A 131,854-nucleotide genomic window follows, 5' to 3' on the forward strand; every position below is an offset into this window, starting at 1 on the left:
GCTACAGCATACTCAATAGTTCTAGACAAAAGCATTTTTGAACGGGAAAAAGTTTATGAGCGCAATTTTTTGATACATTTTAAGCTTTCACTATAACAATGAATATATCCGCAGGTCTTCCGTCGGCAAGGTCTTCCGTCGGCAGGCTTAAATTTTTTTTGTTTTTAACGGTTTTTATATCGTCAGAAACGTTCCGTATTGGTTTTCTATTGTACTCTCAACTCTAAACTCTATAAAAGAAAGATTTTGCTGCATATCGAAAAAATAGACCATCGTCTTCAATATTGCTATACCAGTATCTTAGAGTTTTCAAAACTTTTCTTCAGGAATGTTCGACATTACTGGAGTTGTCTAACTGTGAACATGTGCCGTGCGAGACTTCGATAGTATTGCAGCCTTTCCTTAGCTGTCCTTCAGCAATGGGCGGCTAGACGCACAGCTTTAGTGCAGCACAAATATTTTGTTAATTTTGTCTTGCGGATTACATTTCCTCCCTATGGCAGAGTCCTGCTCAAATCTGCAGCTCGTGTCGCACAAATTTACAGAGGCAGCCATTGTCATCCCCGGTGACTGTCGAATCTCTCCATTCACCCTGCCGCCGCTTTGACAGTACATAGCAGCCAACTCATGCGGCTTCCCCTTCACAATCTCACTAATCTTCCTGTAGCTTAGCCCAATACACTTTGTTCTGTATTATCCATGGTGCTCATGACGTGTTCTTGTCCTCGCACTCTACGCCTGTTCCAAGATTGACGTTCCTTTGGTGGAGCATTCGCCAACTTCGAATGCAACCATACCTGGAAGGAGGCGCGCCTTCGATAACTCTAAAAAAGGCACAGTAAAGCGTTTCGTGTGAAATACACATTGCCATGTTTGCACATCCATCATTCGGCTAACTCTACCAGTCTTCGGGCGCCGTGGTCATCTGTCTAAAGCCTAGCATCATTTAGATAAAAAAACACCTGCCGAACTTCTTCGACTGGTGCGTAGGTCACATCCATCGGTGCTGCCGTCGAGTTCGTTGCTCAAGAGTCCGCCTAACGATGGATTTTATTTTCGACTTTAAGGCAGCCTCCCAAGGTCTACAAGCTGCACTGCGCACATGACCAACTTCTTTCTGAAATGAGGGATATTCATTCCAGCACAGTCTTTCTGCCCAAGCCATGGGGTATAGATTTCCATCACTAAATATACGGAATACTTGCGGTTGTTAACGAAAACAAATTACTTCTTCAAAACATGCGAAATTCTAGCAGTTACGAAGATTTTAATAGTATTTTCAATTAGCTGTATTTTCTAACTTCAAGATCTCCAGTGTCGCTTTTAAAAGAATCCGTCCATTGTGAAATGCATTAAATTACTATGCTTCGTTGTGGTAATATGCCTCCGTTGCCTCCGTAAGCATTCCTTATATTTAGTGCCCGAAATCCATCCCGGGACTTGTACAGCATACCTTGCTCCTAGAAAGATGTGCGCCAGAGCATAGCTCACTTCATTTTTACTCCCATATAAGTTAATTCGTATTTAGAGTCTATATGGCTATCCCCATCTGAAAAACGAGCGAAGAGGGTAGGCTTGGCTCGCCTGCACAAGTTGGCATAGTGAAACTTAAGCGCAATCACACTTGCATTCTTATCCCGAACTGCAACTCTGTCCGTTGTGCATTTTACCTTCACGTGAAGAAACCTCACTGTGCAGTTTGTAGCTCGGCTACGCACTTACGATGTAGTGTACCTTCGACACTGAGGCGTTCAACAGGCATGTAGGCCTTGTTACACGTATAGCCTTTGTCAAATATTTGGAGCCCAGGGGATTTGCTCCTGGGCCCCACTGTGTGGTTCGTGATGCATCTCCAGCGCTCCAAATTTCCTCTGGATAAGAAGATTTCTAGTTCTGCCTCCTTCAATGGGTAGGACTTCCCAGAATGCTTCAGGAGTCCCACTGCAAGGGTAAGAAGTAAACCCCCTGGGCTCTAAACTTTTGACAAAGTCTGTACATGTAACAAGACGGCTGAGCACATTCGTGCGGTGTGCTGTCAGTTTGTCAAGCAAGAACAGGTGCTGTGCTTTACATTTGAGTGCCTTATTATCTGCGCGTTGACGGCGCATAGGATTCTTGGTTGGTGGATGGAGCGCTCATCTCCCTTGAAGCCTTCTCCTCTTCACGAAGTCGACGGGCTTGAGGGAACCTGCCACTGTGCAGCACGCTTTCCCACGCTTGTGAGCATTGCATTCTGCCTTTTTTAATCATTCTATCCCCTTTTCGTGCCCTTTGTCCCTCTTCCCAGTGCAGTGGAGCCAGCAAGAGACCAATTTGGTTAGCCCTCCTGCCTTCACGTTTTTCCTACTTTTTCCATCCAGCTCTTATGACCCGAAAAGAGCTCGGGCTAAAGGTTGCATTAGTTAAATAAAAGAAAAAGGCAGTAAATTAGTGGCATGGTCTGGCCAAGGGTGTTTGCTTATTTTTCCTGTTTGTCTTATTTTGTCCGTTATTTTGAAATTGTGTCAGTCTGATATAAGGCCATCACCAAACGTCGTGAAAATAAAGGATTCTTAACTAGTGACTTGTGTTGCCACCACTAAGCGACAAATTTCGCGCGCGGCAGTTGTATCATCGACCGCTTCTCTCCTTATAGCCACCTGTAGGGCTGTAAGACTATAGGCCAACTATTTCTATCATTTCTGGCACCAGTGCCTCTCAAAGCTGTAACGATCACTTTTTTTAATTAATATCACTTATACGCAATGTTCAAGCACTGCTTTCTTTAATATACTAGTGTAAGAATCTGTAAAGTTAAATTCTAATCAAGTTAACACTAATTCGCCTGCGACATGTAGCTGCAAGATGACAGAGAGGGAGAGAGAGAAACGGAAGGACGGAAAGGCAAGGAGGTTAACCAGGCGATGCCCAGCAGGCTATCCAACACTTGGGGGAGGGGCACAAAAGGGAAAAAAGAAAGATAGCGGCAACGAAATTAGTTTGGCAAGTGTCCATCGACCACTACGACAAGGGGACAGAGGGCGCACACTTAAACTTTAAGTTTATAGAAGGAAACACAACCCCGAGTCCTTTAATAACCTCAGGAGCGCTTTCACCGCTTTCCTTTGTGAGGGAGGTTTTGTCCAAGGCCCTAGTATCTTGTATTCTGTTAAAGGACGAGAGTCCGAGCAGCGGGAATAGCAGCCAGGAAGACGCGCTCTCGCTCAAAACGAGGGAAGTCACAGAGTAGATGCCCGATCGTTTCATCGCAACCGCATTGCTCACACGCTGGTGAGTCTGCTATTGCGATGAGATTTTAATAGCCGTCTGTGAACGCCATTCCCAGCCACAGGCTGTACAACAGCATAGTATCACAGCGGGGGGAGATAAAGACAGAAGGAGAGCAGAGTGGAAGAAGTAAAAAAAAAAAAACGAAGATAAAATGCGGCCATGAAATGGGTACTAAGGATGCAGTGGCGAGTATTGATGTAACCTATGGAGTGATGGAGTGCATACTCCGTCAATTCCCTTCCCTACGCAGAGTAGCATGCCAGCGATTTTTAAACGCCGGCTAAATTCTCTGCTCTTCATTAAAGAGTTTCTCTCTCTCTCTCTCTCTCTCTCTCTCACAGCGGGGGAGGCCGAATGGTATTTGAAGTTGCAGCAAGGGGTCGAAGTGGTGCGTGCGGGGTGCCCAACCTCCAGGAGTAGACCACGACTGTACAGTCACGTTTCGGGCGAGCAGTTGAAGGTGCCTTGCTGCGTCAGCTCTTGTTAGTGGTATGCGGACAATGTTGGTTGTATCGTGAGCCGATCGAGCAGCATCGTCAACTAAGGCGTTGCCAAAAATGCCACTATGGTCTGGTACCCACTGGAAAATGATTTCATGACCCTGTTCTATTGCCTGGTGGTGCAGATGTCGTACCTCCGCTACAAGTTGCTCATGGTTGCTATGGCTCAGGGAAGATTGAAGACAATGTAGGGCAGCTTTAGAATCACAGAATACAGGCCATTTTTGAGGTGATTGTTGAGAGATGTATATTGCAGCCGCAAGAAGTGCGTCTAATTCTGCTCCAGTAGAGGTAGTCCTATGCGAAATTTGTTGGTGAATTTTGGTCTGTCTCACAGGAACCACTACGGCGCAACCAGGACTTGTAGAGGTTACCGAGCCATCTGTCAGATGAGAAAATTCCTAAAGCAAGTGGCTTGCCCACCTGGTACACATATTGAAATACTCAAGATGGCGCAACGCACCCAGGAGCGCCTTGACTTTACCCACTCTAAAGATTCGTTCCATCCGGAAGTCTATCGGAAGCAGCAGCTACGCCCACTCTGTGACACATCGCGTCTGGACGCTCTACAAGCGATGTCCCGTTCGCCGAAAAACATTACCGCCCGACAAGCGCCCGAGCTCTTCCGTATCATTTCCGAGTCTCTCCCCCGTAGGCTCCGAAAAAAAGGCACCAATAGCATAAATTTCCCGAACGGAGAGACATCGCCGGCTTGCGGGCACAGCGAGGCCTCACGCTCCGCTGTGGCAGCGATAAGCGACTTGACGACCGGCCGCCGGGCCGCGAAAGTAGCCGGCCCGGTGAGAGGACCGCTTCTCGGTTTGGGGGAAGATGTCGCAGGCTGCGCGGACGCCCCAGCCGTCGCCCGACCGCCGGGTCGCCGCCTATCAGTGGTCGTTGCGCCGCAGGGCCCGGGCCGTGGTAGTGGTATTCGGAGACGGCCGTCCTGACCCGTTGAGCTGCGCACATGCCCAGGTTCGGTGAGTCTCGACGTATTTCAGCGGCACCGAGGTTCGATTTTCATCAGAGACGCGTCGGCGCCGTCAAGCACGTCTGTGTTGTGATCGCCGAGGTGCGTCCATATTTCGACGTGCGCGACAATGCGCGGTATCGCATCGCTTTACTCATGATACGAAGAAGTGTGGTCGCCTGGGCTTCCATTGTTTTTAGTTGGGTTAAGCAATGAGTACCTCTAAAAACAATCCTTATTCATGACGGCTATAGTTTCGCGATAGTTCGGTAAGCCTGAAAAGAGGCTTCGAGCTTGAGCGGTGGGTCGGTGAACGGTTTAGTTATCTGATATCGATTGAGAAACGCGCCGACAAAGGCTGAATGTGGTTCGAGGGCTTGGGACCAATGGAAACTAGAACATCGTGGGCTTACGTGACAACGGTACTTGCCGTTGGTACTCGGGATACCCCGGTACGAAGTTATAAGAACATAGCGTCGGTGCCACGCCTTCAGCGAGGTTTTGCGATCGCATGCAGACGACCTTTGCGCGCCGTTATTTCGCGAAGCAAACTCGACTGCTCGTACGTCAAGCCCAGGCCATATCATCCTAGAGTGCCTCTAGGCCCGCGGTTTCGTTGTGGCGGCTCCGTCTCGGCCGTCGGTCGCATGCTAGCCACATTCCGAGAGGGACAGGCTTCGGCCGCCGCCACAGCGCGATAAGCGAAGACGCGAGCAACGAACGGCCGGCGCCCGGTTCCCGAGAGGGACGTTTTCGGAAATCCCGCGGCGGTCTTGGAGACAGCGGAAGTGGGTCAGATGTGGGCTGCTGCTGCCGCCGCTGCCCCGACCGGTTGCCGCTGTGAGCGCCGCCGACGACGGCGACGTCGAGTCAATTGAACTCGATTCCAGGGTCGCCTCGCGCGCGTTCACACACGCACGCACGCACGCACGCACGCACGCCAGCTAGCGGCGAATGAATCCCCAGTGCTGCCGCCGCGCCGGCGATATATCCAGCGGCGCAGCGTGCCGAAAGGGGCCACGCGGTGTTTGCGTGTCACTCGAGCGCCGTCCGACTTTCAGCGTGCCCGTTTCTGGCCACTACTCGCCGGCGACCGGGGAGGAACCGAGAGCCTTCCGCTCCCACCGGCCGAGCCCGCGTCCGAGCCGAAACGTTGCGGGGAAGCCGCAACCTCGATGCGAGCTCCTCCGTGTAGCCCTTTGTGCCGGTCAACGAGTCGGAAACGGAGCCTCTTAGGAGCGTTGACATTGAATTAGGGGGAGAGGGTAGCGCGCCTAGGAACAATCCCACTCGGTTCCGCTGTGTATGTGCGCGTTCGCGGCCTTGGATTTCCAGGAAGAGAGGACGTGCCCGCAATCGCGGCGGTCCATGAAGAGGCGGAACAGTGACCTGCACTTGAAGGTCTGCTTCTTACTGAGCTTACATCAATAACAGGGAAGCGTCGTTGCGATAATGGGGAGATGTCGGAAGGGGCTGGGCGTTGCGCAGCGATATTTGCTCGAGGTTCTTCGGAAGAGTAATTACAAGATAAAAGAAATGATCTGCCTCCCGGCAAGGCCGCTCTCGGAACGCTTCTTTGCACTCTGACCAGGAGTGGCATAACTAATGTTCGAGAAAACGCACAAAACTGGAGAGACACTATACACAAAATATTGCGGATGCTGACTCAGATGTTGCAAGGGTGCTCATGTGATTAAACACAAGATCAGAGATATGTGTTGCAAAGAACTGCTAGAAAAACATCTTTACTCTGAGAACAATTGGAAAAGTTGTGCGAGGCAATGCTTGAAATATATATGTAACGGTGTTTTATAGTTACCATTTCAACAATATAAAAACATTTAGAACACAATTTTAAAACAATGTTTGGTCTCAACATTAGCAAATATTGAAAACACAACATACAACATTAATTGCTAACTTTTAGCATTATAACAGCCACATTATTAGAACAATGTTTCTGTCAATGTTAATCTAATGCTTGCGATACATAATCGAACAACCATTGGTTCTTTTTAACGTAAAAGTGACGTACCAGTGTAACAAGCAGCGTTACTGCAACTTACATTACATTTTTTTAATGTTCATGGTAGTCGGGTCTTCAAGTCCCTTTGAATTATCAATATAGGAGCAACCGATATAACGAGGTCAATAGAGATATTTGGAGTAGCAGAGGCGTACTAGCTGATACCGGATTACCGTATTCCTTCTGCGCACGCGCATGTGACACCACCCGACCACGCACCTGCCACTGCCCATTCGCAGCAGGTAAACGTTAATCCGGGATACGTCTCAGCTAGTACTTCTCTGCTATGCTAAATCTCTCTAATATTTCTTTTTTAAAAGACGACTACACTTACCCTTTTCTATGTGAGTCGAGAAATTCAGCCAGAGCAGATGTCAGTGTAGTACCTTCCTTAACACCTTTCTTCCTGTTACGATCCCGGTGTCCTCACTGCAAGACTGTTACCGCACCTATTTTTATATAACAACTTATAACGCACACACGCGCGCACAGAGCGCCCGTGAGCTGCTTCGAAGTGTTTGTTTGGCGGTGCCTTACAACCACGCGCCGCGCTCGATGCCAGTGAAAGGTTGCACGAGACCCGAGGCACGGATTCTGAGCACAGGGTGGTCACCTGATAGCGGGAAAGAGCTAAGCGAACTCGGCTCGGAAAGAGCCCCATCCGCGGCTCTCACTGCAAAAAAAAAAAAAAAAAGATTGCTATCAAACTGTCAACTCTGCAATAATGGAAGAGAGATTATCGTACAACCTTATACTGGAAACAAAACCACATTAAAATAACATCAGGGTTAGGGTAGCTTATTTTCAATACGTACGTCTTGAGCCTTACCTTAATTCTTTAATTCCAATTGAATTGTGGGGTTTAACGTCCTGTAGCGAGATATGGGCTACGAGAGACGCTGTAGTGCAGGGCTCTTGATTAATTTAGACCGCGTGGGGTTCTTTAACGTGCGCTGACATCGCGCACCTCTCGGAAGCCTTGTGCGTCGAAACGCGCGCCGGCAGCCGAGCGCCCTGACCATTAAGCCACCAACGCGGCTGCTCGCTTAGTTCGTAAAAGCTCTCAGGTGCGCAGTTTTTAGCTACAACTTGGCTTGTAAATCTTCGAAGTGTTTCCAAAGAAACGTTAACTACAATATACAGAACGCGTGTTATTCTTCACACCTCTTATTGATTACTACTGACCAGCTCTCGTGCTTTCTGACTCCACACCTGAAACGCCAGCATTCTCGGATACCACGAACCCTAAGGATATTTACCAAATAAAAAGAGAAAAAAGTGACATTCATTCTATCTCTAAAAACATGTCAAATCAGATCACCGTGATCAGACTTATGCTGGTCAAAGTGTATTGTGAATATGTGCCGTTGTCATCCATCTTGACATGAACCGTTGCGCACAATAAGAAGATGCAACGTCTTTTTTTTTTATTTTCTGCGGCTGCTCGAGATCGCAATTCGGTGGGTGACAAGACACTCGCGGTTCAAATTATCCGGGCGCTGAGAGCCATCAACCGTGCTGGAATCCGACCTGCAACTCTCGCAAGTACGACGTGCTTTCCCAGCGTACACGCCGGGATATTTCATTCATAAGAGTTCTGGGAATGAGCCTGCCACGGGTTCCCAGAGGACGCGGAACGCAATCGGAAGAGGGGGGTATTCATCTTCGTCAGGAAACGTCGTCGACACGTAACAACGTGCTAACGAACCCAAATATTCTTCCAAAACAAGCAACAAACTCGTGTCGGCTGTCAGGGCGGCAAACCTGTCCCACCGGCGCGAAGCCACGGTGTGACAGAGCGGCCCGTGACATCCGAAAAAGAACTCGGCCGCCATCCTCCGTTTGCGGAGGTTTACTTCGCGGAACCGAGGAGGCGAAAAGTGTCAAGGGCATTTCGGAGGGCGGAAGAGGTTTGCTGAAACGTCGTTCAGGCAGAGCGCTGACGTCTGGCATTCGGCGCTTTGTTCAGCGAAAAGACGTCCAGCGAAGACAGCTGTTGTTTCGCGGTATATAACGACACCTTTATAGCTGACGTTTTAGATTTGCTCTTTTTTAATATAATTGCGACTGACCAGTGCTTTTGTCAGGGACAAATTATGTGTCGTGGAGCGCAGCTCTCCTGGTTTCGTAATACGTCAGGTACAGCACACTAGTCTACCAAACAGAACTGTCATTTCAGCAAAGAGTTAAACTTGATCGCATGCAGTTTGGCGAAATGCTTTGACAGTAGCGTTTTGTACCGTTTCCTTATGTCTGTATTCCACCGTAACTTTGCGGCACCTGCTGCTGAACTCATTACCGAGCCCTTCACTACGGCGTTTCTCATAGTCGCTTTGGGACTATATACCACAATAAACCAAACCAAACCAAACCATTACCGTGGCCACCAATTTCCTTAGAGCGCAATAACTAATGACCCAGGCAGACTTGAATCAGCACCATTCTCAACAAAACACGTGCTGCCCGACCCACAATCTCTTACTGCTCAAACCGACTTTGATGACGTCTTCATGGACCATGCAGGATGAGCGCTGTAGTTATTTGTTACGACATACAACAATTGTGAAGTCATCGCCATTTATACCAGAGAAAGTGCCATATACGACTGCCTTTTTTAAAAAAAATGGAATTCTATTAACGGGGAAAATCTGTACACTTCGTGTGCCCTCACCCGACGTGGCCATGCAACACTGTGGTCGTAAATTCTTTCAAAGCAAATTTCGTTGTAACCCTGGAGGCGAGGAGACAAATTTCTCTTAATGAAAACAACACAGCTAGTCTCACTTTTAATGAGATAAGATTTGAAGAAATTATTTACTCTTACAGTTAGGTCCCGAAGTTGTATACTTGTATACTCGAAGGTATACTGTGGGGAACGCCGTGTCTAACTTGGTGTCTGAACGAGAGGATTATGTCCGCGCACGGAGGTTTCCGTACCTCGCCTCTGTTGAAGTGTGAGTTCTGATCTTTACAGTCTCAAAAGCCTACTGCTGTAAGATGTCAAGTCCGTTCATTCGTGGTCACCTAACAGCTCCGACATGTGACTAACGTACAAAACGTCCTGTAGAACCACGCTACGAAACAGCGGTGCTAGAATCAACAGCAGTCCAGGTAGCATCTATCCCTTCGTTCCTCCGGTGCTTCGTCCACGTTAAACACGAAACTACGCCACTATTAGGTCATCACGCTAGAACCTCAGCGAAAAAAATAAAAGCGAGCTCAGCGGCCAAAAATAAACGTGATGTCATTAGTATCTCCGGGGAATCAAGTTCAGCGGTTTCATTCTCTACGTCGGCCAGGCTAGACGGAAAAAGGAGAGCTCGATTAGAAAGCCCGCACGTATACACACTATATCGGTCGGCAACTCCACTGCTCTGCCGTCGGCGTGCACCGCGCAGCACAGTTTTTCCTCGGTCCTGCACCGAGAAGGCAAGGCCATGCGACGGCGATCTTCAAACGCAAAAAGAATTGAATAAAACAAAGAAAAAGGCAAAAAGAAAATGGGAGGAAGAAGAAGGGAGGGAGGTTAGGAAGCCCGGTTTCTTCTTTTCGTCCCGTCCCGTCGACAGACACTTTGACCCAGTTCTTCCTTTATGACCCGCAAAAGCCGCGCCGAGGTGTGCTTTTCAGCACGTGGCGCACCGAGCGCGCGCATTTCGGACGCGGTCATCAATCAGAGAGGGACACGCAAGACATTGACAGATAGATGTGCGTTTGATGTCCAGGTAAGGGGGCGCTACAGGACGTCCCATCGACCGTTCCGGCCCGACGGCGAAATTGCTGAGAAGCCTTCCGGTGATGACGGATGGCGCGGCCGGATTGCATTCGTCATATGTATGTCACGCGAACAGCCGTTTATTCCGCGCTGTATCCTCTTTGATTCGTCTTCATTAGGGGTGGAAGGAAGGGGAGGCGGCCGCGCTGGGCGAAGCGAAGATGACACAACGCGAACGACTCAAAAAAGGGCTGTTTCCTTTGCGCGCGCTGTAGGGTGGCTGACGCTGAGAGCTCACGACAAGCTTGTCACTATAGATCTTTACAAAAGGCATGTGGAATTTAACTGTTTTTTTTTTATTTCTCACAGAATGCAGGAGGCGAGTGCCACTCACGAGGAGCGAAGATGTGCCAGTATGTGGAAAGTTGCATTTCTCATGTTTGTTTTCGTGTGGGCTGCTCCGTGGACATTCGGCTGGCAAGCATACTATGGCATAGCGGACTGCACAGAGGTCGAAAACATTGACGCGGATAGAAAAAATGCATGCAATAGTAGCAGTTTTGCGAAGTGGTCAACTGACCGTGAATGACTAATGGCAGGTCCTTCATACAATTCATGGTCAAGAGTCGTATTAAATTGATTGCGAAGGAATAAGCGATGCATGGACTATGACGGACGCCGCAGTGGACGACTCCGGAATATTTTAGGCCGCCTGAGTGTCTTTAACGTGCTCTGACAACGCACAGAACACGGGCGCCTTTTGCGTATCGCCTTCATCGAAGCGCGGCCGCCGTGGTCGGGATTGAACGCGGAACACAAAGAGTACAGCGATATGTCGTATTACGATGAAACAAACAAAAAAAATCCAGCGCATGCAGCAAATTCAAACTTCTAATGCGGTAAGTGCCTGTGAATAAACGCTGAAGGCACGTTAATTATTATTTTTGACCTCGACTCAATCTTTCTGCGGTAAGTAAATGCCGCAGATGCTAATACGACCTTTTTTTTTTTTTAGGTTTGACTTTTTGACAAGTAATCCGTGTCTGTACTGTTTAAACTTTTCTTTTTTTTTTTCATTTTGTTCGCTTACCTGCCGTTGGCTCAGATGAGACTTACAGTATTGAAAATGAATAAACAAATTACCTCGGAAGAAAGACCTGCGGAATACTACAAACTGCAAAATGACTTAATATGGTGAAGCTAAAGCCTCGCCTTTTAAGGAACATCACCATGAATTCGGTGGCGTCCACTGCAGCAAAAGGGTTACAGCCGATAATCACCTGTCACGTCTGCCTTGTGCTACTCGCCGCCAGCCTATCAGCCCCCCCCCCCCCCCTTAAGCTTATCCCAGCAAACTTCCTGGCCTCATTACGCAACGTAAGCATCTGTAGAACTAAACTACAATTCTCTTTTTGAACTCGCTCTGTCATTCCAGAAAAACTCTGGATATATCTTTCTCGCATTCCGTGCATATCGTGCCCAAGTCTATTTCTGCTTTTCTAAGCTAGAACACCAATTCTCTTATGCTTGCAAATACATTGGTTTTGTCAAGAATCCGTACTACTGCGATAGAACATCCCCCACAGAGCCTTCTTTCATACAATCCCCCCCCCCCCCCCCTCCCTCCATAAGAAAAAAGGAAAAAACTTACGCAGCCACCATCTCCGGCTGGAAAGAAACACGTACTGCGGAGCAGGCACAAAAGAAGAGAGCATTAACGCGCACAGCGGGCCCCACGGGTACGTCATTCGCGAGGCGCGAAGTACACGACATGCCAGAAACGCCCCGCCCCTCGGTGCAAGGACCACGTGCAATTTGCCGGCGAGTCCCTCCCGCGGTGGCGGAGCAGCCGCTGACAACCGCCAGGCGGAATGCTCCTCGCGCCGCTGATGAAAGCCGACAACGGGGAGAGAACGGGAACAAGCGCACGAACCGACCGGCGAACGCCGAAACCCAGCACTTCAGTACCAAAACGAATGAAGACAAAAAGAGAAGAAAATATGGAGAAACACAGAAAACAGCTTAGAAGCAGCATGGTATGCACAGGAGAATCCCGAAGCACCGACGACTACTACGACGAATAGCAGTGAAGCACCGACTCGTACCGGCGGCGGCTCTTCTTTTTCGGGGAGGCCGTGGAGAGAGCGGCCGGCTACGGGGGGATGATAGTATTCACTGTGTTCACGGGCTTGTTGGTTCTGTTTCCCCTCGCAGCACCGCCAGCGGCAGCGTCGGCAACGCGCGCGCGCGTCCCTTGTTTTCCTTTGCGGCCGCGCTAGGAGCAGCAGCCCACAACACAAGGAGAGGGACCAAGAGAGGGGAAAAGAAAGAAAGGAGGAGAGGCTGAGAGAGTGCGCGAGGAACCGCAGGCGAGGCGAAGAGGAAAGAAAAGAGAGAGGGGACCTCCGGAGGAGAGAGGATCCCGGAGAACTCACCGAGCCGGCCGCATCTCTCGACAGAGTCAAAATGCTCCCCGCACACCTCTGGCGTTGTGCCGTGGCGGCAGTACGAGTCTCGTAACGGGACCCACACCGTGAGACGGTCTCGCCGAGCTGTCCGTGTGTCGGTCGCGCGCCTCCGTACGTCCCAGCGGGCCCGTGTGTCACTCTCGGGTCTTCAGAGACCACTTTCGGTATTGCCCCCTCCCCAGGCGCGGAAAGAGCGGAGAAGAACAGGCTAGGAGGATCAGCGGTACGCAGCACCAGCAACCGGGCCTGATTCGAAGAAAGACAGCTTCCCTGCGATGTGGCTTCGGGTGTCGCGCGCTGAGACCTGCGGACAGCCAGTGCCGCAGTTCGTGGTGGTCTTCGTCTGATATATTGGTTCTGTCGCCTCCGGTATTCTTCTCGAGAGCGCGCGCTTCGAGCGCGCGCTCCTTCGCCGCCTTGGATTGTCGCACGACGCGCCTGCCGATCTGATGACGCCTGAAGGAGAGCGTGATGCGAGCCCGGCTCCCGAGCACAGTGGATACTCGCCCCCGCGCCGACCGAAGGCCAAGGCGACCAAGGTAAGTGTGCCCCTTGCGGTAGGCTTTTCCAAAACATAAGACCCCATCCTCATTTGATTAGGACCGCAGTCATCAGGGCGGTGCTTGTATCACAAAACAATACGTCTTTCAAACGCACAGATCCTGCAGAACAGAAAGTTCTTGCGAGGGGTATGCACTCTGTGAACGAAGGTATTTTTATGTGTAGCTGGATCAGCTTCGCTTATTTGAGGGAGTTTTGAGGATGATTTCGTAAGTTCACAAATCTGAAATGTGCATTTGAATGGCGCTACTTTTGGCAGGCACAAACATCGGCAGAATGCACTGCTGAGTGCAGGTGAGAAGACCTGCGTTGCTGAGAAATGTAAATATTTTTTTTTATCTCTAGAAAGGTTGCCACCAACATGCGCGATTACTTTTTTTTAGAATTTCGAGAGCAGTACTGTTGTGCGCTTATTCCTCTCGCATACGTGAGACATCGATCGACATCAATAATTTTCGGCGACCTGGGCTCTGGGCGATCGGATACCGCTTCGAAAACCTTACATCAGACTGTTTAGATACCAGATGATTTAAGATTTGTTTGGATATGGAACTCACCGTAGCTGGACCTCAGACAGGAAACAGTGCACGTAGATTGAATGCTTCGGTGTGGATAGCTCTGGCCGTGTTCTTGAAAGCATGAAGAATATTTACTCTTTTGCCGCCAAAAAACCGAGACATTTTTCTCACAAGTGGTCAGTAACGTCAAATCTTGATAAATACTGCACCTCTCATGCATGAACTCTTTTTACTTATGAAGAAAGTTTCTTTCCCTACCTGTATGCATCAAAATTCACCGCTACAAGTTGCTTGCGAGACCCTAATACATTTCGAGAGGCATGCGTTCAAATTTTTCTCCCGGGTTCATTTTGTCTAGAAAAATAAGACAATAACATTAAGAAGCAAGCCTCGACCTGGATCAGGCCCTACCACTGAACAAACCTTTAAGGTCAACTGATTAACCATTAAACCATTAAGATCACTAATCCTGGATGAGGCCCAACCGCGGGCCATGGAAGAATAATAGTAATCTTTGGGTAAATTTTACTTCTTTACTAACAGCACACTAAAACCTGACACTGCCGGAAACGTATAGAGGTGGGTACAATGAGCCGAGTGAGAGCAATAAGAAAGGCATCCTTATTAGCTTTGTATCCCATCTTACCAACGGCGCTATTCCAGTTACTGAGCGAAATGTCCAGCAGAGCCTAGAATTCATGTCGTCCGTCGCTCTCTGTCAACCAGATCACTTAGCAGTGAATTGCTGCTCCAATAACATGTAAAAGTCGTCCACTTGTAGAGAAACAAAGCACACACAAACAAGAACGATGACGATTCAAATAGAGCATTACAACAAATGAAAAAAAAATGCGTGCATAGATCGTAGAAAGAAGTGCACCACCAACAAATCCTAAAAATCTCGAGAAACATCTGCGCAAACGTGTTCGACCACGTCTCATGATTTCTGGCCGCATCTACATAGAAAATAAATCCAGTACGGAATTCAAGTATTTCGGCATTTTTATTATTAGACTCGCTGATATCAAGTTATATCGAGTCTTACATGATTACGTTACGACTGATGACACAACTTTCACTACTACTATGTTTTTACTATGGGCAGAGGGCTTGGCCTCAAGCCCTGCGCACAGACATAACGTTCAGCGTGAAGAAATCTCCTATTTCACTCCTTTTCTGCCGCATCATTGCACAATGTTCTGATCTTATCCCTTCTAAGTCATTCCGATCCGACAACCTCAATTTGCACATGTACTTCCACGCTACCGTGAACGCGCCATTTGCCTCTTTGTCATCAGCGAAGCTATCCTCAGCTAGGGCGCGACTGTCCACAAGCCGCTCTTCTGAGAAGGCGCCGAAATGTTTCGCCGGCGCCGCAACACGTATTGAGACAGAGGAGCGCGCTTCGAGCATCGGAACGACCTCGCTGACGGCACGTGAGAAGGTGCGGCGGCGGGACCTTGCGCTGTCAAGCGGCGATGAAGCGAGGCAAAACAAATAAGCAAGGCACGCCGAGCAGAACGCGTCGCGAGGGGCCGAAACGGAGGAGGTAGGCCGGGGCGAAGCAGAAAGAGAGGGTTGATGCGGACGAGCCGCGCGCGCTAGGAGCGGCGGTGTCTCGTCCGGAAGACGGCGGCGACGCTGGGTTCATTTACGTTCTCTCCCCACTTCTCACCCGAGGAGGCGCATGTGACGCGACACCGGCAGGTCGCACGCACGACCCGCGGAAACGCCCTGCGGCCAGGCGCGCTCCCCTGCGGGGCTTCTCGGCCGGCTCGTTCCTCGGGCTTCGCCTTTCTGGTGCGCAGAGCGGGTGACACGTCTTCGGCGGCCGGCAGACAGCGTGTCGGCCACGGCTGTGTACACCTTCTCTCCGCTCGCCCTGGCTCCTCGTAATGACACCTCCCATTGCGACCGTGTACGAGGCCCTTTCGGGCCCGCTTGCTCTGATCGGTGGGTGTGGATCGGTTAGGGCGCGTAACCAAGCTGCAGTTTAGCTAAAGGCAGGACTGCTGCTGGCCAAATAATAGGTTTCGCCCAGAACACGCCAGCTGCCTGGTCGTGGATCATGGTCAACTGACTGCTCAGTTAGAGTGTAACGGACTCAGCTGAAAGGGAAGGTTATGTGTGCAACGACGTCTTACCCTGATGACACGTCACATTGCTGCGAACATGGCTGTTATTCTAATCGTGTCTTATGTTAAGCGGATTATCCCGTTATGATGTAATCTAAAGGCCTTAAAGAAGAAGGGATGGTTGAATGAAAGCGAATATAGTAGATGTCTGGCTCTGGCTATAGTGAACACGTCGGTCAGCTCAACTGCTGCGCGAGCCTAACCTTCTTTAGCTCAACGATTAGCTAGAAAGAAGGGTATGATCCCTCTGGATCATTTTCTTTTCCTGCTAGATGTAAGGAACTTACGGTTCCTTAGATCCCTCTGTTCAACTCTTCATGTCGAGAAAACATCACCAACGGGGCTGCAGGAGTCAGCACGGGCAGAGGTGAAGGACGTAGTCGCTCACAGGTTTCGTAAAACGTTCACTTCCATAGAAGCACGAGAACTTCGTCGGACTTGCTCGGGAAGAGTTCCCACCCACTTTTCAAGAAAGCTCGAGATGCGCCGCTGTGTGCATAGAACACAGCAGGTGAAGTAACCCGACCACAGCGTGAGCACTGTTGTTTCCGCCACTGTTCACAATTGTGTCGACAAAGGCGCCACTACGGTCTGATGCTCGTGACATAAACCCTATGGCAGCAAACACGATACAGCTTCTCTTGAACTTTCGGTATCAGGCTCAGGTTTTATACTTAAGTCGGTAATCCAGCGCACACCGCAGTGGGCATGCATGTCACGAACTGTAGATAGATGGATGGAAAACTATTCAGCAAGAGAATTCGAGGCCCGCGGGCCCCCTGAGTCTCCGCACGACCCCACTCATGGCCTAAACGTTCATGTGGTGTTGATCCATGACCTATGCGGCCCGGCTGACGGCGATCTTCTGCCTGGCCAGGTCCGCTGACGGTAGTGAAGTCTCCCAGACATCCCAGGTTCGGAGAGGCACCGGCCTGGCGGGGGGAGGAGACGCCGGGCTTGATAGGAGGATGAGGATAAGGGTGGCCTTGGGGTGGGAGCACACATAATTTGCATATTGGGGGTACCGGCATAAATTTAGAAAGATTTGGCTGGTATAGGCAGCGTTCGCGTCTGCAGGCGACGCCAGATTGACTGCTCTCTGGTAGTGAGGGATGGGTGGGGTGGCGGGTAGATTAGGCGCTCAGCGCGGGAGTACTGTAGAGCGGTTTCATGAGTATGTTTACGTAGCCTGGACAACTACGTCGATGTATGTTTCTCTTGAGAAGACGTACGTTGAATTTCGGTCGATCAAAGCACACTAATATTGTATACGGACTCAGAACAAACGTTTCCACCCACAACAAAGTATTTCCGAAGGTGTTTCGTTTTATGAGTGAGATTTACACTGATGTAATTATTCTCCGGCACACACGACCTTCTGTGTAATGAAATGAAAAATGGGTGTTCTGTTGGTAATAGCTTGGAGTACTCTAAACACTGACATATGTATACAGAGAATACGTTACGGGCCAAATAAAATGAATTTTTTTTTTAACCTTTCATGGAAGTTGTATTTCCTTCATTTCTAAGCTAAGAACTGTTACTTGTCAGGGAAAAAGAAGGACTTCATGCAAAGTGTGTGAACCTCCTCCACAAAATGGTCTGCATAGCACTACGGGCCCATACACTTTAATGTACACGTGTTAGAACGACGCTCATAGATATTTATTTAGTTCATTTAGAAGTGGCGACCACGTACGCAACGACCACGCGAAGCTGCATGAAAGAAAGCGGCTTTCAGTTGGTCTTTCACACATACAGCTTCCTTTATCTTTTACCGTTTTGTGGACCAGGAATCCGCTACCTTATTCGTCAGGTAAGAGCTTTAAAATCCGATCGAGACCCGCCTGGACAGGAATCGCATGGGCTAGATTACATACACGCACGCGATCGGCAAGGCGGGCGCTGTTAATACATCCTCACCGTTACAAATCACTAGCCGTCTTCGAGAAAGGCACCGATACCGAGCCATATGAATGACCACAGCGGCTGCGCCATTTTTCTTATTTCGATTCATGCCTGCGTAAAAACGCCGTTGGACGAAAGCAGAACGAAAGGAAGGAGCCATTTGTAACGGTTGGACAGATGAAAAGCTGACCACGGTTTACGCACTTTCGCGGCTGAAATCAAAATAAGTGTTGGTTAGGATTATTCGCTATTTCACACTGAAATGGTCGCATTAGGAAGAAGCGGGAGGCTCGTGCCAAGAGGTCACGTCTTTATCAACGTTTGGTAGATTATGCGTCAAAAGCAAACGACATATGAAAATATAAACAACGTACTGAATAAATGAAAGCCGGTTTGCGCAGGTCACCAAAAACGGAGAGGCGAGCAAGTTTGGACTCTTATCTTACAGTCCGATAGAAAAGAATCGCCTGTGAATAAAAGACGCCCCGAATGCTGCCTACCAACTGAGGGTTGATTAAAAAAAAAAAAAACGCAGGGCACACATTTTACGTGCCGGTTACAGACGTTTGACTTTTCGGTCTCTTCGCGTTATGCGTTGGAACTCTGCGCCAAAGCCTGTATTCCGTGTTTTTTTGCCAATACAACCGCGGTTAATAGAAGGTGGAGTCTTTTATTTAAACGAGTTTTGCGCCTCGCTCCGTAAGCTATGACCACAATTTGTTTTTTTTTTTTAAGAGAGCAGAAACGAATACAGGACACCAATTACTTTGAAACTAAAAAATAAAAATGCTTTTTCGGTTTCTTACTGCGCATTTCTTCTCCGAAAACGAGGCAGGACAGCAGACTGATCAACAGAAACGAAGGGTAGCGAAGTCGTTCACCCTACTCCGTGGCTCAAACAATTAGGAAACATTTGTGGCACAGATTAAGTGGACATGCTTAAATATTACAAGTGACGGCGTACTAATTACCTTTGACATTCAATCATCCAGCTGACGATATCTTTTTAGGTGCTTGTGTTTTCAGGCGTACAGCATACAGGAATGCATGCCTCGTATTTTTACTATCGGCTTTACTCAGCGGACAGTGCAGACGTATAGACAAGAAATAACTTGAGATCACTTGCTACAGATAATTTTATGGAATTATTATGGTGCAATACGATAATAAATCTCATGATTTTGATAACTAGCGCCGCATGCGATTATGGTACGTATGTAGTACATGTACGGCTATACTTCTGCGGTATCATAAATATGGGGCCTATTCGTATTAGACACAATGGCACTTATAGAAACGGTCAGGTAGGTCGCTACCGGTGTAGACACTGCAGTTTACTCAAGCGCAGTGAACACCACACGCAGTCACCCATGCAGGCGACTGCATGCACGTGACACACACCACACACACCAATGCAGGGGATACATGTCAAGCATAAAAAAGCTTGTTCTCACAGGTGATACAAGTCCGAATGTGCGCATAATCCTAGAGGGGTGTGCATGACTTTTGTGTGAGACGTGCCTGTCATTTCCTTCTTATCATCCTCATCTGGGATGACCTGCAGGGTCGGTCACCAGGATAACTTCTCCTGAGATTATTAAAGAGTGCTTCCCTTCCCGTCGAGAACTGCATCGTTCGCTCGAAAATTACCGTCTTCCGCAAAAAGAAGCACCCGCAGTAAGCGCACGATACTGCAGCTGTAGTGTACGAGTAGGGTGCCGTCACGTGACCTCCAGTGTCACGTGACGGCCGCACGGTTTATGCCCACGCAGTGCGCAAGTGCTCGCACTGCCGCTCAGTCACGATCCAGCAACAGGCAAATGATGGGGAAACCGCGGCGGATGGAGGAAACGGGCTCCCGCGGCTCCGTAACGGACCAAAGCGTTTGTTTCCCTGCTGGCCGCCCGCTGCGCCTCGCTGTCTGCCGACTGTCTGTGCAGCGCGCGAAGCTCCCACGGGTTCACGGGAAGCGGCATACGCACGTGCGCCCGCCGAGTGTGGAGCGCGCACCGCCGAGTGTGGCGCTCCAGTCGCTTCGAAACATTTTATGCGTGGCTGGGCGCGGGGCCAATCTGGAGGCTGTGGTTCGGAGCTTTTGGCAACGTCTCTTTTAGTGTGTTTCTGGGAGGATGACGATCTTCCCGGCAGACAAAATTAATGTATTTGAGGACGGTGCGTGGAAATTCTCCAAGCGATGCAGTGCGGCCCGTTAGCTTTTGACACCGCACGCAAGATGTGCTTTGAGGACCTACAGTGCCGTAGTTTCTCACTCTTAGGGATGAACCTTTGCCGAATGCGGCGGCAACACAAACACTCAAGTGACGCGTACACCAGCATCGTATACTTCGACAAGCGACTCTTTGGGCGCGTTTCCCCAGCTTTGTTCGACGTGGCGTAATTCATTGCATTGCGAGTGAGACTGGCATCTCCTGAGTGCAGTATACGACAAATCGCTGTCGATATGTGGTCGTATTATTAAGTACTATCAGAAACGCGGCTCTCCGAAAGATCAAAGCGATGTGTTAGTGACTACAAGATGCTCTTCTTCGTTTCGTCTTTCACAATTTCCTTCCTCTATATCTCACTTCACGGTGAGGCGCAGCCTAAAATTGCTCCAAGTTTCGAGGGCAAAACGCCTTCCGGCCTGATCCTCAAGCCTACCAGTTGTCCAACGACTCTGCATTTGATAAAGCTTTGTAATCTCCGTCGTCATTTGAAAGCGAAAGGGAACGCCCCCTGACGGCCAAATTGCGTACTTAATCCGCCGTGATTGTTGCTATGTCGGCTGCTAATAACAATCAGGAGACAGGGCAAGTCGGACGACGAATCATCCGCAGGGTTCGCTAGGGCAGAGGATCCTTTCCACCTTCCTCTCACAGTGGCTCTTTTCTAACAGCACCGTTACCTTCCGCGAAGCGGCAGTAACGAGAAAGCTAAGAAGCTATGAACGAAGCAAGAAAGCAGCGCGACATGAAGTTGTTAAAGGCTGTCTCTGGTGGCGCGTTAATGCTTAGTGTAATTGCCACCATCACTTCTTCATGGCGATACAATTGGTATCCCCCCCCCCACACACACACACACTCACACACACACACCGCTTCTTTCTACTGCCTACTACTCAGCGAAGCTTGGAGAATCCCCGCCCGTGCTTCCATCCTCCTTTTCGGGAACCGGCAGCCCTCCCCGCGGCGTAGGAGCAGCTCCCCACTGAGACTGCTCTTCGCCAAACGAATGCGGCAGCGTGCACGTGGTATAAGGCCGGAATCACGACCGCATGCACAGTCGGGGCACAGCGGCGGCCAACCAACCCCTTCCGTACGCACGCGCACCGGCTCTGATTGCAGGCGTTAGGCGCCGCCGCGCCACTCTCGGGCAATTACAAAGCTCGCCCGCTGAGCGCGGCGCCGCGAAAGGGTGAAGCAACGGCGGCCGCAGTTTGCGAGCTCAAGCAGGCGGCATCGCTGCTTACGGCAACGGTGCTACAAAGCAGCGTGTGCGGATCTTCTCCGAGGAGGCGTTACTGCAAGATCGAGTTTCGCGTGCTCGGGCGATATATTAGAGACGACAGTGCTGGGCAGGAACCTTGCGCGTGCGGTGGCGGCGAAGGAAGCGGCGAACACGGTGTGTGTGACCTAGAAACTGCATGGGTATTGCGATAAAAGGGCAGCGGTATAACGTCGGATCGGGATCTTCAATTTGCACTGGCGGTGTTGCACTGCCCTCCCAACGTCCCCCCCCCCCCCTTCCTCTTGGAGTTGTTATTGTTTTCTGAAGGTTTATTTTGGTTTATTTGCAGCCTCTCCACGCTACAAAGCAGCTGCCGTGAGAAAATTCTTTCCCTCGGGTACAGTCCCTGCTTGGAGTTCATGGGGCTCTTTCCGCTGTCCGAAAGGCGAGGGTATCTCGCCATCGAATTATGCGTCTTTTAGTTCAATGCGTACGGAGGTTACCTGCCAGAGTGGAGTAGAAGTTCAACGATTAAACAATTTCCACATGAACGCAGTCTTACGACGAGAATGGAAAGTTGTGCGTGCGCATTTCTCGAACATTCGTAGTCCTGAAAAAAGCCTGATTTCTAGAAAGAATGTCTTTGTATGACTGTTGTGCTTAGGTAGGGCCCGCGGACCAGGACGAAATACTCTTTAACGAAGAATGTTTCAGGAATTCTGATGGTTTTTCTTTGTAGCTTTATCGCTCCCCTCAGGCGAACGTTGTTGATAATAATCCTATTATTTTACACCGGTAAAGGATGTACACTGCTGCACGATGAAAACTGCTTTATGGCTGAGAATAAGTAGCCACAAATGCCGCAAAGGGAGAAAAACAAAAACGTAAATGGACGTTCTCATTTCTAACATCAAAACCACTGGGGCTCTTGCTTACGGGCTCGGAGCACTATTGATGCGTGAGAGCAGACAATCCCACAACATCTTATCTAGTGTCCGGTAGGGACCGGTTCACGCCTTCCATCCACTGGGCCTTGTCTATGTCGAGGTCGGAAGAAAAAAAAATGTTCTTCTTCGAGGTCCAGGTCGAAGGACAATTTCCTGAAGGTGTTGGGCGCTGGGTAGGTAGAGGAGTCTGACGTCTCTTAATGTAATAGGTATATCTCGGTGTGTGTAAGTCTCGCGTAAGCTTTGCGGACGAAAACGCGCCGCTTCTTGCAGGCATCTCCAAAATTTGCGTTCTCTGTTCAGGGAAAAGGTTGCGGATCATTAGAGAAAACCGCTTTTCGAATAAAGTGTGCTATAGTCGCCTACAACTCAAGAACGCAGCGGCTTTTCCCCGTCAAAGGAACCCCTTTAAGCCAATAGCGTCGGCCGATTCTCGTCGTCCGGCTAGCGTGACAATGCACGGAGTGGCAGATGAAAGGTGATAGCCCCCTCCCTCCATAGTCGGGGATAGACCCTTCTCTCCATTGTGGCACCGCTCCCTGCATTGCCACCCTAGCAGGGTCATGAGAATCGGTCATCGCCATTGACTGGAGGGGGGTTCCTTTGTCGGGGAAAAGCCGCTTCGTTCTTAAGTTGTATCCGACTATAGCAAGTGTACGCTTCTCACTTGCGATTTCATATCAGATCACCGGCCTTGAGATCAGTAGCCCGAACAGTTAATCACTACTTGTGACTGAAAAATAGTGCATAAGCAAACCCTTGATTCAAGTTTTTCAATAGGGCACATTGAGACTTAACGACCTAGTTCGAATTTCGCACAGTTGAATGTTAAAATTCTTTTATGCTGCAACGATGCATTTAGGAAAAGTCAATCTGCTTTGTATTCACTGAGATGGCATGATAAAATAAGAAGTTCCAATGCTCCTGCCGGTGAGATTAGAAAGGTCAGTGCGCTTTGCACTCACTAATCCGAAGCTATAAAATGTGCTATTTCTTCAACACAATAGCTAGACGGGCTAGTTGGTAATATATTGTTAAGCAGCAACGCTAAACGTGAGGACGTAAGGGAGAAATGCACAGGAACAGTGACTCAAAACAATTTTTTATTGAGAACGGACAATTTGGTAGCGGACAAGCAAACAAAAACACGAAAACCAAACGCCCGTGTTACTACCTCAAATCAAGGTGCTATCAGTAACAAATGAAACGCGAACAAAAGAACTGAGGTGCGAATATAAAAACACAAACATGTAAGCTTCTGGAAAGGAAAGTAAGCCAAGTTGTTCAACCCTTCTAAAGAGTCAGTATTGGGCACTCTTCACGCATTCAAAGTGAAATTAATCTGCGCTAGCATTCAGCTTTCCCAAGCTAAGATATTCTCATTTTGCTGTTCGTGTTTCAATTCCCTTGTTCGCTTTGGATTTGCTGCTGATAGTATATCGATTCTTTGTCACGTACGCCAAGCCAAGCGTCTTGCTGACACACAGTTTTGTTTTTCGTCCTTATGTGGCATGCCTCACAAATCTCTCGTGTTCTTCGGTCTGTGCGTTTGAACAAGATGTCCTCATGTTCTCGAACAACGCGAAGCTTGATTTTCACTCTCAACAATTGTCACCTAGATTCGTGGACCGGGTTAAATTCAAGGAATTCTGATGTTATTTCAGACATATGTGAATGCCCCACCCCGTCTTGCCGCTGCATACTTGTGCCTAGGAAAGCGGTATTTTATAAGCGTGATCCTCAGAGCAGGGAAAAGTTTTTTTTTTATGCATAATCGCGCAGGTCACATGTGGTTATTTTGGTTTTGTAGCCTTTTTTTTTCCACTATCGCACACATGCAACTAAGTCCCTTCGGTGCAAAAAAGAGCTAGTTGTATTACTCATGCCGACGTGACTGACGAAATACTCATGCCGATTGATCCATGAAAAATTAAGAATTTATAAATTCCGAGCTCTGGTAGACTACTGCCCATTGGCGGTCCGTTCGCCGTACCTTGAATCGTGACAATAAATGTAGTCAAACTCAGGAAGCTCAAATCGGGCGTGCCATCAACTCGAAGGCTCAGAAACTGGGACATAACTGCTAGAAAGTTGGACGAAACTTCTCATTTGCTTCATAATGAACGAATTTTCGGAAATGTTTGTTTCAGCTAAATAATGATAAAAAATCACTCCTCGAGTCCTACATTGGCGCAAAGATTGAAGCACAGCGAGCAGGTGTAGCCGATTTAAGTATGCTCTAGCTTCAGTCGCTACCCTTATTGTCACGCGCTGATTTTTACGTCTTCACTGTCACATCCTCTACTTTGTCCCGTCTCTCCGGTAAACCTCCCTCTCTTTCCTCCTCCTCCTCCCCTAGATTTGACAAACGAAGCAATTTTGCGTTAAAATAATAAAATGCTCTGGACGTGCATTTGATAACGGTTGCATTAAATGATTCTGAACATTACTAGAGCTCACAAAAAAAACACACACAATGGTTGGTTTATGGTTTGTGGGGTTTAACGTCCCAAAGCGACTAAGGCTATGAAAGACGCCGTAGTGGAGGGCTCCGGAAATTTCGACCACCTGGGGTTCTTCAACATGCACTGACATCGCACAGTACACGGGCCTCTAGAATTTCTCCTCCAAAGAATTTCTAGCCGCCGCGGCCGGGATCGAACCCGCGTCTTTTGGGTCAGCAGCCGAGCACCATAACCGCTGAGCCACCGCGGCGGCAAAACACAATGATCTGTTTCTTTTTAAACACTGTAGCATATTTGTGAGTTAATGTGTACCGTCGAGGGTAGTCAGCTTAGGTGCTTTTCAGAAGAACCGGCAGTTCTCATATTTTGCTCAAGTTTGCAAGTTGCTATCAGGCTACAGAAGCTATCCAAACCATCTTGCAGGCCTTTGGGAGCAGGAGTAAGCCCTGGTCAGTTACATATTCGCAATTATGTTCTCGCAAGAGAGCCCTCTCGCTACAAGTCTCTGCAAAAAGAAAGAAGAAAGGGTGAGTATACGAGTTGAGATGCCTGGAAAGACACTTAACCGGCGCAGTGGTGCAAGCCGTAAAAAACCGCTGACCGAAATTTGTTTCGATGGAGGTCAGATACTGTTACACGCAAACATCAACAGCATGTATCGCCCAGCCGGCATAGTTTCATGACGCAACCTCGTTGTACCCGTTTTGGAAGCTACAGCGAAACCTGGCTCCTGCGAGCACCCGCCTTGAGCGCGGCCATTATCGCCGCGCTAACGGCTTGTACCACGGCCACCCAACGAGAGTGTTTCCGCCGGAGGCTATCGTCCGTGCGCTTGACCTGCTTGCGCTTGCGAAGAAACCGGTAAACAGGGATAAAAAAAAATGATCTAAGGGCGCGTACGTGGGCGCGTTTGTAGAACACTAAAGCTTCAAGAAAAAAAAATAGAAAAGAACAAAAAGTAAGCAGGGTAAGGAAGGACACGGTTCAACGACCTATATATAACGCGCTGTCCAGCTATGCCCTGACGCAACGACATGGTCGGCAAAAAAACGTAAAGAGTGGGGCGTCTAAATAAACAGCGCATGCCCTGTAGACACAGGACCGGGTGTGGAAGGCATTCATCGCGAGCAGGAGGATCGGTGTTTCGACCACCTCAACCCATTGACCTCAATTTAAAACCTGCCCCCCCCCCCCCCCCCTCATAAATCCAAAGCCTAATTGTTATTGTTTTTTTCTAATACTCTTCCACGGATTCCTTCTGGGTGCTGCTAAACGAGGGCTGCCTAAATGTAACATATAGTGGCTATGTCCGCTTGCAAGCTCGTAAACCCCTCGCAAACGCATTGCGGTGATAAAAATAAATAAAACCGAAAGAAGTAAGCACAAAGAATAGACGTAAGAATAGGCACAAAAGAAGAGCCGTAATTGTTGTGCAGTTCCCAAAGTCGTTTGGGTCTATGCTGATTTACGACAAGACACATATCCTCTCTGAAAACTCGCCGCCAGCTTCTAAAAGCCTCTACTTGTTGTACAGAGAGTGCTGAGAAGAAGGTCTTTTACGGAGCTCATTTCAGTGCACGTCGAAAAGAGTTTGACTCCGGAAGACGAGTTGAAATAGCCTTAAAGTGGTGCTCACATAGCCTGCATGCTAGCTCTGGTATGTTTTCACGCATATATACGACTGGATGGCGAGGATAAAGAGCGCAAAACAAAATGGTACTTACAAGGTTTGTACTTTTACATATTTCTGGCAGGGGCTCTGTAAGGCATTATTAGGTTTAAGTCGACTGGTAGCATTTACCCTAACATTAAATAGGCTGTAATTTATGGGGTCGAAAGCAGAGGCGTGCTTTTGCTAATAATGGGGTAGCGATTGCACTCATTTTGCGGCTGCTCAACGACACTAAGCCGGTATACGAAAAAAATAAAAGGAACGGGGGAGGGGGGGGGGGGCACTTGAAGCACTGTTATTTCGTGTAAAGATATAGCGGAGTTTGCTGACTATGAGCCGAAAGGTGCCCATCACGATAATAATATAAAAAAGGTTGCCCCCTTCATGAGAGAACACAAATGAAATTGAAACAAATGTGGTTCGGTTATTTAATGTTTTACCGCTCGGTGTTCTAATCACACGTGACTACGCGTAGAATATAAAGACGCTAGCTGCCAGCGTGGAATCAACTAGGCTACCCTAACTGTAATTCGTTGCGATTGCTCCTTATAATTACGCCGTTTCACGGCATCAGAGACCAGCCGCACGCACACGTTTGTCTTCCCGAAGGAGTTAGCGAATTGTAAGGAGGTCCATGATCTCGGCTGATGTGGAGAGCACTCCGGTACGCCAAAGGAGGGCCAGGACTCGTTCGCAGACTCGTTCCGTCCTGCGATATCCTCACCAGACGAGGCCTGTATACGAGGCGACAGGCGAGCCCCTGCTAGCGGTCTGTTGCGCGGTGGCGTCGGGCAGAAACTGCGGAGGGAAACGTGGAAGTGCGCGCGCATCTTTTTTCTTTTTCTTTTTTCTTCGCCGTTGCGGCCGTACATCACCCGTTGCCGTCAAGGATGCGTACGAACCGTTCAAGTTCGCGGTAACACACGGGCGTCATCGCCGAAGCGTCAGTGAAGGCGCTTCCGCTTCACCCTTGGGCCTCGCCGAGAAGCGCGGAAGGTCTGGGGAGGAACAGGTGGTGCGTCAACTACGCCTGGAGCGGCTGCCGCTCACCTGGTGTGCGGGGCAACGCTCCTCGGTGTGACGTCTTCGTCGAGTGCGCGAACGACGTCTTGCAGTGCTGATTTGACGTGGGGCTGGGCCCAGTGGAAGACGGCGGTAAGAGGGTGATATGAAAGAGGCAGACGAGAGGTCTACTTCAGGTGTTTTCAATGACGCAAGGACCAGCAGTGCCTTGGGATCCGTGAATCTTCTTGTCGTATGTGGTATACGAGCCCTCGTTTTCGATGCTAGTTTCATAAGCTATTTCTGAGCCTTCAGTATGACGGATGACCAGAAACAGTTCAAGCCGCGTGACGCTGAATTAGTGCGAACGCCAAATCGCTGTCTATCTAAACATAACAACCTGTCTCGTTCATATCAGCTCCCATACACACTCACTGTTTCTCTCCACATTTTAAGCTACCTGATGCCTCTCTCTGAGAATGAACCTATTTCTTTCGTGGTGCTCTACGCGTCTTCACTACCCAAAAGCAGACGCAAACAGCTTCGCGTAAACAGAGTCAACAATGCTCACGTTTCTAAATATGCGACACAAACTGCAAACAGCAATTGTTCGCAGGAAATGGTGTGCTATCAATAGGTAGGAATCAGATATTGAAGAGAACAAATTGACCCTCGCCGACTGGCTTACTATTCAAGTGACCTCGCGTAGGTGCAGACCGGGTCGTCCCGACACACGTATGGATTTGATGCGGACATTCGCATTCAGCCGCTCCAGTTATCCGCATCCTGCTTTCGCAGCAGTTTCGAGCGGGGCGATATATGCGACTCGATTATGCATTCCTTTCGCGCATGGAAAGGCAGCACGCTGAAAAAGATGGAAAGAAGGAGGAAAAAGAAACGAAGTCCCGTCGCGCATGCCACGCGCGGAGACTGGCCTGCAGGTGACTCGTGAGTGGTGCCGACAGGACGGTGCGCCGCTATTCGGCATCGACCGCCCGCTGAAGCATCGCAGTCCGGCACTGAAAAAGTGGCCCTCAAGCTGATTCATGACAGCGTTTTATGATACAGAAGGGAACAAACCTGAAACACGTTGTCATAAAAAAAGCAAGCCCCATATTGAACGAGTTTCTGTGCTCCGAATGTCAGCATTTGAGGTTGTTTGTCACCAACGCTTCCACGTTGGCTCCGGTTCTGGCGCGTGCAGGTGAAAGGAACTGAACATACAATGCTCCCGCGGCAGTTTACGAGGCTGAAGAAAGGTATAGCCAGACACTTCGCCCTGTCCAAAGGAGAAGGGATTGCAGCGGTATCTTTAATACGGGTGCCTGGCACGACTAAATAAAATTCCAGTGGGCGGCCGCGTGAGTTTTTGTTTGTGACATTTTGCATCAGTGACGACGCCGACAGCGCCGTTGTTTACCCGGAAGGAAGAACCTTATCCAAATTTCTTCGGAAATTACTAATATTTCATGCACCGATTGATTACACTGTTTCATGCACTGTTGATTTCGTGATGATCAACATTATCCCAGCCTATTTCCATCAACATGATGCCGGGCAACTGCAGAGCCGGCCGCGTCCGTGCGACTACCAGGCCACACATTTAGGACTGTGAAATTTTCAAGCTGCTCTTTCTTCTATACACAGAGTGATATAAAGCAGAAGTTCGAACGAGTTAGTGCGAATTCAAAACGTTGAAAAAGCAGAGCGTACTGAACGAAACCCCAAAAAAGAAAAACTCACCACAGCGCATGTTGTGTATTTTCTCCTTTTCTGTTTCATCCAGTTTGCACTGTTTTAGTGCGAAAGCATTACTTTACGATTGAGGTCTAACCGGCTCATCGAGTTTGTGCGAAGCTTGACCTTGAGGGGGACCTTGGCCAAACTATTAATAATAAAAATGATCTTCGCCGTGCCTTGGATTCGAACCTGCGGCGGCGCGAACAGCTGACCACTGCACGAGAGCACTAGGTTATCGCCGCAGCACCCGATCACGCCTCGTGTTTAACTGCAACACACTCTCGCCCTGTGCATTGCACATTGTCGTCTTCTTCAATCAATACTTCTATTGAACTAATATACAGATTCTCGCGCTGTGCATTGAAGGTCGTAGTATTCACCAACTGATACCACTGTCTAAATAATACCGTCTCCAGATGTGCCGACGACCCAGCAAGGCAAAATCATGAGCAAGCCACTCAGTTTAACTACTTTAAAACTCTACCGTCTTTTTCCCCAACATAATAGAAAGCGATAACTTCCTGTTCGATTACAAGGGTGCAGAAGATTGACTATGCCAAAAGGCGACGGCCATTCAAAGGACGTGTCTGAGACGCTTCGGTCGAATGAACGATGATTATTAATTGTAGCACTGGTTGCGCTGTCTCCACACGTATATGCTGGCGTATTAAAGCAACGTTGCCTGAACATCACTCAAACGGGGTGTTCTTTTCTCTGCTTTCCTTGGACCACGTATGAAGCGCTGCGCCTTCTTGTAATGAGCTACTTTGATTGATTTCGGACTGTGCCAGCCCCTAATAATGATTGGGTAGCTGCAGTCAATTAAAACCTTATTTGACTCTTCGGCATTTTGACGTTTTGTTCCTCGACAACCTGTATAACGATGAACTGTAATCTGTTTATAGACTTCTCAGACTCTATTTCCTTCTTGTATATATTTCCTTTTGTCTATTCACAGTCTATAGACTGTCTATAGAAAGAAGTCGACTGAAAGAGCATGGTCATAAACCTATGCATTGTCTATAGACTATATATGGGATATGTAATGTCTATACACTAGTCTGCATGATTTGTCTGTAGAAAATCAATAGACTTATAGACAAAAGTCGATGGACAGTCCATACACTGTCTAAAGAAAGTTGTGTAAGGGAACCGCTGCGTGCATGTAATGCTATACTTTGCCACTCAGCAAATATGTATGCCTGAACGCACCATGACACGAAAAAGTGTAATGAGATCACTGAAGGAGAAGAGACACTAAGCAACACGAGTGGAAGTATTCACAATCCTTTTCTCATAACTGCTTTATAACAAACCTAAACAATACACTCATGAGGAAGCTAGTCGAATATGCTGTATAGCACCGTTAGTAAGATTCGTGATACGCGTATTCGTGTCTGTGAATATAAGCAGCGGGCCTGCTAGTGGGTACAGCGGTGAAGGCGAATTCTGCTTGACCTCGTCTCTCGTGTGACCTTATGTAAACGACGCTGCGGGTGGGCGGCCGGGTATAGAACGAGAGCAAGACTTCCTTGTTCGCCTGCACTGCTATCTTATAGTCGGCTGCGATCCGTGACTCACTGCTCAAGTGACCGAGAAATCTGTGCGACCGGCACTTTTTGCGAAGGCCTTTTGATTCTTATACAACTCCGTTCGTCCGGCACCATCTCTGTGGCAGCGGCGTTCCGGCTTCTTCATCCGGTTCAATCACGGGAACAAAAAAAAAATATTCCCCTCTTACATCCAAGATGCATGACCGTTACTTGTTGTTGTTGGCGCGTAGCAAATCAGGCCATCAAGCGCCATACAGAAGGTTGGATGTTTTTGTTATTTAAGGATGAAACTCGCTCAGCGTTTTCTCAGAAAAAAAAAAAAGAAAACGTAGTCTATTCAGAACGTTTGCATCTCCGTAGAGTTTAAAAATATGAGAGCGCCTTTAAAGTGTGCGCCGTGATAACTGCGCCCTTATTTTTTTTTTCTCATGTGAAAGGACGGAGCTCAGATGTCAGTTTTTCATAGTTCTTTTTCTACTGTTTAAAAGCAGCCTCTTGGTGCCAATTGTGATCGAGAGCACGTTATATCCGCGCTATACATTACAAAGTGCAGTCAGTCAGAAGTTCCTGTACTTTTTGTACGACGATAGTGACCACACAAAACTACGAGACAGTGATTGCCTCTTTTAGTAAAACGAGCTTCTGGGCAAGTTGGTTACTTTGCTTCCACTACACTGCAGCGTAAAAAAAAGACGAGCAGAAAGTCCATGTCGTACGTGTTTTCTTCCTTTGTGCTCCTCTTTTTATAAGCTGCAGTGATGTGGGAGTGATTACCTCATTAACATAAAACACCGCCAAAATACGGTAAAAGCAAGCGAACAGGACAAAACGCTGACAATGTTGGCTATAAGACCGCAAGGAGCTTGTCCAGCGCCTTGTGCTGTCCACTTGTTTTACGCACTGTGTTATGCTCTTGAGCTATGTATGAACGCACCGGCCCAAGAAACACTCGGCGTGATCAGCATACCTTTACAACCAAATCAACGAGAATGCGGAAATTAGATGCGAGCGTAAAGTCCATAGAAGGGATGGTAGCGGAAATGCAGTTTTCATGTACCGCAGGAAAGCCGGAACATAGCGGTAATTTGTACAGTAGGCAACAAAGCCCCAGGAAGAACAGCTCAAGCTAATTACGGAATAAGGCAAAGCAGCAAGACTACGATCTCAATATTCAGTTGCCAGGGAAGTTTGAGTTGTTCATATTAAGCATAACGTGTTTAAAATGATACCACGCCAGCCCGACCAGCCCCTGTTTTATAATATAATTTGCACAGCATGGCTTAAGAATAGTTACACTGCTGAGATAAAAATATGCGCCGAGCCCCGTCTCTTATACGATGAAGTCTTTCGCTCTCCTCACTGACTTTCCCAGAGTATGTATTATAGCACCGAGTTATGCAACGATGTACTGGTGTTTTCCTTAATCAGAATAAAGAGACGGCAAACACAGCATCACTACGAGCCTGCCAGGCTCGAGTGATGCTTTTAAAAGTATTGATTTGGTAACAGAAGAATTGTACTAGTAATGTCAAACACTTTCATGGCTGTCAGAGTGAATTTGAGAAAGAGGAGTAAGAAATGCTCTTTAAGATAGTAGTGTGTCCACGGCACAGACTTCTGCGTTGCAGTGCAGTAAAGTGCATTACATTGTGTAATACACTAACACATAATATAGCATAATAACTTGAAGGCTAAGACAGCATAACGCTGAAGACTGCTGGCACTGCTTTACGTGAGCAATAACGATCTCAACGCCGACTTTCGGCGCTTGTTTCAACGCCGAGAACCAGAGCTAAGCGAGATGAAATCACTTGGTCAACGCATTGAGTCCTCCTCCGCCGTCGTTCCATCACAAACGATGCCTCTATCTTGCTTTTATCTTGTCATTGTCGTGATCATTACTGTGGTCGCCTTTCTCACTTTTACTTCAACCCGTGATTAATCTACCGCGTTTCCATCCAGTCCGCATCGCCTTCTGAAAGCTGTTCGCCTGCGTCGCCTTCTAAAACGATATATGTTTGCGCGCGGGTAACGGCTTTGGTACTCTTCACTCACATTTGTCGTCCACTTGGGTAGTGATCCGCCCTCATAAGGGTATGGCTCATCAGCAGCTCAGATGGCACGGCTGTGACGCACACGTGTTGCACCTATATATGTCACGCGACTTCTGAGGGTCGCGTTTGCAGGCTACGCTACTTTGTAGACATGCTATCTTCGTCTAGTTGTCTTTGTAGTCTTTGACCCGCGCTGAGCGCACGATCCCTCTACCGTCAGCCCCTCGGAGTACGTATACCCCCTTTGCCGAAAGTAACCGAGCAACAGGTTTTTGATTCTCTACCATATAACGGAGCCTTTACGGCATCCCTAAAGAACGAAAGGTCTCAGAACGTGAGGAAAAAGGTTCACCGTGTACTTTACACAGATTTAGAGCTTAAGGGCCGCCATAAGTGCTTCGCTGCGTGGTTAAGAAACAAACCACCGTTGCCCATTTACTTTTGGCAAATACGATACTGTCAGCAGGACATGAAACGCAAACAAGACAACTGAGTCATGAACAGCAATATAAGAAGCTCTTAGACACAGAAAGGTTAAACCCAAAAAGAGGGTAATTTCACTTCGAAAGCGCGAGGACTCTCCAGGAGCTAATATGTTGGTGTTTTTGTGTTGGCACCTCATTTTCTTGTTCGCGTTTTATTCGTTGCTGACAGTTCATGAACGTATAAAAGAGCCGAAACATTAGTCCTAAACGCTAGTTTAGAAACACAGAGTTTGCAGGTTCTGCTAACGTGCGTCAGACCCGCATATCTATCTTTCAGTATGCGCAGCAAACGGAAGTGTCAAGGTATACTGCAGGAATAGGGTACAGGCTGTACATTGGGCATATACTGCTTTGCCGCGCTTTAAGTTGTTCTTAGATGCCACCCATATGACATCAAAAAGGGTTTATTTGTATCTCAAGAACAAAAAAATAAAATGCTACGAGGCATCGATTACACGACGGAAATGTCATACCCCCCAAAAAAAAAAAAAAGAAAGCGTATCAAGGAGATGCGACTCACAAACGTAATTTCGCGCTAGTACTGCATGTCCCCTTTTCTTTTCCTTGCGTTGTTGTACAAAGTAGTGCGGACTTTTTTTTGTATATTGGTGACTGCCTCTCTTCATCACTCCACAATAAAACGAACTAAACGTTGAAAACGAGATATTCATTGAAACAAAAAAAAAATTGGGGGAATAAATTGGACTGATGCAGAGCAAATGCGGTAGTATTCTTATTTCACTCGCTAATCTATTCCAGTTCTGATTCTATTCGAATTATGAATCCATTGTCTTTCACTCCTCAATCTATTCCAATTAAGACTGCGCAACGAAGCAAAATGTGTCACGTTACACCGCGGCGAGTCCTCATGCCACTGCCGGCTCAAGGGCTCAGCGGTTATGCGATGAGGCGCTGTACTGGCAGGTGGCTTTTACAAACACAGCCACGTGTGGGTGGTTTGTGAGACCCAGGTTGCTCTTCCCGAGCTGTATCGAGAAGTAATAGATCCCACAAGTCCCATTTTTGCACTCATAGTTTGTCGGGAGGCTGTATATATCGCAGGTAGGCCTGCTATATTGTCCGAGTCACTTTCTTCATAGTCATTTCTGTTTTTGCTGACTCATTCTTCATCCAGCGTCTCCCTCCCCTCCTTTACAAGTGGAGAGAAGTACAGGGAAAGGGAGACGGTTAATAGGTGGCAGGTGGAAAGAGGCAAACCCTCCTAAACACCACCTAGCAGGTGGAGGCTACACGCCGAAAACGCCGGACAGTTTTCGCCTTCGTGGCCTCCCTATCGTATTATATATATATAAAAAAACAAAATACAGTCCTTAGTGGACTCCACCGTCGCATTCCACGATGCCAAAAAATGGGACGCGTTGTTACCGCCCTCTCGGCTTTACTGTATACTTCTATGCAGACGGTGTCTCCAATCAGCCTGGCAGAGGTTCACCAGAAACTCCCGGAAGTTTCCCTTTCCCAGAGTGTCTGCCATTGATCCGGAAGGAAGGCACCCTAGCTCTTCACTTGGACAGTGACACGCCTGTGGGAAGTCTATGAATGAACAGGGTGAACCCAGCGGCTCGCTCTCAGTCATTTCGTTAGAAGTGACGCCAGTATTAACACTGGAGCAGAGACCGGCATGTGGGCCTATAGGCACATTCACATACACTGGCCAATAGAAGCAGACATAACAAGGTTAGTCTCCCAATGACCAGGCCACTGGACCGAGTCCCAACCATCACCTGTATATATAAGGCCAGCAACCTGGGCCTAATTACGGAATCCCACAGACCCCAGTGACTGGATCATGTAGGTGTCTACTCGCATCCGGATAAGACGTTGACACAACCTGGCAATCGTTTTCTGAGAGCCCACCAAGATCGCAGCACGCAGCCTCTCATGTAATGGCGCGCATCTGAACGCGCTTAGCCACAAGTATAGTGGCTATTATGAAGCTTAAGTGGGCTAAACATCAACATGCTAGTGCAGTTGAAGTAAAACGTTTTGAAGTAAAACACACACACACACACACACACACACACACACACACACACACACACACACACACACACACACACACACACACACACACACACACACACACACACACACACACACACACACACACACACACGCGCACACACACACACACACACGCACACACTCGAATGGCTCCTCTCACTCGAAGGAATATGTTGCATGTACTGGTGGAAAGCAAACAGCACGGATATAACTCATATCTTACAGGTGGGCTTATTATCACGCAGGTAATCATATCAGCACTATTTCAACGCCGAACTCAGAAGGATCCAAATATCGTCTACGCCCAAGTGTGGCGTTGAAGGCGCCCAGAGTACAGCGTGCTTTGTGCAGCGGACAATAGTCTCTCATTCACGTCGTGCACGAACACTTCAGTACACTACAAAGGTCACGGTCAAGGGACGCGAGACAGCTTGGAGCCGCACGTCGTGACATTACAGGGGCGGTCCGCCGATTACGCCAGCAAATGGAGCGACGAAGTGTGTGAGGACCATTGTGGAAACCTTCGCGGCTTTCCCAGAACTCGGCGTGCCGGGCGGCATTGGAAAAATGGGGCGGACCTGCCCTGGCTGCTATTCGGCGCCTTGCCTCCTTTTCCGGCATGGGCAAGGCCAACAAATGTGCGCCCACTACCGGGATTGCAACACCCGACGAAAGGTGGTCCGCGACTTCTCAGAAAGGAGTTGTCCGCAAAGCCTTCACTGCTAACGTGCGAAAGGGGGGGGGGGGGGGGGGGGGGGGGGGGGCTAAAGCGAGAACACAGAAAGGACGTAATGTATGGGACACCTTTGAGAAAAAAGATGGAAGAAAAATGCTGCTGTTACGTTATAGACCAGTGAACATTACGAAACTGTGAGAAGCCATTGTCTCTCAACGGACAAAGGGACCGCCACACGGCTTATGACGTCGGCTCGAATACAAGGATGCTAAGTTCAGCTTCACGTCTTCGGGTTCGATGGCATGGGGAGAATTCCGTATGTTTTGTAGCGTGTACTTTCCCTGCCACCATACTTATTCCTTTTACTATTTCTTTCTTATATGAATGTGCGTGTACATAGCAGCATGCACGAGAAAAAAAAAAAACAAGAGGGCATAAGCCCAAGCTTTTCTTTTCTAATTTGTGACAGACAGGGTTCTCGGGCGGCAGCGGAACGCGCCATCGAAAAAGGAGATATTGCGAAACCACCTCTTTATGGGCATGTCCTTCGTGGGAAAATAAAAGTAACACGGGGACACTGATGAAAACGCATAGATAGCGAGAAGGCTATACAAGGACAGAGAAGTTGCCTCCTATTTCTTCGCATTTCGCAGAACGCTAAGGGAGTAATTTCTTTGACTACAGATAAGGAACAATTTCTTTGAGCGGTAGGAGACCAGCGAAAGGGAACCCGCAAACGACTTCATCTTACTTATCCCCGAAGAACTACGACAGAAAACGCGCAGTACGCATCGAAGAAAAAACACACACACCGAACTCCTCGGCATAGGCTTAGCGCGAGCATGTCGCGAGGGGGGGGGAGGGGCTCTCCATCACCATAATAACGACATTCGCTTGCGCTTTCACAAACCCGGGATGCCCGCTGGCGAAACGACGCACCGCATGAGTACTGCAGGGTCCGGTTGCCTGTTCCTCTTGGCGGCCGATCCGTGATGCGACACGCGGTCACTGAACTTGAGAAGGCGACGGCGCACGTTGCGCACGCGTGTGTCGTCCCCGGTGGGGTGGCGTTCGGGGACACCACTCTCTTCATCTTCCCACCATGGCGACTCTCCTCCGCGCGCGAGTGCGTGTCCGACATGCTGGCCGCGCACGGGGCTGAGAAAGCAACTGGAGCACCCATGGAGAGCGGCGCTGCCGAAAGCCGAACCACCCCTTCTTCTCCGCCACGGAGGGGAGACGATGGTCTTTGTCCATGAGGAACGGGTTGAATGCGAGCCAGTGTGTTACCCGCGAGTCGCTTTGCTTTGCTCTTTGCCTTCTCCGCCTGTGGGACCCGCCAAGGACGCTTACTCATGGTCTCCCCCCAAGCTGCTCTGTTCCCATTGGGGCAATGGCCTCGGACGCTATTACCTTCCCCCGCCCGGAGGTGTAGACAAATGCCCCTTTGCGTTGGCATGCAGTTCACGACGGAACGTAAACGAGCTGATGTCTGTGGACTTGTGTGGAATGCTCTGGTACCTGCGTGAGGATTTTCGTGCTATCTGATTTTGTCCGATACTGCTGTGATCGGCTTGAAACAAGGCTTTGATCAGACCTTAGTCCTGCGCTGCAAGCCTTAGCCGGTCTATATGGCGTCAGCTCTGCGTTCATGACCTTTCATGTGCAGTGGGGCCTGCTATCTAATCTGCGTTGGATTACAAGTGATCACAGACTACACTAAAATGCACCAGACCACGAAATCGACTCGCTTAACAAAGTGTAATTATAGATTATTTTCCGATATAATAGCTTCACTGCGATAGCTGTGCAGGAAACTTTACCTCAGCCAAGCGGCTTCGGCATCGCATGTATGCCTTGACCGATAACTCCAGCTGTCACCGAATGGCCATTGAGAACTTATCCACGCAGGCAGTGTAGGGGGTGTTCTTCATGCGGATATGAGCGTTTTTGCATCTAACCTGAGCCTTGAAGAGTGGCACACCTCCTCCCACCTCAAAGCTCACGTGCGCCTTGGCCCCTGAGCCGGTAGCAAGTCTGCTTCCCTAAAGCTCACGGGCGCCTTGAAGCTTGGCACCTGAGCATTGAAGAGTGGCACACTTCTTTCCACTTCAAAGCTCTGGTGCGTTTTGAAGCTTGGCGCATCAGCTTTGAAACTTGACCCTTGAGCCTTGAACTATGGACTTGAGCCTTGGAGGCATGCCAGCATGGCCACATAGGTAACCTAGGAGCCTGCGCTCTCACTGGATTGGATTGGGGGAGGGGAGGAGGGGTTAAGGGTTGAGGTGTATTACTGTCACTCATTCACGTCGGAGAAGGCTTTCGAAAAGACTACGGCTTCCATTTTTTTCAGGCTGCCTTATAGATTATCAGTAGATGGGGGTCAGTGATGAATCGGCAGCGCCAAACGATGTCGAAAGAAGTGGGAACCTCCATTAGACCTATCTGAACTTGCTCTTTATTTCACGCGTTATATCGCAGGAACGCCACCTAAGGACATCCGCTGGCGTGTCATTCAACGCAGAAGTGATGCGGCAGTCCTTCGATCAAGCCCGAAGATTATGCGGAACCGGTCTCATTCCGGCTCTTAGTACGCGCACACGCAAACACGCGCACACACGCAAAGAAATGCACGAACCAAATGCCCGCGGAGCGGTCGATCGAGACAGTGCACACACACAGGCTCAGAAACGCTGCTGCTGCCTCGGCGTCGCATCGAACTCATCATTCGACCCACTTCCAAAGTGTGCTCTCGCTCGCGTGTTCAAAGTCTTTCTTTTCGCGCCTCAAAACCGCACTGCTTCGTGGCTGGTGGTCGAGCCTGCGATGACCCACATGCCTCTGCCGCGCTGTGAATCCGAGCGCTCGGTCCCCCGGGCCGTCGTTGTTGCATGCATGCACGATGGCACGCGTCGGCCGAACTCGGGCGCAGCGGCCATCGGTGCAGTAGGGCACGGGTCCTGCCGCCGCGGTATTTATACACGGCGGAGCACTTTATCAGGGTCTCGGGACACAGCCCACTAATCGGTGAGAGACCGTCCCTCGCGATGTCTAGGGACGTGGAGAAGTGTGTGCTCAGGGCACGCGTCCGGCTCGCTTAGCGATGGCCGCCCGTGATGAATGCTGGGGGCGTCACTGCTCGGCGCGGGCTGACAGGCCGTTCGTTAAACAGGGGGCCACCGAATAATTAATTAGCGAACGCCGCCACTGCCCCGCCCAGCGGAGACGGCGCTATTTGTGTCAAGATGTGGAGAGTTCACAGGGGCTCCTTTTCGGGGCAGGCAACGCGTCTGCGTGCCTTGTCGACTCCGGACTGCGGTGTCTTGCGGAGCAGCGCGCAACTACTTCGAAAGCGTGACGGCGGAATTCCTGCGCAAGCTGCATTCCCGCATTGAAACTGAAGGGGGAGGGGAGTGTTCGGGATTCGCTTGGTTTTCCTGTGTGGTACGGAATGACTGACAATTCCGATTAACCTCTACAGTTAGATCTACATGATCAATAGTTTGGTATGTACGAAGCGGGGAGAAGTTCTGCGAGAGATAAAAAGAATCTCAGTTCACAAGAATTCTGCCTTTTGACTGGGGAAATCGTTGGTGCAAGGTTTGGTTAAGTAGGGTGCAGATCACGGGCCTAATCCATTGACTTTGTTTGATCTTTTGCATGGATAACCAGTGGGCTAAGGAATCGTTCTAATCCAACTGACTGATGAGAAGCCTGCCACTCCTGTGAAGATAAGGCTAGGAAAGGGTGGTGGAAGAGCGAAGAAAAAAGGGAGCTAGAAGTTTTGGGGCAAATGCGTGGGTTGTTGGGATAGCCATCAAAGTGGGCGCATTTTTGCGAGCCTCGAGCCTGGGTGAGCCCGAGTGCGAAATAGGACAGGGTAGGGTGACAGGAGTGCGTTTGCTTGCGCAAATGTCTTGAAAGAGCCAGGCTTACCGAAGAAAAATCCACTCAGCTACAAGACAGTAGCGGTTGCCTTAACTCAAGAACTGCAGTATATGTTTGAGCAATGAGCTACTCAAGAATGAGAAAGTTAAGGCTGTGTTTCCTAGCAGTGCAGCTATATAAAAACACTACATAAACATACAGGCTTCAAAGCAAGCCAACGGTAAATATTGAGCAGTGCAAGCTCAAACGACCATGCTAAAAAAAAAAAAAAATTCTGCATGAAGATATATTGGAAAGTTATGCAACTGATCACAAAATCACGGGTCCTTTAAAAGATACACAACCACTGCGGTGGCTCAGTGGTTACGGTGCTCGGCTGCCGACGCGGAAGACGCGGGTTCGATCCAGGCCGCGGCGGTCGCATTTCGATGGGCGTGGAATGCTAGAGGCCCGTCTACTGTGCGATGTCAGTGCTCTTTAAAGAACCCCAGGTGATGGAAAATATCCGGAGCCCTCCACTACGACGTCTCTCATAGCCTGAGTCGCTTTGGGACGTTAAACCTCATAAACCATATCAAACTATCTAAGCCCTGAATCTGCGACAAAAATGCTTCAAGGGGAGAACGTCCAACATCGTTACAAACTGTTAGGACACTGAAGCAAAGCGCAATCAAGTGATTAACGGACTCTTAGTTTCTAGAGTTACACTAACGTCTATGAGGCACACCGCAGTGTAGGGCTCCGGGTTTCAGTCACCTAGGGTTTTGAACACTCTCCGCATCTCGGTACACGGGCGTTTTGCACTTTGCAGCAAGGAGTAAAACCGCCGCGGCCGATGTCGATGGTGCGCGGCCTACTAATTCTCGGCAGACGGAGAGCAGAGCCTCTGAGCCGCAGTCGCAAGTGGATGCAGGAATCTCCTGTCGCCTTGCGCCGTAAATATGACCAGCCTCCAGAACCTCAGCATAAATTTCGTGCTGAGCGTTTCTCAGTTTACGAATACCGTGTCTGCTTCACGTGTCTGGCCTAATATTCTTCGAGGCAGGCTTGTACGGTTTGTTCTGTAAGAAGCGGCTAGACAATTCCTTCTTGGTTGCCAGTGAGAGCGGAGCAAAAGCAGTTTGCTTTTTAATCATATGCAGCGTCTCTATGTTGAACCACACTGTTCGCATTCGCAGCAGCCCGGATTTAGCCCGGAGGTGCGCGCAAGCAGTGTGTGCACCTTTAACAGGTGATACAGGGAACCTGTCATCGCTCTCTTCACGTGACTGCTAGTAAAGTGGCTGTTGATAACGCATAGTACGTACAGGGTGCACAAGAAACGAGCTTGCCTTTCTTTTTTGATAATTTCGCGATATTCAAGGATTCAAATCTATATAGGCCGTAGGTGAAGCATGCCGAGTGTTTTTGCACTAGCATTTAAATAGTGACGTAATCGACGAATGAACTTTGCGCTTCTCCCCAGTGCACCGGAGAAATGCAGAGAAGCTCAACGTGACGTCATGGAAAGTATGATTACAAATTACCGCTGTCGTCAGCCACACCCTGCCCTGACTCGTTAGACGCTGCCAAACAACTCTCGGCTGGGTTTGCCGTCGGTAGCGTTGGTCTTATTCCTTCAAAGCAGGCGTTCGTGCGTTTGAAATGTACCGATACCTTCGATGACGTCATCACGCGCCCCCCACTTGGCGTTGTGCGTTGCGGAGAAGCTTGAAGGGCGTCCGGGTTTTGATCGGCGATTACTTCACTATTTCAAGTGCTAGCCCACAAAGACTTCGCATGCTTTACCTGCAAGTTTAACACATTCGAAGCTCGCTGATTTCTAAAACCTATGCAGTTTTCCTTTAAGTCACAGCCTCCTTCTATCACGAAAATCACCCGTACAGAGCGCGCATCGCTGCCAAAAGCGAAGCACGGCCAAAGCCGAGCTCGGCGTCTGCACCGGGAAGCATCGGGCGCACCTACACTGCGGCAGAGTCTTTTACGATCCTTTGTTCCAGGGGGCAGTGCGAAGCGGGTCGGTCGGCGTCCGATTGGGTTTGATTCATTACCGTGCTGCCGGCGCCAGCTGACACGCATCAAATCTTCGCCCAGACAGCCGGGGCCGTGAAACGATGCCACGCGCCTGACCTTGGGGGACCTCACACGGAGGACGCCGCCGGGCCTTGGCCGCGAGCCGCCGCTGGCTCCGCACGACGCAGTCTCGCGAGACGTCCTCCCTAAGAGATGGCGCTGAGGTCGCCTGGCACGGCTGGACGGCGTTCGAGAAATCGAAGCTGTCCCGCGAGTGATGCAGACACGTCACGCTCGGGACGGCAGAACCAATCATGGCGGCAGGGGTTCTTTTGTCTCGCTCCGACATCCTATCTGCTTCGTCGACACACGTCTATAGGTCGCGGTTCTAAGCAAGTTGACCGACGTCATCTGAAACGGCTTGTGACTACCTGCGGCACGTTTTTATAGCGGTTGGAGTGCTGCGAGAGAGGATGTTTTCTGTGTTGTGACAGGTTAACATACCAAAGCTCGAAATTTACTAGTTAGATCTCCTCACGGAGGGCAAGCGTAGCAAGGTGCGCAAGAGTTAGGTTGACGGGTGAGATTAAGAAGTTTGCGTGGAGAGGGTGGCCACAGCTGGCACAGGACAGGGTTAATTGGAGAAATATGGGACAAGCCTTTGTCCTGAAGTGGGCGTAGTCGGGCTGATGATGAGGATCATGATGATGATGAGACGCATGTAACCTATAAACTGTTTCAGCAGTAATCTGCATGCCTTATCGGCTTTTTCAAGAGTTCCTGGCCCTCCAGATTCGAATATGGGCGTACTAGTAATGGCTTTGTAGCATCACCAGAATCCTAATTACCCGAAGACCCACAAGAAGTTAACAGCATTAGGCTCTGATCCAATGACACAGCAGCTATTGTTAACGAGTTCAAAAAGTATTTCATGCGTATGTTTATGCCTCAAGAATGGCTTCCTTGTGCGCATAATTTCGTGTGTATTCAAAGGCCTTTTTTTAATGTGCCTTCGCTATATTTATTTCTCATCTACCTCACAAATGAATTGTAGTTACCGGAAATGTGTTGCTGGCATCCTGTCCTTCTGAGAATACAGGCAATCGTACTGACCTGCATTTATTCGGTTCAGCCAGTAGTATATCGTTACACTCTCTGGCTGTGACACATAATATAAAAAATGCGAAAAGAATACGCGCCAAACACCAGTTAACAAACTCTCTTTGAAATTGTGCAGTCTGTAATACCGTCCGATGATGCCTCCAAAATTCAGCCACAGCAGCGGGGGGTTTCTCCTGGTGGTTTGAGTTCAGCAGTTCAGACATTTCGCCTAAGTTGTAAAATCTGCAAAAATTCAGAACAGGCTCCGATGAGTGTGGCTGATGAAACACTTGGTTACTTTGTCGAGTCCACATGCTTCCGATTTAAAGGAAGGCGCAGGAGGAAAAAATTGGAGGGTACACTTAAGCTTCGTCTTAGCTCATGACGCGATGGCGTAACGGGTTAATTTCCATATGTGCAGAAGGTCATTCTCTACTTTAGCCCTCATACCCCTCCCGGCGCAGTGGTGCAGCGGTTAAGCGATGCGCCATTACCTTGCGATGGCAGGTGCTCCCAGCAGTGGGCCTTGTGCAGCTCGGGTTGCTCTTCCCGAGCGACAAATCATTAATTTAACTGCCACCTGCCACGAGGGAGAGTTAGGTCACTATCCGGTGGGCAGGTTGTGACGATGCCGCAAGGTCACGTGGCCTAGGTGGCCCGCCTGCCCTCAAGGTTGCTCTCTGGGGACCACCTGCCGGAGCCATGCCCATGTTTTGCGCTCACAAAGCCGAAACCAGATTTTGTGGAGAACGAGGCTTTTAGTGGACAGGCAGCCCAAGCTCGAAATTACAATTGTCTTAGCGTCACAAGTGGGCTCAGACGCTTTTTGGATCCTTTTAAGTTTGGGGCTGAAAGTGTGCTGATATGATAACCTCTGTGATAATATGCACACCTGTAACATACGAGACAAATTCATGCTATTTTCTTTCCACCAGTACGTGCGATAGGTTCCCTCGAGTGAAAGGAGCCATTCAAATATAGGTATATATATGCGCGCGTGTGTGTGCGTCCGCGTGTGTGCGCGTACGTGTGTGTGTGTGTGTGTGTGTGTGTGTGTGTGTGTGTGTGTGTGTGTGTGTGTGTGTGTGTGTGTGTGTGTGTGTGTGTGTGTGTGTGTGTGTGTGTGTGTGTGTGTGTGTGTGTGTGTGTCGCCATGTGCAATTTGTATTTGATTACACCCACGAATATGGCAACTATGCAGTTAACAGGTGTTGGTCACCTGCCACGCTGGACAAGTGATGACTCCACATGGTCACGTGACGTGGTTACAACGTGGTCATCGGGAATGGTGTTGCGTATCCTGCCAGCTATAGAGAAAGGACAATTTATTACAGCGTTTCCCGCGTAGTCGTGCACCAGGCACAGGAAACGGAAGGGGGAAGTGACGTGATCATGCAAGCCAGGTCGCGTGATCAGTTGCTCCAGGTCGGCCAGGGAACGGGCGGAGTCATGGGGTTGCCTGGGCCCCATGAGTTTTTCATGGGGCAGCAGAACTCATGAAAGGGCCAGTCACCCAATGCCCCTTGCAGAAGATACATTCAGCCGGAGCGAGTCACAGTTCAAGATGTTTTACTTTAACCGCATAAGCATGCTAATATTTAACCCAGTTAAACTTCATAGTAACCACCATACTTGTGGCTAAGCGCGTTCGAATGCGCGCCATTTCATGGGAGGCTACATGCTGCAATCTTGGTGGCTGCTCTGAAAACGATTGCCAGGTTGTGACGGCGTCATATCCGGACGCGAGTAGACACCTACATGATCCAATCACGGGGCTTCGGTGGGATTGCGTAATTAGGTACAGGTTGGTGGCCTTATACATAAAGGCAAGGGCGGTACCCCGTCCAGTGGCCGGGTCATTGGCCGGGTCATTGGCAGAGTAACCTTGTTACGTCTGCTTCTATTGGCCAGTATGTGTATATGCCGTGTGCCTTTACTTGCCGGTGTCTGCTAGTGTCATCACTTCTGGCGTCACTTCTAACGAAATGGCTGAGATCGAACCGCTGGGTTCGCCCTGTGCATTCATAGACTTCTCTTAGGTCTGTCACTGCCCAAATGAAGAGCTAGGGTGCCTTCCTTCGAGATCAATGGCAGACACGGTGGGCAAGGGAAACTTTCGGGAGTTTCCGGTGACCCTGCGCCAGGCTGATTGGACAAACCGCCTGCATAGAAATATACAGTAAAGCCGAGAGGGCGGGAACCACGCGTCCCATTTTGTGGCATCGTGGAATGCGACGGTATAGTCCACTGAGGACTGTATTTTAAGGGCGGCCACGAAGGCGAAAACTGTCCGGCGTTGTCAGCGTCTGTGTGTAGCCTCCAGCTGCTAGGTGGTGTTCAGGAGGGTTTGCCTCTTTCCACCTGCCACCTGTTAACCGTCTTCCTCTCCCCCTGCCCCTTTCCACTTTTAGGGGAGAGGAGGCAGACGCCGGATGAAGAATGAGTCAGTAAAAACAAAAATTACTCAGACAACAGCAGGCCAACGTGCGAAACATACAGCGGCCCGAAAAACTATGAGTGCAAAAATGTGGCTTGCGGCAGCTAGGCCTTCTCGATACAGCTCGGGAAGAGCAACCTGGGTCTCACAAAACACCACCGGCGGCTGTGTTTGTAACAGTCACCTGCCAGTACAGTGCCTCATCGCATAACCGCTGCGCCCTTGCGCCTGCAGTAGTATGAGGACTCGCCGCGATCCAACAATGTGACAGATTTTGCTGAGTGGTTTTTAAGATACAAATAACCCTTCTTGGTGTCATGTGGGTGCCATCTAAGAACAGCTCAAAGCGCGGCAAAGCAGGATATGCCCAGTGTACAGCCTGTACCCTTTTCCTGAACTACCTTGATATTTCCATTTCCTGCGCATACTGCAAGAAAGATATGTGCCTGTGATGTGTGTTAGCAGAACCTGCAGACTTTTTACTTCTGAACTAGTGTTTGGGACTAATGTTTCGGCTCTTCTATGCGTTCATGTGCTGTCAGCAACGAATAAAACGCGAACAAGAAAATGAACTGCCAACACAAAAACACCAACATATTAGCTACTGGAGAGAGCCCTCGCGGTTTCGAAGCGAAATTACCTTCTTCTAGTGTTAGTCTTACTCTGGGTAAGAGCTTCTTATTTTGCTGCTCGTGGTTCAGTTGTATTGTTCGCGTTTCATGTCCTGCTGATAGTGCCGTATTTGCCAAAAGTAAATAGGCAACGGTGGTTTGTTTCTTAACCACGTAGCGAAGCACTTACGGCAGCCCTTAAGCTCTGAATCTGTGTAAAGTAAGGTGAACCAAGCACTCCAGGAAGGAGGGGGAGAGTAAAGGAAATAAGGAGAGGCAAGGGCAGTGTTACATAAGTCGAGAATGTATTCTGTATCTGCCTTGGTCTCTGGGCAGTTGGGAGAGAGAGCAGCGTCAAGACATCCGAATTTGTACTGTATCAGTGAGGTGAGGAGAGCGTTAGTTCGAACTTTGCGATGGACGTCTGCTAGTTCCGGGTTCAGTGACTAGTGAGGTTAGGGTAAAATTGTTCGTTTATCCCAGGTGTTCTCGTAGTCTTCAGCTATTTGCTTTTTTTATGTTGCGGCGTCTTCCGCTGATCCACTGACACTGGATTTAGCAAGGGTTTCAAAGGCGCCCGGATGTTGATTTCACGGGCCTGTTGATGAACCAACTCTTTTCCCGCGGTCCCAGCATGAACAGGTATCGAACGCAGGGTGATTTGAATATGATTATCTATCAAATGCACTCATTCCAAGGGCGTAGCGTTGAGCTACAGCCATAAGAATTCGCTATTTTTTTCTTATTCACTTCTAGACCTCGCACAAAACTGCGAGGTGAAAGCGGAAAAATGAATTGTGCGAGCCATGAGGCGCGTACCGCGTCAACATGTCAAAACGATTGCTGACATCTTGACGCCGCACTCTAGCTTTAATGTGACATTTTCGACTGAAATTATTTTTTTTTTGATAATTATTAATACACCCTTAGCTCTCTTATGAAAGAGTCCGTAGTAGCTATTTGCAAAACGTCATGTTGAATTGTGACTGTTTCTTTGCCCAGCTTCCTCCTGTTAGCTATTTGCCCTTATTTCCAGCGAAATGGGTGTTTGAGAAATCTGGTCTTGTAAAGCCCATCAAGGCGCTGCTCAAATATCTACAAGACATAGGATCGGGTGTCAAAGTGTAGCTTCACTATGGGCATCCTGCGTAGTCACAGACAACGTGGACATGTTCAATACTGCTAAACAAACTTTCATTCCTCTTCACTTTCGTTCCCTTTTTCGTCTTCTCCACGTGTAACCTCCCTGTCTTTCCTTTCTTCCGCCTCTCTGTTTCTCTCCAAGAATTATTTAGCCAATTACTTCTGCAATGCACTGAAATACTTCACATGTGTAAAATGTCCTATGCAATTTTGGTAACCGAGGTACTTACACTGGAGATGAAAACTTCTTCAAATTTTAGTATTTGGCAAGTTTTTTGCACCTCCTCTTGATTCTGAGGACACACTTGCTGAGGAAGTCGTTTGCACATACACATACCTACCTCTGTTATTGAAACGTTCGTTTTAGAGCAGGAAACACGAAGGTGAACACTGCTGCTGAGTTATGTGAATACGTGGACATATTTTAGAAGGGCAAATGTTTCTGCCGAAGAACTAATCAGCAGCAATGTGTTGGCAAGTAAAACATTTGCATGTTGACCGCGGCTGTGTCGGTCAATTTGCTTTTTCTTCCTAGGTTATCATTTTTCTCTCGCCAAAGTTTGCCGTTTTCACTAGCATATGCGCAGTTACGAAGCAGGAACCCAGCCATATAAGTTAATCGCCGCTCTATGTGAAATACTTATATGCATCCAAACCGAAAGTGAATTATTTCCGCGAACACACCCCAGCCCATGACAACGATTCTTTTGTGTGATTGCGCGAAATTTGTACGGTTTTATTGTCCCATCCCCAGTGCCATGGCAGGTGTTGCTCGTGAGCTTAACCGCAACCATAACCGTAACCGAGTTTAACCGTAAGAACCTTTATCCTGAGTGCCCTTACAAAAATGGGCCTGAACAGACCATGAACCCTAAACAATAACCTCGTACTGCCTTTAGGTCTTGAATTATAGTATATCATATCACTGTAATGTAGTAGTTACCTGAGCTGATTTCTGTGAATGATTCTACGAAAAAAAAATATCTGTTAACTAAGCCATAATGCAATTCAGGGTACAGCAATGACTGAGAAAAATGGCCCTACCATCTGAACCGACCCCCTCTTCATACAACACGTGAGCAACATTGTTCTTGCCATCCGAATTGCTTACATGTTTATCCCTAGGTTCAAAAATGTATTAATCTCCAATCCGCCTTTCCTTGCGCCAGTTACGACCTTCCTATCCTCGCAAGTTTCCTAATCTCACCTCTTCACCTGTTTCTCTAATCTCCTCGGCTAAGTTCTCATTGATTTGCAATCCACTCTTGTCAACCTAACAGTGGTTATCTATTTTCCGCATTATATGACCTGCCAAAGAACGTCTCCTCTTCTTGATTTTTGCTAGGATATCATAAGCACTAGTTTGCTCTATAATCTCTTGACATTTACGCACACATTATCGTAGGTATTAACAGTGAAGCGATGATAAACGGACATGGCTTGTAATATGCACCCGCACGTTAAAAGCATGCATTCTTACACAAGCGCAGATTTTAGTCAAGCCATTTACTTTGTTTCCCACGAGGTGTCACTAGCGACTTCGATGAACACATTTACATCTATTCTAGCATTTCTTACCAATATGCGAAGCTGTACAGCACGAGTGATCAATAACGTGAGCTAAAATTTCAAGAAAACTTAAAAACTTCAGCGCATAAACCTGCACAGGGAATAGTTCTGAAAAATAATGCATTTCTTGAAATCTAACGATTGACGAAACGTCGTCTGGTCGGATAGTAAGTTCATGTCACAAGAAAAGAGGAAACCCCGACCAGTGGTTTGGGTCAAAAGAATACGGACGTTTTGGATTACATACGGAGGCCTTACGGCCTCCATACGGAACTGAGCAAGGCGTCCGCATGGAAGCTGAAACGTCCGTCTTCTTTTGATCCAGACGATTGGTCGGCGTTTGTCTTGTTCAAAGGAACGCCTTTATTACGCCGCACAAGGCAGAGCAGGGCCACTTGCGGTAAAGCGTCAATTTCTAAACAAAAATGCTGAAAATTAGTTTTGTTCTCTGTTTTTTTTTTCGGGCTCAATTTTTCGCGATTTCATTGCATATTCTAGTTTTGGAATTATTCTTCGGGTTTTAAAGTTCGCGAATTCACCGGAAAAGAAGCATTCGCGGTCTGCATAAGCTGGTCATCAATCACAAAGAAAATGGCTCGTCCCCAGCCACGTGGGCACGACTGTGTCAGTGAAACCCGACGACAGCATTAGCAGTTCTGGTTCGTGAGGACAACTTTAAACCGTTTCGTACAGCTGAGATCTCAACTTGTGCAGGGGGACACGGAGAAGGGACAGAATTCGCCTTACGAACCAGGGCGCTGATATCTGCCTGACTGGCTCAGGTGTGAGCGGATCTGATGGCACGCAATACCAAGATTAGAAAATACTGCTCTGTGGCAACATTTTGTGAACGTATGTCAGCAAAGCATTCAAGCTATTCAGGAAGGGGCAGTAATATAACCGTACTGCAACTTCTTTATTTCGAAATGATTTTGCTTTTTTTTCCTGAACGTTTTATTCTCACTTTTTCAAGTTTATTGCAGGCGCAAACTTATGTTGGTTCTTATCGTGAACTGTTCATATTAGTTTGCTTTCAAATTGCGTCTACAGTAATACGTGCAGCATTTTGATAAGAAAGTTGAGAAGGGAATCGACGCAAATTTTTAAAATTTGCAAACAAGCTTGGGAAATTTACTGATTTCGAAAGAAACGTGTCACATTGCGGTGACGGTGGTCCGGCAGGCAGAAAGGCAGCTATAGTCTTCCAAAGAAACGGTCTGATGGGCGAACTTGTGCCCGCAGTAAACTGAATTTGGCAGCGGCCATAGTAGCAAGGTGGTCAGTGGTTGCGGTGGTGTGCACGCAAGTGCGCTGGAAGGGTCGTAGATACAATCACCTTTCTCGTCCTTTTTACAAAGTTGTAAGGCCACATGCCGGCGGCTTCCAGCTTAAGTAAACAACCACTACGAAGCTTCGCGACAAAGGCGTCGCTGGACAGCCCTGTCAGAACGATCGGTTTGGTTTATGGTTTGATGGGGTTTAACGTCCCAAAGCGACTCAGGCTATGAGGGACGCCGTAGAGGGTGCAGTACCTCTAGTGCATGTCTGTGCGTAATCCCCAGGCTGCCATTCGTAGGGCTGTTGTCGGGCGCTGTAGGGGGTGTCGGGGCTGTAAGGGATGTATTTTTGACCGCGGTGGGTATGATCAAAAGCACATCTCTTACAGCGTTACTTTCCATTTTGCTTTCCTCAAAAGGGGGAAAAGGGAATGGTCTTTACGCCCATGCTGGAACATCTTCGTAGTCGCTTTTTATGTTTGCAGTTTTCACTTGGGCTCTTCTATCAGTACACACGAGCACAGTCAGTATGAGCTCTCTCATGGTGATGTTTTTCATACTTGCTCATCCTTTGTTTGAGCAAGCTGTCTTGAGGGCATGCCCAAAAGGTAATTGATTTCTTAACAAGTATTTAGTGTAGGGATGTACAAATAATCAGTTCTTTAAACTAGAGAATCGAATATTTACTATTCGCTGAGCGAGTCAGCTAGAGCGTGTTCCCACCTATTCGAAACTATTGAATATGATTTGAAGGACCCGAATAGGAAAGGTCAGGTGGTTCGATGCCAAATGTGGCATCTGCCCATCTCTGTCATCTCCGGTTGTTTGTTAGCTCCCGCTGTGGCAGATAAGCAAAACGTGTCAGATCGCGGCAAGTCCCCCATACTACTACCGGCAAAGTGGTGCAGTGGTTAAGCGACGCGCCACGGCACCAGCAGGTGAATGTTACAAATACAGCCACAGAGGGTGCCTGTGCGATCCAGGTTGCTCTTCCCGATTAAGGCAGACAAGGAATAGCTCGCGCAAGGCTCATCTTTTTGCAGAGTTCTTCGCGAGGCTGTCTGTTTTAAGGCGAAAGCCTTTAATGGCTCATAATGTCGTCCGTTAACAAGGCGTGTCACGTACATGCGTTTAACTCGGGAATAAAAAGATAGAAGGAAACCAATAGTTGATTCAGACAGAGGACGAAACAATGAGCATAGACACCACGTTTGATGACTGTAGATTAATTAGTTAATTAATTATAGGCAAAAATGTCGAAATTGCGTCGAAATAGCGCGGTCGTCAGTATAGCCACGGGAACGGTGTGACGTCACATCCACCGGAAGTCGTCACGGTATAGTAAAAATTATCACGGAATGGTCGGAAAAACTTCGAATTTGTGTCTAATTCGATGAAAAAATGTGTAATTAAGCGTAATTAACACAAGATTCCCGAAATATGTATAATTTGGGTATCGATATAGCCACGGGAACGGTGCGACTTCACATCCACCGGAAGTCGTCACGGTGTGGTGTCCTCGGCTTTCGCCTCTGAACACTTTAGTTGCCAAAGTGTCCTCGCAATTTTTGCAGGTAGACCTGCTTTTGCCCAGGTCATTTTCTTCTTATTCATTGTCGTTTCTGCTGAGTCATTCTTAGTTGGGCGTCTGCCTCCTCTCCCATACTGGTAGAGAGAGGAGAGTTGGCGAGTGGTAGGTGAAAAGGGGGAAATACACTTAAACACCATCTGCTGTGGTTAGCAGATGGAGGCTTCACACAGACGCCTACGCCGGACGCCGGACAGCTTACGCCGTCATAGCCCTCCTAGTGGTCTCGCGTTAAAAAAATTGGCAAAGAGCTATGCTTTGGAAAACTTGGCAAAGTGCTATACCGGGAAGATGAAGATTCGCATTTGGCTTGACTATTGTTTGGCATGAAATGGGGATTCAACAGTAACCATAAGACTCTTCTCGCGGCAAACCTCCAAGAAATGTTGTGAACGTGCCCTCAACAGCCCAACGCCTGGATTAAAGTGATTGAAAAAATGAAAAAAAAAAACGCTACATTAACATAATTTCATCAGTGCGCAGAGGAGAATATCGCGGCATGATCGCGATGCAGCTGCCGATTCAGAGATGGTGCCCATGTTTTTCGGCTCAACACTAGCCAAGATAAACAACAAATCCTGTCTTTCAGGCGTACCCGCTGTATATGAAGAGCTCATTAAGAAACACGCATAGACGGTGGCGCCAGCTTTCCCTCTAGATGATATTAAGAAACTTTATCCTGCATGTTTACATAACATTTTGCGCGCGGATCTCTGGAGCTAGGCTACACCAACATTTCCTTCCCGCCGCGGTGGCTCAGTGGTTACGGCGCTCGGCTGCTGACCCGAAAGACGCAGGTTCGATCCCGGCGGCGGCAGCCGAATTTCGATGGAAGCGAAATCCTAGAGGCCCGTGTGCTGTGCGTTGTCAGTGCACGTTAAAGAACCCCAGGTGGTCGAAATTTCCGGAGCCCTTAACTACGACATCCCTCATAACCTGAGTCGCTTTGCGGCGTGAAACCCGTATAAATCAAACGCAACGGTGATCATGGAGTTGTTTTCGATGTAAACGTCGCTTGTTTCAATCAACTGGCAGGAAAACTTTTAAATTCGATTTTCCCAGCAATGAATGCGTCCATAGCCGCCGGACAAACATTATCATGTCCAGGTAGAGCCATAAAATTTACTTTTACTGACAATAATAATTGGATGGAGTTGAACTCAGTGTGCCTTGAAAAAAAAAAACGAGCATAATGCGAGCAGTCCCTACTAATAGTTCTTAATAGATCATGAAAATGCATCTCACTTGGTTGAAACATGAGCAATAATTTACACATGGCGTAGCCGGGACCTGGAGGCAACATGCGTAAAGAACCATGGAGCCACTTAGATAACCCTTAAGAGGAAATGCTCTATCATTGCAGCGCCGTTTTTGTAGCGAAAGCTACATTATCAGCAGCCTCGCCGTTTCGCTGTGGCTGTCGGTCGTCAGTTCTGCGCATGCGCGAGGAGCCGAGTGACGTCAGAACCACGCAGCTCGTGCGCCGCGCGCCGACCGCGGAGCAGACGCCGTTCGCCTACGGGCAAGCAACTAGACATAACCAGAGATATACCATACCGCTAGCTACGTAGAACCTGGCATAGCTGAGCTGAGCCACTGCCAATTTCTGTAAGCGAAAGAACGCGCTTCGTTAGGGGGCTGTTCCGCAGCACGCTGTGACACGTCCTCTCGACTGAGAGCAGCTTGCGACTGCCGCTCGTACCACCGCGCTTCCGTCACACCTATACAACTTTTCTCGCTAAAGCACGGTCTATACCAGATTTTCCCTCCATCTTAAATTTTGGAGTCCTAAATTTTGGGGGTGGGCCAACTTGAATGCCATTTAGGAAGCAGGGAATTTCCAGACACCTGGCGGAGGGTTGGTGTGACGACGACAGCTGTAACGCCATTGCATTAATATTATAGCAAATAAACTAGTCCCTGTATAGTAAATGCACAGGCACATCGAATTTTGATTGCGTGTTTTCGCCTTTGTAATGATGGGTGAGACATTACAATGCGTGGAAAACCACGCGGTATTCCCCTACAACCGTTGAATAGTTTATGAATGAATTTCTTTGCACATCTGTTTCAGTCAAATGTTAGTATAGGTTACGTGAGGAATGAAGAATACTATATTATCGCACCTTCGTTAGTTGTGATTCGGCTCTTGAGGTAGACTGGCTTTAGCGTTGTAATGAATGAATGAATGAATGAATGAATGAATGAATGAAACCTTTATTACCAGGGAAGATGGCGCTCGGCCACTGTTGGGGAATTAGGAGAGATGGGGAGTGTAGGTGCGAAAGCAACTTCTACTCGGTCATTTTCATAACCTTCAGAGCTGCGCGTCGTAAGTCAGTCGACGGCTCCTACACTACTCGAAGCAGGTCGCTCTCACTACCGTACATCGGGATGAATGCTGCGCTGCGGTGCTTGATCGTATATGGTGCGCTAGGGTGGCCGTGTCATCATGTAATATCTGCTGACTTTTTTGTCTCCCTTGCGCGGAAGATCGACAAGACCACGTAAGACATCATAGATCTGCTCTGCAGTGTTTTTGGCAGTGGGTGTATCTGTTGTGCATAGGGGTTTCGTGTCTGGCAAGAGACCACTTGTGAAGTATGTACGGGGAGTACGCTCCGTTTGCAATGATTTTGTTCAAAAAGACCTCTTGCGCCCGAGTGAGCTCTCCCTTAGTGTCGAGCACCGGCGCTGGTGTTCCTTCCAGTAGCATAAGTCTGCTGTCTGCTTTTTTTTTAATGCGAACGCAGTGCATCAATGCCCTGCCCCAGGAGCCTTCATTGAACAGTTTTCGGTAGGGACTTTGATCTACCGGGTTCGGCTGGAAGTTGGGGTGTGAGGCGTTGTACGTGTGATCAAGCGCACCCGCTCGCGCGGCTGCTTTTCCCCCTCCGTGCAAGTGTGACCCGGCGTCCATATAATTTGGACGTTTGTTCCTACGTCTGTCATTCGCTTCAGTCTCTTCCTTCTATCGTTGGCCACCGCGTCCTCTGTCGTTGGTTCTGTCAGCTCTGCTATCGCTGCGTATGAGTGGGCGTGTTGAAACAACAAAGCAGTCATTTTATCGCCGTTGTTTTCATGCCTCAAATGGACTATAGAGACCTCCTTCGACGTCATAGCTACTGTTCGGCTGTTGAAACCGAAACAGCTGAGAGACGAAATTAAATTAGAAATTATTCGTCCGTCGTAGGCGAATATTACGAGGTTTTCCATGCATACGAATGACTTAAGCATCATTACAAACAAGAAAGCATTCAACCAAAAATTTCGCGTCTATACTCCTTCAAGGAAACTAGTCGCTTTTTTCCATCATGGACGGCAACAACGATTGGCGCTGGTACCTTTCCGGCTTGCATCAGGAATGACGTGAAAGTGCCGTGCGGCCAGCATGGCCTGCATTGATTCACAAAACATTGGGCTATTGGCGGCATGGGGATGTATTTGAGCGCTTGTAGAGCCGGTCGCACCGAAAAGGGAACCGATAATGGTTTCTCTGGTTTTCCGAGGGTTAAAAGAGGCGAAAACAGTGCTTACGAGCTATAACAGCTAAGTATGTAAGTCCTAAAGCACCAGCGTAACCTGCGGTGTGCATCTCATTACATATCAGGAGAGTAGTTTCGTTTGGTTTGGTTAATGACGTTTAACGTCCCAAAACGACTCAAGCTACGATGGACGCCGTAGTGGAAGGCTTCGAATAATATAGACCACCTGGAGTTCTTTAGCACACACGGACATCGCACAGTACAAGGACCTCCAGCATGTCGCCTCCGTCGAAATGCGACCGGGATCGAACCCGCGTTTTTCGGGTGTGAGTAGCCGAACATCATAACCACTGAGCCACCGCGGCAGCTATAAGGAGAGCGCTTTTGTCGCGTATAATGGTGCTTGCGCATACTTTTGAATGAACAAGCGAGAAGGCCTTAGATGTTTTATCGTCCTCCCGAACAAGTCCGACTCACACGCATGGATGGCTCTCCAAGTTCTGGAAGAACGCTACGATACCCTCGTCAGGCATTTAATTTCTTCCAGTGCAGCAGACCATGCTCATCGCTCTGGCGCCGCCAATCTATAGGCTCGCCAAGACATGCCGATTGCACCTACGCTTAGCTGCTGTCGCCGTGGTTGCTTGGTGTTTGTGCTAAGGCGCAGGCGGGGTTAGCCTTACATTGATGTTGTCGGCAGACGCTCAGCCGGTAGCCGCGTTCCAACTCGGAATTGCATAATACAGCGTTCAGTAAGCGGTCTGCTTTCGTCAGTTAGTAACATAGGTCAGCCCTTTTAGGCTCCGCGTAATGCGATAAAAATCGCCCCTGATTCCTCAAATTTGCATATATCTACATATGTCTACTGAAACGGATGTATGCATTGTTTGGTACTAACTTACCAGGGTTGATGCGTTCTAGCAGCGCTATCATGTATTTGTCGAGTGGTGCATTAGTCAAGTAGAAGAGTTCAGCAACACAGAAAATAGAAAGCTCCCCACTCCAGCTAGAAAACCTTCTTTGCTGTCGCTTTTAGTGGCCAGTAATATTTTAGTGCCTGCAGAGTGAATGGGTCCGGCGTGTTATGGGTCATGTAACCGGCCCCAAGGGCACGTTTTTCCACCGCTGGGGCCATCTTCCCGTTTGCCAATCGACCATAGGTCCATATCTCTAATCACGCATTTCCCCGGTCGATTTGGAGCGGAATACTGAATCCGCACCGGTGCGACCGAATCCGCCACAAAGCAGCCCAATCCTGATCGGCGAAATAAACACAAATATGCTCTGGCCGGACGAAAGTTGTAACGCACTACCGGTTCCGGACGTTTGCCCTGGCGTCCGCTCGCCACGCTTTCGCTTTCGGTATCACCTCATGTTTATACGTAGCAATCGTATGCTTCAATTCATACCGTGCGCTGCATTATGCCAGGCCTTACGGCCAACAACAAAAATGCCTAAACACAAGGATTAATGCATATCCGTGTACCTATGCGTGCCTATCTCTCCGAACAATAGTGTGTTGCGGCATCAATGAGGCCGGCGTTGTTCGGCTGTTTGTGGGGCAATTCAGGAAACAACCTTTTAATAACTGTCTTGCAGAGAACGCAAACTTCGCCACCGCTGCTTCTGTTGCAAAGCTCGCAGCTACTTCAACTGCTATCCGAACTTATCGGGACGCAAATCAATGCCCACTAGATATGACGATACCAAATAAGAGATGTAAACAAAAGCCAAGAATTAACCGGCGACGTTTTAAAGGACAACTGAAAAGGTTCTACAATTCGACGGGCTTAAAGGGGCCGAATGCGTGAAGCTTGCAGGTAAATCGTGCGAAGTCGCTTTATTCTAGCATTTGAGATGGCTTAATCGCCGAATAAAATCGCGCCGGCGTTCAGGTTTCTCTGCTGTGCACAGCAACAAGCCGAAGTCGCAATGATGACGTCACGTACGGCAGTGCTACGCTTCCACCGAAGAAACGGTTGTTTCAAGGAATAGAACCAACGCGACCGAAGCTGAAACACACGATGCGTTGTTTGGCGGCACCGGGGTGCCGCACGGCTGCTTATGGGTGAAGGCAGTGGACAACTAAAATTTCGGCAACAATGATGTCATCACGAGTTTCACCGCACTTCTCTAACGCCGTGCAGAGAAGCCTGAACAACGTCGTGGTTTTAATCGGCGATTGCGTCATCATTTTCAACGCCAGCGTTAAAATACTTGGTATGATTTATCTACTAGCTTCATAAATTCGAATTCCTAAATGACCTCGAATTCTCAAACAGACAGTTCAGCTTACTTTTAGAAAAAAAAAGCAATGAAAGCTAGAGTCAAGAATATAAAAAAAAATAGAAAATAGAAAGCTAGGGCAAGGTTTAGGGAACGCGAACAGAACGCCGCTGTTCAGAGAACGAACTCGAGTAAAGGATAACTCCTAACTGAAATCAAGAAGAGGAAGTAGGCAAGGGCCGTACATAGGCCCCAGAAAGGATGCAACCAGCGCCGATGCAGTTACATGGCTTAAAGCCAGGGGTTGGCAGGTATACAGGAAGCGCGATGAGATTGGGCTATCTGTAGGGGCAGGGCTTCCGCGCATGGTGCAGCGCAGAGGTAGCTGGAGATCATCGTAAGAAGCTTTCTTTCTTCAGTGGTCACAAACGAAAGAGGCATAGAGTGTTCATGCTGACGCCGTGTAATTTAAACGACACCCTAAGCATGCTGTTCTCTTTGCGTGTGAATGTGCAATCTATTTGGTTGCAGAATTTCGTTTATGTTGTCTTAAATGCCTCTGCTGAACGTATTTGGTACTACGTATATAAAGAAAATCACAGGACGCGAGACACGGCGCGTTAACGCGAGATTCAGAGACAGCTGTTAAGGTATTTATACCTTACGATATGTTGTGGTACACAATATGAGAGGGACCTCATATCTGTATAGTTCTATGGGGCGCTCCATTTAGCTTTCCACATATAGTCGTTTTTCTTCGAGGTCTCCACTCCAGCTCACCGCTCTATAAGCGCAGCGCTGCAGATGATCGTCTCCTCCGGCGGGGCCTTTCGCAGCAGCTGCCGCAGATGGACCATGCTACATTCCGCCGCACTTGCCACAACCTCCCTACTCCTTCCACGGCAACCCTCATTCTTCTTCTACCCTCCGATTGGTTCCCATGGCAACCAGATACCGGATGCGCGTTCTCACGCTCTCGCCATACCCTCCTCCTTCAACGGCAACCACCTTGCGATTGCGAACGGTTACCGTTGTATCCATATTCTGATTAGGCCTTCCTACGATCTCATGGTAACCCTCTTCGTCCTTCCAGGGTAAATACCGTCCGGGTGGTTGTCGTCATACGCTTCTCCGTCAACGGTAACCATCCTTCGGTTGGGGATTCCTCCGCTCTCCCGATGTCGTCCTCCTTCCACAGTAAACACCTTCCGGATGGTTCCTGTAGTAACCAGCCACCCGTTACGCATTGCTTCGTTTACGTCATACCTTCGTCTTTGTGCGGTAACCCCCCTCCGAATGGTTTCCATGGCAACGCACAAACCGGTTACGCCGATGACTACGGCAGACTACTACGACGCGAAACCAAGGTACGGGCGCATAGCAGCTACCGCTGTAAAATACAGGGACCCAAATGAATGACAGAAAAATGTCACTGGGCAAAAAAAAAATCAAAGGAATGTAACGACCCATGATATGCGCACATCATCCCAGTACCTCCTTGAAATAATCTATAACCCATTCTGCACTTGGCCTGCAATTTTGCAGATATGCATGTATAATTAAACACTGAAAATAACACGTGCCATCTGCAGAAGTGTCTAACCACGCGTAGCATGGCTTATATTTCAAATGGGAGGAGTCAAGGGCCAGAAAAGGAGCTCGTTATGCCACACGTATAAACGAAGCCAATAGTCACCGAAACCCAGGAAAGTGTAGGAGAATTGCCCTTTTTTACTACATTTAGTTTTTATAGTGGTAAATAAGTAGTCTGACCATTTTATGCTGGAAGATACTTGATTATAGAACCGAAGATAAAACAACCACTGCAAGACGCCAGTAGTTTTCGAATCTACGACCTCCATATGTCGCGTACGGTGCTCTACCAATTAAGCTACGTCTGCGTCTGTCCCATCGTTTACTTTCGGGGGTATTTATGTTGTGTATAACTTAACCTTGAGAGTGTTCATCAGCACCACCCTCGTCCATGGCGGCGAACATAGAACGTCCTGTAGTACCACAAGTGCCGCGTTGGGGGTGATTGGAAAGTGATAGGGATAGCAGCAGCTGTGCGACAACCTTCTTATGCTACCTACGGCATCAAGACTGCCAGAACCGAGATAAGACCGTGTATGTACCGAACCGAGATGTATAACCTGCTGGGAAACCCTGATATGACTACAACCCCTTTTATGTTTGTTTGTATGTTTGTTCTTTTATTGTTATGCATGTTCCCATCATCGCCGTTGTAAACAGATATATGCCCCCCCTTATGTAATGCCTTCGGGCCTTTAAGGGATCAATAAATGAAATGAAATGAAATGAAAGACAGAGATAAAGAGGAAGAGGGACGGCAAGGATGTTAACCAGACGGGTGTTCCGGTCGACTACCCTGCACTTGGGAAAAGGGATGAGGGTGTTAAAAAGGGAAAGAGAAAAGGGGCAAGGGGCAAAGTCACAACTGGTTCCTCAAGCCAGTCGCTCTCAGGTAGCAAAACAGTACCTCGTAGGTCTTGAGGACAGTTGACTCCTGAGGCCACGGTCCGAGGATCTTCTTCGAAGCGTTTCAGAGCACAATGCAGTGTACGTCTTTCGGTCGCAAAAGCAGGACACTCACACAGGACATGCACGATTATCTCCTCACAGCCACATCTTTCACAAGCGTGGCTGTCAGCCATCCCAATCCGGAACGTGTATTTTTTTTGTAACAGAAACATCGAGCCATGTACAGCACAGCAATTTCGCTTCGCAACGCAGTATGTTATGTTGAAGACGAAGGCGTGGTCCACGAAGAAAGTGTGAGCTCCAGCGCCCACCTGCGAGGCCCACACGCTGTGAAAATTCTTGATACAAAAATGCTGACTTGAAGTCCGTCTTTGTAGGCAGATCGGGCAGCCATGTCCGCGTAGTAGTTTCTTTTGAAACCGCAATGTCCTGGCAGCTATCATGATTTTTCGATACGACGCAGTGGTACACCTCACGCGAATCCCTGCAAATAATTGTTCATGCAACCCGCGGCGTAGCGCAGCTTGCAGGCCTTGAAGGGCTGCTTTAGAATCAGTGAAAACTGACCAACAGGGCGAATAAAGGCTTGTAGTGGTGAGAGTAGGACGCGCAGATTATTCTGTTGTCATCTACGCTCTTTGCAAAGATAGAATGAGAACTAGCCTATCTGCACCAATATCTCATATGTTGTTCCAACATAGATAGGGCAGTTATCTGTAGTATTGTGTTTGCAACTGATGCTGCATCGAAATTAATTCCACAGGCACATGGTTTGGAAACCGTAATAATAGCTGTAGTGTGAAACGAAGAATGAAACGAGGGGTAGAAGTCCAAAGCGTGTGGACTTTCTCGCGTTTCGTGCGCGTTCAGTTTCATTGTAAAAACGGATGCACACTGCAAGTAGAATGGGCTTAACTTAGAGGAGGCGTATGCTGAAATAACTTTTTGGCACTAGGGGCAAAATTCTGAGCATAATGGTTTGCGGGGGTGATCCTGCTTAGAATGCGTTATATGATTCTTAGCGATCGTCTCTGTAGTTTTCGAATTGGCTCGAGGTAACTGATGTACGTCCATGCCCTTAATTCTAGACAGTATGAGAGGTTGCTCAGTATAAAGGATAAATATAAAATACGTAATGTGTCAAAGCGGTCACATGCTTGTAGCAGTTTACAGCACCCGGCTGCCATTTTCACCCACACTGCTAACAAATGATTTTACGGGTGCAGAACACCAATATATTTAAAACAGGGTGTATATTCCAGTAGGGAGTTGTCAGTGCTAATGCCCAAAGATATGATATCTATTTGTTTACTAGAGGAGTGAAATACAGTATATTTAGGGTTGTTTGTTTTCGGGTAAAACCCGATTTTACCCGTTTTTTGCACCCCGAACGTGTTCCTAAAATATCGGGTAAAACCCGATTTTTCCCGATTTCTGAAACAATTGTGCCCACGGAATTGCTGTGCCTCCAGTTGGCGCGCAGGCGAGAGGCGTGGCAAGGCGGCCGACAGACAGACAATCGTTGACTGCAGGTAAAAGTGATCGGGCGAAAGGTGTTTTGTCTATGTTGCCTAAGAGCAGTGTCATATTAGTAAAAATTGTTGTGAAGAATTTTGCGCCAAGATCTCCACAAAATGGGACTGCACTTTGAAACGGAACGTCTCAGACAAAGAAGAAAACCAGTTGACATTGTGGAAACTGGGAGCCGTACTCGATCCGTTCCAGAAGCGGCTGCTGAGTCAGTCGTTTGATGACTACCGACCTCTCTTTATTTCCGTGATGGACGATGTAGGCTCGCTTCGCGAGGCGTTTAACCAGTACTTGCTGGATGATGATGATGAAAAGCCTTTATTTAATAAAAGAGGTGAGGCTTTCTTAAGCAAGCCCCACAAATGAAGGTGTTGAAGTGATGGACTATTGGAACGACGCAACTGTGCGTTACCCAGGACTAGCAAATGCAGCTTTGTCATTGTTGTGCCTAGCTAATGGCAGCTGTGACGTTGAGCGAACGTTCTCTCAGCTAAGGTACTTGCAGAGACCAGACAGGTCTCGGATGGAAACCGAGATGTTGCGCATGCAGATGATTATGTTTGTTAATAAGGGCGTGTAGAACGTCGATGACCAGCCCTCGTGAATAAAATATTTCTTTTCTCAAAACTGTCCGCTGCCTCTCACTGTGAGTAATAATTAATTACCAGAGAAACGCCATATTTTGCAATACTTTCTTGAAAGCAGCCCAAAATATTGCCCTAATTGTTACCCACCTGCTAGAGCAAATCGAATAAATTATTAGTTTGCAAATTTAACCCGATAAAACCCGAATTTCGGAGTTTTTCCACGAAAAACCCGATTTCTCCCCTATTATCAAGCCGAAAAATAACGCCCGATTTTTACGCCCCGAATTCGAAAAAAATATAAAACCCGAAAACGAATAACCCTAAGTATATTTAGTTTTCCTAACATTAACAAATTGTTTCATAGCCGAGAACCATTCAAAGATGCTTGCTAAATCCAAGTTTGGTTTAGACTCCATTTTCTCGATCGTCTCGATCGATTTACTGTGACTATTATAGCGGTGTCATCTCCATACATCAGCATATCTCTAAAGTATAGGATACGGGCGAGGTCGGAAGCATATCAATGAAAAAGTAGTGGTCCCAAAAACAGACCCCTGGGGCACGCATCCATGTATTCATTGTGGTGACAATGATACATCATTCATTACAACTATTTGTTGAAGTTCAATTAAGTAACTACAAAACAACACGAAAATGCGTTTTCTAAAACCATAATGCTTTACTTGCATAAAAGGCCTGAATGGTCGACGTATCGAAAACCTTTCTTTAAATCGAAAAAGACTACAGCCACAAGTTCTTCTCATTTAACGCGAAGCTTATAATTCGGCTAATGAGTTCACTGCTGATGGCATTAAATAGTGCAAACTAAAACAGCGTTGCTGTGGGCAAATTACACGGTAGTTTCCTAAATCAGTTAATTTGATTCGCGAGGATTTTTTCGAAAAATGTATTGTCTGCACTGAACACAGGTGAAGGTCGATAACCAGAAGGGTTTTAGCATCTCCATCTGTTTTATTTACTGTCAGTCCTGATCACGGGCTATAACAAGAGTGGGTAATGAGGTATAAAAAATAGCAATGACACAAACATTGAAACGGGCACAAAATTCGGTACATAAAGCGTTCGCCACTTAAAAAAAAATAAAACTTGGGCTATTTTAAGCGATGTTGGACACTTAGGATTTAGCGGTTGCAGAAAGTGATGGAGAACGTGGATTAATATAGAACCTAGAATATCGATGTTTTGTTTTAACATACGAAATGTTGTTTCAAGCATTTCTGCAGTTTTATTAGCAGCCATAGCTGCTAGTATAAAATGTATTTCGTTAAGTTCAATGTCATCCAGAAAAAAAAAGGTATTTGAAAGTTTACTCGGAAAAAAAGAATTTATATCTGTCTCATTTACATTGGTAGCTGGAGAAATTCCAACCATAGTAAAATATGAATTAAAGTTGTCAACAACGTTCTAATCAAAGACGCCAGGAAACGCCTGTTATTTGTGTGGTTTGCCAATGACATACTGTTTGCAGTTTCCGGCAGTTTTTGCAGTTACTGGCGATATGTTCTATTTGGCGTGTGCTAGAATCTGTCAACCAGGATGAAACGGGTGGCTTATATCAGTGAAAAATTTTTTTAGTGGTGTTCTTAGATGTAGATAGGGTACTAGTTAGGTTCGAGAATCCGTTGTCAACGCCATCGGGGTATATAGCACTGGATGCTGAATCTCAGTAAAGCGTAGTCAATTCTTCTAGTAACCTTGACGTGTTTTAGTTCCAGTTTAATGATGTTTTTTACCGTGACATAGGTAAGAAGATGATCTAAAATGAGTTGGTTGCATATCACCGCAATAAATCGTTAGCACATGCGTAGCAGATAGGGCGTTTGTCCGAGGTGCGCCACGGGTTAGCAGAAGAGCGAAACCGAGGCACCAGTCGCGGAGGTGGCGGCGAGAGGGTAGTGAAGGCTGGGGAACGAGGATAGGCGTTCACAGAAGGGTATGCAGTAGGGACGGGATGGCGCCTAAGTTGAGCAAGAGCTTCTGCATACGTGAGCGGCGCGCTCACCTGCGTGACAGGCGAAGCAGAAGGGAGCACCTCTGTGGACGTGAGCGACGCGCTCCCCTTTCGGACAGGTACAGTAGGAGGAATCGCCTCAGTGATCTGCTCCTCGGCGGATGGACGGAGAAATCGGAGGTGAGGGCTGGGAGATGGACGGCAAGAGGGAAAGTTGGCGGGCACGAATGCAATCCTTTATTTCGGTGAGCAGTGACGGCTGGTCGACGCCGCCAAACGACAAACCACCGAGGGGCTCCAGAAGGTTGGGAGGACGGCGCGTGGAAGCGCGTTGACGACGCAGTTCGTCATAGCTGAGGAAAATGGTGATCGATTCGGCAACGGTCTGAGGATTTTTCGCCAGCAGCACCTGGAAGGCGTCGTCCTCGGTGGCCTTCATGATGTGGTGGATTTTAGCTGCTTCGGACATCGACGGGTTGAGACGGTGGCAAAGGTCCACAACGTCCTCGATGTAGCGAGTGAATGCTTCGCCAGTTTCCTGGGCGCCATCACGGAGCCGTTGATTGTCGCGAAGCTTGCGAACGGCAGGCCCGCCGAATGCACCCGCAAAGGCAGTTTTAAACGCCGACCAAGTAGTAAGGATCGCCTCACGGTTTCTGAACCACTGAAGGGCAACGACCGCCAGGTAGAAGATAATCGTGGACAATTTAATGGTGTCATCCCAGTTATTATAGCGGCTCACGCGGTCATACGTGGAGATCCATGCGTCGACGTCTTCACCAGCGTGGCCGCAGAAGAGAGGGAGGTCGCGTTGCCGAGTGGTACCGGAACAGATGACGGTAGCGGAAAGGGTGGGTGAGGTCTGGCTGGGTTCGTCGGGCATACTGGACGCCGGCGGCAAGGTTCTGCTGCGAAGTTCCATGATGGGGATCGAGTCGCTCCTCTACCAAATGTACGGGGGCTAGGTGTTTCAGAACATAGCGGCAAGGCAGCGATCATGGCAGCGTCAGCGCGACGTCCAGTCAGCTCAGAAAGGCGGTTCAGCAAAATGTTGTTGTTGTTAGCCTTTGAAAAGATGGCACATACCCACACTGGGGGATCGGCCAAGAATCGGAAGGTGATGATGATGACGATGATGTAATCGGGAGGTAAAGGTCAAAAAACAGGGCTCGTGCATTGGTCACCACCGTCTTTGTCCTCTTCAGCGGTTGCCTGCACTGGGACCGCACTGGCATGCCACATTACAATATGATTAATGACAGTTGCAGATATGAGCTTGTTCTAGAGGGAACAGTTATCAAATTTCGAAATTTAAAGGAGTCTAGCCCATACGTGTAGTCATTGCGGTTTCCATTACGGGTATTTATGTTAACACCGCCGCTAATTATAACGTGGTCTTTGTGTTCTGACGTTTGGGTGAAGATTATTGATTCAACTTTTTGAACAAACAAAGCTACAGCTGTGCAAACGGGCCGATACACGAAACCTACAATAACAGAGTTGTTCAGTCTGATTAATAATGATTCGATACCAGGCTGCATTAGTTTTGCAAGTGCGACTTTTGTGAACAAAAAAGGCTAATTTAAAAAACTGCAATGATATCGTGTGTTTTTGTATTCTGAGAAAGATATGCAAGGAGTTCGTTTTTTTTTGTACTGCATATATTTCTGTTGACCATGTGCAAGCTATGATTGTCATTATTCGTGAAAGCCGTGTCTTCGCCCTGAAGTAGCCGCGGCTAAGAATCAATTACTATAGAGTTTTCGCAAGATCAGCTTCAATGTGTAAGATGTATGACTTCCGAATTGAACGCTTTCCTCGTCAGGATTCTCTCATAAAAGACCCAGGCTGATTTGACGCGTTTTTCGTATTTCAGCTTTGCCTAGCCTAGCAAGCTAGATAGCTTTGCCTAGCAAGGTTTTATTTCCAGAACAGTGGTGACCGTTCACAAAACCTGGATCGCAAAACCAACGATCGTTGTGTTCAACCGATTTCTTGCTGCCTGAAAGAACTTATTGTCCCGCAAACACCTTGAAGTAAACTTCATAATTTATTTAGCAGTGCAGATCCTTTAGCTGCAACCCAATGTGTGGCATCTATGTCCCATGCAGGGAGCCCTTCTTTAAGTCACCTGGCCACCTGTTGCACTGTTTCGCCTATATCCTCATTCTCAGTCTCTGGTACACCTTTTAGTTGAACGCTGTAGCGCCTCCCATACTGCTTGAATGCAATAATTCCTTCTACAAGTCTCCCAGGTCTTTACTTAGCCTTTGACGAAAGCTTTCCCTACCTAAGCTCCGTTTATTCACCTAAGTGGGATCCCAGCATAAATTCCGTATTTCACTCTAGAACTGATCAAAGCTGTCGCTGTTGATGTCAGCGGATTCTTTAGGTAGTCTTAACCCCAGTTCTCAGTTCGGTTATGGCTTCAAGAAACACCGCTGCTATTTCAATAAATATCTCGGCTTGTTCCTTAGTGGAGTCTGGTGCCTTTTCAGACATGGATCTGGCCAAATACTTTGACGCGCCCATGGTGTAGAAAATATCGGATTCCGAACTAAAAAGAGACAATAAGGTGCAAACATGGAACAAATGGCATAAATTTCAGACCATGCCTCGAGCAAGCTGGCAGCTATACAAACAGATATATCATGACAAAATGTCTCAATAGCCCACCTTCGATGATCAGAACGACAGGTTAGCGGTCGTTGCAAGACGGCCACCAACTGCTCTGTGTCGTCCGTCGTATAGGCGTCGGAAACGATCCCAGTTGATTAGCAGTAATGTAGATAGGAGGCTGCAAGTTCCTCCGGTACTCGGATCTGGACCCCAGATGGCGACAGCTGGAGTTGGCTATTGTCTGTTATCTGTTGTCTGTTATCTGTTGTCTGTTGGTGAGTGTGTTTACGGCGATGCAGATCAGTCAGGACTCAGGTATGTGCCTATTTTGTGAGCCTCATTTAACATTTTAGGTTCGCTACGCTGGAGCAATTGCCAGCAGAACCCGCAAGGCTAACTCCACCTGTAGCTTGCAACAACCTCAACCTCGACTTCAGGTGGTCCATGGCCGATTATTAAGCCATGTGCTGAAACGCAAGGGGTGGTGCGCTTGCGTGCAGTCGGTGAGCCTTTTTATCCGCCGCCACCTTGGGCTGCTTTCGATCGCTTTTTCTTGCCGGGAAGGCCTGCGATGTGTAAGAGCGGCAGGTTAGTATATAGTCCTTAGCAGGTTAGCAGGGCTGACGTACTTCGAGTGCAATGAATATGGGTTTGGTACGTTGCGTTATGTCAAATTCACAGAACTCTTCTCAAGACTTATATTGAAATGAAATTTAAGCGCACACGAAAAACGCACACAAGAGGAGGATACACACAGGACAGGCGCTAACTTCATCTGATGCCTGTCCTGTGTGTATCCTCCTCTTGTGTGCGTTTTTCGTGTGCGCTTAAATTTCATTTCAATATAAGCTATGCACCATCTAGCCCAAACAGAAGTTTTGTTAAATTATCTCTTCTCAAGACTCAAAGAAACAAACATAAGTAAACATGCACTGAACAAAACAATCTCGCTCGTGGTGCAAAAAACGAAAGCGTTTGTAATAAAGCTTTAGCAGAGCACGCAGTCGTAGATGGCCGCAAGACGGACTTGGACGAGGCAAGAATCGTCATAACCGAAAAATTGACAGCTTCATGGCTACATCTGGAATCCCTGCAGACCACATCACAAACGTTCAACCGAAAAGACAGAAATCTAAACATTATTGACGCACACTTCTTGCAGCGATTTTTCAGGCCTATTTAAAACGAACCAATTTTAGTAATGCCTTCGTTGTGAATAAGGACGGCATGCTAAAGCCAAAGCGTCAAGAAAGATTTTTTTTTTTTGTTTACTGATCGGCCTCGCTGTTTGTTTTCAAATAAAACAATGTCGCCGTACATTCGATGTGGCTGCATTAAAGGCGTTTCTTGCTGCCATGACGAGGCTACAGAACCTTTTTGCGAAATAACCAGGAACCACCATCATGGCATTTCAGTCTTACTACTTTCAATCAATATCGCTGCCAGAAGCCACCGTTCTGCTTGGAAGAACAGTAATTTTACTGTCTAATAGGGGATATTCAAAATTCCGCAAGGGCGCTTTCCCGCGTAACAATGTTGCCCCAAACAAGATGGATGACCATGCGTTTCCAGCTGAAACAAAGCAAGAAAGACTGTTTTTTTTTGTTTGATTCTTCCAAAATACATTTCTTACATTCTATCCACACCTTTAGTGCCTGTCTTGTAGCCCACGTAGTTCCTTTATGTCGAAGTCGGCCATCTTGTTTGGGGCAACATAGTTATGTGGGAAAGCGCACTTGCGGAATTTTGAATATCCCCTATTTGTCAAGAGGAATAATATCAATTTTCCGGGAGGAATAAGCCTTGTATAGGGCTAAACTCTTCAGCACATGCAATTTGCCATTTATGTTTTTATGACCAAAGGCTGAACTGCCATTTGTGCTACTTTCCTTAGGAGAATGAGGTAATCGACTGTTATCAGTGATATCCGGTGAAAGTTGGACGACAACTGACTACCTTACGCGCGTTCAGACAAATTTCGTGTTTAATTTATACCCAAGTGATTCATTCATCATTTCCGGGCATGACAAAAGATTACGATACCACGTGATGGTCGTTAGTTTTCAAATATCGCTCCATGAGGAGTACTGCTGCAAATATTTGATGTAATTACAAGTTTCCTGCGGAATGCATTGTCGAAGTCATTCCCCTATGCCGATTTCTGCGTACATAGTGGATGCATCTATACAGAGTGTCAGAGAAGGGTGTGTCAGGATTTAAGCTTTTGTCGTCTTGGACCATTAATACTGCCCACAATGTTTGCGAAGACGTCGTATGTATGGGCTTTAACTCTTACACCCTTGTAAACCACCGACAGCAGGTCGAATATAAAATGAACAAATCGTTTTCTAGGTTCATAAACATTCTTTTCAGCACGGAACTCGCTATTGTATCTTTTTATTTTTATTTTGAAGCAACAGAGTCTGTTGCCTGTATTGCGCCGTCGATATTTCTGGCGATGAGCTGTTGGTGAACCTCCAAAGATAGTTTTTTAAAGAGTATAATCTTTAATTCCGGATTAACACTTATGTACTAATAAAGATCATTATTATTTATGCCGCCGCGGTGGCTCAGCGGTTATGGTGCTCGGCTGCTGACCCAAAAGACGCGGGTTCGATCCCGGCCGCGGCGGCTAGAATTTCTTTGGAGGAGAAATTCTAGAGGCCCGTGTACTGTGCGATGTCAGTGCACGTTAAAGAACCCCACTGACATCGCACAGTACACGGGCCTCTAGAATTTCTTTGGAGGAGAAATTCTAGAGGCCCGTGTACTGTGCGATGTCAGTGCACGTTAAAGAACCCCAGTTGGTCAAAATTTCCGGAGCCCTCCACTACGGTGTCTGTCATAGCCTGAATCGCTTTGGGACGTTAAACCCCATAAACCAAACCAAACCATAAACCAAACCATTATTATTTATTATTATTATTATTGTTATTATTAAATTATGATTACTAATTATCTGTTATGGGAAATATCTTCAATCAGAGTAGATTAAAACAATAATAGTATTGGAAATTATATCGTACATAAGTGGCTGCTGCGATTAGAAAGGACTCATAAAACCTGGTACGTTGTAACTTAGATTATGACGGCCCCTCTGCCATCCGAAACCAGAAAGTCGGTTGAAAGGCTAGATTTTGTCTTTCTTCTGTCAATTAAGCTCGGAAAATGCTTATTCAGGACGAGTCCTGTCAGGATTCTTCTTTCCAGATTCGAACGAATGGCTGCTTCATTTGCGAAAATTATTTGCAGCTTCATGTAGATTCAATAGTTAAATCACACCCTAAACACTTCTGTAATAAGGCAATGAATGTCATACCCATCCCACCCGGAGAGTTCCGGACACTTAGGGAGCCCATTTCACTGCCCATCAGAAATTTAAGGCATGTTCGTTCCACACAATGAAACGTTTGTAAACCCTTAACCTCGTTCTACAGCCTACGATTACCACAGTAATGCAGTTTAGGGATTCGGACTGGTCGTAGAGAGCCATAAGGCGTGCCTTCGAGACGCTTTTACCAGATACTTCCTGGAACAAAGAGCTAAATACGGTTTTGCCGGCTCTCACTCTGGTGTTTCGATCTCTTAAGATAGAAGTGTCGCAACCTGCCCTGCGGTCTTCGTTATTTACAGGCAATGTGTCGAAAGCAAATATGTTATAAACGACACAGATCAGAAAATAACCAAGACTACGATAGACTGGTTAACTACAATGACTCTCTGAGCGTTGTATAGTTGTTCCATTTTCTCCAAAAAACATAATGCTTAACTGAATTATTTATTTGTGGGTAACTTTTGCTTGCATGCTTATACAGATAAGATCAAAATACGCTATAACGAAGCAGTTTATAACGAAATAAGGGGCATAACAAAGAAATACCTACTCCCTCTGCAAGCTTTCACAGAAAGCCATGTACCTGATGTCTGGTTTTTACGAAGTAAATATTTTCTACAAAGGGATACATAGAAATCCAAATGAACCCCACTAACCATGTCGTACTGATATATCAATTTTGTAGCGCCACGCAACCGTCACGTGTCCACTCGATGCAGTAAATTCAAATTACGGCGCTTCCCCCATTCGCTCCAGCACCGCGCGAAGCGCCCTAAAAACTTCCCGCTTCAACCGGTGCACGCACGGTGCGCCTCTTTGGACCATTCGTCGACTTCGGTGCAGCAAAACTTCGGGAAACACTTAGCGATAACGTTAATGGGCCCCTTCAGTGGTCTGGGGTCCTCTTTGCCTATCATTTCGCAGACGCCGACACACTTCTTTAGTTTTTTTTTTCGTTTCTTTTTTATTTACCACAAGCCACACAACACGAACGCACGACGAAGGCGACACAAGTCGAACGAACATTCCACACTGGTCGAGGGGTAGCACACCGGTAGAGGCCGCGGTTCTATTCCCGGCTAGAGTGTTTTTCTTTTCAGAGAAATCGCTATTCTTTCTTCAGAGGCACTAAATAATGGTAGTGGACAGAGGTCACGAACCTGTTGACAAACAAGGAATTTTGTTTGGTTTGGTTTGGTTTATTGGGGTTTAACGTCCCAAAGCAACTCAGGCTATGAGGGACGCCGTAGTGAAGGGCTCCGGAAATTTCGACCACCTGGGGTTCTTTAACGTGCACTGACATCGCACAGTACACGAGCCTCTAGAACTTCGCCTTCATCGAAATTCAGCCGCCACGGCCGGGATCGAACCCGCGTCTTTCGTGTCAGCAGCCGAGCACCGTAACCACTGAGCCACCGCGGCGGGGCGGAATTTTGTAGTGACGTCATCGCTGTTTTAGTGTGTGATCGCTGATCTTCCTTCAGAGACACTAAATAATGGTAGTAGAACGACCTCACGACCCTGTAGACAAATAAGGAATTGTGTAGTGACGCCATCTCTGTCTGACTGTGTGATCGTCGTGGGGTTTTGAATTACCGTGCGCGATCACGTTGTTGTGACGTCACGACCATGTCGGCCAGTCTGGCTTTTCCCAACGCGCCAACAGCGCAAGGTTCTCCGCTGGACGGGTTTCTCACCGCAGTCGCGTTAAAATGTTGACGTCGGCGCGTCCATCTGACGAAACTCGGATACGACCCCCACGCTGATCATTGTCATGCAATGCCATGCGCACTGTTCGCTTTGCCAAAGTAATTGGAGTTCTCCCGTTGTCCAAACCTCTTCGCTGCATACTGCCCCCTACGAGCGCTCTACGCTTTCTATAGGTGCCGTGTGACGTTTCTGTTCTTGATTCGTGTTCACGACGCGTACATAATTCTATCAGTATGTTTCGTGCCTTTGATGCTGTCCACTTCTCGTGAATTACACAAGGACAAGATGAATGCCAGCGGCGGTGAAACGAAACCTCAACACGATTACCGCTGACCGAAAGGCGAGATTGACCGAAGCAGTTAAAGGTTTAGGTCGGGTATACCCATGCTCCGTCACAACACAAGGCGATCGTGCGGTGAAGCCCTGTAGTGCTGCATTGACCGGCGTACTCGTGTGTCATGCGGCGAGACAACGAAACGGCACTCGCGGAGGAATCCCCGTTTTGCGGCCGCTTTTAGCTTGGCCCTGTCGGATTCGAATGGTGCCAGAAAAATGGGGTTAAATATTTCGGTAAGTCGCTCGCTATCCTCAACGACATTATACCTTCAAGACCCGTTTTTTAGGCACCGAAGTCTATGCAGGCCGCACCAGAAACGTGCGTGCATTTGCGATGTCTGGCATATTCGGTTGGTGTACCCCTAGTAACTCGAGTCAGGACCGTTAGGTGCGCGTGACTAGTTCCCTTGGAGCAATAATGTTGTTTCGGGACAGGAAAAGAGGTCTTCCAAGTTTTTAGCCCCGTCTTCTAGGCGCTGAAGCCGACATAGGTTGCAGTAAAAGCAGGTCAGCGACAGCGAATCCGTCGCGAGCGCCAGTTTTTGATGAATACCCGTTTTGGACGTACGGGTATTCGCTGGCCACAGCACACCAGCTCACATCGGCTGACATGTAATTTCCTTGCAAAATATAAGTTTTAATTTTGCGTCCTTGTACTTAGTCCTATATTTTGCACTCAGCTCAGTTCGATAAGGGCATTGTATTTTTAGTGTGGTAGCACTACTTGGTGCATTTTCCGATTTCGGGCATGCTTACATATATACGTACAGCCTTGGCCAAAAGTCCTAAGGCCACAGCGTTCACCTGCAGCGACATAAATGTTCCTAGAATGCTCTGTACAAGGGATCATACAATACACAAGGCAAGCAGGAAGCTTCTCTACGTCCACAACAAACCTTCTGCTAGCATTTCAAGGTCATCCGGTCTATTAATTGTGCCGTATAATGGCCCTGTTAGGTGGCTGAAGCGAAAAGCCTTTGGCCTTAAGACTTTTGACCAAGACTGTACGTTCCTGAAGCCTGCTTTATGGCAGGCGGCTCACCTGCCCACCGGGTTGTGGGCAACATGCCAGGTGTGTTCACCTGACAGGCCTTCACCTGGGTGTTTGCTTTTGGGCCTTTACCCAGGTCATTACCCAAAGGCCTTTAGGGTAAATGCCTAATTGTAAAGACCTTTATGTAGAAGGCCTTCACGGTAAATGCTTTCTGGGTAAATGCCTTTATGATAAAGGACTTTAGGTCAAATGCCTTTACCACGTAAGGACCTTACGTGACCACCGTACCTACTGTACAATATTACGAATATTACGCGCTTGTCCATACTAAACCTTCTGCCATATTTTTTTCTACTTCTTATTGGCGTTCTTTGGCCAAACTTGGCCTATGCGTCAAGGAGTTCCATACATTATTTTCACGATGTTCTGGCCACGCTTTAGGTCAACTGCAGCCAAAGCACTGGCAGAAACTGGAGGTTCAGGGGAGATATTTTACAAAATCATGTTCAAGTACGCTTCGTTATCTTTGTAACTTTAGCCATCATCATCCTCTACCTCTGATCTTATACATGGCGTCCCGCACCGAATGATAAATAGGAGACCAGGTCTAGATTCACTAGGCTGACTTACAAGGTATTCCGCCTTATCCTTGATTACCACGTTTACCACTGCACCGAGTGTTGTAATGCCTACCAATGAACACAACCCCGCAGCGTGGTGCAACGGCTTGGGGAGGTTGCTCCAGTTCAGGCGCTACCTAGTCCCACTGCAACCAGAAACATTTATAAACACAGGCAGATGAAATCGCATTACGCATGAATGCTTCCCATGAAGGATCCGCTTGTTGCTACATCTGTATTACCAGAATACCAGAGTTATTATATTCAGTGCGGAAAAGTACTTAAAATATTCTGGAGTATAAGTTATGCACAGCAGTGCATGTGTGCCTTAAATGCTTGAATAGCATGCTTTCAGCCTCATTCTCATTGATTTCCCTTTGTTTCTTTGCAGGGCATTCGATGGCGGTTAGCAGAAACCAGTGGCGCCACGCCGATTCTTCCAGTCTTAGTATTCACATTCTCAGTCATATCACTCGCCAAAGGTTAGTGCATTCTGCATTACGTTTCTAACACATTTCATAGTGGGAGCGTCACCTGCGTTTAATCTTCGGACACATATTTTGTGTGTGTGTTTTTAATATTTTATGAGCACGAGTATGCTATTCTGACTAGTGTTTTCCTCCTGAGTTTTCTGAGTGTTTGCGCTCCCATCATCTTTTTTTTGTTTGCTTCTGAAATTAATAAAGTTATATTGTTTGTTATCTTTTTCTTTTGACGCTGCTTACCAGGCGTGTTCAGAGTCATATGAGGCTCCCTCCTAGCCGTCGCTATATTTTCTTTCATCGCTCCTCCTGACTATTACCACGAACGTACTATCAGCACTGTCGCAGAGAGACCACATTCGAGAGCCTTTTGCACAGTTACGAGTACAATTGCAAATTACGAGCCTGCAGGAAATTCTAAGCCACCAAAAACACGCGCATGAGAGACTGAATCACAATAGAAACTAAAGAAGGTAAAAACAGCGCTACTTTAACACTAACTACACAGAAAGACGGACAGGACGTGGTTTGTGTTCAATTAGTGCTGTTTTTACTTTTTGTTAGACAATGCTCCACCACTAGCCCAGCAAAATGTACTCTTAAACCAAACAAGGCACTGCAGCTCACATTTCAATGCAAGAACTTTTATTCCGGCAGTTTGGGGATGAGATATCTTACTGACGTGCCGAATTAAAACTAGTTTAAGCGTACGAGAGACTTAACATCACGTGCGCCGTCACTCTCGCAGGTCTCAAGATCAGCCCCAAGTCATGCGAAAACGCCATAGGCGAGCGGGGCACGTGCATGTTCGTGTGGGAGTGCATCAAGCTCGACGGCAAGCACCTGGGCACCTGCACCGACGGCTTCCTCTACGGTTCCTGCTGTGAGTATGACGACAGCGAGAACAGCGTAGCGGGGGGCCTGGCGCCGGAGCCGCCTTCCTCCACGTCCGCAGAGCCGCCCCCTGTGCACAAGCAGCGTCCCAGGCCGCCGCAGACCAAGCCACCCAGCAAGCCGTCAGTAACCACCAGCCTAAACAGCATCGCCGTTCCCAGCTACCCTCAACGAAACTTCACGCTCATCTACTTGACGCCCACGTCACCGACGCCGACCACGACTAGGAGACCCACGACGAGAAGGACGTACAAGCCTTCCGCAAGACCCAGCACGACGTCGTCTACGCGACCTTCGTCGACGAGCACGACACCGGCGACCACTCCGACAGTGGCCAGCGTGGTGGTCACGGCGACGCGCTGGCCGCCGACATTCCGGCCTCCGGGGATCACGACCTTCTGGTCGCTGTTCAGACCACGCCCAACGCTGGTGCCCATCATCACATTCCGGCCTAGCCGCCGGCCGCCAACGAGACCGCCGACCACGACGAAGAGGACGACGACGAAGACGACCACGACAACCACGACTACGACGACCAAGAGGCCCGTGGCTGCGGCGGGCCGCCCCCCGGGTCTTCAAAGGCCCCCGCACGGCACACACGGGAGGCCGACGACGAGGAAGCCGCCGGCCGCGGTGGCGGCGCAGGCTAGCAACGCGGCGACGTCGGGAGGCTCCAAGAGGCCTGTGCCTCCGACACAGCTCCTGAACAAGAGGCCCAAGGGTGAGGAAGCTTCCAGAAAGAACACAATAATGGCGACGTTAAAGAGACGAAAGTATTCAGAGTTCCAATCGAAAAAAAAAAAAAGAGGTCAGGGACTGGTGCAAACCATGTCACCGAAGGGATCTGCATTGCAGATAAAATGTTGACTTAAGGGGGTAGCAACTGCCATTCCGATGGTTTTCAGAAAAAGTGCTGACCATATACGAGCTTGAATGATCAAGTATATGTTTAAACATCATGTTTTTGGCACCTACAAGAAAACTTCGCGTTGAAATTTCCATCTTGAAAAGCTCCTGTTTCCCTCAAAGTGGCGTGTTGAACATGCAAAAAAATTTTAGTATGGCCTCTTGTGATTTCTGTTATGAGAATTTTTTTTATCTTGGAAAGAGCTGCAGCACCGAATTATGTATTTTAAATCGCAACTGATTTTGTAAGCTAAAACATTTTCATGCAAGCGTAGCCAAAGTTATGCACGAACAAGTCGGAGAAAATAGAATCAAGAAGTCTTGTCATAGTTTTGACATATTAATGGCATATTCCTTGCAAACCTTTTGTTGAATTATCGCCAGCCACATGTGCTGTACGTGTTCGACTTCTGATCGAAAGGGATTCGTCGTAAATCGCTTTTCCCTGCAATTCAGCACCACAGTGCATTCAAGCTTCATTTTATTTGCAAACTCTTTGGTTCCGGGTCTGTTGTCGCCACAAAGCCATACTCTGTTTGGGTCAGATTAGGCGAAATTATTAAAACATAAAAATGAAATGTCATTCGTAAGCCACAATTTCATGTGCCCCACAAAGAACATGGTGGGCTGTAGTTACGGTAGGAATTGGCCTGTTTTCTCGGATGTCCAGGCAAAACTGCTATCGAACGTAATGGCTAGCTTAGAAGCGTTTGTGCTGGAAGCAAAGCTATGCGCGCTGAAAAAAAAAACAAAAAAAGCATCTCGACTAGAGCGATAAGAAGCAGGTAATGTAAGAAGCAGCAAAGAATAAAGGACCCAACAACACTGCTTCGGAGGATTGCATATAACCGCGGCGGTTTCTTCTAAAGGAAGATTCTGCAGTTACGCTCTCCCAAGCGTAACGGAAAGCACTTAGATCCGCTGCAAACAGTGCGGATATAGCGTCGCTGAGAGTGCGTTCCCAAACGGAAGGCCCAGCACGCGTTGAGCAAAAAAAAAAAAAAAGTGGCCCTAGAAAAATCTCAGCAAAACGGGGTAAGGCAGCAAAGAGAATGGGGGCCATCTGCGAATAAGCATAAATGGATCCGACGTGACCATCGCCGAGCCGCAAATTTTCCAGTATTACGCAGATCACGTCCGCGTATCACGATAGCTTCAGTGACCGTGAGAAGTCGAGGAGCTTGCTTCACGCAGCGCGGTAAATGCAACGCCCGTTGCGTGACGCTCGCTGTAGCCATTGCACCGTGTTCACGAAGCAGTGTCCATCCCTTGAAATTATTGTCCGTTCCCATAAAGTTAGTTATTAAGATTCCTTTGTTGGTTTTGCGCTGAACTGAGGAAATTAATTTCAGGAGGTTGCTTGCTAGGCATCGCACTACTACCTGAGATATAGCAAGGACTCAGTTTGTTAGGAATAAAAGAAAATACCATTCGGCGCTTTCTTTCTCTTTTGTCTGAGGTGTTGTATTATATACATATAAAAAGATTGGAAAGTGTTTGACAACTGCTTCAGTTTCTGCGCAATATCGAAACTTTGTTAGCCTGCGGGCAAGCTTCCCCACGCACGCGGCGTGCCCAGCGGTCAAGCATGAAGTTCACGCATTTAGGGGTGTTGGGGGCGTTCCCGCTGAGTTCGCACGGTTCACAGGTTCTCACGTGCAGTTATCAAGCGGCAACGCGCAAGCTTCGCTCTAATTCTCAGTTCATTTTTGAGCCACTTTGGGGGTAAGGCTCTCACGTGGGGAAACCAAGCTGAAGTTATTCGCAAGATGCACCGCTTTCGGAATCGCCTCTACGTACCACATTTCCGATCCCGCAAATAGTCTCCAATATTCTTCTAACTCAACGTGATGCCGCGCAATAGTCTGTCCTTTCTTAGAAATATTACCTCATATATAGTTCGAATGACAAGCTTCGACACGATACCAAAGGACTTCGCTTAACGACACCATAACTGGCACGTGGGCGCTGCGTCAAGACAGCTTGTCAAAGTTTGCGAGGAATATGTTATTTGCGGCTTGTTCTTTTCACGGTTGTGCCATAAAGGATAGCCACTGAAGCTTGTAACGTGGCAAATACTTCAGCAACAAAAAGCCCTCGGGTGCAGGTTTGGTGATGCTACGTTTACTATCTGACAGGCTCTTTTAAATGGTTTTCACGTCTTCACCTGGTCAAATGTTTAACGGGAAGCCCGGAATGTGGTGTAGATTTGTAATGAGAGAGTAATTACTCACTGGCATCCACCCCAGCGCAGCCAAACGGCTATAAAGGAAAGCTAAACAGCTTTCTCAGCTTTAGCTTTCCTTTGTAGCCATTTGGCTGGGCTCGGGTGGATGCCAACGAGTAATTACTCCCTTATTACGAGGTCTTCACCTGAAGGCAGCATACTGCTGGGGCGCCATGGTTACAGCGCTCAGTGTTCTCAGTAAAGAAAAAAATAGCTTTAAGAAGAGGCCGCCTTTGGCAGCAAAACTGACGTTTCTGGCTATTGGTTTTCTACCTTCCAGACACTGGTCTGCTTGAGGACCTTTGGATTTTATCTATACCACTGTGCAAAATATTTATTTTCAAATTTTTTTGACTGGCATCTATTGTTTGCCTCATGCATTTTTTTCTGGATTTTATTTGAAGTCTTAGTCCTCCAAGAACTTTCCTTTCTCTAGGTTTTCAAACGTGTGCTGCCTGACAGTGCACGCCGGAAAGAATATTTTTTTTTCGTGAATAAAAAACTTCCTATTTTTTCCTCTGTGTTTTCAGCAGCACTCGTGCAGGTCAACCAGCTGTATCAGAGGCGCAGCTATTGTAATGCACCGCCTTTTTCGCGGCCAGGCAAATAATTCGGGCGCAAAGCAGAACGAAACTCGGAATGGGTTGTGAAATAGCAAGGAAAGAACAAGCTGAGAAGAATGGCAGAAGACCCAGTTTTGATTTACCAAAGGTGGCGTTCAGGGTTTTTAATGCGAAAGCAGTACTAGGCTATGTCGGCGAGGTCGTGTCACCAAAACGTGCCCGCGATAGTTGTGTCGTTCTTGAAAGAGCTAGGATCAAGCGAATAGTTTTAATCGATACAGGACGACATGAGGATGATGCGCAAGGAATTTGATGTCAATAGGATGGTTATTTATTTAATTAGAGCCAAAAATGTTGAAAAACCATCGAAAAGCACGGACGTCGAGTGGACGGGAAAACAGATGTGGAAGACAAAGTATTGGAAAAATGGGCAAAGGAGTGAAATTAAAGTTTGAAATGAATTTAATTGTGTTTAATGAGTGATAATTGATCAAAAGCTTGATCAACAAAGAATAATTGGTTAATTATGAGCAAAAACGATTGGACGGTTGAATAGGCTGGACGGGGATATAGTGGGTGGACGGAAAAAGAGCGTTGGCGCCAAATTTCAAAACCAAAGTGTGTGTTTGAGGTGAAGGAATGTAATCAGAGTGAAATTAATTAATTAGGTGATTAATTACGGTGATGAGATGAACGGCTTTGAGACGGTGCTGACCGAAGGCCAGCTGACGTGCCCAGTGACGAAACACAGAGAGGCAAAGAGTATCAAGGAGGAGAAAAAAGAGACGACAAATGCCGTGGAGACGTCAGTGCTTTCCCATTCTCCAATTGCGGGTCGCTGCAGTGATCTGTAGCGTTTTTGCATTCTTGATTGGATGTTCACTTCTTGTTTTAGTAATTCCGAGTACATGTTGACTGTGTTTGTGTTGATAGCGTGCTTTGCGTTAAAGATTTCTCGTTTAGGTGTACCTCGCGTTGACCCCGTTTTCTCTCTATTTTATAAACAGGGGAGTGCGGCGTTCCATCCATCCTGCCGCAGACGAAGGTTGTGGGAGGCAAGAGCGCCTCGTTCGGAGCCTGGCCGTGGCAGGTACGTATTTGTGGATGAAAAACATGCATGCTAGGCTTCACCACAAGTTGAGCGAGCCAGAAGAAAGGATGCCGTCAGGGGAAATATGAATATGTGCCTCTTGTTTCCATAGCTCTTATTTAACTGATCGATGAACACACTTCAAACACAAGATACGCCCGTTTCATTTGACGATAACCGTTAGTACCGCTTCAGATACATTGCGAAACTAGAACTAGTATACAGGTGACTTTCCGTTCATGTTTGGCTGAGGCGCCTCGTATAATAACTGTTCAGTTTGCTAGATTAGGTGGGCGGTATTTTGCTCACTGGAGCGTCCAAGTATTCAATCAAGTGCCGCATTTTGCTGACCGGAAAATCTAAGTGGCTTATGTGGCCTTGTGCACAAGGAGAAAAAAAAAAGAGGATAATTAAAATGAAATACTCAAAAAAGGCCGTTTTTAGCATCACTTTTCTTAATGGAAGCAAAAGAAACAAGCACATGACTGCCGAGTAGAGACTCTTATCTCACGGCAAAACAGCGCTGACGGACGGGACGGAAGAAGATGAGACAAACACATGCGCATGTGTTTGTCTCATCTTCTTCCGTCCCGTCCGTCAGCGCTGTTTTGCCGTGCCATTCAACATGAACCAACCAGCCCGACTCAGCCCTCTCCTTGAACTCTTATCTCGTCCGCAGCCTTTACAGTTCAGACTAGTGTCACCTCAACATAACTACCGTATTTAGTCCCAAATCGGTCGGCGTATCTTATGGGGCGGCACCACAGTTTCGGGAAGCGGAGATAATAATAAAGCAGACGTTGTTGTATCGTATAGGTCGCCCAACAAGAGCCTTTAGAAGTCATCATGTTAGCAAGGTGACCGGCACAGAGTATCGCACATTGCTGATGCAGCGATGCCGTGAGAAACACGTCACCGGAGGCAGAGTTGTGTTACCGCTCAGTGCAAATATAGGCGCAAAGACGTGCCAGAGACGACGCGAGATGGAACCGTTTGCAGTTCGTTGTTATCAGTGTTCGGCAGACAGCTGGACAGATGTTTTCTGTACAGGTGTTGTACACTAACGGCAGCAATTTATCGCCCCAGTTAGTAATATATTTACGCGAGCAAATTTCCCTTCTAAGAAAATAAGTGAAAATCTCCCTTTGGGTTCAATTTTAGTCCTAAATTTGCCCCAGAAAGGGAAAAAAATCCTAGAATGGAACGTCACTGAATTACACTTGTACATGCAAGCGAGGTATCTGAAGTGGCTTGGAGGTTAAGTGAGCTCAAGCCTTTTAACTTGACAAGCCCGTTGCTTCATAGACTATAAACACAAATACGCCTGTATGGAAGTAAAAAGGCAGTGAGCTGTCCTCTACCGAACTCCCTTTTATCAAAGGGAGGGCGCTACGGAATTCTTAATCCCATTTTAGTCCTTTGAGGTTCCATGTCGCTATTCGCCAGCAAGGTACCACGTTCGTACTGTAAAGCATTTTTTTTTTGGTCGACTTCACAATCGTTGTGCATAAATACACAGGTCACAAATTAGTTTATTTCTTTTCAAACGTTTTTTTTTCCATTTATATATTCTATTGTTACCTTATAAGTGCGTTTTTGCTTATGTGCATATATAACCAATCTTGAAAAGTTGTATTCCCCCCTTATGTAATGCTCGGAAGCGCCTTTAGGGTAAATAAATGAAGTAAATGAAGTTGCAGAGGCTCGCTTATGTCTCCATTCAGTAAACCACGAACTCAGATTTGTTTTATTTAAGAACACCATCAACGGCTACCCACAAGTGCGCGGCTTTGATCACCCGAATTATGCCGCAGGACTGATGTCGATAAAAGACATTCGATACTGCGAAGATTTATTAAGTGACGTTAGATGCTTGCATTCCCTAACAGCTTTTCAACCTGCCATCACCCGTGCTAGTCTTGGGCGGCGACGTTTATAAAGATAACGCGATATGGAATTAAGCACACACCAGATTCTTGTTCTGCAAATATGCGCATTCACCTTCTGTTCTTTTAAACGGGGATAAGATGTGCAGAGTCGCCACAGAAGGCGCCGGCTATCCCCCCCCCCCCCCCCCCCAAAAAAAAAAAAAAAAACTCGGTCGACAGATCTAATTCTCCTAACACAAAGGACAGTGTCGCCTAATCTTCTCACAAGTTTCTGAGGTGTGTTGATATATCTCATAAGTGGTGTTTCGGCGCCTCCATACGGATACGGTAGCAACTTTTCACAGCACGAAAAAACTTCATGAAAATGAACTGTCAGTTACAGATTAATCCATCCATATCGATGAAGATTGCGCACTTGATGCGGCAGAGGACATTCTTCTGCATGTGTACTTAGATTTCACAAGTTGAGGCTGTTATCTATTTTGCACTCAAATGCCTCAGGTTCCTCTTCGGCTAAATTACGATTTCCAAAATGGTCAATGGCAGTTTCCGTCCCAAAGCCGATGGATCTGCTGTCAAACTCACTGCAGAGGGGAACTTTGTAATAATCGCGTCCACATGGTTATATTGAACACGTTCCCTAAGGTTTCCACACGATTGTTCTAGCATTAGAACCGCATTAAAACCGCATTGTCTAGTATTAGAACCCGCAACCTCGCTCAGAGTACCAAATTGCAACAGTCGCTGGGCCACCACGGCAGGCCTTGCCGGCTGAACAGCCTCCGCTGCACAGTGTACACTGGTGGGCAGAGAACAGAATTTTACAGGCCACTGAGGACTACGGAAGGCACGGACCTCCATGCTATGCTGGCGTGTGACTCGCAGCGGGCTCTGTTTTAGTGGTTTTTTTGTTCTTAGCGTGTAAGTATCCAAGCACCCCGGCTGGTCTCCTGCGGAGCGGTTCCGAAAGATTTAAGGAGTTAGTACTTAGCCTTTACTGCGGCCAGCGCCACTCAAACGCCAGAGTATCGTTTTTTTTTTTTTTTTTTGGGGGGGGGGGGGGGGGGGCAATGCGCCGAATACTAATATGCAAAACAGGCGATGAAATGAGTCTGGTTGTTCGGCGCGACCTTTTACGAAGTGTCTTAACTCGCCGCTATATACGACACTACAAGGGACCATCCTTAGTGACAGGTTATTACTTTCTCCCCGCAGCATTAAGAAATGTTGTCACCGGCAGTCAGCTGATGCCGGAAGTAACAAGAAAGTGACAGCGCGTTCTGTAATCGTGCTGCCTTTCTGATCGCAGGTATCCGTGCGAAGGACGTCCTTCTTCGGCTTTTCCAGCACACACCGGTGCGGAGGAGCCATCTTGAACAAGTACTGGATCGCCACGGCCGGGCATTGCGTGGATGAGTACAGTGACATTTATTACATCCTCTCTGCCAAAACGCGTTCTCATAGGACCACAGTTTGCTTTTCTAGCTCGGGCGATTCAGTTCAGCAAGCGATGAAGATTGTATCCCCACGCAACATGTTTCATTCGCGACATGTTGTTTTCCTAGAAAAAACTGATAACCTGGTAGCTGAGTTCTTTTTCTTCTTTGATAAAACTGCGACGGAAGCTACAAAAGAAAGAACACGGTAAGCATAACTGCAAGTATTCCTTCTGAAAGCAAATGGCTTATTCAACTACAAAAAAAAGGGGGGGGGGGGGGGGGGGGGGGGGGAGAAACAAGCATAGCTCTAACTGGCAGCGAAAACTAATGATTCGAACTGCGTATGCGTACACCTTCAGTGATGGGTAAAAACACGTCGTTTGCAGTTAGCAAAGGCCTTAACAAGCAGCGAACGTGGTGCTGATTTAATCAGCAGCTAAATAATTTAGACCCTATTTTTTTTTCTATAATATTTTCCTCGCCTTTAGAAGACCCGCACTTCTAAAAGCGTTCCGGCATCGAGACACGAATAACACTGTATCGCAAGGGGCATCACCGGGACTTACACCAGACGGAGAGTGACGTCACCTCGCGTTGCATGTCCTGTTCGCCCCGAGAGACCAACGACCTGTCGGGGCAGCGCGGATTACAATCCATTACGCATTATCTCGGGTATCCGTTTCGTCCGCGTGTTCTCTCTCCATTTAGCCATGCGGCGAGATGGTTGACACCACCGCCCAGGCGAACCTAGATTTGAATCGCGCTCCCACAGGTTTCCGGCTCGTCCGAGCGCAGATAGCAGCTCCACCGCACGCACGTTACGGCCACTAGCGATGCCCCGAGCAAGCGAAGCGAGGAAGGAAGAACCGGTTTTTGTTCCTGTTTCTTTCCGCGTGTTCTCCAGTTTCTCCCGGCCGCCGCGAGATAGCGGCACCGTTCAAGGTGCGGCTATGGTTGAAAACTGTGCTGTGAGCGGCGCGGGAAAGAAGAGAGAAAAAGAAAAGCACAAAAGAAAGGAAGAGAGCCTCCTTAGGCATGCATGCCTGAGCAGCGAGGCCGAAAGGAGAGCACGTATTGACAAAACGCGAAAACTCGTTTATCAGCGCAGCTGCACGTAGACTATTCGCAGAGGTCGTCTTCTCCCGAGGGTCCAAATGCACTGCAAGGAAGCACGTGAAGGGCATTTATCGCATATCAGCGCAAACAGCAAGGCGTGAGGCTGATCTCCACTACTAATGATAGATAACAATCAATAAACTTTGCAACGGGGATGTGATCGCTGCTCAACGTTTTCTTTTCTTGGGTGAGAGCAGTAGCGGAACACAGACTGCTTTCTATGCGAAAACATTCACAGTGGGACAAGTTGGTGGGCATTTAGTGTAAAGCAGTGCAACGCGACACAACAAGAACAGACTGAGGAGAGGTGCAGCCTCTCTCAATGCTTTGCTGAAGGCACCCACTGCATGCACAAGAGCGACTGTGCTCAGTTATCTGATAGTGCCTCTTGTTATTGTCACACAAAAGAGAACAGCGCCACTGAATATTCATAAACAACTACTTCAAGAATATCCCAAATGTTAGGTCCGCAAATATGCTGTACTCTGGAAGTGGGCGCAGAGGCTGCCCGGATGCTGTGTACTAGGAAGCTACAGCCGCGCGTATTGACTGCTACCGTCATTCGCGGTCAGCAGAAAAATAGCGACATAGCCGCTTCTTGGTCGCGTTAATTCATCACTGCTTTTACACCACCTTGCCGCACAGCTGGAATTGCAGCGAATGAACAAGAAGGTATAACATCGCTGTTTTAATTGTTCCCTCATGTAACGTGTAGTCATCTTTGACGTCATAATCATTGTTTAGATACTGAAACCGAAAGAACCCAAACACCATTCATTTTGCAATCATTTATTGGGCTTAGGTGAACTCAGTTTGGGGATTGGTCTTTCCTAATGGCTTTCCCACAGTGTTTCAGGCCTTTGGAAAGCGTTGAAATAGTTGCATTTCAATGATCAGCGCTGCACTAGCTGCAATCACAGTAGCTACAAGCCAAATTAAAACATATACTAGAACAGGCGTCTCGAAACTTTTCAGACAGATGGTCGGATTACAAATTTTTCATTGCGACGATGTCAGGAGAACAAAAAAGGAGATATAAATAAATCACAGAGCAATATTGAAGAATGACAGTCCTCAGCTATAAATGAATTTATTGGACTTAATTTTAACACCTGTATTCAACTTGTGTTGAAACGAAATTGCGGACCAGACCTCGCCCGCAGGCTGTAGTTTGGAGACCCCTGGACTAAAAGAAGCAAACGAATCAAAGTAATGTTCTTGCCGATACCTGTCAAGATAGGAGTTTAAGACACATTCCACTCTAGCGCCCGCGTTTGCTTCGCCGCAGTATGTCGGGCTTCGCTGGACAGCTCCTACCTTGCAAGCACACTTATACCGCACAGCGCGCAAAAAAGCTTGAACAGAAAGATGCTCGGCCAGTTCGCATCCACAGCACCTGTCTACGGCAACACGAATAACTGAACGGCATCAGGCTAACGGGCCCCACGTGCGGACGGGGCTGCATGCTATTTCACTGAGGCACAATTAGGTCAGCCTTGTTTTGAGAAAGGGTTGCCATTACACTTTCCATCTCAGATGTCTTTTTTTATTTACACTGTTTTCCCTCGTATCGGCGATTGCTATGTTAGCTTTTCCCTATGATCTCTGTCTTCTTGTAAATTAGTAACCTCTTGCATACCAGGCATATATCCTCGAGCGTTCCTGAGGTCTTCGCAAACAGAGCATTTAAGGATTCCAAAATCCTGGTCCTACTTGCTTTGAGAGCCCCGCATATAGAACAGAGCCACGCAAACCCTGTCTTCGTCTCTGTGATCTGCCGCCGTGCGGCAGTGACCGTTTCCTACTGACCCCGCAGTGGGCGACACGATTCCTGGCTACGGCGGCTGCATTCTTATGACGGAAAAAAATGCAGAACCGTCCCGGGTACCAAGATTTGTAGCGCACTGCAGAGATCAAGGTGGCCTCATTTATTTAAAGAGGCTGACCTTCCTTAAATGCGCTCTTTCTTCATGGCGCGAAATCCCCCCGTACGTGTGCGCAATTCATTCTGCTTTTCGGTGTGTGCAGCCTGCTGCTGAGCCAGATACGGATCCGGGTGGGCGAGTACGACTTCTCGAGCGTGCTCGAGCCGTACCCGTACGCGGAGCGCGGAGCCAAGAAGAAGGTGGTGCACCCCAAGTACAACTTCTTCACCTACGAGAACGACCTGGCACTGGTCAGGGTGGACGAGCCGTTCGAGTTCATGCCCCACATCGCCCCCATCTGCCTGCCGCCCGACAACGAGTCGGACGACCTGATCGGCCGCAACGCCACCGTCACCGGGTGGGGACGCCTCAGTGAAGGTATATTTATCATGCGCTTCCCCACATGGCGTTAATGACGTAGCTTGCTGTTTCCTCGACCTGCTCCAAGCTTCTATAAAATACATTACACTGCTTTTTTCTCAGACATAACTGCAGCCAAACAAACATCAGGGATGATAAAACTACAATTTGATCTTAGCCATAAAGCAGAGAAGGGATGAATCAGAGATGAATCTACATAAGACAAGCACGGTAGTGTTTTTTACTTGGGCACTTCTGTTTTTTCGCACAGGTCGGATTCTGCAGTATAATGGCGGTACGCACAATTGGCGATGATGACAGACGCCAACTACTGTGCCAGGCGCCATCTTTGTTCTTCAAGCGCAGAAAGATGGGGGCGGCATTACGCGGTCCGACGCAGGCGCTGGCCTCCAACTTATGATCTTTCAAAGACACAAATCAATTTCACAGTCCCGCTCAGCTCTGCATTCTTCTACAGTCTTTCTTTATTTCTCTTTTGTAGCAAACTAGCAAATTTCGGTAAGGCTGCTTTCAATACACAATCCGTTCAACGCACACCCAGAGTGAAAAGGGGAGAGAGAGGGAAATACAAAGTTTCTTGATCTTGTCAAAATGAGCTGCTACGAAAGTCCGAAATTGTATGGGGAGGTACTATCGCGATAAAAATTTTGCGGAACGCTATTATGGCTAAAAAAATTACTTTTCGGCAAAATCACGCAATCCAGTTGCCTGAAATATGTTACGGTATCAGGGAATGTACGTGCTCTTTCCGCTGGTAACAGTGCCACTCAACTGGGTTGCGAGGCAGAGCTACAAACAGCTCTAATATGCTGTAAACTTTTTTCCAAGAACATGCGCCCCTCAAACTTCCGATCGCGATAGTACATGCCGTATGTACAGCACTTCCTCTGCCTCAGTTCAGCTGTTCGTTGTTTGCTAGACTGACTCCCCCCAGGCGCCTATGGTAATTTTCCAGGGGGTAGTTCCTTCTGGAATGGGTGTTCGTATGGGTGAAGCACAGAATGCGAAGTACTGTTAGTGCAGGGAGCCCTGCTTTTACGTCTGCGAAAAATCTCATCAGCCGACAGCGTCAAAGACTGCGAGAACCGCAGTGACAGCGTGAGCTCTAAATGGTCAAGGACGTCCGGAGGAGCAGAAGTTTGTGAAGAGAGTAGCTGGTGTCTTATTTTGATCGAACACCCTTTGGCCCTTTTACTTGGTCTTCAGCCGTAGGAATACGTTTCAAATAAATTTTTAAATGCTCACTGCGCTTAGATAGTGTTCTTGCGAGAGTAATTTTGTCATATTCTAGCCAACAACCCAGCCAGGCGTTGAAGCTATTTGTCTCGAAGCCGTAGACCGAACTTGATTCTCGGAATCGCCATTAGGTAGTTCAGCTTCATTTCCTTGAACATCATTTTGCCAAGTTCACACAGGAGAACGCGCGCTCAGCATAAACGTTAGAAACTGGAACTGAAAAAATTGTGAACGCGCCATGTGCCAGTTGTGTAAAAGGACATTCGCCGAAAATGTCTTTGTACGATCCCGCTGCGTTCCATGGACTCAAACGTGAGCTGTAATTAAGCTCAAGCTAATTGTTTGCAGTTGCAGTATTTCGGACACCAGCTCAATGCAGGATTATTTAAATAATACAGCGGCAGCTTCAGTACACCTTCACGGCTCTTCGCGCTTTCTATCTCGTCGCGATTGATGGCATGCGGCCTCCGAAGTGCAGACGAGGTATTTGGGAGCCGCTCTAGGAGTTGTATCGCCATTTGCATCAAGAACTGGAAGAAGTGCTCTTTCACAGCCCCTTAGTCTATTGGAATCTTCTTCTGAAGATGTCACCATTATCATAGTGGCTCCGTGCACATGTTGGCTCCCTACCTAGCCGCGAGTAGGGGGTGCCCCCATGCGCACACACACCATCCCCGCCGGCGGGGATGATGAGATTTAAAAACAGGCTAGTAAATGTGCCAAAATAGAAGTTCAAAGTAGCCGGAAAGTAGACGGAGCCAACCTGCAATAATCATCGCTAGACGGGGTCGTAAAATAGCCTTTTTTATTAGGTGGACGCTCATATTACTGCTACTACTCTGGTGAATGGTACAAGTACCATGCAATAACGATATATCAGTGCATAAAAGGGTCTTCGCTTCACAGGTCATGGAGGGTAGAAGAAATTAGAACCCGTATTCGGTACAAATATCAAAATGTATTCACTGCTTGCATTTTACCAGATATATATCTCTGCTGTGAGAGCTCTGATGACACCATGATTTATTATTGCGAAAGCAATACTGCTCTCACTTTCGAGCCATTAGCGTGGTCGTGGCGCTTCCACCATTCACCTTTAGCTGACCCCTGTGGTGACGTCACGCCAGACCGAGAGAGACAGGGCCCCAGCTTGCGCGGTTAGCATGGGCGCGGAGGAGCTGCCACGGCGCACTGCGCAGCTGCCGCGAGAGGGCGCGCGTTGCTATGACGTCACACCAGGGGGATAAAGGTGGGGGAGCAGCTCGGTTGCTCCCAGTTGCCGTGGTGGAGCTACCTCGGTATGTCGGATGATGTGTATAAGGCAAAGCTCCAATGAAATGCAGCAGCCAGGAAACGCCAGCGCGCTGAAGAAACAGATGAGGTGGTGGCTCGACTCGAGCCAGTAGGCAGGCCCGTGCATTTCCTTTTCATCCTTCTCCCAGTCACAACAACAACAACCGTCGGCGCAGAGCGGCGGTAGACACGGCGGATGCGGGCTGAAGAAACGGATGAAGTTGCTTTCGCAATTTCCGGGCTTAACCAAGCTGAGCCTCTGCCAATTTTTTTCCTCTGAAAAGGCCTTACCAAATAATTTGTTCTTTCATGTCCTGGTGCTCCGCACCTGAACAATCTGCACGATTCGAGAACCCACTAAGGTCTTGGTAACTGTGTTATCTCGCAGAATATTTCAGAGTTGCCCTTATATCCTCGGTGCGTATTTTGGGCCTCTATATAGCTCCTTACGGCTCACAAATAAAAATATAAAATATTCCTCCCACCACCTGACGGCATCTCTCTGGAAGTGAAGTGATACGCTGGATTTCATGTAAGAACAAAAAGGCGTCGCACCTCGTACCTGAAAGCACTTTTAGGTGCAAGATTTCAGTCATTAGGCATGAAATTCTTTTAGCCCCCAAACTCGTGCGAAGATCGTCTCAAAACCCTGGCAGAGCCGGCAACGAAACTAAAAGTAAAATCTTTCCTGCGGAAGGGCGTCCAGAAAAAAAAGGAAAAAGAAACTTTTCCATCCTAGCACCCTACCAGGATTCGAACCAACGCTGGCGCAAGCAGCGTAGTTCAGTTTCTCGGGCAGGGCTGCCAACCCTAGAGATTTTCCCCTAGATCGAGAGAATTTAGACGTTGTTTATGGGAAAAGGGATTTTTTTGTACAATCTAGGGAAATTTCATTTGCTCGGAGAGTTTTTTTCTTACTCAAATTGGGAACACAGTACAAGCTTTTCGTTTTTTTTTTCTCTACAACTGACGGAGGCCCGTACAACACCGCCATGCGTTCGAGTAAAGCCTGTTTCACATGCAAGGGAAAACGCTTCGTTGCTGCGGCGCAAAGGCTGTTTAGACCCATCGCAGCGGCTCCAGCAGTCAGAGCGGCGATGTTCCAGCAAGTTACAAATTTTTCGCCGCTCTGCGCCGCTCAATTTTCAGTCGCTTGCATGCATGTGAACCAGCCTTTACGCGGACGTAGTCGGACGTGTATGACGTGGCCAGTGGCACCCGCTGCAGTGATCTGGCGCTTCACCGCCTTCCCTCAACTCGCGCGCCCCTTCCTCACGCTGTATTTGGAGCTCGCTGCACGAAGTGAAATTCCTATTTAGTAAGCATATCTGCATGTTTATTTTGATAACTAGAAGAGAACAAGGGGGCCATTTTTTTTATAAAGGAGCTCTGTGTTGAAAATCTTAGCTAGTCTAACTAGGGGAACAATTCCCAGTTCACCCGCCGCGATGGCTGAGTGGTTATGGCACTCGGCTGCTGACCCGAAAGACACGGGTTCGATATCTCGGCAGCAGTGGTCACATTACGATGAAGGCAAAATGATAGAGACCTGTGTTCTGTTCGATGTCAGTGCGCGTTAAAAAACCTCCAGTGGTTGAAATTTCCGGAGCCCTTCACTATTTCATCCCTCACAGCCTGGGTCGCTTTGGGACGTTAGACCCTCCAAAATAATAAATCATAATTCCCAGTTCCACCACGGCGAACAAAGTGAGTTGAGGTCACATGAGGCATACAAAAGCTGTAACAATCACTGCTTCATTGTTTTAATTGACTCAAACTGTTACGTCAGCCACCCTCTAGAGCAATCGCAACAAATGAACAAGCAGCTTTCGTATCGCAGTTTCCGTACACTCCTCAGGCGACCTCCAGGCTTTTTCTACGTGGTATCTTTCGGCTGAAATCTAAACCGACACAACATGAGGGAAAAAAATTAATTTAATTTCACATGCCGATGCATGTTTACTAATATTTTGATACAGTGAAGAAAAAAACACAGACACGATATAGAGCCTTTAATTTGTAATTTCCAAACAGCGCTACGGTTTATCTTGTAGCTTCATTTAGAAGTTCATTTTAGATCCTTCATTAAAAATTTATAGCTGATTTGCTAACAAAGTCTGGTAAAAGGGTAGCTGAATGATAAAGCTTGCTAATGAACTACGCATAATATGCATGTTTTCACAATTGAAACTATTTTTCGTATCTAGGGAAATCTAGGGAATTTTTGGTTGCCAATAGAGGGAGAAGGGGCTCTGGGGGTTGGCAGCACTGTCTCGGGGCCTCAAACCACTCGAGCATGTTTTTTTGTTGTTGTTTTTTGCAGAACACAGTAAACCTAGAAACAGAAAATACGTGCGCCAACCTGCTTACGTTGGTACGTCGACACTGAAACTTTTTCGGTTGTGCCAAACCATCAAGCAGGCTCAGCCATTCAGCATCCCTACAGCTACGCGCGGCTTGTTGCGAGCGATATTTTGTACTTGGTAGCGATTAAACCATCGTCACCTTTATTCGTTTGTTATGCGCTTCCAAATGCTCGACGGCAGTAGTGCATTAGACGAGACCATGCAATAGGACCGGATTAGCCAAGAGACAGGATTGCTCGCCTGTGTCGCCAAATTCATCTTTATGTAACTGCACACAGAACTGACAAAGCGGTCGAGACAGTCGAACGTGTCTCTAAGGCTATGGAAGAGCACCGAGCGCTACGGCGCATCGAGCGGCGAAAACAGAGAAGGACGTGAGCGTTCTGTCCAGCTCGAAGAGAAGCGGCTGATGGCAGCAACTGCTCGGGCCGCGAAAGCAGTCGTGGAGACTAAGCGCACTGTCCAGCTCGATTAACAGGAACAAGCGAAGGCGAAGACATGTCCAGCAGACAAGAAAGCTGGAAGATACTCTGGAAGAGTGCGTTTGTCACCAGCGTGAGCGTCCCTAAGATGTGATGGGCCTTTCTGCACTGCATTTCATGCTTAGACCTACCTTTAAATTATAATCCAACATTTTGAGCTACCCTCACTTTTTGTACAAAATTTCTTCAGAAAATAATCTGTCTCCAAGTTTTTTAATGAATGTAGCATGCGAATTCGCTTCTCCCATACGAAGTACAGGATTATAGTAGCTGGTGTCATCAGTGCCACACCGCATTCTTCCTGCTGGCTGTTGCGTTGAGCGCTAGGATCCGGAATATTTGCTTCGGTGGAGGCTGTGGTGTTTCGTAGGACGACACATCGATGAAGACTAGTACGTGGCCCCCAGGCCCACGCCCAAAGGAAAAAGCCCCCTTTATTGCCACCTGACAAGTATATATATACAGACACGGAGTACGTCACGCATGCGCCGAGCATCACAAGAGTACACATGCACTTGCAACGATAGATAATATCACACGAGGAGCGATAACGCCCCAAATGCTGTGCTTCCGTTCAGATCATACTGGCTTCCTATAGAATTATAGCTTTTCTCCTTCCCTCTTTTTTTCTCGAAATTGCTTCCAACGGTATCCGTAGAAGTACGCTTATAGGGCCTTTTTTTCGTTTTATTTTCGGCCACTGCACACGATGCCACCGGTATTCAGAGCTGCCTACAAACACAATAGGAGGGGATAGGTGAAAGGCAGAAGGCGGCCCGTTATCGTGCAGCTGGGCAGTGGTCACGAAACTTGCCTCGCTGTCTCGCAAATCCCTGCGCAGCTAAGCCTACGATGCAGAAACCGCCGAGCCTAGAACGGCGCGCAGATTTTTTTTTCGGCGCTGCCATCATCTGGAGCCTTTTTTCGTGCGGTTGCTTCCCCTGCGGTCTTTGTTGCAATAGCAATTCTCAACGCAAACCGGTAGGTGCCGCTCTGACGTGAATTGTCAAGTGCGCATGAATACAACACAATAGCTGAGAACAAGAAATTATCTCGCAGCCCATGCCCGCCGTCGAAAAAACGTGTAACACGTTATACGCCACTTTTTTTCTCGCTGGTTTCCTACGTAGCTCAACGATACGTAAACGTTTGTGCTCATTCACGTACAGGTGCAGCCATAGTTCATCAGTAAAACGAGCTTTTGGGCAGGTTGGTTACTTTTTTGAGCCACAACTCCAGCGCGAAAACTACTAACACATAAGGAAGAAATACCTACAGATGCGGACAATCGCTGCAATAGTTCATCCCTGCTTTTGCATATGCTGATCAATGAAACGCATTCTCGCTGAATATCTTCAGTGGCTAGAAAATACTCCTGTTTGTACGAAGTGTTATTTTAATTAACAACCGGAACTTACACAAAAATCGCGGTGCTGTTGGTGTGCTCAAGTAGCCGCTAAAGAATGGCGTGTGCTCAGTCAAGAGAGTACGTTTGGCGCATCATTGAGAAACTCAACAGGCGTCCCTCGAAGAGGACTGTAATTACCCTAATTACCCTATTCTAGCGCGCATCTCTTATTCATATTTGCCAAAACGAAAAGGCCAAAGTCTGTGCACAAGCCTGAAGCGACCTTCATTTCTGCTTTCAAGGGAACTGTGGTCACTTCCTGGCAGTTCTTTTTCGCTGTCTCCCGTGCCGCCATAACTGTGAGCCTTAGCAGACGCCGTAACCATTTTCACTTTTGAATAGCAGCAGTGATATTTAACATGCTGGCAGTGAAGGACGGATGAAGAAGCCAGCGAAAAATACAACAGTGTAGTTGGGCCCAACTTTCCTAATATAACTATTACTGGACGTCCTCACTAGCCAGAGCAAAAATGGCTGATCTGCAATCTTCTCGCGGCATTGAAGCTGGGGGTATCCTCGAGGAAAAGTAAGTGCGCGGTAGGGTAAGGAAAATCCGCAATAGCCCCAAATTAACTGTGACGTAAACAAACATATGGCGAAAAGTACGAGAACATCCAGCTGGGCTGATTGGTGGTGGTTCATTCTGGCGGGTAACCAGCCCACGGACAACGTGGCTAAAAAACGCGTACTATACTACAGAGCAATGTACTCATAACTGAGATTTCAGTAGGAAAAGCAACGAAATAAACTCAGCCGCGCACGTCGTCCATAAAATTTGCACGTAAACTTCGCGGTGAGGACAAGTAGAAATGTCTGCGTACCATTCTTGCCCATCAGCCGTGAGTCAAGGTAGAGGTGAGCCATACTCCGCTGGCTTCGGGTCAGAGCTCGAAGTCACATTTTCGCAGTCGTTCGCTCACTCAGCGCGGCCGGGTGGCTTCGAGCAATAGGCAGCACTTTCAGGAGCCTTAGCAAACACTTAATTTAAGCGGTCGTCTAATCGTGCTCAGCCTCCATTCGAAACAGTTCGCGCCCGCGACCGAAGCGAGGGCACTTGTGCTAACTCATCTGAACAAAGAATGCTGTGTTCTCCTGCAAGGCAGGGGTGCTCGGACGGTTCTCTAAATGGACAAAGAGATTATTACTACTAAAAGCTCTCTGAGCGAGCGTCAGAGCGTTATAATGCTGACAGGCGTTATGATGCCAAGTCAGTAGAACAGTGTCTCCAGCGTGGGTTTTCTGGGACAGCATTAATTTGAGGTTTGAGTTTTGTTTTGTACTTGATTACACATATTAAATTGTTAATAAAGAGTGCAGAGGAAGGCCGCGACTTGACTAAAGAAAGCTTTAGGTTGTAGGGTTGGTCGTATGTTTCCAGCAGTTGTCTACTCACGCCATAGTCTCCGGCGACATCGTAATCGGTTGCCTCGCGGAATAACGGTCACGCGCAGCAGCAATGGCTCTTTTAAAGATAAATTTCATAAACAGACTTGTTTGCCATTTGCACGCCTCCCATGTGTTACAAGAAGCCTCCAGCTCGAACATGCAGTTCTCCTGTTTCGCCATTGCACTATGTACTCTGCCTAAACAGTCATGTGACCGCGCAAAATTCATTTGCACTCCATCTCCTTTTCGGCCTTTCTGCGTCTTTCTTTGCGCCCATCCTATCGTGGAGAGTGGCAAACTTGAGCAGCGTCGTTCTGGTTGTGTGCCGTGATGTATAACTTACTCAGCTACGTCCAAACCAAGCTATACCCGAAACTTCTAAAAGATAGTGCCACCTGGGGCACTGGCGTGAGACACAATACCCTGCAGCCCTTCGCTTCTTCCCCTTCTCCCACCCTGCATTTATTCACTACGAGGCACGAACGCAGCAAGTGCCGACAATTGCATTGTGAATTAAACACAACCGCCATTTAACAACACCGTAGCAATGTGTACTGGCTTAGTCGCTTTTCCCCATAAGTAGTATGAAGCAAGACTTCCAAGCATGCAATATCAGCCCAGCATGATCAAGTCTTTGCATATACAACGAATGTATAGTCAGTGATTTGGAACATTTCTAAGAACCAGTTGAAAACCTATATTTGGGTATGTAATACTCAATACACCCGTTTCAAAGCATATATAACACGTTCAATGCGCTAATAGTCGCATTTCATGCGCACTGATATGTTAAATGGCTTTTAACGCAGCCCCGTAATGAATGCTACCATTCGAGCGCACTAGCGAATAAATTTTTTGTGCTCGTATGGAGCGAAAGGCAAGAAATGGTTATAGTCATGCTTGTGCTCTACAACTGGTTTTATGACTGCCTACAATGTGCTAAGCCAGGGGTTCTCAAACTTTTTTGCTTGGAGGAACTCCTAAAGCCTTCAATAAGTTCAAGGGAACCCCCCCCCCCCCCCCCCCTTTCACTTTCCAGTAATGTTGTCGAGTGCATTTTTGCAAAGAGAGAGTTGCAAAAGTCAAATGTTTATTGCACCGATTAATACATATACTAATGTGATGGGTGGTACTGCTTCCCTTTTGAGAGCAAGTCAAAGCGTGACTCAGCAGCACTCAGAGCCAGTCTCATATCAGCTGCTGGGTCAGGGCCAGTGAGGGTTCTCGCGGAACACAAGAGGACAGCCCGCGGAACCCCTGTGTTCCGCGGAACCCAGTTTGAGAACCCCTGTGCTAAGCTATACCTGAAAGATTTTTAAAAATACTCACGTTTGTACTTCTCACAGGCGATATCTTTATTTTCGTCTTCGCGAAGTTACATAGGAAGCTGTGGAGTTTTGTTGCCATTGTTCTGCTGCGTTGATCAGTGACTTCTCTGTTTATCTACAAAAACTGTGACTTGCACCACAGTATCAACTGAGGTCAGCTCAAGGTCACAACCAGTAGCACCATTTCTTACCTATGCTCTTTAATTCTGCAGGAGGAGTGCTTCCTTCCGTGCTGCAAGAGGTCAAGGTGCCCATCGTGAGCAACGAGAAGTGCAAAAACATGTTCCTTGCCGCCGGAAGGCATGAGTACATACCCAACATATTCATGTGCGCAGGATTCGAAGAAGGAGGGAGGGACTCTTGCCAGGTGAGTTTTCACAGTGTTGAAGTTTTCAATGGCTTCGCGCCTTTCTTAGGCCGTCAGTGCTACACTGTTCAATCTTCGACGCGTGATATAGCCAAGCAGTGCGCTCTTTGTCGCGAAGCAGCATTAATAAAAAATAATCAGCCTTTAAATCGCAAAATTCTTCTTGCTGCTTGAATGAAGCCTGAAAACTGGTAAAGTGCCCCAATATGACCCACCATTCGCATCGCTGATCAGGGGGGATTACCTAGGGCGTCATTTGGGCTATTTGTGACCTGTCATAACGAAAGCTAGAAGATTAATCTTTGGAAATTGAACTCTCCTGTGTACAAGACGCGATGTCACACACTGCAGTCACTGTGCAGTGGAGAGAGAGAGCGCGCGCGAAATGGACAGAAAGGCAGGGAGGTTAACCAGGCGATACCCAGTAGGCTACCCTACACCCGGGGAGGGGAACAAAGGGGAAAAAAAGAAAAAATAGCGGCAATGAAATGAGTTTTTCTAGTGTCCATCGACCACTATGTCAAGGGGACAGAGGGCACGCACTAAAAACTTAAAGATTATAGACGGTAATACAACCCCGACTCCTTTAAGAATTTTAGGAGCGCTTTCCCCACTTTCCTTTGTGGGGAAGGTTGTGTCCAAGGCCCCAGAACCAAGAGCCAAGGTGGGACAGCGCAGCATACGTGATTCTATCTGGCCCTGGTGAAGACGAACGCCGACATCCTGCAAGAGCAGCGTCGAGTTCCTCGCGAGAAAAAAGGACATCCATGGCTGAGACCCGTGAGGCAGGAGGAACACTCCGGGAACTCGAAGCAGTTGCTACACCCGCAATTTTCCTGCAGTAGTCCGTTGCTACCTCACACTGCTGTCGGTCTTGATAGACAGCCAACGCATAGAGTGGTTGTCTTTGCTTCGGAAGCGTACGAAGGCCCCGCACAGTACGCCATATGAGGGACATGGGCTTGCGGGGCTCGAAGTGCTGACAAAAAGACTTCCAGCGCTGGTCCGCCAGCTTATCCATTCTTCGCTTGAATTTTTTTCTGCTTACGTCTAGCCTCCCGTAGACCATTTAAGCACTTGGTTTTATCCAAGTTCTGAACTATCCTGAAATCTAATGTCCTCAAAGCAACCAATGTGACTGCGGTTGAAGATGATAATCAGCATTATGTACAGCGCGAAAAACTAAGACAGGGGAAGAAACACGCAATCAGCTTCGCTCTTGAAGTTCTCACCTTTCCATTCAGTCGTGGCTTATCTTGGCTATTTCCCATGGACGTTCTAGGCTTCATTATAGTGCCCTCTGTGGTGGAAATTAGCATGGATTTTGTACCAATTATTTTTCACATATTGTGCATGGGAGTTTGATATCATCATCAGCCGAAATGCGGTCACAGCAGTATAAAAACCTCTTTTATTTACAGCGCATTAACAATGTCCTGCTCTAGCTAGGAACATGCTATCCCCGCAAACTTCCTAAACTCATCGGCTAACCTGACTCGCTGCCGTTCCCAGCTACAGGGGGGATAATAGGTCAATGACAAATGAGTAGTTGTCAATAACAGTACCGTAAAAAGAGAGGTACAGTGCAGTCTCGGGATCGGGGACGTGGCAAAGAATTTTTTTCCGGAGCTACCCAAGACAATTTCTTGGGGAAGGCACGGAAAAGAAGGCGTCTACACTCCCTTCCCTCCGCTCTCATTTGGTACGGGCCTGCTCTGAATATGACAATACTGCATTGTTAACACAGAACATCAGTTACTAAATTTTCAGTGCTGGAAGCGGGTTTTATTTTTCAGGCTCATGCTGGCTGATTCTTGCGACCGTTTTCACCTCGTATCTTTGCCTATGCGGAACTAAACATGGAACTTACATTAGAGGTTGAAATGCGTGCTATAGATACAAAATAATTGATATTAGCCAGGAAAATTCATGAAACCTTTTATTTCTTTCTAGATTCAAGCAGGCTGGTTGTTGCATTAAGATTCACAGTATAATTTGTTTGTGTTGACCTTTTGCTCATCGTAAATACACAGCTTGAAGTGGAAAAAAGACTGTGAAGAGTCTACAAGAAATTATAACAAAGTGACAGCAAAGCACAGTGAGTTTGGTAGCTTAATATAAAAGAAAAAAAAAGGTCAAAGGCACTGGAAGGCACGACGCACTAGCACGTTCCAATGGTTTCTCACAATGTTTACAGGGTGATTCCGGCGGTCCGCTGCAGATACAGGCCAAAGACGGCCGCTGGTTTCTGGCAGGCATCATATCGTGGGGCATCGGCTGTGCCGAGCCCAACCTGCCCGGAGTCTGCACACGGATATCGAGGTTCAAGGAATGGATCATCAAGAGCACCACCTGACGGTGACCGACCCACCCGTCGCGTTGCTACCACCCCCTCCACAGTCCCCGTGCATTCCATCGTCCTTCCATATCGGGCGACCACTGTGTGCTGCGCCGTGTGAGGCTGAGTCCAACACACTCGGTCTGCGGCAATGAGTGAACAACATGTGGACGCTGTGAAGAGACAAATGCGCATCTCCTACTTGTTCTGCGTCACCCAAGAGCGATACGGACTCTACATGTCTACGCGTACACAAGTCAAAACACGATGCATCTTTTTTTTTTAGAACTCGTTATTTTACGCGGACTGCTGGCAGTGACTTTAATGAATGCCTCTTTTCTTTTTCCTTGTGAAGTGAGTGACAACGTGTGCGACGCTGCGCAGTACACTGCTTCAGTTCTTTCATTTGCCCACTGCCTTCTGCCTCTTTCGAGTGTTGTGACGTTTAACTCTATTTTTGAATGTTGCCGCACCACACCACGACGTCGGATACGCACAAACAAGTAAGTAATCCATATGCAAAGTGTCGTTCTAAATCAAGTAAACGACAACTTAATGAACCTAATATAATAAAGGAAATTTCTCGCACTGCTCGTACACAAGACTGAGTATCTCCAACCTTTTCTTACACCCCTGTCACGCAGGCAGTATCAAGTGACTTTTAAGTCGATAACGTTCGAGATTCTCAATCATGGGCGGATTTAAGGAAAGGGGGGCGACCCGTTTTGCATTTTGCATGGGAAAACCATACCGGACCGAATTTCTTCAATGAAAAAAATTGCGAGGACACTCTGGCAACTAAAGTGTTGAGAGGCGAAAGCCGAGGACAGTATGCCGTGATGACTTTCGGTGGATGTGACGTCACACCGTTCCCGTGGCTATATCAATACCCAAATTATATATCTTTCGGGGACCTTAAGTGTTCATTACGCTTAATTACACATTTTTACATCCACAAATCAGACGTTTTTCTGACTTTTCTGTGGCAATTTCCACTATGCCGTGACGACTTCCGGTGGATGTGACGCCACACTGTTCCCGTGGCTATATAGACTTCCGCGCTATTTCGACGTAATTTCGACATTTTTACCTGTAATTAATTAACTAATTAATCTACAGTCATAAAACGCGGCTCCCAAGTTTACTTTTTCCTCCTCTATCTGAAGCAACTATTTGTTTTCTGATATCTTTTTAGTTCCCGAGTTAAACGCGTGTGACACGCTTTGTTAACGGACGACAGTATGAACCATTAAAGATTAAAAAGTTCAAAACATGCATGGTTGATTTGGATGCCCCTCCAAACTGCCTCCTCAAGACACACAAAGACAAGACACACAGCCAAGACACACAGACAAGAAAGACAAAACAAGACACACAGCCGCATCCTCAATCGCAATCGAACCCTAAGGAGTTGTTCCACTGCTGCACAGCAAAGTTTGCCGCCTTCGAGAGACCATTATCTCACACCAAGGTTGTGGGCACCACCGCCACCACAAATAATTTTAAAAGAAGCAATTAGCCCATAAGTAAAACCTGAAAACCTTAAAAACGAAATGTTCATTTCTTACCATAAATATATTACTCACAAAAAGAAGTTGTATATTAGGAAGTTCCGTAACATTTCAAAATTTATGCTTCTCAGAACTTATTCCCCAGCGCATTGCTGAGAGGGCACTCTACATCCGAGAGTGCAGTCTGCCGCCAACTGAAGGCTTTCGGAATCTCAAAACAGTTCCGTGCTGCATCGCTTGCTCGATAGACTAGTGACTCGGTGGAGATTGCAGTTGCCTCTGCAGCAGTGTTCATTCGGCCATTGAATCGATAGACTATCGGTTCGAAAGCCTTCGAAATGCCCGTGTGACAGGGGTATTAGAGACAGCCGACCTGACGTCTGTCCATAAGCATGGAGAACGAAGAGACTACGGCAACAGAGGGAAGATTTCTAGCTGTCTCTTCGTCAGTACCACGGAAAGCCTACCAGGCGTCACTTGTTCACTGCAAGAAAGCAGAAGACATATCATGATCGTGTAAAAGGGGATCATACAAAATTTAACTTTGGAAACTGTGTGCGCCATCCAACACCTGCACTTAGGTTTGAACATGGATTACACGCAGTAAAGGTAAAACATGCGAAAAATCTGCGTCAGTTTAGCCGTGGTGACCTGCGGCAGATTCGGAACCAACGTCCGGAACGCTCTTAGATTAGCAAAATATTTCTTAGGAACATGAAAAAAAGGGGAAACCTCGCTGATCCTTACTTTTAACGCGATTAGCATTAGGAGGGCCCCGAAGTCGAAAACTGTCCGGTGGCGTCGGGGTCTGTGTGAAGCCTAAAAGTGCAAAGTGCGCCTGTCAATCATCCCCTCCCCCCTTTTCACTAAGCCAGAGGACGGAGACGTGGGATGCAGAATGGTCTAGCAACAACTAAAATGACTCCGACCACAGTGGGCCTACGTGAGAAGTATACAGCCTCCCGATGGACTGTCTGTGCAAAAATGAGGCTCACGGGAGCTATTCCTTCTCGATATTGCTCGGGAAGAGCAACCTAGGTCTCACAAACCTCCACCGGCGGCTATGTTTGAAACAGCCACCTCCCAGTGCAGTGGCGCATCGCTTATTAACAGCAGCGCCACTGCGCCTATAGTGGGATGAGGACTGGCTGCAATCGAACAACGCGGCGAGTTTGTGTAGTTGCGTAGTCGGAATCGAAAAGAATCACAATTGCAGTGGATTGGGAAGTGGAAAACGATGGACCTAGAATTATAATAGGACCATAATTGGTATAGAATCGGAACTAGAATAGAATGGCGAGTGAAAGAAGAATGCTATCTCATTTCCACCGCATCAATCAAATTGATCGCCTCTAAATTTTTTGTGTATTTCTCTTGACGGAGAGGTGAAGGCAGCTGCTGTGACACACCGCGGGTGATGCATATCAACATGATGTTCAACCCCCTCCCTCCGCCCTTAGTCCGGAGAAGGTCCCCCATACAACTGCCTTCGCAATGAAACATATACATAGGTTTCCCCATGAAGTATGCTAGATGTACAGGTACCTTCAATACGAAAGGAAACAGTCAGTTGGGAAACTGGAACTAACGTCACTGTTAGTTCTGCACTGAAGTTTAATGTCTCAATGACATTACCCATCGAGCAAAAAAAGAAAAAGAGTCATTTCGCACAAAGGAGGAAGCATGTTTGTCGCTCGAACTTATAGAGAAAATCGTTGGTTGAACGCGTGTGATGTCTTCCCTTTCATACAGGAGCTGCTTTCATGACTGTTGGCTTTACAGAAAGTTGTAATTCTACAGGGACTGGATACGGTGCAGCGCATGGTGAAGATTAACGAGATTCGGTAGTTCATAAACTACGAATTATACATAGCCGTCATTATAGCATGATGATGCGTGCAATAGGGCTTTTGCAATGCAAACAACAAAACCTCGAGGAAAATAGCACCTAGAATAAGCACGTTATAGTAAACATTCTCGTTAGTGAATGACTGGGATTATGTACACACAGGAAGCTGGACGCATGCGTACAAATTTGCAGGTACACCATGCTGTCGACGTTATATGCAGTATAAATGATTATTACTGAACAGTGAATAAGACATGAGCACAAAAAAGGTATGTAACACCTTTTCATCTCAGTAACACATTAAGTCATTGTGGAAAACCCACTTCAATGGCGAGAGGGTCTAGGTGGATAAAGCGGCAATCGCGTTGACGTTTCTGCTTTTCATCAAACGCACATGCGGGCGATGGTTCTGTGCGCTGTAACCATTTTAATTTTACCTAGATTTATTTATTTTTTTGTCGAGATTGTGCGCACAGCGTTAACAGAAAAAGCATTTAAGAGTGCTAACTGTGGTGTTATAATCACTTTATGGGCGTCTTCTCTTCAACAAGTAGCCCTCATTTAGCTACTGTCCAGACGTCTTCATGGGCAGGAAGACGTCTGGACAGTAACTAAATGAGGGCAGGAAACTTGAGGGGATAGCGAGAGCATCAGAATGCTAAGGTGCGGTTTGGTGTGGTATCCATCGTATTGTCTTACAGCTTTATTGATCAATAAAATATTTGTGCACCTTACTGTGACAATATAGCAAAGATAGACAGATTTTTTATTCCTGCATTTCCTCATGCGCAAGGCTGCCAAAGGGACAGTATGTCACGCAGCGGCATCTGTGATCTTGATGTCAGTCCCTGCTGGTTCGTATTATTCCTTGCACTGTATGAAAAAGTTCACACGGGGCTAATGGCGTGCAGCAAATATTGCGTCACAATAAATCAAGAGTCAGTGCCAAGCTGGTTGAGTCGGCGAGGAGGCGAATAAAGGAAAGGATGCGATATGACTACACTTATGCCTCCTGCATTCTGTTGACATGCTTGCAGCCTTGACCAAAAGTCTTCAGGCTGAGTGACTTGGTTTTAGAGCCTTCAGTGGAGCACTTGAGGCACCGCCTCCCCCCCCCCCCCCTCAAAAAATAAAAGAACGAGTTTTTTTCTTAGCTTGAAAAGATCCAACGCGTGCGATGTGCTACAGGTGCTTTACCACACAGCTGAGAATCAAACCATAGGACCTGGGATTTTGCTCACGGGGGTTCACACACGTGCGCGCACGTTCGCGCGTCACGTACACATGCATACATACATAAATGCATACACGCATACATACATAAAAAAGCCGAAGGGGGCTCACAATTTCTTCTTTACAACCGTTGCTTCGCTACGGTGGTACGCGACCTTGGTTGCAAGTGCCGCATGCCGACAGGCTTACCTGTCGCGCGCACCCTAAAAACCGGGTATCAGGCGCCATCTTTCGCATGGCTGCCAAAACACCACGAAGTGCCTTTGAGCCATGCACAACAAGCGGGCTTTGTAACCTGTGTCATCCTCCTGCAAGTACAGAAAGTCATCAAGGCACCACTGCGTTGGCTAAGGATACAGTAGCAGCCAGAGGAAAATAAGCTGCTGGGTTGCGTAGCGCTGTGTGCGATGTGCACGACGTGCGTCGTGAGCTCTTCCGCTGCAGTGTTCAGCCTCCACTGTTTCCCCTCTGACATTAAAAATGCCGATCTGAGTCAAAAATGGATTGCTTCGGTACATAGAACTAATTATGAGGCATGTACGAGACCACGAGTGTACAGTGTCTGAAACGGACGACCTAACTGCATGACCATCGCAATACGTTTAGCATTCAGTGGTATGGGAACATGCAGGTATGCTGGGAGCATTCAGGACGGGGTGGCTGAGTGTGTGTCGCTGGAGGAAGACGTGAATAAACGTCTTCTTTATGGACTTCGAAGCCTCTTTCCTTACTACCAGTCGCTCTGAATGCCGCTCTTCTTCCTGCTAAGCTTGCGTGCGTCGCAGCGGTGACCAACTGTACGTGTGGCGATGGCTGGTCGAGGTCTTCGGCTCGCGCGAAGCTCGAACCCACGATGACTGATGGCCTGTACCCATCGTATAGTAACCACAACACGTTACACATTTTACTCGTTATTTTTTTTTATTTTATTCAAGTTACTCACAGGCTCCTTTACATTGGAGCATTGTGTGAGTGGGGCAGTACATAGAAGTTAGAGAACAGCGCAAAAAAAAACACAAAAGAACAAAAAAAAACGACAGAAGAAAAACGTTATACAATAGTTAGCAGGAGGCACTCAGTAGAATACAAATAAAGTAATACAACACACAATAATTAGAAGTTTCAAAATGTGGCAACATGGAAATGGAACATGAATTGACAGTGAGGCTAAACAGTGCACAAGTTAGTTCACACTAAGCAGCAATAAAACATTTTTCGCAAGAATACAGAGAACTGAGACACTAGGCGAGGATTGCGGTTATTTTATCACGAAATGTAGCAGGATTTCTGGTATTAGTAGCATCGTCAGGAAGGCTGTTCCAATAGTTTATGGCACGTGGGAGAGCAGACATGTTGAATGCTTTTGTATGACCAAAAATACGCGTAAAGCTGCTATGATTATGGAGGCGATGAGATGTGCGACATGGCCGTGACAAAGGTAATGTGTGACTGTGAAGACTGAAAATCATTTTATGAAATAAACAAAGAAGAGCTACGGTACGACGTGATTCTAAAGACTCAAGTGATAGCGATAACTTGATGTTAGTGACGCTGGAATGGCGGTTATAATCGCGAGCGATGAAGCGTGCAGCACGGTTCTGTATAGATTCGAGATTACGTGTTAGATACGCTTGGTGAGGTGACCAGATGGGTGATGCAAATTCTAGTTGTGGGCGGACAAACGTCTGGTAGGCTAGTTTTCGAGTATCAGATGGTGCACCATGAAGATTACGCTTTAAGTATCCAAGGGTTCGTGAAGCCTTAGCTGTAATTTTATTAATGTGTGTCGACCAGGAAAGGTTTTGATTTAGGTGAATGCCGAGATATTTATATGAGGACGCTGTTGTCACATGATTACTGCTGAGCGAGTAGGTGAAAGAAGAGTTTGAAAGTTTACGGCTGAAAGTCATTAATTTACACTTATCAGTGTTGACCGGCATTAGCCACATGGAACACCAGTTTGTTATATGGTCTAGGTCTTTCTGTAAAGCGATATGATCGGATGGATTAGAAATTCTGCGGTAAATAATACAGTCGTCAGCAAACAAACGGATGTTAGAGGTAATGTCGGTTGGCAGATCGTTAACATATATTAAAAATAGTAACGGGCCCAGGACACTGCCCTGGGGAACACCGGACGATACTTCAGAGAGAGAGGATGAACAATTATTTATACTGGTAAATTGTTTGCGAAATGAGAGGAAATTTCTAATCCATGATAGCGTTAATGAGTCGATATTTAAAGCAGAGAATTTGGCAATTAAACGACAATGTGCTACCCGATCAAATGCCTTAGAAAAGTCGATGAAAATGCAATCACTCTGTTGGTTATCATTCATGTTAGTGAGAATTTCGTGCGTAAATTCCATGAGTTGTGTATCGCACGACAGTCCTTTTCTGAAACCGTGCTGATGAGGGTAAAAAAAAGCGGTTTTGTTCAAGGTGCTGCGCAACATTAGAAGCAATGATATGTTCTAGAAGCTTACATGCAATACTGGTTAAAGATATAGGTCGGTAGTTACTGGTGTTACTTCTGTCTCCGGTTTTGAACACGGGGATGACTTTGCCTATTTTCCAATCAAACGGAAGTTCACCTGTAGATAAAGACTGCTGAAAAATGTGATACAAGATTAAGCTGCTCGAGTTTATAGTGAGTTTAAGAATTTTGGCGTTGATTCCGTCAGCACCAGAGCTAGTGGACATTTTAAGGTTTTTGATTAGTGACGCGATGCCTTCAACAGTTAATTCAATAGGGGTCATATATCTGTAGTCGACTTCGGCGGTGGCAGGAATGTTAGAAAGATCTTCATGGGTGAACACTGAAGTAAAATAATTGTTAAAGATAGTCGCACTTTCTTCGTCAGTAATGAAATTTCCGGTATTGTCCTGTAGAGCGATTTGGGCATGAGTGTTAGCTGGGGATATTGTACGCCAGAATTTTTTAGGGTTGTTGCGCATAAGGGATTGAAGATTATGAGAATAAAATTGATGTCTCGCTTTACGAACGGCACGGCAGTATTGTTTTTCGCAGTCTTTCTGTTGCAGTTTCAGAGAGGGAGATCCAGATTTTTTCATTGCTTTAAATAAGCGCTTCTTTTTATTCTTAATTGTGCGAAGTGACCTATGATACCATGGCTTAGAAATGTTGACCCGAAATGAAATTTGTGGTACGTGAGCAACCATTAATGACAGCAACTTTTCTTTAAATAAGGTCCAGTTTTCATTGACGGTACGGGAAGAGAAAGTGGAAAGGTACGAGGAGCAAAATTCTTGCAGACCAACGTTAAGAGCATTGCAATCAGCTTTTTTATAGTTGAAGATGAGCTTAGACGTGAGATGCCGCGTATGTGATGGGATGCTAACTGCAAAATTAAGAATCAGATGGTCACTGAATCCCTCACTAGTAGAGACGGTGCTTGAATTGTCGGGGCATGAAGTCAAAACAAGGTCAAGAATATTCGTTCCGCGTGTGGGTTGGTTTACTAACTGAGTTAAAGAAAAATCTAAAGTTAAGTCGATGAAGTCTTTAGAACAGCGAGAGTCAGAGGTGAGGTTAGACCAGTCAATGTCCGGGAAATTGAAGTCCCCCATCAGAAAAATATTTGCTTTAGGAAACTTGGTCCTTATGGCACTGAGGTTATCGCGTAAGTGAGATATGAAAGCTGCGGAGCTATCTGGTGGTCTGTAACATGCACCTATTATTGAATTAACGAATGATGACGTAATGCAGATCCATATAATCTCAAGGGGACTGGGTAAATTAACAAGATGAGATGCTATACGCTTCCTGACGGCTATTAGGACACCTCCTCCTCTTTTGTTTTCTCTATCTTTTCGGAAGATTATGTACTCGTTGGTATCGGGCAGTACCTCAGTGTCAGAAATATCAGGATTAAGCCACGTTTCAGTTAATGCTAAAATGTCACACTCACTGTTCTCCAGGTAAGAACATAGTTCAACACGTTTGGGTAGCAAACTACGCATATTAGTGCATGATAAGTGTAAACGTGATGGCGTGTGATTACGAGAAGTAGAGTTTGAATGATCGATTGCACCAGCTATCTTTGCCCGTGTGAGCTATCTTGTAGATCGAATGACGCTCCCAGACGCAGCATCAAATACGAAGGTGGCGTCACCGATGTGCAGTCTGTCTACGCTAAGCTTATACGTGGCGTTTTGTGACTTCGCAAAATCAAGTAGGTGTTTCCTTGATATTCGTGTTTTTAACGAAAAATCTTCTCGTACAGCATAATTTGTATTCTTGAATTTGGGCCCCTTTTCCAGAACGAGCTGTTTGTCTTTGAAAAGTGCAAATTTAACAATGACAGGTGTGCATTTGCCTTCCTGGTACTTCCCGAGGCGATGTGCGCGCTCTATTTGAGACGGCTCGACTGTTATACCGAGGGTTTACGAGCATAAGTTTATAACTTTTGTCTCAGCGGATGACCATGTTTCGTCAGAGGTGTCAGGTAGGCCGAAGAAAAGGAGATTGGAACGGCGTAGACGGTTTTCGGCATCATCGCAGCGCGATTCGATAGACTTTAACTTGTCCGAGATTTCGAGAGCAACCTCAGGCGCCTGAACTGGTGAAGCACTACTGTTTTTTAGAGCAGCAGTGTCCACCTCTAGCACCCGAATTCGAGCTGACAGCTGTCTCAACTCGACATCAACGGACGCCTGCCAATTCTTTAAAGCGCGAAGGTCGTTGCGGATATCATCCTGGCCTAATTCAATTCTTTGCACAGTTTCCAAAACAGTTGCTAGAACTTCTTCCGTTCCCGGGCCAGGATTCGATTCAACATCCCCTGACAGAAGCAATAAAATTCTACACAGCAGGTCTTTTACAAACTTGTCACAGTTCATGAAAGCAACAGGCCACTCACTGGGGCACAACACCACAATAAGAAAACGATTGTCGCTCTTTACGCGGCAGTAGGAGCAGTCAAGGTAACTGACCTGAAAGAGCAACATCGGTGAGCGCTCCATTGCAGTCGTGGTGCTGTGCCCCAGCGGGGCGCGGTGAAATGGCGGTTGATATACTGTGCATCCTGTGGTGATAGCGTCGACACGTGTGGTCCATCCCGGTTGCCAGCAGAGGCGGTGACAGCTGTCCAGAAGTGGCGACCGCTTCCAATTTTCGCGTCCATCAGGCCCGGTAGAGCTCGCGCAGGATTTTGCGGACTGTGCCTCCAGAGACGCGCCGAGAAAAAGGGCCACCTGAAAGAGCAACATCGGTGAGCGCTCCATTGCAGTCGTGGTGCTGTGCCCCCTTGTTTACACGTCAGCGGTATCGTTCTATGTGGTTACGCTGAAATTGCGCAGTGGCTACGAGTATGAATGATAGAAGCCAATGAATATGGTCGAGTGGTGAAATACGCCTTGTCCCCATTTTAGGAGTTGGAACCGCCTCCGTTTTATCTGTAGCTCGAGAGCTCAAGTGCTGTGTCAGGGTTCACCGAATTTTCGTATACCCCGGATTTCATACAGCATCGCGGCTACGCACGTTCGTTATTCGTGGCTCGCAATAATTGCCAGCCTCGGAAGGTTTCAGATAGTGGCTTGAAAAAGCCATATCAGTCCTGAAATGTGTACAGGTATTCCCGCATTATCAACCAAAGGGCAGGCATGCAGATGAACAGTGCTCGCTGCATTATTGAAGCCTGCCTCGTCATTTCGCGGACTTGTAACAAAAAGTGGTTAGAGAAAATCGCATGTGAAGTTCTTACACTCACCGCAAGCATTTGACCCGGGAGGACTGGGAGGCGACCCTGCTCGGCTGCCACGACTTACAGGCCCAACAAGACTTAGTCTGGCGCGCCCGGGCGGCGGCCACCGCCACTGGGGTCCCAAACTAGGGACCTCCACCTAGTGTTTGTAAGGATCGGTCCCTTACGGGCTGATCCAAACATACCTCCTGTTGCTTCCAAATAAATGTTTTCACCACCACCACCCCCGATGTTGGACAAGGGGCCTGCAAAGCCGTTGACAGTGGACACAACGGCCTCGTTGAAAGTCGCAAGATAATTAAATCGATCACTGTAAATAATGTCTTCAATTACGGCGTCGTGCAACGTTCACAAAGAGCCAATTGGCCGCTGCTGCCGTATGAACCCTGTGTCGTGTCGCTTCGCGTGGTAGCCCGAAAGTTGTACTTCTCTCCGCGTTCAACAGGTCATTGCCACAGAGCTTCCAAAATGGCGTAATCCATATTTCTTCCATGTTCTCGTCAATATAACAGGCGGCGCGTTCACACTTGGGAATTCGGCAGCGAGAGCGAGCAGCATCCGCTGCCGCGCCAGAGATTCCGCCGGAATACCCAGCGAAAAGCCCGATCGGTCCAGGACCGAATTCTGCCGCCGGAAAAAAAATTCTGCCGATTCTCATCGGCCAATAGGACGGCGAGTACGAAGTTGCGTTCCCGTGGCGACAAATACGGCGGCGCCCTTCGATGGATGAGGCCTCGCATTGGACTTGATTCGTCGTTGTTACTGCCTTCTTCAGCGCGTTCACTGGCCGTAAATGGGCCACCGGTATTTCGCTTCGTCTCATCTCGCCCATAAGAAAATGCAGGTGGCGCCACTAGGCTAAACGGTGTCGCGCTTCTTTTTTAAAAGTGAGAATGTTAGAAATGGCTTAACGTCCGGCCAAATAGCTGCATTTAGCGTACGTAAGCGTGCACACGGTTATGGCATATAGACAGCATCGATTAATCTCTTGCCATATCTCTGTACGCCGTGAGCAGACGACACACAGACGACGAGCGGAGACGTGGGGGCCGGCAAGTGTGAACGCGCCATTAGAGTGCATATGCTGCCGAAGTTCGTTGAGGGAGCCTTCAATATGCGCCCCATTCACCAATCACGTGGAAGAGCATACCGTCTTGGCTAAAAGTAACCTGGCAACGAGGTTTGTTTCTTACCCGTTGTTGCAGCCCACGTTCATGAACGGGAGGAGGAGGAGGAAAACCTTTTCATTGCCGAAGAAAGGAGATTGAATGGCTTCTGGGTTGGTCGCCTATTCCGGCAGTCCATTGGCTTGCGCGACAGCTAGGGCCCTGCGTACCAGTCCGTGCTGGTGATCAGGGTCTCCACTGAGCAGAATGGCCTCCCATTGCCCCGGTCTGGGTTTGGTATAGGGTTGATAGCAGTATTTAATTTGGCAAGCCCCCACCATGTGAAAAGCCGAGGCTGCTTCTCCACAGTGTGGGAATTGCGGTTTATATATCGGGACAGAAATCACGTGGCCTGAAATGAGTGTAGCGAGAGCCAGAGTGTGTTGACACGAGTGAACTGTACAACTTTATTTTACATCATTTACAGTACTCTGTGGGATAAGCACGAAAGAAGGTTGTAATGGTAAGAAGAAGGTATATGCAGGTACATGAGATACTTATTACGATAACCGTGCGGTGGTTTTTAAACCCTCTCATGTCCCTAGCTCCCCAAATGGGGAATCTCGGCACTGGATGAGTGTCCAATCAGGGATCCCGCTAGCCGACTTCGGTTGAAGCCCATCGCAGCGGACGGCACCGTTTCCCCTTCGCAGCGGATCTGGTGACGAGGGCCAACACCCACTGGAGAACTCAAATTCTCTAGAGGGTGTTGCGAGGGCCCGTACTCCGATGGTGAGCCGCCGCGGTGGCTCAGTGGCTATGGTGCTCGGCTGCTGGCCCGAAAGACGCGGGTTCGATCCCGGCCGCGGCGGCTAGAATTTCTTTGGAGGAGAAATTCTAGAGGCTCGTGTACTGTGCGATGTCAGTGCACGTTAAAGAACCCCAGGTGGTCGAAATTTCCGGAGCCCTTCACTACGGCGTCTCTCATAGCCTTAGTCGCTTTGGGACGTTAAACCCCACAAAACCAAACCAAACCATCCGATGGTGACGTCGATGATGACACCGTGACGTAGCACTTCTTACAGCGACGGTGATTCCCCACGGGGTAAAGCCGGTCAGGCCGGAACTAGAGTCACTGGAGAAAACTTGAGAAAATTAGAGAAAACTTATCCAGTGACTCTAGCCGGAACCGGGCGCTGACCAGTGTCAACTTGAAGCCTCCTTCCAAGAACGGTCACCGTTTCTGGCGAGGTCGTCGGCTCCCATGTACAGCGATCATCGGAAAAGATGGTTTCCTACACTTGCCGCGCTGTTCTCAGTACCGGGGAGGAATAAGGCCTCTGTTTCCCCGACTGCGTCGGGGAGTCCAGCTGACGTACTCTAGCGCCGCGTGGAAGTTGCTTGCAGACGAGGTGGAGATGGATCATTTTTTTCTGGAGACAAAAAGGGCCTGTTGCCTCGGCTTGTCGGGAGCCGGCGCCTAGCCGTCGCGAGGAGGACGGAATTGTTGCCCATTCATGGGTCCCGCGTGCTCTGGCCCACGTTGCTATCACAACACCGTGAAACGGGTCACTAACGCCACTACCGAAGCTCGAAAGCTGTGTAAGGTAGGAGGAACCCCTGTCCTCATCTTTCGGTACTTTCTTGGCGTTTATGGATGTCGTAAGGACTCCACTAAACGACTGAGAAGCAAACGCCGTTGCTTGGTTCCATCTGATAAAAGGCACACTAACCAGATATGTCAGCATTCTCAACGTGCACCCGTTTCTTCTTTGGCCCAATGGACTCCAGCGCCTAGAAGACGCTCTTAGGTAAATAATGCCTGAGAAGACAGGGAGAGACCAATCCAGAATATTTTTCTCTGTTTTCTAGGTGCTGAAGCCCATGCGGGCACCTGTAGAAGAGGGTGCACGGCGATTTCTTCTCGAGTGTACGTTTTGTTCGTCTCCGCCGCAAAGCTCATAAGCCCACTGGCACTTCACCACATGACAGAAATGTCTTGTGGGAATTGCGCACGTCAGATTGATATGACCGCCTTCAGATGAAATGAAATTTTTTTTTCAGCTTGAGCACTCCGGAGCTTGCCCTTGAGAAAACAGTGGAGTGTCGGTAGCGTCGAGCAAACTAAGTGCACTTAAACACAGTTTAACCATGTCTCGAAAACTGAGACTAAACTGTGTATGGAATTAGATTAGTTGGCTGTGCCGCAGTTGACAGAGAGCGCTCGCAGTTTGCTGTGTGCAGCGAGGAGACTGGAGAACGGGGGAATTCCTCTGGCCATGGCCACTCTCTCAAAATGCAGCATAGCGCATCGGCCCATGCGTTCAGCGGGCCGTGGACCCAATTTTCGATGAAGGGAGCGCCAGCGTCAAACCGCTCGCCGATGCAGACGAATCGTACAGAGAAGCGTTCACTGCAGGAGCCACATCAGGCGGGATACGTTTTGCGCGTGTTTTTAGCGATGCTGGACGGAACAGGCCTGCAAGGTGATTTCAGTTTTTGGCACAATTAGAAATCGATTTACTCCACGCGAAATGACCAATGATCATAAGGGATCGGTAGCGTTCGCGGGGGTCATTGGAACGCGGCTGGGGGCACTCAAAGCGGAGCGTCTCCTTTCTTGGAACGTGGCCGCTCGCGAACGCGCCGGGATGTACGGGTGTCCACCCGCCCCGCGGAACCGATTCGCGCACGTTCTGGCACGAATGTGTATTTGTGTTTGTTTTTATTTTTATTTTGTGGTGGAGAGAACGTTCTACTCCGCACATGCTGGCACGACCGTGCGTTTGTTTTTCTGGAAAGGGTGTTACCCTACGGTAGTTGGAGGGCTGACCATGCTCTCGATTAGCCAATGATATGAAGAATGTAGAATGATTGGGTGCTACGGAATGTGGGCCGGGCCTTTAGGGCTTTAAAACTGGGCCCCGGAGCCGGAAGCGGGGTTCTGCACTAAGGTGAGATGCTACGCATCGTCGGCTACGCCGAGTAGGGGCCTCCCCTTGTATTAGCCAGTTCCACCCTTTTTGTTGTTTGGTTTGTCCTTTTTGCCGCTTAACATGTCTCGAGTGCCTGAACTTGTATCTATTGTAAATTGCTGTACATAAACTGTACATAGGTATTCCCTTTTTTATCCCTGCGTGTCAACACATCTTGAAACCGTCTCTGACGGGGCACCCCTGGTGCGAAGAAATAAGCTTCAGTCTTCGAGTTGTAACAAACCGTCTCTGGCGGGGCACCCCTGGTGCGAGGAGAAAAGAGAACCTGATCTTTACTGGCGCAGTCGACAGGATCCTGCGGCCATCGGAAGACGGCGCAGGAAGAAGATTGAACGCAGGGAGAAAGGCGACGGTCAGGCAACAGCAGCGTTCGAGAAAGGACCTGCGGAGAGACGGCGGCAAGGATGCAAGGGCCACGGCAGTAGTCCAGCGACGCGGGACTGCATACGGTCCAGAAAAGCAGCGCGTCGATAACTTGACGGTCACCGGCGGCGGACCAGCGGCGTGCGACAGCTCATCGCAGCGTACGGGGAAAGTGCCGGTGGACTCCGACGCCAAGGAGCGGGCAATGCGGATCGACGCATCGAAACCGTGAGTTTTCTTGGTCGCATTGTTCACGTCCCTGTGTTCGAGCCGGTAGGACAGTTGAGGAGTACAGACGGCGGTATGGAGGGCTATCCATGCCGGCCCTCACTCGATGTGAGGTACCAGGTTGAGTTAGCGAAGGCGCGCTTAGCGGACCTTCCGGCTCAACTTGCAAAAGTAAATGGCGGAAAGGCGCTGCTTCGTGAGGAAGAACCTCAGGATGTCAAGTATGTCTTGAAGGCAATAGAAGCAAGACGCCAGCAGGTAGAGCTCGAGATCTCTAAGCTCAAGGAGAGTAGAAGATCCGGTGAATCAGCCAGGGAGAACTGCTCCGAGTCCCGAGAGGTGAGGCCGCCTGTGCTGGAAGACAAAGACTTATGCTGCTCAAGCACAGGTGGAGGAAAGAGCAGTCAGGTCGCTCTAGGCAATCAGCCGATATGCGCGGACGCCTCTTTGTTAGGAAATGCCGCAGAGAGCGAAAACATTTCTGAAGGGATCACAGCTTTTCCGCCACTGCGGGCGGCTAGCAAAGAAAAAGAGCAGCCCAATTCTGATGGTCTAGGGCCAGTCGAGACCAAATTGTCCGAAACCAAGCAGGAGAGTGATCTAATTCCTGCAGGCTCTATGACTAAGATTGTGACCTCCGACACGGAGCTAGTAACCGGTGAAAATCTGGCGTTGCTGCAAACACACACTGTGTCGACCATAGGGCATGAAGTGCCCCGTAGCGTTCCTGGTGACAACAGCCCTACATCCGAGGCAGAGAGCGGAGGTGGGCCCGCTGGGCCGACCGGGCAGAGCGCCGCGCAGTTGTCGAACGCACCCGGTGTGTGTCCGGCCAGGTCATTTGAGGACCCGGAAATGAGTGGCGATTTGCCGCAAGGCAAGCTCGGGTCAAGTGACTGCGAGGGAGCTCATGGAGCCTCGGAGTTAGACAATGCCACGAAACCGGCAAATGCCTGTCAAGCAGGGAACGGCAACGTCAGTGTTTGCCCGAGCAGGAACGTAGCAAACGGCTCTAAGCGAGGCGAAGTGCCAGGTGACAGGCGCATAGCTTTCACACTGAAAGTCGGCGTTTTGAACAGTACGTTCCGTGCGGTGGTACGCCACATTATGGGCAGCGAAGCCGGCCGCACTGTTACAGTTGAACTGGGCAAGAGATATGTTCCTTACCCAGCACGCGGTCCGTACAGGCGGGCCGACGAGAGCGTGCCCTTATGGGTGTCGCAAGGTCAAATATTTGGACCAATCGAGGATCATGACGTGTTTGATCCTGGAGGGCACCAGGTGTTGAGTTCTTGCCCCACTGTGGCACCACCCTAATGAGCCGAGTGGCAGTTAGGCGTTAATTGTGTTGAGACGCGTAGTGGCTCGAACGCACACAAGGACGCTCGGTGCGACTAAGGAGGCTCACGTGGCCGCTTTCGGACCCCGTATCAGTGCTACTGAACGCTCTAGTTGCGAGTGTCGGTGTGTGTGTGTCGAGCAGGACGCGGGTGTGCATGCTGGTGAACTGGGTGCAACGCACCAACTTGGACGCTGTGTTACGGCGCACGGCAGGCATGCCACTGTGTGTATTTAAGTGTGCATTTTGCGTAATGTTGTGTTGGTGCCCGTATGCATTTTTTTTTGTTTTTGGTTTTGTTCGTGGTGTAGCCGCGTCATGTCACCCACAGGGTGGTTTTGTGACCCGTACCGATCCCTTTGTTATAATTCTAAAAGTGGCATTTGAGCCCTTTATAGAATCTTGGGAAGGGCGTGTAAGGGATCGGTAGCGTTCGCGGGGGTCATTGGAACGCGGCTGGGGGCACTCAAAGCGGAGCGTCTCCTTTCTTGGAACGCGGCCGCTCGCGAACGCGCCGGGAAGTACGGGTGTCCACCCGCCCCGCGGAACCGATTCGCGCACGTTCTGGCACGAATGTGTATTTGTGTTTGTTTTTATTTTTATTTTGTGGTGGAGAGAACGTTCTACTCCGCACATGCTGGCACGACCGTGCGTTTGTTTTTCTGGAAAGGGTGTTACCCTATGGTAGTTGGAGGGCTGACCATGCTCTCGATTAGCCAATGATATGAAGAATGTAGAATGATTGGGTGCTACGGAATGTGGGCCGGGCCTTTAGGGCTTTAAAACTGGGCCCCGGAGCCGGAAGCGGGGTTCTGCGCTAAGGTGAGATGCTACGCATCGTCGGCTACGCCGAGTAGGGGCCTCCCCTAGTATTAGCCAGTTCCACCCTTTTTGTTGTTTGGTTTGTCCTTTTTGCCGCTTAACATGTCTCGAGTGCCTGAACTTGTATCTATTGTAAATTGCTGTACATAAACTGTACATAGGTATTCCCTTTTTTATCCCTGCGTGTCAACACATCTTGAAACCGTCTCTGACGGGGCACCCCTGGTGCGAAGAAATAAGCTTCAGTCTTCGAGTTGTAACAAACCGTCTCTGGCGGGGCACCTCCGGTGCAAAGAAGCAGAACAAGAACCTGATCTTTACTGGTTCATTGGAGGTTCGTTATAGTCCGCTGTAAGAAAATTTTGCTTCGTAAAAGCGAGATATAAAGTAAAATGGCTACTAGGAGAGCTTCTATGGGGATGACAATTTCTCCCTTATATTCAATATTTCGTTGTAAACCGGTTTGTTAAAAGTGAGGTTCGACTGTACTCTGACAGTGAATAGCAACAACAGCATGCTTTTTGTGCAGCGAAATACCTTGCGAAACAACACTAGCGTCTGGGTTATCTTCTTCTACCCTGTCGTCCCTGTTTTTTAGCGCTACTACTATGTCATCTCTTGCGAGGTTAGCCGGTTAGAGACATAAGACTAGCGGCACAAGACATCCGTCCTTTCTATCGCATGTTTTGTTTTTACAGCGTCAGCTACCAGTAGAAAGAATGAATGAATGAATGAATGAATGAATGAATGAATGAATGAATGAATGAATGAATGAATGAATGAATGAATGAATGAATGAATGAATGAATTGTCCGTGAAAATCGTGCCAGGATTGAATCTATTCGCATTCGCGATCACGTGATTGCCACCGTGCAGCACGCTGCACGCGGTCGCAGACGATGAAAAAGTGTACGGGACAAAACGAGGATAGGTCGACCTTTGAGCCACCTCTATAGCAGCTGCGCCCACAAGTTTTAACTTATTTTTTAGGCGCCGCACAGCGTTCCGTGTTTACTGCGCATTCAGCTGACGAAACCAAGATATCTTCAAGTTGGTGGAATGAAGAATGTGAAAAAGCGCATCCTCTCAGGAAGGGCGCACGGAAGAGCCTAGCGCATAAACAGAGCCCGAACAATTGAAGAAACTACAAATTCTTTCCAACTTCGTTTAAAAGGACAATATCAAAAGCTAAGGAGTACAATGCAATTTTCAATACCTACTTGTCTAGCCCAACTAAGAGAAAAGCTTTGTAGAGATATATAGCATGCACACTTAGCCTTCCACTCACGCAACCGAGTATATTGCATCGCCCAAGCTATAAGTAAACTGAATTGCACCGCTCAGTGGCTTGCCGGGCATTTTCATGCATGCTTCATTCAATCTGCACCGAGGTCTATCATTTTGAATTAATGTCTATAGTGAGTTGTCTGCAGTCCGCCGTCCATGGTGGTGATGGTGTCACAGTTGGTATGTTGAAGATACTGAAGGCTCAAGACTTTACCCCGGATATCCTACACATTGTGAAATGGCCCCTGCAGAAAGCATAACTTCTACTTGGGCGGAACGCAGCGAAAATTATTTTATTGCAAAGAATCAGGAGAAGAATTCGATCTCGACAATATTCAGCTGACTGCTGACTTCAAACTTGGTTTGTGGAACAGGATGGCGATGATTCCCCAGCACCTCACACCATATGTTACGCGACTGAAAGTCTGGTGAAGACAGGACTAGATGACATATGGCGGTGGAAAGATTTAATGGCGACGGGCCTAGCGCGTGAACTACGTGTCGCGCCACTGCCCACTTTGTCGTCTTCTAGTCCGTGGCAGAAACGCTGAAGAGTAGGGTAATGAGCACATTTAGCAGTAACGGCAAATATAATTCTCATAATATTCCTCGCCTGCTTCACCTGCTCTGTTCAGTTAGGGCGTTCTTTGAAGCGAATAAAAAGAAAGTTGCGCGCTTTGGCGCTTGAATTAATATCGCAAACGCTCAAGTTTAAGGGCTGCACTTTTTAATGCGCTAGAACTGCTACCCTCATCTTCGCAAAATCTGTCCATCTGGTGTTGTATGATGCCTCCTATACCCGCCAGAAAGCCGCCGCCCACTACCCACCCACCTTTGACCTTCACCCATCTACACCCTAGAATCCTTCACCTACCTCTAAATAATCTACCTTCTCCCACCAGAAGCTTCGCCCACCACCATTTACCCAACCCTACCCTCCGTAGGTAATACCCACCACCCATCCACTTACTTCCTCCGCCAGACGCCTCCACCCACGAAAAGCCCCCACAGCACTGGAACCAAAAATGACGGCGAAATGCCATTAAAGGGCGCTACGGGAAGGCGATCACTGTAGGAGCGGAAAGTACAACCAATACTGCTATCGCAGATTTGTGCTTGCAGTCCAATTGCAGTGCAATTTAAATTTCTGTAACTTTAAAAAAGATTAAGAATGTCCGGGAGGACCGCCAGCCACGAATTCAAGCTACACGACCAGACGTGCTAGAGTGAAGCTGTTGTTAGCCGTACGGTCGACGTAACCTCGTAGTAAGGCGTCTCCATCCACTCCGCGTACAGGCGCGTCTTAAATTCTGCTCAGAATGGCACATAGCTTCTCATCATGCATGCTGGAAGATGACAACAACGACAGCAGCGCGCAGCTGTCATTACCTTCTTGGTAAACGCGCCACTCATTAAAGTTTATACACACGGGAACTGCAGTTGCTGTTTGCGTTTCTTATTTTGCAGATTATTGGCTCCGAAGTTAGGGGAAGCGGCCCATATACGGGAGTGGCCGTTAATCGAGTGTATGTCTGTATATCTCTCCTCTTCTTGTCTTTCTTTGCGTTAAATCGTGCTTTGGTTTATTACAAGACTGCATAATAAAGCCTGAACAGACGACACGCCAAACAAAAGAGGCTATAGTGACTAACTGCAGGAAAGGAGAAAGGCAGATATGGAGTGATAAGCGCGGCTTATAAGTCTGTAACTTCGAAGTGGGGCACATCCGTTAAGTCCAGCGACGCGTGTAGCTTGGGAGTCGGGTTTTAACCAGACCGCCTGCTCGGGTTAACTCTTCGACTGGCTCTCAGAGGGCAGCAGCAGCGCCAGCGATGTCCCCCATTCCTTGGTATTGAACAACAACGGAAATAAGGCAGAAGGATAAGCGGTCGGGAGGGGACGGCGAGGAGGCCTGGAGTGAGGGAGGGGGGATAGCCCAGATGCGTGTTAATAACGTCGCCCGAGGCAGAAAAACGGAAAGGCTGCCTTCCGTTGTGACGCCGTCGAGCAGCCCGAAATCAGGTCAGTGTCGTCCATTACACTCTCGGGGGAAACAAACAAGGCGGCATACTCCTACGTAACACGATGAGACGGAGAACGGGTCAGAGCTGACCTGACCGATACGGAGTATATAACCTGGTGCGGATGCATGGGGGAACCCTATTCAAATTGCCGCGGCGCGGCGTAAGATGTCGGACCGAGAAGTAAGACAGAGACGGCAACGTGTCACGGCTGACCTGGCGCGCTGCACGTGCCGCGGGCAAAACAACCGGTTCTTCAACAATGATCAGTTATTGCCGCTCCCGCGCACCGACGATGAGACGCTCGGATGCGGCAGTGGTGATCGGCGGCGAAGCTTTTGTTTCTCGGCACAGGCCGGATCTGGTAACGCCGAACACGACCTAATGCGGTAGGTGGTGTGCTGTGTGATGGGCAGCCACTGCTACATGTGTTATCCTGCGTCTATGGGCGTGTATGTCGGCTGCCCCTTACAAAATTTTTTTAGACAGTCTATAGACTGTCACCGACTTCTGTTTATAAAGTCTACAGACTCTCTATTGACAAATCTTAGAGAACAGTCTATAGGCAATACAAATGCTCTTGACAGTCAATAGACATTCAATAGATTTATGGCCATACAATTTTAGTAGACTTCAGTCTATAGACAGTCAGTAGACTATGAATAGACAAAAAGAAATATTAATAGAAAGGTAATAGAGTCTATAAGAAGTCTATAGACAATATTTTCTATAGACAATTTTTAAAAGGGACGGTTGCCCACGACGTCCCAGTATTTGCTTTAGCTATACTTTTGCTTTAGCTTTTATTTTTTGGTAGTAGCTTGTAGCCGCTTATAGGGGAAATAACACTTTGTGGTAGTTTTCGGATAGAAATAAGCAGTTGGACTCAACCTCCAACCATGAATTAATGCTTGGCAACGGCATGCCAATTTTGTGGTCTGTGTCACTCGTCAGATCGTTTTTTTTTTTTTCTAATGTACTAAAGCAACAAGCGGTTGTTGAGCTGTTCTGATGATATAGTGGGGCTGAACATGGTAACAGCATTATATGTAAAAAGCAAAGAAATCATTGCTGTTACTGCCAGGTAAGTACTAAAACAAGAAAAAGTATACAGAAATTGGGCGTTCGTCCGTGTTTTTTGCGTGTTCCTTCTACTTGTGTTTGTGCTTCTTCGCTGCAATATGAATCAAGAATGTTACCAACTTGCCCAAAAACGTGTTTTACTCAAACAAATACTACAACGCTTTGTTACAATGAAGCGGTCTGTAACGAAAGAACCAATGTGAACCAACAAATGTATAGCCCCTCGACGAACCTCCTTAGCGTACCATATTTACGCCGCTTTGACAAAAATTGTTACTGGTTTTCGTCCTTAGGCAAAAACAACAACAAAAAAAAAACGTCGATTTCTCGCCGTGGTTTTCGTTTCCAAATAATGTGCAAGGCTATTTGGCACCATTTACTGTTTTAAGTGCAATAAAGCCGAGGAGCAATGCAATTCGACGACCTACCTATTCGCTCAACCACCAAAAGGGGTCACTAGTTTAACCGGCGTACGTACGTTGCCTATGGAATACGGTATTTGCATTAAGGGCCTTCTTCTCCTTCATTATAGCAACGCTAAACTGGTTATCGAAAACCAGGCTTTACTTAACGTAGCTAGAAAGTATTACTGTACTTTAATACTTTGATCACAGCTAAGGAAAGAAAAGACGAAAATGGTAAACAGATGAACCTCGCAAAAATGAATTTCTCCCAGAGGCTGAAAGCGCGAGGACTGAAGGCGCGAAGATTAAAGACGTAAGGAAGGATTGGTTGTAAAGTAGAAGAGAGTGGGGCAGAACACGACACGGGCAAAATGCGACATCTTGTTGTTTAGTACCCGCAAACATTTTAACATGCAATCATATTAACAGGATATTTAGCTGTCAAGGCTCGCCACATGCCCACTACAATTAAGTTAAAGCTGACAAGATTAGCTTTTTTTAGCAGAGAGAGCAAAAAAAGGGAAATGTGTCTTGGTGAATGAGAAAGCGGTCGTAAAAGTGCGAGATCCTACACGCAAAATTTTTTTTAAAACTGCAGCTGAACCGACCAAGCGTTCTATAGTAACGTATTTATTTATTGAAGCTGGTTATTCGTCTTACACAATGCAAAATTTAAAAATGTTTTCTCCGCATGTTATAACGATCGAATGATTTTAGCAGAAAGCTAAACATGGGGTAAAACGCGACATTTTGGTGTTCGTTAGGGACATACAGTACCCGTAACAGTACCCATAAACTTTTTAATATCATGAAATTTTACTGTGTTTAGATTGAGCTGGGCGTTTCGTACCTATTGACTGGCTCTCCAGCATGGTACCAAATCATTGTTATATTTGTTTGTTGATACTCATAAATCATTAAAAATACGGCGATGATTTGCAAATTTATGCAGCGATTTGTCCCATGCTCCCCTAATGGAGGGTACCATTTTTGTTTGTCTCCATACTGTATGTCATACTCTCGACTCTCATATATAAAAGCTACTTTCATTCGATAATAAAAATTTACCCATCCAACGGCCCCTGATTTCCACCGATGGGGATCCGAATAAGTTTATTTGATTTGAATATGCCTCAAAAAGTTGCATTAACCAGACAGCTTTCCGTAACGTATAGCATGCTGACTTGCGATGCGCTCGCTTTTAAAACCGTAGCTCCAAATACTTGCGCGCCGCCACAGGCAGCGGAGCGTATGATGCATATCTTTTCGTTGTTGAGCAACGTACAGCGATCTGGCCTTCATGGAGTTCCTTTTATTTTGCAAATGTTCGTGCACATTTGTTGCAGTCTAAAATTGCAAGAGCTGCCTGGAACTTCCATTTCCATCATCATAATCATCATAATTTAATTACTTTTAAAGGTCCCGTTAGAGACATTACATAAAGGACACGACGTAAGAGGTCTTCGCTGCTGTGTAGCCCGTGGAAGACATCTGTTGTGTATGGCTTTTTTTTTTCAATCAGTGCGTTACTGGCTCGGAAATGTGCTCAAGGGGGCACAGCATAAGTGCGAGTGACAACTGCATCAAGTTACATAAGTATCCTATAATGGTGGGCAAACAACATCAATCCTGTATCTTTAAAATCTACATAGCCTCTTAAGGACTACCAGTGCCCTCCTTTAACCTTCCTAAAACCGATTCTAGGCAGTTTCATGCTTTGCGAAAGGTGGAGTTGCTGCAATGTGTTTCCACCTCTCTCCCTGTATAGAATTTATTACTTCTTTGCTAGAACTACAGCACCGGCCTCAGAAGGAAACGATGAGCTTCGTTGGTATCCACGCAACGGTAGCAGCCGCTGACATGAAGTTCTTTTTCCGGGTATTAGAAAGGCGCCTACAAGCACAACGCACACTACAAGGCCTAATGGCAAAGATCTCGAATAAAAAAAAATTCCATGATTTCTCCACCGAACTATAGCGATCACTAGTTAGCTTCCGGACGCAAGGAAGCAAATATAAAGACCAACTGACCGTATACATGCGTTACGGCAGTGACCACAGAAACAACTATAGCTGCTTCTCAAAAATGAGCCCGACGCCTTCCAGGACTGTCGACACTAGAAAGACAGTATTCTTATGGCCCACTCTAATGGAGCATACCGGCTGACGAACAGGAGTACTTAACAGCGCCCCGAAAAATGCTATCTCGAGAGCGAGCGCCTTACAGTTCACGAACATGATCGTGCGAGCACTTTGACCTACAAGTGGGACAGGAATGGGTCGTTCCTTAAACAAACTGCAGTGGCGGCCAAGTTGCTTAAAGCATCCACCTCGCATGCGGAAGGTTTGGGGTTCGACCCCGTGCCTCTGGGAAGTAGGTATCCGCTGGTTTTCTGATGGGCAGAAACTTTCTCCTGGCTTGATGCTCGGCTTTTTAGCGCTGAAGTGCTTGGGAAAAGAGAACTCACCATGACACAATGACGGCGGCGAGGCGCGGTCCGCCCGCGGATGACTATGAATAGTACGAAGTTGATGGTTTGGTAGCTTTAGTCCAAAATTAGACGGGCACTCAAGTTCGGGCTACTCTTCGGCAAAGGTTGGCCACCAACTACAGCATACTCAAAAAACGTGGTTGGCGGTCGCGTTGTTGCCAACACCAAGCCTAGAATCATGAGCAAAAGAGCGCGGTCAGAAGGCATATACCGTGTGCTCTCGGAGCGCAGTTACCATTCCTATGGCAGCGCAAGTGTTCCCTCCCTTTAGTTCTCTCTACCTGCTCGACATTTCTGCTGCGGTTCACCCACTGTAATGAGCGATATATTTTTATTTCTTTTATGGCCAATGTCTACTCTCTCGTTCTCTGTCCTCCGTGGAAGCCTGTCCTGCGTCCTCTGCGCCTTGTGTGCGTGTATTTGGCATGAATCCTCTTTTTAAGCATGTGCCAACTAGCCCTGTAACGAGTTCTCTGCGGGTGGTACAGCGCGAAACAGAGGAAAGACAAACATTGAAGACCACACAGACGTGCTCTGTTTTTTGTCTGTCTATCGTCTGTTCCGCGCTGTGTGCCACCCGCAGTGAACTATCCCCAACTTGATCACCTATCCATCCTCCCCCAAGTTCTTCTCTAGTTCGAACTGGACAGCAGCAGCCCGAGGCCGAAGCCGGCAGGGCGGAAGTGGGCTGCCCGTGGGGCAGAAGCGGAAGAAAGCGAGAGCACGGGGTCACGGTCGTCAATCTCCAGGTGAGCGACCCCGGAGGGCGTCCTTCACCGACCGCGACCTTGCACTGAGCCGCCGCCTGACGCCGCGACCGCAAGAAGCAGGAACAGAAAAAAGACCGCGGCCAGCCGAAAGCTCTGGAGGAGGCGAGAGGGAGGAAGAGGCAGCAGAACAAATCGCCACGAATAACGGGGGCGCACAAAGCAATGACCCAAAGCGCCAACTTCACGTGCGTGCGGAAATCCCCCTGGGCCGTCGTGACGCCAGCATGCGGTAAGAACGAGAAGGAGGAGGGAGGCGGCAGAGGGGGCCGCCTTTGCAGGCAGTCCCGTTCAGCCAGAGGTCATTTTCCCACTGATGCACAGCCAATGTCCCCTCCGGAGGTTTTAAGGCCGTGCAGCCGCTCTTATAGTATCTTGGTTTAAGACCGAGGCGAAAAGGGCAATGCCTACGGAAGCACTGCGCGGTCTTCGTAGATTGCTTGCACTGCGATGCGCGCTGTTTCCTTCTTAACGCGTTCACTGCGGCGGAAAGGAGGAGGATGGAGAGGGAAATAGGCTTCTCGCGACCTTAGGAAAACAACACGCTGTAGAAGAGGGGGAATTTTCCGAGAGCGTTTACACAGCTTTGGTGCGCGGTCAAGTTCAGTAAGCAATCGGCAGTGATTTCGGAAGTATTGCTATCAATTTCACTTTGCGCGCATGCGTAGTTGAAAATACATTAGAGAGTGAAGCCCACCATGCGCTGCATGGCTTGCATTTACCGATCAGTTTCGAACCTTTCTGTCCTCTGCGCGAGATGACTGATGGGTCACTATGTAAGTCTATGCACAGCATCTATAACAGTTACTCAATTTCTTTCACCCTGGCTCTTGGTAGCGTACAACTGCAGAGAAACCGGTTAGCCAAGATTAATATCACGACACGGGGAAGCAACAGAGCACGGATGCTTTTCAGAAATGAGTTTTGAGAAGTTTCACGCAGTGCATGGACTAATAAGGGAGTAATTACTCATTGACATCCACCCGAGCCCAGCCAAATGGCTACAAAGGAAAGCTACACAGCTTTCTCAGAAACTTCGTAGTTAAAGAAAAATTCGTCCTGGTTTGTAGCCGTTTGGCTGCGCTCGGGTTGATGTCAATGAGTAATTACTCAATTATTACAAATATACTCCACCTTGGGGGATTCCCCTAAACATTGGACCAGTACATGAACTTTACCTCATGAAATATCCAGTGACTGTTTACTTTTGAAGTTTTGATAAAGTAGTGTACCAGTAGTTTCTTTAACATTTCATGCACAATCTGCTAGCCTATCTCATTGTTATCTCCTTTTAAAAGATAGGAAACTCCAACACTTATGCACGTTCGGTCGTTTCTCTGCGTGGTGGTTAGTCGTAACACACAGCAATAACATGGCCAAGTGATCCGGCTTAATGTCGGCAATCGGCATTATTCTTCTGAAGGAAAGGAAAACGTTTATGTTGGTCAGACCTTCCACTTATATCAGTCAATCTCACTCCCGTACGAACTCTTCAAAGCATTCGAACTTTTTCTTTTTTGGCATATATACTCACCAAAATATCACCCCAGGCGATGCTATCGAGACGAGGTGTTGTTAGCATTTGCACGAAAAGTAACCACACAGTCAGCGGAACCAATAAAGCCAGAGGGGAAGATTAATTTTTTCTATGAGGTGCTGAATTGAGTTGAAAATTAGTCGCATAATCTTTTAGAAGGAAGATGATTTCACAGAAGGTATAAAAGAATACGACACAAAGGCAAAGGCTTGTGATCTATAGTAGGATACAATTTAAAAAAAAAACTGTAGTTTGTAACCGTGAGCCACGGTCCGCAGCAGCCTGTATATACACCGCTAGTCAGTCACAACAGTAAAGAAATCAGCTATTCAACGTTTGACTTATTAAACAAGTCAAGTATAAAAATCCGACAGCGATATCATTTTGTCCTCGTGGTTAGCTTCTTGTTTAAGTAACAAGAAAAGTTTTAACAACAGACTACTTTTTTTGTCGTGGAAGTATTCTGTAGGCTGGTCCTGAATGTGGAAGGAGCTTCATTGAAGACCTAAATTTTCTTCGACTATAGAGGTCTTGTACATACGTGTATATGTACAGGTACGAGGAGAGGAGGGCTCTTTGCAATTTCTATCTATTGCACACCTGAAATGATCCTTCTCCTAATCGCATGAAAAGAACACTATTGATCTGATCGAGCTTTTGAAGTGACACATCTTCTCAGGCACGAGGTTATCCACAGGGTATCATCGCAGTGCTGCGCGTGCAATTGCCGACAGGCGCACAAGCCTACGGAGCTTCCATACAAATCGAGACGCGGGGCAGGAAGCGTCCCTTCATGTGCCCATTGGTGGGTGCTTCGATAGCATTCCATCTATCGACCACTTTCAGCGTAGGCAAGTGCACAAGGCACAATCTGACCAGTATTGACCAATACACTTTTCTTTTTCACGGATTCTCAAATGTCCGGATAGTTAAGAACAACAAGGTAAAGAACAATATCGCTGTCGCCATATTCCAGAAGTCATGTATATCTGTGTAATCGCAGAGGTGTACTTTCCTTCTATGTTCCTTTGCATCGTTTTCTTTGTCGTCAAATCACGTGCTGGATTTCTTGGTCTGCACTTCCTAAATCTACGTTCCCACTTCAGGCAGCCATCTAAGTGCAGGAGCAGAAAGGCATGAGTGCCTTCGCATCACAAAACCCCATGGAGAGCTCTTCGCTCAAGGAAACATGAAAGCCCAAAGCCGGCTTCCAAACAAGGCGGTCACCGCGACAGGCGAACGATCTAAAAGTAGCAAAGGAAGACGAAAGAACAAGCAAGGACCAACAAGACAAGAGCTCGCCCAGTTTGCCTCTTCAGTAAGCAGGTTCTGCGGTGTCTTGCCGAAGGGCGCACTAGAGGAGCCGGGCTTAAAGAAGAAATGTACGCACAAGGAACGAGCAAATGCAGATCTTGTCGGTGTCTCATGCCGAACCGTGTATACTGCTTGCGCCGTTTCGCGCACCTTGTTTTATCTCCTCCCCCTCTAGCTTGTGCCTTTCGACTTGGGACAGTGTCTCTCGGAGTCACGTGTGTCTTAGCTCGTTCTCTACGCAGAGCGTTCGACGAACAACTTTACTTTAGAAGAAAGTCTGAGATCCCGATCGCGAGATGAAGAAGAAAGCCGCCAGCGTCGTTTTCACTGTGCCGAAAGCCAGACGGGAAGTGGCCCCATCTTTCGGGCTGTTTCCATGGCTTCGGGTAAAAAACTCGTCGTCTTCTCTTACCATGACGCCTAAGCTAAATTTGGAACGCATTTGGGAATGCTACAGCTCCAAAAACAAACTTCTTCTTCTTCTTTTTCTTCATCCTCTTAAGATGGCACAACCAAACAAACTGCACCTGAGCGTTCTTATTTTTCTAGAAAAAAAAGAGGGACGTTTTCTGCCGCAGTCCAATGCGTGTGTCATCAAGAAGCTTTTAGGTCTTTTGAGGCGATGATGAGAACTTGCAATTATGCCTCGAGCACTCCTCATCAGAACCTTCCCGTGAGAACCTTCGAGCCCACTCCCTGCCCTCTTAGCCACACAACGTCCCGGCATTTGTGACACAAATGAGAGAACAACGTATTTCAGTGTGAGCCATTTTCTTCCTGCTAAAAAGAATAACAAAGAAACAAATTATTCCCATTTCGTTTTGTGTATATTTACGCCATACAAATTATCAAATTTCTGCGCCCTAAAACTCAATATAGTTACCTTGCTAGCAAATTTTCAGACAGTTTGGACCCACAACCTAAAGCAAGTGTGGGATCCAAAAACGAGATAAGTCTAGGCAACGACACAGCTCATTTGTGAAATAAAAATGCACTACTAAAGATGATTCTTCTGCTAAGCGTGTGTTATTAGCACAAAAAATGTTTGTCAGGCTTGACTTGGTTCCACTTTAAAAGCATCAGATATTATAATTATAATAATAAATTATTATCATCATTATATTGTAATTATAATAAAAGCGTGAAAATGCGTACATAGACAAAAAAGCAAAAGCAATAAAGATGAAAAAGAGTATAGTAAAAATTAGTAAGTCCATAGAAAACAGAACTGAAAGGAGCATAAAGGCACAAAATCAGACAAAGCGAAACAGATTGCACTAAACCAAAAACTCTAACATTCATTCTTCAATAATTCTAGAAGTTTTGCTCTAGAACTAGCCGTAAAGGTTTCATCCGGCAATTTGTTAAATGTAGCCGGCACATAAGCGCAACGCCTGGCCACACCATACCTCGTGTTCGAACGAGGAACAATGGAACGGTTATGTTTTCTGAGATGTCTCGTCGGGGTAGATTCCTGTTTAAATTCTCTGGACCAGTAATGCTTAAGGACAACTGTATCAATGAACAAGGATTTGAAGTTTGGGAGCCCTATTTCACATAAGATATTTTCAGTTGACAAAGTAGGAGTGTTATAAGCTACGTTTTTCAGAATATACTTTAAAATGCAGTCTCTCCTGCAAATCCAACGATAATAATAATAATAGTAGTAGTTGTTGTAGTAAATCGTGGACAAGCACAAGCCCAACATGCTGCGGAGGTGGCCGAATTGTGAGACACCGGGGAGCGAAGTTGCCTTCTTATCGCCGGTGGTGGCTCGAATCCTGCTCAAGGATAAAGCTTTCTTCAGCTGGATACATTTGCCATAACGATACGACGCTTCATTTGGCTTTCCCCAGGCAGCTATTAGAGGAATTGGCGCTGACGTCTGGATTGGCTTGGCAGTGGTGTATATTGGAAGTCTCCTACCCCTGACAAAGCTAGCAATGCAAAAATAGTTATTGCCCGTATTACTGACGCTCCGGGTGCGCAACTGCTTTGGCGCGCAACACCAGCGAGGTATCGACGCGAACAGGCTGACTTTACTCGTTGGAGAAGTTGCCAGACCTTGCGGAGTGCTTGTGTTCATGTTTAGTTACGGGCCCATGTTATAGAGGGCTGCACATTCTGGTCGCCTGTAGCGCACTCTGTCGAAATAAAACTTCAGTACAGATTGTAAGTCACATTCGCTTTTATTGCTCTGTCGAAGGCACCGCCTATACAGACCACCGCTACCCGCATCGCGTGCCAGTACAGCTTTATGAAGCATAAGAAGACTCGTCTTGCGTTCTCGGGCAATTTCGTCTGCAGTAGTGTAGGGTACTTCAATTTCTTTATTCAGGTTGGCGCAGTTTTGGTGACACAATTATTATTTTGCTACCAATATTTCATTAAAAGGACAGTGAGGAGAAACGGAAATTGGACTGTATCGATAGCCTACAGCATTATAATCATAAAACGACCACTCTCACCGAAAATAGAGCTTTTATAAGCAAGAAAAGACGAAATAAAACGAAATACAGGTGTCGCCATCATCGACTGATATCAGAAGTAAAATGCGTGCGTCGACACAGATTTTTGCGCGGATCCCAGAGGCTACGCTACAAAGCCAGGCACATCGCAATGATGATCATTCGACCTTTTTGGTAAGCACGTTACGAGTTCGACTTCAGTGAAGGACAGATTTTTAATCCAGTTTTCTTGGCGGTAAATGCCGGACAAACGTGAACATAGCCAGAAAGAGCTAGAGATTAAACTTCTACTAATGCCGTAGAGTTTCATGTTCTCAGTGTCCCTTTAACATAGACCTAAATAAAGAAAGCGCGAAAACAACAGCAGGGCGCAGAATTTAAAGTGATTTCTTAGCGATCTTTCTTTAACAAGAAAAATTAAACCATAATTAGCGTTAGCCCCACGAATGAGATTGCAGTTCAGTTCCACGTCTCAATCTTGTGGCATTTTTTTTTTAAATTACATTCGAGCCCATTTGAAACAAACCTAATGGCCGCGTGGATTCTGTTCGTTGTATCCGAGATTCGTAGTAAGTGGACTTCACATATTACCGCGAAAAAATACAAAGTCAGGCAGTGTGAGGCCTTTATTCTCGTCTGCTTATTGCAACTAGCCCTTATTACGGCGCCTTTCAAGCTCTCCTGAGCAGTCACATGCTCCTCGCCGATATCCTTACTACCAACGACCTGGTTTAGGCATGCAGTATAACTAATCGCGGTGGAAGCGCTCACGGTACTACGTGGTACATGTTGGCCTCCTCGTCATCATCTTCATCAGATTCCTGGCAGAGCGAGAGTTCTCTTAGTTCGCGTTCTATTAGTTTCTTCAATGTGTGGCTTTCCGATGCCGGCGTCATCATCCGCACCAACGAAGCCATCCCGGGCGACATAAGAACGGGACAGCTGCGCATCGACAACGCGCTGCCAGCGATCTGCACGCGCCTGATAACGCGATGTTCGACACCGTAAGTCCCCCGCAGCTCCTTGGTCCCTAAACGGCGCCCTACGGAAGCAATTCTCAGTGCACCCCAGTTCCATCCACGGAACCTTATCAGATAAGGCCACGGCGGGGAGCCGCGACATTGGAAATGGGACGTCACAGCGCCTGGTCCATAAATTTCTATCAGTACGTGCTAGTGACACGGCGCCAACAGGACACCTTGAGCTCGTGAATTATGCCCATGTCAAGGCTATAGTCTTGCTTGTCGCGTTCGGTGGCAGAGGAGCGTGGTTAACCGCAGGGAGCGAGAGCAGAACGGGGTGATCCGTATATAGGTTGTCGAGCAAGAGAAGGACCTTCCTATTATATTTCTCGCCATTATCATCATGCCCACTCTAAATTCATGCTAAGTAGCATACTCGGCGCTCCGTTCACGCCGTTGTGTCGTGCATGTAGCATAGGAGAACGCAGGCACTAAAGCACGGCGTCTCGCGAGTCTTCCCGATAACGAATGGCGACTATCGGTCGCTGCCGTTCACACTAGTGCGCGGGAAGCTAACTGCATTTTTAGCACTACGCGTCGCCTTTAAAGGCGTGCATTTTTGACGGCCGCATCTGGTAACAAGTTTTGTCGGCATTCCATGCTTCCCGTATTTCTTATCTGTAATTATTTTTATTGTCCTCGCTTCTTGGGGGCCGCCCTGTTATTTTCAATGGGGGAAGGGTGTGACACGGAGGCAATCGACCACACTCGTCGTTTTCCGCTACTCTAAGAGGCTGTGGTTTTCGACTGCGGGGCCGAGTTTTCAGCGCCTCCTCGTTCGCTGTAATCGAGTTGCATAGCCAAAGGTGTCCTCTGTACCTGAGAAGCAGTGCCATTGCCTCAATACATAACTTGACGGCAGCGCCACCTTCGTTCGTAATAAGCGAGCGCTCGTAATAACTGTGGCCATTATAAGTGGGCTCGACTGTAAACACCTGAACCAAACATGCTTTTCACGAGGCCTTCTTACGCTTACGCCGGGTCTTGTTTGAAATTCAAATTGTGTGTGCTGCTTTCGGGAAAATGAAAGGAACTGAAGCGATTGATAAAAGTCCGCAGGTTATTCCGGCCAGAAGCTCAAAATATGCGCAACCCGTGCGTATTCCTTTGTTAATCTATAATTGCAACATGTTCCTGCAAACCACAGTTTAATCTGGTCGCGCTACGTGTATGCTAGGTGTCTGGTGGGATAAACCGAGCGTGACATGCATGCTTTACAGATTTTAGCCCGAGTATAGTCCAACAAAATTTCCAACTCGATCATCAGTTCAAAAATGAAGAAGCGTCGATCTTAAGCAAACTATAATATAACAAAAGCTATAAGCAGTGAAAATTATTGCCCTTTGTTCCGACGCATTTCGTGATGCACCTCATCCATTTTTCGCAGGCATGGCTGAGGTCTTTGTTTATTTGTTGGGCTCCTCGGGGTCCTTGTCCGGACAAGGACCGTCGCTGAGGACACCCAATTTCCGAAAGAAATTATACCATGTGT

General features: G+C 47.6%; 1 protein-coding gene across 1 annotated transcript; it reads left to right on the top strand.

Moving 5' to 3' along the window:
- Window positions 1-12,970: 12,970 nt before the first annotated feature.
- On the top strand, window positions 12,971-99,351 carry LOC149339413 (uncharacterized). The gene is made up of 8 exons (XM_089550466.1): window positions 12,971-13,488; window positions 74,071-74,161; window positions 74,910-75,776; window positions 79,759-79,841; window positions 83,040-83,146; window positions 86,314-86,588; window positions 96,303-96,457; window positions 98,655-99,351. Exons 1-8 carry the CDS (start codon window positions 13,399-13,401, stop codon window positions 98,811-98,813), a joined length of 1,827 nt encoding a protein of 608 aa, XP_089406592.1. The 5' UTR covers window positions 12,971-13,398; the 3' UTR covers window positions 98,814-99,351.
- Window positions 99,352-131,854: the final 32,503 nt, after the last annotated feature.

The sequence above is a fragment of the Amblyomma mixtum genome, chromosome 6, assembly GCF_055824585.1.
Source record: "Amblyomma mixtum isolate Tamu chromosome 6, ASM5582458v1, whole genome shotgun sequence".
Taxonomy (NCBI): Eukaryota; Metazoa; Arthropoda; class Arachnida; order Ixodida; family Ixodidae; genus Amblyomma; species Amblyomma mixtum.

Coding starts and splice junctions, on each gene's coding strand:
- LOC149339413 (XM_089550466.1), top strand. CDS start 13,399: ATGACGCCTGAAGGAGAGCGTGATGCGAGCCCGGCTCCCGAGCACAGT. Junction 83,147..86,313: donor GCCGGGCATTGCGTGGATGA/GTACAGTGACAT, acceptor CGGTGTGTGCAG/CCTGCTGCTGAGCCAGATAC. Junction 96,458..98,654: donor GAGGGAGGGACTCTTGCCAG/GTGAGTTTTCAC, acceptor CAATGTTTACAG/GGTGATTCCGGCGGTCCGCT.